Source organism: Cyprinus carpio, chromosome B10 (genome assembly GCF_018340385.1).
Source record: "Cyprinus carpio isolate SPL01 chromosome B10, ASM1834038v1, whole genome shotgun sequence".
Lineage (NCBI taxonomy): Eukaryota > Metazoa > Chordata > Actinopteri > Cypriniformes > Cyprinidae > Cyprinus > Cyprinus carpio.
The window spans coordinates 10,506,986-10,612,784 of record NC_056606.1 but is presented as its reverse complement, the minus strand read 5'-3'; the positions used below and the strand labels follow the sequence as shown (position 1 = coordinate 10,612,784).

The 105,799-nt window shown below is 36.9% G+C and overlaps 5 protein-coding genes across 7 annotated transcripts; all 5 read left to right on the top strand.

The window, feature by feature from the left end:
• Window positions 1-24,275: 24,275 nt before the first annotated feature.
• fgf11b (fibroblast growth factor 11b) lies at window positions 24,276-66,286 on the top strand. Its single transcript, XM_019088742.2, has 5 exons — window positions 24,276-25,883; window positions 43,692-43,802; window positions 46,632-46,735; window positions 61,129-61,327; window positions 62,917-66,286. The coding sequence occupies exons 1-5, from the start codon at window positions 25,691-25,693 to the stop codon at window positions 63,048-63,050; spliced, it is 741 nt and encodes a 246-aa protein (XP_018944287.1). The 5' UTR covers window positions 24,276-25,690; the 3' UTR covers window positions 63,051-66,286.
• A 7,944-nt stretch (window positions 66,287-74,230) lies between these two features.
• Window positions 74,231-79,072, top strand: LOC109072515 (claudin-7-B). The gene is made up of 4 exons (XM_042732468.1): window positions 74,231-74,716; window positions 76,879-77,043; window positions 77,310-77,394; window positions 77,537-79,072. The coding sequence occupies exons 1-4, from the start codon at window positions 74,494-74,496 to the stop codon at window positions 77,691-77,693; spliced, it is 630 nt and encodes a 209-aa protein (XP_042588402.1). The 5' UTR covers window positions 74,231-74,493; the 3' UTR covers window positions 77,694-79,072.
• A 7,294-nt stretch (window positions 79,073-86,366) lies between these two features.
• Window positions 86,367-88,320, top strand: LOC122138603 (cornifelin homolog B-like). Of its 2 annotated transcripts, none has more exons than XM_042732000.1 (4): window positions 86,367-86,554; window positions 87,196-87,309; window positions 87,464-87,618; window positions 87,793-88,320. In XM_042732000.1, exons 2-4 carry the CDS (start codon window positions 87,204-87,206, stop codon window positions 87,913-87,915), a joined length of 384 nt encoding a protein of 127 aa, XP_042587934.1. In that variant the 5' UTR covers window positions 86,367-86,554; window positions 87,196-87,203; the 3' UTR covers window positions 87,916-88,320. The 2 variants fall into 2 exon arrangements, with proteins under 2 accessions (XP_042587934.1, XP_042587935.1); XM_042732001.1 differs by lacking the exon at window positions 86,367-86,554 and adding an exon at window positions 86,770-86,790.
• A 3,856-nt stretch (window positions 88,321-92,176) lies between these two features.
• LOC109071128 (cornifelin homolog B-like) lies at window positions 92,177-94,882 on the top strand. The gene is made up of 4 exons (XM_019087597.2): window positions 92,177-92,285; window positions 93,125-93,238; window positions 93,608-93,762; window positions 94,147-94,882. Exons 2-4 carry the CDS (start codon window positions 93,133-93,135, stop codon window positions 94,267-94,269), a joined length of 384 nt encoding a protein of 127 aa, XP_018943142.1. The 5' UTR covers window positions 92,177-92,285; window positions 93,125-93,132; the 3' UTR covers window positions 94,270-94,882.
• A 278-nt stretch (window positions 94,883-95,160) lies between these two features.
• On the top strand, window positions 95,161-99,923 carry LOC109071127 (cornifelin homolog B-like). Of its 2 annotated transcripts, none has more exons than XM_042732467.1 (5): window positions 95,161-95,258; window positions 97,520-97,547; window positions 98,732-98,840; window positions 98,921-99,108; window positions 99,184-99,923. In XM_042732467.1, the coding sequence occupies exons 3-5, from the start codon at window positions 98,747-98,749 to the stop codon at window positions 99,430-99,432; spliced, it is 531 nt and encodes a 176-aa protein (XP_042588401.1). In that variant the 5' UTR covers window positions 95,161-95,258; window positions 97,520-97,547; window positions 98,732-98,746; the 3' UTR covers window positions 99,433-99,923. The 2 variants fall into 2 exon arrangements, with proteins under 2 accessions (XP_042588401.1, XP_018943141.1); XM_019087596.2 differs by lacking the exon at window positions 95,161-95,258 and adding an exon at window positions 97,225-97,411.
• Window positions 99,924-105,799: the final 5,876 nt, after the last annotated feature.

Sequence of the window (105,799 nt, the reverse complement as noted above, 5' to 3'; positions counted from 1 at the left end):
AGTGTTTGTGTGAATGAGACTGTGCACCTTCTATATATTAGTATTGCCCTCCTCAGCTTGTAGAAAAGCTGTTTGTGATGAGCTTTGGTTCATCATGTGACTTTCTCATCACCACCAGTTTTTGGTGGTTATCAGTGCATTACAGTGGTTCAAAACAGATATTAGTACTTCAATATGTTAGTTTATTAACATTACATCAGTTAATGAAATACGGTATTTTATTGTGAATTTAAGATAAGTCTGTAAGACCTAAAATGTTGCTACCATATTTTTTACGGTGAAGTTCTGGCAACCACAGCTGCCGGTATTTTACAGTAAATGTCACAGACTTTTTTTTTTTTTTTTTTTTTTTTTTTTTTACAGTAAAAGAAGAAGAAGAAGAAAAAAATGTGGTTTTGACTGTCCAGACCACTGCAAACAGGCTAATATTTATTTATGAAATAAGACAAGTTATTACATGGCTGTCTGGAATACTCAGTTTTAACTGGACAATTGTGACATTGATTAGTGAAATATATACAATGGATGCAGAATGGATAAACTATTTTCACATCCTTCATGTCACTCTTTCACATTACTGCATGTTAAACAGTAGCTCATTGGCACCATCTTGTGACTCAAAGCGGCTGCTATGACTTATATATTAATTGATTAAAGGGCACCTTAAAGGTGCAAGCTGTAATTTTTAGCGGCATCCAGCGGTGAGGTGGCGAATTGCAACCAATAGCTCAGTCCCCCGCTCACCCCTCCCTTTAGAGAAGCTGCGGTGGCCGACACAGGTAAAGATGTCGTCGGTAAAAACAGCAGAGAGCAATGAGATTTCTTTACAAAGGTAAATCAAGGAATTATATTTACTTAATTATTCAATAAATCAATGTTATTGCGAATGTTAATGTACTTGTTCATCATTGTGTCAGTGTTTTATTCGCAAAAACAACAAAGTGACGAAGTGCGCTCTGTACAAACATGGTGGCGACTTCCATGTAAGGGGGGACCCGCGGTGTATGTAGATATAAATAGCTCAATCTAAGGTAATAAAAACATTACGGTTCATTAAGAAAGGTCTTTATACACCTCTGGAAACATAGTTATATATATTATGTTGCATTTCTGTAAATAGATCGTTGTAAATATTACACATTGCACCTTTAAAACCTTTGATTGATGTTAGAAGCTCAGGGGTCCCAGTTAAAGCAATAACATTTGAAAAACAACAAACCGGCAAGATACACAAATAAACGAGCTAGAGAAGAGAAAACTTGAAAGAGAGTATATTATCAATTTCATCCATATAAAAATTCAATTGCTTCATATAGGCTACTGTAAATGAATAGTTTAAGTGTTTGTCTTGTTACCATGCTAATAGTTTGTGACACTAATGGACTACTTTTCTCATTAATGTCTATGTATTTATTTATTCAGCATGAAGCCATGTAATAAGCAAAATAATTTTCCAAGCCGGTCATTAATGTAAAATAAACCCCTACTACAGGATGACGCAAAACTCCTCTCTTCTTGTTTTGCCAGTTTATCACTTGTCTTTAAATAATCTTATGGCCACGGGGAGAACATAGTTTAATTGATTTAGGATTACCACTCATCATTATCACAGAACAGATACCATTGTCATACCAAATGGTTTTACCATTTGGAATCAATTTTACACCCACACAAGCATCCGTTAGCTGCTTAAACCACCATAGACAGGCCTACTGCTTGTTTACATAAGATACAAACAAAGACATAGATCCTCTATTTCTTCAAGCTCTATCTCTCAATCAGTGACTGCTTGCCATAGACCCACACACTGTCTAAAGATCTCAAGAATTCCAACTATGAACCCAGAGCTCTTTAGAGTTTGAAGGTGACATCTGACAGGGTGACAGAAAAGAGAAAAGCATTGTCATCTTATACATTCAAAGAGTTTATGACATCGTACCCAAGGAAAAAAAGAGTTCAAAAAGACATAAGAGGGGCAGAATGATGGCAAAAAATACTAGCATAACAACAGCCCAGCATTTAAAAAATGTAATCATTTATAATGAATGAGAAAGTTGTTTATCTGCTCTCTCTTGATCATTACATGTAATGTATGTGCTAGATTTTTTAGCTAGATTTTGCTAGATTTTTTAGCCAATTGAAGGTCTTGCTCCACATCACACCATAGGGGTCTCAGTGGGGGTTTGTGTGTGCTCTCAAAAGCTAAGGGTTATTAAAGGAGAGTGAGTCAAACAACAAACAAGCGCTGTATAAATCTAAATGAACATTACACTGAAAAAGAAAATGACTATCATTGCTGCTCACCATCATGTTGTTCCACCCTGCAATTTTCCATGAAGTGAACATTAATGGGGATGTGGAGCTCTACAAAAGAAGAAAAAAATCTTCATTCAAAGCATCACAAAAATACTGTAACTAGATGATTTATGCACTTGATTTGATGTCTTCTAAAGCCATGCTTTCATTGTATGAAAATGAGCAGGATGAACATTCTGCTAAGTATCTTCTTTTGTAATTTTCCACATTTTTTAATCAAATAGATTTGTAACATCATGAATGTGAGTAAACAATGAAATAATTTAGTTTTAGCTGAACTATTCCTTTAAACTCCCCAGCATTTGTCCAGAGGATGGTGCTCTTGTGCAAGTCAAGTGCTCCACTTTTCAGATCTTTCCCTCCCACGCACATTCTCTTCCCCCTTTTTTTCCACGTCTTCAACCTCGTCATCCCCCTCTCTTTGTGTCTAATTCCCTTCTCAATATCACTTGAATGACAGTTGTAAGCCTCTTAGGATCTTTTCCTGCGAATGGTGGGGCTTTCTTCTCAAAGGGGAGAAAAAGGAGATTCACTCAGTGGGGACATTCCCCCCATCACCCACTCTCTCCCCTCCATCACTTCTCACACTAATTCAGTTTCAATTGCCATAATAAATATAAGAGAGGATTTTTCAGAGATTGTGAAGGCCCAGGTCAGTGGATTCTCTGCTAAATCTGGATGGAATTGGAACAGTTGTAGATGTTACCGAAGAAAAGGGGACCAGGACCCATAACAGAACAAACAGGTCGTGCATTGGCACAAAAAACACGGTGTGGACATTAAATACTATATCAATTAAAAAAATACAAATTCTATAAATGCCAAACCTTCAAGACAAACCACAAAACAAAATCATTTACAATAAGTTGAAATATAATTATATGTAACGCACACAACAGTATGAAAATAAATGAAACTCTAAATCTTGCTTCCCATCATAAAAATTAATCATGTACGCTGCACACTCATCCCAGAATCAAAACATTAATGCATAATGAATCCTAACGCATACACACACACACACACACACACACACACACACACACACACACACACACACACACACACACACACACACACACACACACACACACACGATCAAACACTTTCCATAACCAAGACAGTAACCAGATAAGAGAAATCTTGTTAAAGGATTTAAATCTAAGCTGAGAAACCCTGTAGGGCTTACATTTTCTCTGCTTTTTTTTCATTTACTTAACTATATGGTCCTTTTTAACAGTATTGAAGCTCTGATTCCGAATGAGAAGATGTTCATGTCCCTTTAGACATCTCTGAGGATGCCTTGATCACACAAACTGGACATGAGTCTTTTAATGCCATAAACAATGAAATGTCAAAAATACAATGCAATGCCACATAAACACTCTTTAACAGCAGTCGAGTGGCAGAAAATTTTATATTAGCTATGAATTTCAAAATTTATGGAAGCCCGTTTCCGGTTTGATACAAACTTGCAATTCTGTATTTATTTATTTTTTTGGTCAGAATTGCGTGACAAACTCGCAGTTCTGAGGGGGAAAAAAAGTCACAATTGCGAGATATATACTCCCAATTCTGAGAAAAAAGTAAATTCTGACTTCATAACACAACTGCGAGTTGAGTCAGAATTGTGAGATATATATTTGTAATTCTGAGAAACAAAGTCAGAATTGTGAGATAAAAAGACAATTCTCACTTTATTTCTCGCAATTGTGAGTTTATATCCTGCAATTCTGACTTTATTTCTTACAATTCTGGCTTTATAACTCGTAATCGCAAGTTTATATTATGCAATTCTGATATATATAATGTTAATTGCATATATATAATTCAGTGTTGGATATGGGCTTACATAAAAATTTTAACAAACAAACTCCTGTTTAAAAAAGTTGACAGCTCTATTATTCACAACTTAAATCAAAATATTTTAACATTCTCTTATATGAACTTATGAAAAGTTCTGATTAATACAATAATAATTCAATAATTGAATAAATATTCAGATTACTTGAAACCAAAATCTTGGCTTAGTCTGGATATCCCAATTGATTTAATGGGTTTATCTGACACATACTGTACATAATCAAAACATGACCACAGTTTGATAATAATAATAATAACAAATATTATTTTAGACATTCTGAATGCATACTGTAAATGTTCGCATGATCATAGTTCTGAATAATACAGAAATAGCTGTCTTATTCAGATTACCAGGAACTAAAATAGTCCAGTTTAGTCGGGGTATGTCAATTGGTTTATTCCGTTTATACAGGTATGACACATACTGTACACAATCAGAACATGACCACAGTTTAATAATAAATGTGATATTCTTGAGTATACAAGTGCAGTCAATGAGAATCCCTCTTAAGTTGATATGGAGGAGAGCTAATGGCTTAACTATATTAGGCCCTGTCCCAAATGGCGCACTTCATGTGGACTTTCGGTCTCGTGGACTTAAATTGCGCATGCTCGCTGGGTCTACGAGTCCGTAAGCCGTCCCATTCAGCATTTTAACGCTCTGAAGTGTGCTCAGCAGCACCCACTTTGTACCCTTGAAGTGGATGCAGGCTCCGTACACTTTAACTACCCAGGAATCCTTGCAAAATGCCAATCAGACAACAGATGGGAGGACATTTCGCTCAAGAGCAATTGATGACATTGCTGAGAAGAAAATATTTAAGTGTAGGTATCATTACGGTTTTTATGACCTAGGTGTACATTTTACCAGTTGTTACCTACAGTTTATACAAACATTATGGTCATCGACCAGTGGTTGATATCTCAAACATAATAATAGCGCGTTGAATAATACGATCGCATTATGATTCATTAAATAAATAGTGAGCGCAAAAATATGATTTCTCTGCATGGCAAGCCATCTCGCAAACACAATGGTAAAAACAACAACAACAAAAGGCAGCATATTCCCCGAACCTGCAGCTCCTGTCAAAAAACAACCAGACCGTTATTTCTGGCATGACGATCTAGTCTGTCCCAAAAATACCTCTCAATGCGCCCTCGTGGACTCACGCCAAGGGCCCTATAGGTCTGCACTACATGACGTCACCAAAGTGTGGACTCTGAGGAAGTCCACAAGTCCGGAGTGTGCCATTTGGGACAGGGCTGTTAGTATGTGACACATTAAAGGGGTCAAACTTTAAAATGATTAACAGCAGATTTAAACAATCCACATGTGGAGAACACTGGAAATATTACAGGGAAATAATGATTCTGTGGTCTATCCTTGAAACAATAATTTTTCTAGTAGTTACTGACAAACACACTACAACAGCTGTATCTTAATTTATGAGGCTCTACTGGGAACCCTAGTCAGATTTGTGAAAACAGTTCATTTGTTGTGAAACGAGTGAGTGCATGTGACCTTAATCTGAGTTTGGATGTACAGCAGGAGCGTTCTAATGTGCTGGCGTCATAGTTTTTTTTTTTTTTTTTATTAGGAGCCTCAGGGTCTGGTCAGGAGAGACTGAATGTGGAACAAACTGCAGTTTCACAACATTTTCATTCGGCAATTAATTATCACATTCGTTTTGATAAGAGAAAACTCCTTTCAGCAAATCTACATTCAGGTGCAACTTTGTTATGACAGTTGGTAACACACACTTCCAGATTTACACACATTCCAGCAAGCGGTGTCGTTTTCCCTCAGTTCCTGATTGGTGTCCCCGAGGCTTATCATTCTCTCCCACCTCAGCGGCAGCAGCATAAAGTGAAGGAATGGAACTCGCATGAGAAATCACAGGCTTTCTAATTACCGCACATCAGTGCCATCTCCTTAGATAACACACCAGATGCCTGTCACACCTGCCAAATCAACCAATTCGGAACCCATCAGAGAATCTGTCGGCCCCAAGAGTCCCGATGATTACAGAGTCACTGATGAATCATTAAAAAAGGATCAGTGAAATCGAATGAAAGATGCGTTGAGTCGTCCACCTCTGTGATTTATGCAGGTGCCACTCAGCTGTGATGCTGTAACAAGAGTCACCAGAGGGCAGCAGTAGCATGTTGCATTTCCTAGGCCCTGCACATCTACCCCTCGTTTACTTTCTCTCTTATTCTGTCTCCTTCTCTGTCCTAATCCATTGGAAGCTCTGTTTGCTGGAGATAGTCACGCTTTGAGTAAAACTATCAGGAATGAGGCTGCGAGAAGGGAGAGTAAGGAAGTGGAGAGCGAGAGAGCGTGTGAGAGAGATTGGGGATGGAGTTGCTCTCCTTAAGGACATGGCTGAGACTGTCTGTCTGTGCTCTGGTCCTGCTGGCTCTGGAAGCTTTGATCTGGTCTGGACTGGCTTTTCCATCCCATTCTCTCTCTCTTTCTAATATGTGTGGATGTGAGATGCTATTTCACACAATCAGCACAAACCAGGCCCTGCTCACTCCACCTAAAGGCCAGATGCACACCATTCGGCACCTCCTTTATTCCATTCTTCCATCTCCCCAACACTCCCCATCTTGCTTCTCTCATTGACCATGTTTACATGCACATCATTTTGTGATTAACCATATTCTGAGTAAGCCTCTATTCCAAAAAGAGGTTTACATGTTCCACAGCTATTGGAATATCCCTTAATGCATGTATTTAGCATATTCCAAATAAACTTTTTTTTTTTTTTTTTTTTACTGCTTTTCTTTTTTGGAAACACTGGAAAAGCTTTTCTTGCCATTTACAGTATTAGTTAATTTTTAGTATTTTTTTCACATTAATCAACTTGCATGACACATGCATAATTAAAATCTGATTATATTCTGATTTAAATGTGAATGTATTTTCCAGTTTGATCTAAATATTGTTATGCATGTTTTGCTAATTATAATCAAAGTCAATAAAGTCAGCTGTTCGGTTGCCAACATTCTTCAAAATATCTTCTTTTGTGATCCACAGAAGGAAGTCATGTTTTGCAACTGCATGTGGTTGAGTAAATTGTGACAACTTTCATTTTTGGGTGGACTATCTCTTTAAATGATCTGTACACATTCAAAGATGCTAGGAAAATAGGTGTGGGCCAAGGTTTTATTTAGTGATGATCCATGAGTGGATTAATATAGCTAGAGCTGAGAGAGATTTAACTTAAAGATGAGAGAACTGACAGGATAGAGGAAAGATGTTGACAAGTTGGAGGAATGGCTAGGACAAACTCAATGCACTCACACACACATACACACAGAAGCACATGGCACCAATCTGCCGAGGATAAGCAGATTAAATACACAGGGTTTCCTGGAATGTGATGGGAGTGGTCCCCAATGACATCCTAGATCCACCAGCCTGTCCTGGTTATGTAACCAGCCAATGTTTCAGTTACCATGCTGTCAAAACATTGTCACCATAGTCCCAAAACACCACTAGAGAGTCAGTCTCTAATTCTGCCTCAACGTAAGTCTGGTTTCATCATTTTAGTTATGAAATGTAATTACACTTAACACTTCTTACAAATTACCATGTTAAAATAATGATTTCATTATAACTTTAGATTTCCCTGCTTTAAAAGTTAAATGAATTCAGCTCAACTAGAATTAACTTTAAAACCTTTACTCACTGTCACTGTAGCATCTTTAGTGCTCCTAGACTTCAGTGTGAGGAATTGCTTCCAGCTCTCTCTCTTTACAATCACACCATGCTTGATGTTTAAAATGGCTTCCACATATTTGGTGCAGAGTGATAAAAATTCCCAAAGAGGATACAGAACGGCCATCAATCCTCAGCGACAGGATGGAATAAACAGTCAAAACAGATAGTCCCTCAGATGCTCACTTGATATATGTGAGTTTCTCTCAAGATGTACAGATGTAATGCAAGATAAGTTTCTCTGTCACACTCTATATAAACCGCTAGGTATTTCGGAAAAAATATTTATTGATTCTTGCCAAAAGGAAAGTACTACTACTATTGCTCATACTTGGGGTTAGGGGTTTGTAGTATTAAACTTTGGTGCATAAATGCCTAGTTCTGTCATGAATTGATACGCACAGTGTTGAACTACTTGGCACAAACTGATTGGTTCATGTTGCAAATGCAGCCAATGAGCTTACTGCCTTACATTTAAATGGCTGGTTTGCATTCACTAGAGCATTTTGCAGCACGCTTTCAGAGTTCCTCTGAAACCCTCCACCTTCCCCAGCTCCACCTGTATAAAACTGGTATGGGTTATTTTACATGGTATTTGTGCAGCAGCAGTATGTCTTAAATATTCACAGCACCATATCATTGTATGTACTGGCAGTGGCAAGTTCCTAAACTTGCTTTGCACTAGCAGCAGCAATAATCTACAAAAACAGCAATAATTAACAGCAGCAGCAATTCAAATACATACAAAGACCAAATACATTAACACTGTCATATCCATTACCATGCTATACTACGGGGCCACTGAATGCTTGAATCTGATTGGCTGACGAATGTTCTGAGGTGTGCAATTTTTTACAGGGAAATGTACAGCGAATAGTTCCAGGCAGCTCTCTTGACCGCATCACAGTTCCATATCACTTCGCATAGTTAACTGTAATAATGGAAATTAGCATACAGAACCTATACAGCACACAGGACTAACAAAAACAACAACATGACAGACGATTTTCCGAAAGTAAATACACATGACATTTCATAATAAAAGCGCTGTTTAGAGATGCTGCTGCAGAACACTGTTGTGGGACGCACAGAGGTAGCCTAATTCACACAAGCTCTCTCTCTCTCTCTTTCTTTCTCTTTCTCTGTGTGTTTCTGACTCTCTCGCTCTCGCTCTCTTTCTAATAACTTCATTAATAACTGCATTAGAATGCTATCAACAGCTCAAGCCTCCATTTTCAGCTTTAAAATGACATTTTAGAACCAGCAAAAGAGACGTTGGATAAGATGCGGAAGAAATAATCCTACTCACAATAACGATTTAAGTACAAAAACCGGACAAATCCCTTTAAATATATCATCTGATTGATGTCTTGAGGTGTGGTAACCGTAGTATAAGTGGAATAATTGACTCCGGGCCGTTGAATTATTCGAAAAATAATGCACACCCGAGGTGTAATGGCCACTCCGCTTTGTGTCGTGGCCGCATCACCATCTTGGGTGTGCATTATTTTTCGAATAATTCAGCGGCCCATCAGGGAGAAAATCCAACGCTCTCCATTGACTTTCTATAGCGGGAAGCTACCTCCTTTTCATTTCTGACTTATAACAAAAAACAAAGCAATGCCTAAAAGCTGCTATGTGACAAGGTGTACAGTAAACAAGCTAACAAAAAACCCAGAACAACATTTTTATAAGCTGTCGACCCCCAAAAAAACAAGCATTTAGGACACAAATAGTTTTAGATATCGGGGCATTTTACATTGGGCCATTCAGTTGGATCATTTCTTAAACAAAAATAAGGTTCGGAAAAGGGGCAATGACATAGACCAATAAAATCTAGTATTTCTTCTCCTCTCAGATTCACATAGGGTGGTGAAATAATCCTTTGACATGGTTAAAAACAATGAATGGTCTTGTCGCTGATTACGTTTGCCTCCAGTGGACGCAGTTCTTAGAGTAATATGACATGTTGCGCTCTACTTTTGTGTCCTAAACGCTCGTTTTTTGGGTTGACACCTTATAAAAACGTAGTTTTTTTTTAGCTTGTTTACTGTACACCTCATCACATAGAAGCTTTTAGGCATTGCTCTGTTTTTTGTTAAGTCAGAAATGACAAGGAGGCAGCTTCCTGCAATAGAAAGTCAATGGAGAGTGTTGGATTGTTTCCCTCCCCACCGGTGGGCGTGGTTTCAGATTATGACGCGTGTTGCTCTGTTTCTATAACAACTTGCTCTGTAGCTTGTTAAGATCTTTCTTATGAAATATGCACCTTCAAACTTATTTTAGCCTCTTTGGCGCAGCAAAAACAGGTGCATGTTGATTGTGACCCAGTAAATGACGGCCAGACGCCCAGCCTAATGCTCTAAATAAAAGCACCAGTTCTCCAACTGAGCTTTTTCTTCACACATTTCACCCATACAGTCTTTCTTCAGGCTTTGGTCTGTTACACCGATCTGACAGAAATGAAACAAATAAATAAATAAATAAGAATGTTACAATAAAATGTCAAGTTTTGATTGAATAGATGTAGTGGGTGTTTTACAGCAAGGCAAAACCCTATGCTATGCAGTTTTCTCTCTGCGCACCATCTGCAGTGGTGTGTAAGTATGACTCAGGTTCTCTCAGCAGGTGCAGGATAGGAATCGTTAGGAGGACACCTTGCTGGGGGGTGGGGGTGTTCGCAGCCTGTTTATCAAGGTGTTTTTCACTGAGCCAGCCAGTGTTCCCCCTTCTGCTTCTAATGTAATCCATCCATCTTTCACTCTGTCCTTGTTTTCTATCCACCCTAATTTGCCCCTTTCTTTCTCTCCTCTCTTTTTTCGCAAGTATCACACTGTCTCTCTCCCTCTCTCTATGGAACATTGCTAGTCTTGTGCATTTATCTTCATTAACAGAGTAAAAGTATTAATAGATTCTGGGGCAACACATGAAGGATGTTGCAGCTACTGTACATATTGGAGGGAAGAAGGGTGATGGGGATTTATCGAGAAAATAAACGCCATAATCGAGTGGGGTAGGGGAGACCAGGGAGTATGACAGTTTGTTTCAACGTCTATAACTGCTAGCTTTTTTTAATATGAATCCCAACTTTCATATAACAAACCCATATTTGCATTATAAATTAAAGTAATCTGTAAACTGTGTAAATCAATGACATTGCATTTTTATTTTTTGTAAATAAAATACATTGAATGTTCTTCTTTTTTTCTATTTACTTTTAAAATAATGGTCAACATCAATCCCCACCCCAACCCTCAGATGATTTTTATTCAGTATGTTAGCAATTTCAACCTGTAGTTAATTCATAATTTGACGATGTTACAACACTCCCTGCTCTTTCTTTCCTTCTGGTTTTCTCTGTTTCATTACATCCTTCATTTAGGACTCTGCCTGTTTCTTTTCCTTCAGCCTTATACTCGTTTTTCTGAAAGGGTTTGGCTTGAATTCAGAGACATCAGCCCCTCTGTAATTGGCCTAAAAAATGAAGGAGCACTTGTGCGTATGAGATGCTGTGTCTTAAAGCCGGGCAGAAGTGACTGCCATTTATTCTCCTCCTTGCCTTCATAAGCAGATGAGAGATGTTAATTAAAATTTCTTAAATTATATATCTCTCTCACATTCAAAGGAAACTCAGGGATATGCAGTAATTGGCCAGCCCTCTAAAGCTTTGAAGTGAAATTGCTTGGGCAACGTTGGATGAAAACTGGATTATGATTCGTCGGGATATTCCTGTCTCTTTCTTTTTTCATTTCTTCTACTTGCTCTCTTTAAGATGGCACTTGTCTCTCAACCATCTTTTTTTCTCTTTTTCTACTTCCCCTCCCCTTAGTGCTTTACAGCATGAGACGAAGAATTCACCATTCTGGCAGGCAGAAGACATAAAATCTATTTCCCATCACTCCCGTTCAGTGGTCTCTATCTATGGCTCTGAGACATTGAGTTTGGCATGATGTGTTCCACTTGGAGGGCACATTTGCTGCACTGGTGTGAGAACTCACACAGCTGTGCCACTGGGTACACATAAATGTGGGCAGCAGAGCTTATATATACTGTAGGCTTTAAAGTATGCTGTGTGAGATTGTGTGGAAGGAAGCGGAAAATATTTTCCCAACTGCAAAAGCTGCAGTTTGAGGAAGTTACCAAAATAAAATATGAAAATATTTTCTTGTTTTGACTGACAGAAAATCTCATCTTAAACCAAAATAGCCCTTTAAAGTATTACAATTTCCAAAAATGCCATGCCATGGATACCTAAGGGAATATACAAACATTGTACAAATGCTTGTTAAATGTATACTCCAGCAAAATCTACTCTGGTTTACTCACCCTTGTGTAGTTCCAAGCTGATGCCTTTTTTGTGGAGCACAAAAAGGGAAGTTTTCAAGAATGTTCACAGTCTTCTCCTACTGTACCTACAATCAAAGTGGAAAGTTGGGTGGGTGCAGAGAACACCATAAAGCATCATAACATCACTTATACACTATATCCCAGTTCTTCTGAAGGCATACAATATCTTTGTGTATTGAAAAGACTGAAATGTAAGATATTTCATCAACTTTTATTATGATGAATGAAACATTCTGACGAAAAATAAACATTGTATTCCATGGAAGTCAAACGAGTCATTTCAGTCATGACAACTCTCAGCATAGATGGTAAAATCTTTATTAATATTATGCTGCTGCAGAGCAAGTAGACTTGCTTTTGCTTAATGCTCGGATCACAAAATTAAAAGTAAACATGCTGCTGCTAGAGAGAGGAAGATCTCCCATAGCAGATCTAGACATGTGATGCTGGGGAGGTGGTGGGCTAAGATGAGGACATGCATAGCACGCAGATATAGTATTCATTGAATATGTCCTGGTTATATAAGTAAACTGTAATGAGTATGTGAATACGATTGATTGGGAACACTAACTAGAATGCAAGTAGAGTTTCATGGCTGAACTATTCATATAATAAAAAAGTAAATGACCAAATTTTCAGTTTGGTACAAATTATTCTTTTAAAATTCAATGAAATTTCTTTGTATAATGTTTTTCACAACACATTAATATTTTAAATCAGCTTACAGCAAATGTTTGTTTCAATGTCACAATTAAGTGATCAGTGTATCAATATAAACAATATCTATATGGCAGTAATATACAGCTACAATTTATGAATGACAGTGAATGTGTTGGCCAGAAATTACAACTAGTGCTCGTAATGATGGCAACACCGGGATAGTACTACAATATTAAGATAATATTTGACAGTTCTGAATGTCGATTTGAAGTTATCTGACATTTTTGCTATTGTCGGTGTCGGCTGAAATCTCCGCAAAGGGTGGATCTAAACTGGAGCTGGCGCAAAGCCTTCAAGTATTCAGAAACCAAAAATATTAAAGTCTGACATGTCTCATACACACATAGGCCAAACCAATTGTGTCCTCAGTGCATGTCCATGTCTGACTTCAGATGTGAAGTGATGTAATGATTTATACACACTTTGGCTGGTGGTGAGCAGATGAGACAGGAGTGTGTGTTTGTGTGTGTGTGCGTGTGTGGGTGGGTTGTTATGTGTTGTTGACAGCCTGAATCACCTCATCATGTTCAATAACTTCATAAAAAACAAACAACAAGAAGACACTGAGACAGGGGGAGGATGAAGAATCATCCTGTAAAAACACCTGGGAAAATCTTTCTCTCTCTCAGTTACTGCAACGTGGCAGCTATCTCTCACCCACGCACTTTTATGGAACTCTAAGCATCTGGGGACTTATTTGCATTTTTTAAATCGAATCTGAATATCTCTTATTAGAATCTATATTCACAGGCCCTGCTGTTACTTCTATTCGGCAATGGCTTTCCTGGTGTGTTTTTTCTTTAATAGAGTGTGACAGAGGGGGCTGGGTGTTCACTAATGGATCTGAGAGGTGATCAGATATCAGGCAAAACACATGAAGGGCAAAAGGAGCACAGTTAAGGAAAACATTTTGCCTTAGAAAGAAACTCCAGTCAAAAATGGACATTCTGCCTTTGTTCTGCAATCCTGAGTGATCTTTTGACAGAAATTGCCATGTTTCTTTCTCTACAATTCCAGTAATTGGTTGTGTACCAATCTTTGAACTTAAGCGTTGGACCTTATCATGTAAAACCCCCGATTTCCATAAAAGTCGCAAGTAAGTGTTTGATGAAATTGACTTCTAAAATGGAAATCTGAGCTCTCAAGACAAAAAGATGAGGCAGCTGTCAAATGTTGTGCAACATAAGATGAATATCTCAAACTCGAAATCATTTAATAGCCTTTACGCTTACAGAGTAAACGGCAGTATTAAATTCCAGGGTCTTGGCAGCTGTTTCCACACTGGCTCTTTACTGTCATGGTGACCTCGCAGGATACTCTCTGTTCCTGTTTTGTGACTCAATTGGACACTCTATTCACATTACGTTTATGGCAGGTTATGAAATAGTCCTGTTAACGAGGTTTAATTTGAACCCTTTAAAGCTGGTGTTTTATTTTTCTGCCATGCTATGATCACAGTTGTAGACATAAATATCGAAACAACTGAAAAAGGGGGAGGGGGTTAGATTAATTAAGATTAGAATTAATTAAAACAAATTTTTGAGTAGAAAGACTGAAATATCTTATCAAAAGTACAGTACTCCAATTTTCTTTTTATTTCCAAATTAGAAAAATAATGTTTTACAGTACAGTGCTGGAATGTAAATAAGAGTGATGCTACGAACTACCAATATTTACAGGAAAATATTTAGTTAAATGATTTTATCTATCACTGTGTGGTTTTCAAATTTTGACTTCTTGCATTTGGTGCATCTTGCGCCTATTAAAACAATGCCACACAGATGTGAACAATAAAAAGAGAAGGACTGATGAAAAAAACAAACAATGAAAAAGCTTTTAAAAGAAAAATAAAATTATATAGCTTTCACAAATTAAAACTCCAAGAACGTGTTGAAAAATAATTTCCTAACAAACCAACTAATAAAAAAGTATCACAATTCTTATCATATTTACAATATGCATTGTTTTTGCAATTAAATACAGATTTTGCAACTGTGTCATCATTTTGAGTACACTGAGATTCTCATCGTTTTTGTGCCAGATAAAACTCCTCTGAAGGTAATTTACATAATCTGAAAGTTATATTTTCAAAATGGCATTGCTTCCTTAAATATCTGCAGTGCAGTTAGCTGTGTTGCATTAGCAGCTTGTAATGGTTTTTAAATTATTAGTATCAGCTTGGAAAACCACATTTTCAAAGAAGCTTTCCCAACACCATAAATACTGAATGACATTTTCACAGTCACTGTAGCAACCGTTCTATTGCAAAACCCTTACTCAGCACAAATGCTAATTACAAGTAATTGACTTTTTCCCTGTTGTTTAACCTCAAGAACCTTAAAATAAAAAGGAGTGTTTAATAAATGTTTTAAAAGCATTAAAAGGATGGTTCAGCTTAAAATTTAAAATGTTGTCATCATTTACTTACCTTCATGTTGCTCCAAACCTGTAAGAGTTTCTTTCTTATGCTTAACACAAAAAATGATATTTTGAAGAATGCTGGTAATCAAACACCTTATGGTCTCCATTGACTTCCATAGCATTTCTTTCCCTACTATGGAAGTCAATGGGGACCAACAACTGTTAAGTTCTTTAAAAAAAAAAAAAATCTTCTTTTGTGTTTAACATAAGAAAGAAACTTACAAAGGTTTGAAATGAAATGAGAGTGAGTTAATGGTGACAGAATTTAAATTTTTAAAGTGAACTGTTCCCTTAAAGTTTCACATTACTGACAAACTATTGTTCTCAGACATCAAGCTTTGTTTCAGGGCTCTGAACAGGTACGTCTGTAGTTTATACCTGTTTATTTTCCACCTTTGAGTTTCAGAGTGTCTGCAGAGTGCTGGTGTGGGCGTCCAGAGATGCGTGGGACGACTGGGGAGAAGAGACCAGACGCTGAAGCTGTCAGAGCTTAAATAGACGAGAAAGTGTAGCACTGCTCATCATGTACTGACTCACAGATCACTGAGGTAGCTTGGAACGATATGAGTGGGTCAGGAAACAATGAGGACTGAATCATCATTCAGAAGAAGCAGCGGAAGAGAAAGCAAGAGATGTGGATAACGAGAAAAGACACCAGAGGAAAAACATAAGTGATAACTGAGACGCCAGGTGAATTTGCCCAGTCATTTTGAATTATTCATGCTTGAGTCAGAAGTAAAAAAAAGCTGGCAGGAGAGAGAGAGACATGCACAGAGATGGAGAGAGACTGCAGAATCAAAGAAAGAGAGCAATTAAATGAATGCCGGAGAGAATAAATGTGTATCAGGTTGTCTAACCTCACTCTGGGGATTCAGGCCTGAGCTTCCTGTAAATTTATTCAACACTGGGCATACAAGTCCTTTCCTCATTACGGTTCTTCTGTCTTGTGGGGGGGGGGGGGGACTTGTATTTCCGCTGTATTTAAGTCAAATTTTCAAACAAAGTGTGATGATGCAAAGCTTCTTTATTACAAGAAATCTAAAAGCCACCCTCAAGTGTTTTCAGAGATGCTCCAGAGCACATTATACTCAAAATAAGCTCAAAACACCCGCTTTTATAGCACACGCACACACACACACACACACACACAAAAGAATTCAATGTCCAAAGAGCTAACTACTGTACAGCTAACCTTGAGGCTAAAAGACACTCCAGCAGAAAGAAAGTCTCCATCTACCATACGATTTAATGAAACTTTATAAAAAGAGACATTAAGACTGCTCCCATGGAAGAATTTAGTAATACTAAAATAAAAACAACACAAAGAATGCACAATACTGTATGCGCAAACAAGAATATCCAACAGGATAATTACACAAGCATTTAAAAGTGATAAAAGATACACACTCAAACGCAGATGGTTTTACAAACCCATTAAGATTTCCAAATCTTTCACTTTCCAGCAACAGAACTTCAAAGATTAATCGTTAGTCAAACATAATGATGAGAGTGTAACAATAAAGAGTTTAATTTTCTGATTTTTCGCTGGAATCAGCCTTAGAAAATAACTGCACAAGCACAGTGCTGTCACAGTTTGTACAGAATAATTTTCCCTCACACTGTCTCTCATAATGCTTTGTCCTTTGCCATTTTCATTCCAACTGTCTTTCTACCATTTGTATAGCCCCTGTATCAATATGACATCATTTGCTTCTGAAAAACCTCACTTAAAAATGGCTTTACATCGTGCCAGGCTAATGCCTTTACATAATGCCCTCCAAATGTTTTAATTAAACCAAAAATAAAGGATAAATTGGGGGTGGTTGACATTCAGCAAATGGCGGATAGTTTTAGACTGTTTGAGAACATCCTACATCTATTAATAGCTGAGCACCATGGTGGTGTTTACAAGTGGCATTTAGTCATGCTTGTACTCGATTAGACAGATGTGAACTTCTCGTCTAAACCCACATTACAGCCAAGGCCCTGCACAATCGCGACAAATTACATCCGCACTCCCACGAACGATCTGACGCACCGCACTATTGTGAAGATTAATCTCCCTTGGTAATGCTGACCAGACTCGCAGTAGTCTGGCTTTCCCGCCACTTTCACACTCTTCAATCCAGCTTGTGTCATGCTTGAGTGTGCGTGTTGTTAATGCTTTTAAACAAAGATGTTCTGTTGCCTTATTTATCCCTAGCTTAGTGTTGTAGGGGGAGGGGGAACTAAAGAACACATTTCTATTAAATGTCTGTCTCCATTCACCTTAATGTACATTCAAGCATTTGGCAGACGTTTTTAGCCAAAGTGACTTAGAGTGCATTCAAGGTATACATTTTAGCAATACGAGTGTTCCCTGAGAATCAAAACCGTGACCTTGGCATTGCTAGCAAAATGCATTACCAGCTATAGTAATACAAGGATTTCAAGGAGATCCTGGTCACCAAATATGTACCCATCAATACCATTCACTCTTAATGGTTAATTAAAGTGATAAGAAATCACTAAAATAAATGAAGGTTGATGGGTCAATGTAAAAAAAGACTGTAGAGACTGACAAGTGACAGACACTACAAAGAATGAATGTTTTTGTTCGCTAGAATCAATTAAGCGAATAGATTCACCTTGCAACTTAGCCAAGAACCACCAAACAGAAAGAGACTGTTTGGATATGTAAAGCAAAGAACCTTCTTTCGCCACAAAAGAAACTTTTGTGAAACAGAAAGGTTCTTCAGATGTTAAAGGTTCTTTATTGACCCATTTAGACAAAATGGTTCTTCTATGGCATCGTGAAGCACCTTTATTTTTAAGAGTGTACAGCAAAAGAAAACCAGTCTCCTCTTGGCTTGTATTGAAATCCACCAACCTTTTTTTTTTTTTTTTTTTTTATAAATCCTTATTTTGTACTTCTAATTTGTGACCGGTGTTTAATTTTGCTCTCTCCTCTGCGCTTTCGTGTTCGGCACTTCTCACTGGAGATTATGCTACACCTACATCCTACGACATCCACTGGGATGCCACTCTCTCGTGAACGACAGTTAGTGCGACAATTAGCAGAAGCTGGAGATTACGGTTTAAAAAGTTTTAATATGGATATTTGATATTTTACAAATTCATAGCTTCACTTCAAAAGGCCTTTATTAACCCCCCAGATTTGTGTGGAGTATTTTTTATGATGGATGTTTCCTTTTTTTTTTTTTTTTCAAAATCTTGACCACCATTCAACTGCCATTACAAAGCTTGGGAGAGCCAGGACATTTTTAGAACTCTGATTGTATTCATCTGTTTATATATATATTTTTTTAATTAACCATCGGCCTTCCATAGTAGCATACATTTGTATCATGATAACAGTTAAAACCACACATATAGCACCTCAGTACCCTGATAAAAATATAACTATATGGTTTTTAGGTATTTGTATGACAAACAGTAATATAAATACATTTACTGTAAATGCACAAATGCTAGCTTAATCACAAAAATACTGTAATTATAATCCATTACTCCTTTAATACATTTATTTAATGTCTATGTTAATAATATAATAAAATTTGATACGAATACCCACATTTCTAACACAATACCATGGTAGCGAGTAAACACGTCTGCTCTAGTAAGCTAGCGCTGCTGCTGCTTGAACTTTGAGCCGGGTGGATAAACGGTCCGTGTGGTGTGGTTCAAATGAGTAACGCTGTTTCGTTCAGTTTCTGGCGCATAAACATTATATCAAATATTTATCAAACTCTTCATATTCTTTTATCAAGGAAAATTTTAAACAAAATTGTATTCATCATAGCAGACTCTGAGCAAACAGAAGAGTTAGGATAGAAGAATGACTTCAAGTGAAACCTTAAGCTCAACACCTTTTGCTAAGGAAGAAACTGATTTATTGGGTGTCTGATTGAACCATTTCTACAGATGAGCAATAAATGTATCATAAAGTAACAGCTGTGTCATAATGGCCAATATAGCAAGTGTCTGTTTTGTCATCTGATGCTCTCTGATGACAAAGTACATATATTTTTCAAAGACACTTTGATACTGATGATGAATAATGGGACAGCGGATGAGGGAGATGCTGCAAAACTTTTACTTGTTGTTACAATTGCAAATTGTTCTTTGAAGACTAAAAGTCTCTAAAACACTAAGAAGGCTGCGTGCATACACTTTAAGCCAAGCATGGCAGACTTGAATGACCTGTGAGCCACTGGCCAGTCACAACAAAAAGAGATGTTTTTATAACTATATACCGTTATTGATGCATGGACAGACCTTTCTGGAGTAGAGTGACTCATCTCTCCTTCAAACCTAGCAGACTGCTCTGTACATTTAGTGATGACGCCAAAGATTTTTATTTCCATGAGAACTGCAATTTACTCCGTGAAGATAAGAGACTAGAAACATCAGAAGATGGCTTTGATGTATAGGCCAGATGTTATTTAAATATGTAATGATGACTAATTACACACTAAATGATTAGAACATTTTATTTCAGATGGACAGGGAAAATAAAGTAATTGAAGTTTCTGTGCTGCGTAAAAACTAGAAACAAGGCAGAATAAACTAAGCAGCCAAAGACAAAACATAGTAACTATGCATACACAAAATCAGAAAGAAAGGCTTTTATTTGATTGAAGTTTCATATTAATTTTCACATATTCTAAGCACTGTTGAGCCAAACCAGTATGTTACAGGCCATATAGTCCAAGAGATCTGATTTGCTCCAAACTCAAATAATTTTGTCCATTGAGGATTGATTTATTGGTGTTTTCTAACTTGTGTTAATTTCATGATGACTTCAGGCCACCTTTTACTATCTGAAAGTCACCTATGAGCTAGTAGTTTGAGAAACAGACCTGCTTTAAAGTGTACAGAATAACTCCACCAACATTTCTGTCTCACAGTCTTACTTTGTTTCTTGCTTTCTTTTTTGTCTGGTATCTCTTGATCTGTTTGTCTGCCTCAGATGTGCTGCATTTGGGTACCTTAGATACCAAAACATCACAGAAGTGTTGAGTTATCACAGCATTTTGCTCACATACACACAAAACAACGGTGACATTCAAAACACACACACACACACACACACACACACACACACACACACACACACACACACACACACACACACACACACACACACACACACACACACACACACACACACACATCCACCCACAGGATTTAACTGGTTCTTCCTCTCTTCTATCTCTATCAGTATTTTGCTGAGGCTGTTTGGAGGGGATAAAAGACTTCTCTCTGTAGATTCACCATGATAACAGAGACATCATACACGCTGAAGAAGGCAAAGGGCTGAGCTATTTCCCCATCTATAAGATTAAGAGTCAAATTTATCTTTTATACTTACTTTTTTTTTAAACTTAATTCCTTTCAATTGCTCACAAGAAATTCAAATGGAGAGAGTCCAAAGATGTGAATGAAGGATTAGGATATGAAGATGCTGGTAACCCCAGAGCGTAACAATCTCACTAAAATTACCCTCACCCTCCATGCCCAATGTTATTTGAGCCCTCTTACTCCAGAGACTTTAGACTGAAAGCATCTAATATCATTTTATTAATTAGAATACCAGACATTTACTAAAACCTGAGGTCACAGTTTCTGTGTATCCGTTGCAGTATCTGTATTGGACATAAAAAAGTGGTTTTGAGGCTCCTTGTACTGTAGCAACTGTGGCATTTTGGTGGAGACTATAGTTCAAGTATTACATTTCTGTGAGGAACATTTTTGAAAGAATGCTAGTGCAGCATGATTGTGAAGTTAATCAGCATGCAACAGCGTTTCAGTCATTCATCACCTTCAGTGACTGAATGACCACAAATTCATCATGAGTCTCTAATTAGAGGTCTGGGGGCCAAGGAGTGAGAGAGATGTAGTCATGACAGACCTCCACCCATCTGAAAAACATTTGCTCTCCATAGTTAAGTCAATTTGAAAGAGTACGATCAAATGTGAAAGATGAATTTCAAATTGGCGTTCACATATGCTCAACTGAGACTTAAACCACCATCAAGGAGTCATGGAAAGAAAGAATGATTTACAAATCACACATGGACACGGATGAAAACTTTCGAATGAGTCGCTCACACATCCACACAAATTTCATTGATATTAAAGTCAGCGAAGCACATTTAGGACTCAATCCTAATTACAAGCTTGTCTAGGTAAACAGTAATAGCGAATGTAAATGAAAATCATATTGCCCCCCTCTTTTCTAATGAGATCCTGACCCAGAGGTCAAGCAAATTATAAATATTTCTCAAACTGGCAAAAAAAGTACAAGAGTTATTTTGCATGCTTATATAATGGAAGAGGGGATTACGGAAGAATACCTCCTGTTATCTGTTTGGGCAATGATGAATAGAGTAGAGACAGAAAAAGAGAAGAGATGAGACAGACAGAAGGAGAGATAAGGTACTGGGAGAGACATAAAGACAGAACTGGGCCAGCTAGGTTGGGCTGAGCTGTGCAGACACATGGGGAAACAGGAGAGGAGGGTTGTCCGTGTTTGTCAGAGAGGTCAGGGAGACCTTTGTGGAAAATAATTGCTTGGGAAAGCAGGGGGAGGTTAAACATGCTCTGCCACGATAGAAACTACTCCTAAATCTACTAAATAAACCTAAAAAGATACACTGGACTAGGACAGCTAGGATGAGAATAAATTAACCAAAATTTTTTGAATATTCTCCTTTAAAAGCAAAAAACACACAAAAAGGGGAAGACTATTCTAGCTTGTCCTACAATAAAAGTTAATAGGAACAGGAGCTAAAAAAAAAAAAAAAAAAAAAAACTAATCGAAACGGCCAAAAACATCTTTCTGACAGTTTTTCAACAGTTCAATGTATTCTAACTAAAATGGTGCAATCAAATAATCAGATACTTTACAAGGTACTGCTTTCTCAAGCCTTTATTAAGCATCCTGTTATAAGTCATGGGAACATAAATGTCCTGTGAATGATCTATGTACCACAGATGAACACAGCTCTAGAAAGTTCCATAAAACATGAACTTTTAAGTAAAATTATCTGACTTGGCTGCTATCCTTGTGTATCTACTGAGAAATCAAATTGGCAACTGGCATGAGGCCAATACTTGGTGAAAGCAGGAATTTTGATGTTTCCCCTTGCTCTCTTTCTAAGATTGCTTTGCCTCCTTTAGAGAGCTTATGAGCAAGAGATGTGGTTACGAGGCTTTTTTCAAAAAACATTTAAATTAATTAAATTTTCACCATTTTTGCCCTCTTCTTAAGCGCCAGGAACTTGTCATCTGACAATCAGCAGTTGACAGACTGTGACCTTGTCTGTTGAGGCAACATCATTTCTGAACCGAAGGTAAATCAAGCTGGTACTTTTTAGGTGCTTCAACAGCAGATTTCTGTGAAGATGCCAAATAAAATTTGATTGACTGACTGGCCTCTTGAATACTTGATTTATTGAGGCCGCGCTGAAGAGCTGCACATTTTTATGTTGTGGAAGCATCTTGCTATCGCTACAAGGTAAACAGCCAAGACAGATTCAATTACACCAGGCACATTTTAAACTTCTTAGCACTGCATATCCATGCAATCAATGCTAATCACAAAAAGATATTTTGACTCCAAGATCATGGTCAGGGTTTGTCCCACAGGAAACATCTCTAGAGAGTTCATATTGATATGTTTGCATGTTTTTGTGTGCAAACTTATTTTTGGGAGAGTATAAGTGCCTACCAGGTATGACTGAAAAAAGATGTGTTGCTAGAATAATAAAATGGGGGTTTCAAATGCAGATTCTTAAACTTCCACATGTGGTCCTAACAATCTAGAACATGTGGTTACATCCTAACCCAAAATGGTCAATCCAGGACCAACAATGCTGATCCTACACCAAAACAGCACCGTATAACTATAACAAAGTATAGTTATTATTGCTTTAAATAAGGACTTTATGAAATAAATTTTTTTTATACCATAGAAATTTCATAATTCTCAATATCACACAAAAAAAGAATAAAAAAACAATTAACATGAATGATTAACTTGAATGTAAGACAGCAGGAATATTAGACTGCTGTAACTTTAAGAGCTGCCCGGATTCCATATACTGTTACATATGTTTTCTCTCTCAGCTGTTTGCTTTCACTTAATACCTAAATTACTGTGTTTACGAGGATACTTGCAAAGATGGTCATTTTTTGACACATTCAAGTGTGTGTATTTAACCTTTCATGAGCACCATCTTTACAAGCACACACCTCTCTAACATTGCTCAGAAAGTATCTCAGACATTGTGCACATATAGTAAAATGAGTTCTCTTTCGCTGTTGATTGCATTTCAACGGCCTGAAATCACTTGTTTTTAAAACCGCAATGCTTAAAAATGCATGCAAACGATATGTTTTCGTGACCGTGTAATACAGCAACGTCACATGGGCATGTAACCGGGATAGAGACAATAATCCAAAATCTCTACCAGATGACAAATTTCAGCCGATTAATTGTGTCTACCAGTATATTGGCCACCCCTAATAGGCAACATAGTATATTTGTTTTTGGATGAGGGCACGGTAGAACAAAGATGATTTTTGTGATGATTTATAAGAGACAGCCACCCATCCTGACACACACTCTCAGAGCCTGTCTGTCTCTTTAAGCAAACCGCCCCTCAGGTCCCGCTCATTTCACATGCTGTATTTGCAGAGTGCCAAGAGACTGGAAAATACACAGAGATAAAGCAAAACTGCAGTGATGTCAGAAAGAAGAATGGGGGGGGGCACTGACGGAGGGGAAAAGAGCTTTGAGATGAAGAGCAATAAAGTAAATGAAGAAAAAAAACAGGATAAGAGATATATAAGACAGAGAAAGTCTTTCTGCTTGCGTTAGTTTTACACCTTCAGCAAACGTCAAACACTCCCAGCACACAGAATCCACAAAACTGAACACTAAACCAATAAAAGTGGTACAATCCTAATCCCCTAAAAGTGATTGTGTACATGAGGATGTGTGTATCAGAGAGAGAGAGATAGGTGGTGGGGATAACTGTGAGTGCGAGTGTGTAAATTTGGCAGGGATAACTGACTCGGAATGCATGACTGTGATGTTCTTCCTGAGGTGACTGAAAACTGTCACCATTGGCACCTAAAGCGCTCTCTCTCGCTTTCTCGCTCACTCTCTCTCCTCCACTCTACCCATCAAGGACAGACACGGCAGAGTGAAGGAAGAACAGTAGTGTTAACTCTCTCTCACCCTCCTCTTTTTCTCTCCCTTCATCTTTCTGTTTTCTCTTCTCCATTGCTCTCATTCATCATTCTTGTTCTTCTCCCACACTCTTTTACACTCACTCGCTTTCTCTCTCTCACACGATTGCATTCGCTCTCCCTCCCTCACTTGTTCTCTCATGAATGTCACCTTTACTGGTGGTAGCCGCTGGATTTGCGCACACACCCACATACACACACGCTCGCTGGCTTTGGGGTGGGGTGGGGGGGGCTAATGTAGGGCTGTGGGGAGAGATAGCGCGTGCCAGAAGAGGCAGAAGGGAAATTTCTCTGAGTCCATTCTTCTTTTCCCGGCTCCCGTCCTGCGACTCAGGGCTTTGTCTGTCCCAGCAGCTGAAGCAGAAGTGCCTCTGGACGTGGGAGCGCTGGATTACTGCTCCAGATTATTATTATTTTTTTTTTTCCTCCAGCACAACTAAAGTTAGCCATAGGGACTGCAGGCTGACCATCTGCCCGTTTCTGACAGGATCTGATTTGAGTCGAATAATTCTGCTGTCAGTAAGTGAAGAACTTTCCACGAGGACCAGCCATGTGTGGGTGAGAAAGCTCTTCATTTCCGTGTGCTAAACTTTAGCTTTGTCAGTGTTTTTGTCTTCAGGAACAAGACATAAGGGGAGGGGAAGGGAGAAGAGGGGTGGGGGGCGGGCAAATATGTCGGCAATGTCGCAACGATGACTTTGTCAGCCTCTTTCTGTATCTTTTTGTGGAAATGTGACCGTGTCGATTTACATTTTTTACGGATTTGTTGTGGTGTCAATATGTATTTAGCGAAACAAACATAATGAAGGACAAACCAGGGATAGGTTGTAAGTGGACCAGAACTTAACCTCTTCCCTTACTGGAGGGAAACACACGGACACGTGAGGAACCTACTTGAATTCTTGGTTCGCCGCGCAAGGTTTGACCCTTGACTTTTATCTCTTTGTACTGCTGGTAAAAAGACAAGTGCATCCAGAGAGGGTCTCTTAAGCAAACAGAGACCCCCCTCCCAAAGGTGAGAGGGGGGGGAAGATGGCAGCTCTTGCCAGTTCTCTCATCAGACAAAAACGGGCAGTCAAGGAAGACCAAGCCAACCGGCCGATAGCCAGCAAACGCAAGCCATGCCCCAAGAGCAACAAGTCTCTTTGTCAGAAACAAATTCTTGTTCTCATATCAAAAGTACGGTTATGTGGCAGCCGAAGAGGAAGAACAGACAAAAGACCAGGTAGGTTTATTTATATCTTTTCTATTTTAACCACTTAAAACTGGTTATCCACCAACTAAGGAAAAACTGTATTCTTGCAAAAAAGCAGAATGAAAAAAGTTTGAACTAAATTTTCAAACTGATGTCATTCTTCTTGGCTTCTCTGTTGACACTTCACAGTCGAACTGGCTGTGGTACAAATGTAAGGATACAAAGCTGAAATACAGTTGTCTCTGTGAAGCAATGCTCAATAGGTCACATAATGGAGAGAACCACTAAGCTCATTAAGTTGCAGTTTTAAGGGAAAGGGTTTGACTGCTATTTTATGACATGAACAGAGCCGGAAGAGGCAAGCCCTTTATAAGGTGTGATTTACAGTCTTTCAAAGCGTCCCACATGCATAGGCTATTCTGGGTTGCGTTAAGACCTGCCCTTATGATGCTAATTACTACCCCGAGACACATCATCTCTTCTATGTTCACACATGGGCAAGCATGTCTGCATATTAACACTTGATTTCGACTGTGTTTCATAAAAGATTGTTACTCAGTGGTGCCATGAAATTGGAAGTTGGACTCCGGCCATGTTTTAGTTCCGGTAACCTTGCCACTGGCCAAACAGAGAGAAAAAAAAAACAGAATGCTCTCTGATTACAGCACTGATACTGAGACAGAGGCTATGCGATTGTTATGCCAACCTACAGGGCAAAAATGCAAAACACCAGTGTCCACAACTCTGACTAGCAGTTTTATTGAAACTAAAAACATCTCTGTTTGGTATCGCTGCCATTGGTTGTGAGTTTTGTAATATCTTGGGGACCAAACACTTATGACATTGTGCAATTGACGCCATCGCCTAAGATTAAATAACTGCATACCGAATAAAAGAACTGTCAATGTAAAACAAAACGAGTGAAAGACGGGATAAAGAGATACGGCAGTGAGTGAGTGTTTGAGAGTGAAAGAGAGAGAGTGGGTGTTTTGTACGTAAATGAAAATGATTATAGTCAGGGATATTAATCTGCCTCTTTATCTGCCTCTCTCACCAATGAACATGAAACGCACCACACTGCAATCATCAGAAAAAATATGGGTATAAACAGAAATGAATGTGAAAGGGAGAGTGTGTGCATGGATTTTTATGATACTGAGGTAACGCTGATAGCCTGTCCTGCTCCTGGGACCATATTCTGTAATATTTACATTCCTTTGATATCAACTGAACACATTATCACATTACGCACCAGTACTGTTAGCATAATGTGATTTAGAAACATACTGAAATGCAAATATATTTCTGCACATGCAAACACGCTCAGGAAACGGCATAATATTGCATTGCTAGCATAGATTATATTTTTCTGATATTTCTAACTCTTACATCTATTCCTGCTGTATTGACCTGAATCCTCATGCTGGTCTACACAAGTTTATTCTAGTTGCTGATTTAGTGCTTATCTACCAGGGGTCAAAGGTTGGATGGTTAAGATGGCCTGTTAGCCCTTGCTAGTACTTTCCAGCAGGGAAGTCCTTTTGAATACCTCAGTCTGTGACACACGAGTTGTGCTTCAAAATCAATCCATAGCACTATGGGTGAACTGAAGCGGCCAAAAATTGACAAATTAGTGGGCGTCACCTAGCCACAGCAGTGTGGGACCATGGGATCACTGCTGCATTGTCAGGTCAGTGATCCATATACATCCATTATAACAATGTCAAGCCCCTGCTGCACCCGCAACACTCTTCACACATCTGTCTCACGCACACCTGTCTCTGGTTTAGGATGGGTTCCCTTGCTGCTCTAAGATGGTGTCGTGGTCTCACACCCTCTGAGGTCGGCGCTGAGTCTACTGGTCTCTCGATCGATGCAGCTCATTAACGTATACTGATTAATCAATGATCACCCTCTCCGTTTGCCCAGTGCCCAATTTCACGCAAGATGGAGATGGTATAGAAACATAACCCCCCCACCACACACACACACACACCCACACCCACACACAATTCTCTTAATAGCAGAGGTTGTTTTACACCTTTACAGTTTTATGGAGCACTTGGCTTCTGCAGAGAGTTTGGCTTTATTCAACAACAAATCTCCTTATAGAGGAGGAGAGGGACTGAGCGGGAGAGAACTGATTATTATCAGCAAAGGATTGAGAAAACCCCTCACACAGGCTACTCTTGAATTTTCCTTTACAATATATAACAGCTTACAGGAGTGGATTGAATACTGTCTATATGAATGAATAATCAATGTCAAGCTTATAGCTGGAAGAAACACCTGAAATCAGTGTCTAAAGTAAATATTAAAGATAGCATCTTCCCTAACTCTAGAAACTCCTACCACAATTATCATGACACTATAATAAATGAATGGAACTATAAGGCACGTGTTCACCTGTGAAATCCTAATTATCTGACTTTGGCTTTGAATGTTTTATTTTTAACAAGATAACAGTGGAAAACAGCATCTGGCAATGAACCTTCATATGACATATCATTAATAGAGGGAAATTAACAACTGTCACCATCCAAGTGAGAATTTTTTTCACAGTTGTGGGTGGTGGGAAACATTTAAGATGGCTCAGACTGCCCTTGAAAAAAAAGCTGTCGCTACGTAGTATACTTGTTTATGTGTACATTTTGATTAGATCTTAGACCAGCTCAGGAAATGTTCAGGATGCAATCGGCTTATAATGTAGGTTTTCTTTTGAAAAGTCCACTAATATGAGATTACAGCTTGCAACATTTAGTGATTTCTGCTAAACATCGAGAGCCTTGTTTGAACCTGGGGGAGAAAAAAAATAAAAATAATGGTGAACATATTATTGTAGCTAAAAGAAAAGTTAATTTCCCGTCCTGTATACAACCTTCAAAATGAAAATGAAATTAAAAAGAAGAAAAAGAGATAGGAGGTGTGTAGCAAGGGGAATGCAGTAGTTCTGCTCAGGGTTCGGACTAAAGGAGTCGCTCAGGGCACGAGGACGTGGCACTGGAGGAGGACAGCATTAAGCTGACCGCTGAAGATGGGCTGTCTATCTTGCTTACTCAACAACACCTGATCACACTGCACAGTGTTAGGTAGCCTCTCATCTTAGTACTGAGAGTGCCAGGGGTCAGAAAGAAAGAGTGAGTGAAAGAGAGCGAGGGGAAGAGATAGTAATGAAAGGAAAGGAGAAAATGGAGGAGAGACAGGTGGAAAGACAAAAAGTGAGTCACTGCAAAAGACAGAAGGACATGCAGAGGGAATACAGAGGAAGAGAGAAAATCACTGATGATTAAGCAAGTTCTGGCAGAGAGTATGTTAAATTAAAATTGGCAGCCCTTACTTTCACTGCATTAAGTTTTTGTTTGTTTAAACACTGTCTATTATTTTAAAAGAACACTCAGCGTTCAAGTTCTTGTGCTATGCTCAAGCTTTATGAACATGTTATTGATTACCGCAGAACACTATTTTTAATTCCTCAGTTTCTAAGAACAAATCTTGTGTCTACAGTCAATGGGGCAAGACACTGCACGGGGATAAACGCTACAAAATGTTACAATAAAGCCACAAGACTTGTACATTGCATAATAAAACTGCATATTATTATTTTCTCTCTAAGCTAGCCTATATCAAATTCAGCTCAATCAATTCAACTCAATATCAATTCAACTGGCATGAACATATAAAGAGTAAACCTAGCAATTTTGGGGGGCACAATAACTGCATCATTACTTTAAAAAAGTAACAAAATAAATAAATAAATACAAACTGATTACAAAGCTGCTGGTACAGTCAATGAAACTGAATTTAGTTTGTTCTCTCTCTGAGCTCACAACACAGCATTAAGATGTAGATCATTAATGATTTTGTAAGTCAACAAATGAACCAAAGATGTACTGTGTGGTTGCCACTCAGGTCCCTCTGGGTGATCCTAGAGGGAGAAGCGAATAAAGATATTGGACGAGAGAAGTAAATATGACAGAAATGAAAGACCCCAAGGCATTACGTTGGACGGTTAACACTATTGATCTCCATGTCAAAGCCGGTGGGACGATTTGTGATTGACCACCTGAAAGAGTCTAATAATGTGGCAGGAAAGAGAACCCACATGTGACTAATGGCCCCTACTATGCATGTTTTATTGGTGTTAACATTAGCTGAGGCTTTCTCGGAGCTAACAGCATTAATCTGCTCTACCCTCCACTAGCAGCCTTCCAAAATTAACTGAGAGGTTGCGTTTCTCCTTTACAGGCTCTTAATTTAGTAATTAGTGCATTCTGTATTTGACAGGTTGCAGCTGGGTCAGATCTAGAAATTCACATTTTAACCTCAGTTTTAAAATACATTAACTGTATGAAAAAAAAATGTAGAAAACTGAAAAAGTACTGGTAAGTTCACAGACATTTCCTATAACCCTAAAAATAAAAAACACAAAACGCAATGCGTTATTCAAAATACAGATAAGACACCAATGACTAAACAATATGGATAATTAACACAGTACTTTGTGCCATATTTTTATGGACTTGGAGTGTTACATCTACAATGACACTAACACTACAAAACGTCTTTCTCTTTGGCTGTCCTGAGAGCCCCAATTCCGACAAATCTCAGCTGCAGCAATCACTGCTCACTACCATCTGTATGAAATGAATATCCGATTAGATTTGCGGCTGCAACAGCAGCCAAATGAGTTTCCCAGACTCTTTTGTTGATAATGAGGACGCCAAACATACAAACATCAGCTTATGCTGTTACACAACCAAAGATTGAGAAGGGTTTCATAATCTATCAAGAATTTAATTCCAGATGAAAAGATAATTAAAGCTGAAGGGATTCATGCTTTAGTTTTAAAGGGTTATTTCAGTGCTGCCTCTGGGTTGGAAGGCTGGACTTGTAGAAGCGGATTGTAGAAAAGTTCCAGCAGTTTGGAAGAGATCAGATTTGGACTAAATTTGTCTGAAAGAGATCAGAGAAAAGGCAGCACTGAGATAAATGCCGCTAGCCTGTGATTAGTATGAGTGAATTCATGCTGGAGCAAAAAAGTCATGTATCATATTCATCAAACATTATTGATAATAATAATTTTTTAAAAAAAATCACTAAAACAGGAAATGATGCTCAAAAACTGGCATGAAATAGAGGGATATCTTTGCAATGCTGAATTTGGTATTTGAGGGGAAAAAATCTAAAATTAGCAGGTGAAGCAGAGCTTTGTAAGAAAATAATAAAGAATGCTTCTTCTTTATGGAGCTTTTTGGTTATAGCACAGACTGCTGTCACCAAAAAGGAGCTTTCTGAGAAAAATAAATAAATGAATAAATAAAAATTAAAGTAAGGCAACATGAATGTGTATAAGTAGCATTTTTATGAAGAAAACATTAGCAACATTATCTGCATACGAACAAAATATAAGCTTTTTTATGTTTTTTCCTCTTTTCAAAAGATTTTGCCATATCTTAACAATCTTCAGGTGTCATTTGTTTGAATGACAGAAAAAAGTAGTGCATTTGTAATATCTTAGCATATTAATAATAGTACTATAACTTAGTCTAATAATTGTAGAGTTACTTAGAAATACTTATCTCTTGTATTTCAGTAAAACTAACTAAACATCTTTAAAGCATTATAAAGTTACTGAGAAACAAAACTGTGTAACATAATTGAAAAGTCTTTTCAGAAAAATGTTTAAAAGCTTAAAAAGGTGCTATTATGCTCTTTCAATTTTTCAACTTTAGCTAGTCTGTAATGTTGCTGTTTGAGAATAAAAAAGATCTGCAAAGTTACAAATCTTAAAGTCCAGTTCAAAAGGAGATATTTTATTTAACAGAGATCACTTATCAAAAACTATAAATAGGAAAATATAACTCATATTTTCCAGGATTTTTGATATCACAAATACAGACGAATGGGACGAGACCTGTTTGAGCTGCACTAGATACACGCTAGCTTTCCCAAGGCAGATGAACTTTAAGTGCTTACAATCATCCGGGTTTAAAATCGCGCTCAAATTGATTTTATTTTGATGCAATATTTACACTGAAGCTGGCAGCAGGCGGCTATGGTAAGGTGCAAGACATTTCATCAAAACACACACTGGCCCAGCTAACCAATCACAGCTCATTTCATATTTCAGAAGGCGGGCCTTCATTTGATACAGAAACTATTTAAGCCGTTCATGCCAGACTTGGGAGAGAGGTGTTGTAATAAAGTAAAATATGTGAATTTTTTTCAGAACAACTTAGTATGAGAGCCTGTTCTAGTACACCCCCAAAACAAAATCAAGATTTTGTAAAAGAGCATAATAGGTTCCCTTTAAATGTAACGTTTGTAACATGGTAATTTTTTACATTTATGCATTTGAAACCAGTAAAACAGAAAATAAACTTAATTCAAGCCACATTAATGGAATTGAGCTTTACATTCATCTTATTTTAATTATGTCTCTTCTGGAAAACAAGAAATACAGTTTAAGAATGATTTTTGACCAGTGTGACATTTTGATGCACAGATACAGTAGATGTAGAATGAGAATTTGAGTCTTAATATTACTGTTCATGATTAACAGCTCATTTCTAAGAGAGTAAAGGAATTATGGCACCTTTAGGTACTGACAAAGAGCACTTGGGCTTTATTTACCCTAAAATGATGAGTAAATGCATCAGAATGGGAAACACCCCCATGCCCTCTCGCCTCACTGCCTAATGACATTGCGAATGACAAAAAATGCCTTAATAGCCTCTCTCACACAGCAGCAGAAATTGAATTTGTGGATACTTTGATTAAACCTGACAAGGACAGATTGAGTTTGACCTCTAACAAGAGGGATACACACAAAAGAAGTGTATGTGTGTGTGTGTGTGTGTGTGTGTGTGTGTGTGTGTGTGTGTGTGTGTGTGTGTGTGTGTGTGTGTGTGTGTGTGTGTGTGTGTGTGTGTTTCAGAAGGGGCAGAGGATAAGGAGCAGCAGACAGAAAAGGTAGACATTTACCTCTGTAATTTCTGAGCACTTAAGTGCTGGTGTTGACGTCATGAGCGGGCAAGGCTCCATTACTGTTAGGCTGTCATCCCAGAGAAACAGATTTGCTTTATAGTTACATGTAACACGTCCACCACTGCAAGTACCAGAACCAAACCAGCATGTAAAACCACCTTTCATTCAAGCTTTGTACATTCAGCAGCCTGCGCTACAGTATTTAAAATCTTGCTACTCTGCATTTATCCATGCTTTCAATCTCTCTTTTTGTCAATTCACAATAAAAGATAATCGAATGGACATGGCTGTCATCTCAGGGGACGGTCCCTTGAGGTCACACAATGATGCTGACAAGGTCGTGTCAGGCATACAATACAGGAAGACAGAAGACTGAAGTGTCTGATTGGATTATTGACCTCCAAAAGATTAATACCCATAAAAACTCAGTTGGGTCTTATGATAGAATCGTGGCATTAGAAATTTAATTGTTTTTGAAAAGCTTTAATGGATGTGTCTTAGAGCAAGTACTGTGGTACTCCACACAGTGAATCTAACAAAATAAAAAGAACTGTTGCAGTAGAGAGCAAAGGATAAGAACTAAAGAAAGAATAGAGATAGTGAAGATAAGGACATATTCTCACAGGGATTTAACAAAACAAACAAAGTTCACAGATCAACAATCATGCTGGTCCTGGAACAATATTACAATTAACCGACCAGATTTTTAATGTTCGGGAATTCTTATTTTTCTTTGATTTTGAGGGGTAGCTAATGTTTATGGTTAAGTATAGGAATTTAAAATTGCATTCTTAAAATTAGTCATGCACCAAAAATAATAATAAAATAAAAATTCTTAGTTTTGTCTGAAATAGTTTTGGAGGACTGAAATTAATGACCCAAACAGTGACATTTAATTAGTGTTTCTCCAAAGATGCGTTTTGACCATATCAGTGTTTAGTTTGTGCCATAATGTAGGTAAGCTACAACATAAGACTGGATGCACCTCACCATGACCAAAATGATGCCAGACAAGCAATATGTAAAATATGTTCCGTTAAGGTGACTCGTTGCAGAAGAACTTTACACAAGAACACAACTAATAGCATACTAATAGTTAATTTACCCAAATTTAATAACCAAAACTTTATTTTCAGTATTTGGCTGAATGAAAACTTTTGGTATAAACTGAAACTTGGTACTGTGTTAAAAAAATAAAATAAATAAATAAAAAAACTTTTAGTGCATCACTACTGAAAATAACTAATAATAGGCAAATATACCTCAGCTTAATAGATTATATATCTTTAACCCCCATCAAAAAAGGAAAAAATAATAAATCTTTCATTTCTGTGCAGAAAGTGAAATGGAACATCCAACAATTTTGGGTATTTTTGGAAAGGCAAACTATGAAAAAAAAAAAAAAAAAAAAAAAAATTTGTTGGTTTTGTGCACTTGAAAAAATAAAGCAAACCAAAATTGAATTTAGCCGACTGAATTAAAGACACAAATAGAAAACTGCACTGCAAGCAAGGATTTAAAGAAACAAAAAAACAATAAGAGATGCCTATGGGCTCACATTTAAATATGAATTTCCACAGAATTTTTTAGGAAGAGATAAACTTGGGTAATACATTTTATTACAGATAAACCAAACAGGTAAATTTGGTCTGCCGTGATTACTTTCCAAGTATATGATGCAGTGTTTATGGGGAGGTCCACGGTTTAAGACATCGAAAACCCCCGCAATAGAGACGTCGAAAGAATAAGAAATGGGGTAAGATAAGAAAGAGGACAGACCAAGAGGGAAGATCTGATGAAGGAGGAAGAAATAGAGAGAGGGAAAAGAAGAATGAGAAACGTGAGCGAGATAAGAGGGGAAAAACTGCTGAGAGCTGCAGAGAATGAGAGACAGCAGAGAGAGGGGGGACTGGTGGGGAGTCCTAATAAAGGTTGAGGGAAGCCCTGGTAGTTTGGCCTTAGTCAGGGAGGGGAGTCACAGATGCCCTTGGCTGCTCGCTGAAGCAGCGCCTGTAATTACACTGCACTCTCTTATCATTACGGGGTAAGCTGGCATCTCACAGCTATAAAGCAGCACACCGCACTGTACCAGACGCTCTGTCCAGAACCTCCCACACAAAAAACACCCACAAATACACACTCCTTGCACATACACGAAAGGTTACTTGACAGTTAACCTCTATCGATCATGTGAACACCAGCAGGAAAACAGGGTGTGACTTTTGGCTCTGCTACATTGTGACCGATCAAACCACGCACACATAATTGAACGAACACATGGAGGCTTCGTCTTGGTTATTGCATTTTCTCTCTGACTTTGAGGAGCTGCACTGGGCACTGCCGCATTTTAAATAAACAGCCAGAGCTCTCAATACAGCCGGCTGAAGAGGACATCCCGCTCCGTACAAGAGTCCAACATTACAGTGTGTGTGGTGATATCGCAAGTGGGCAAAAGATAAGCAAGAGACAAAGCTGGAAAGCACCAGCAGGAACATGATTAGAATTACTGCATTTGTATCACTCTAGCTAGTGCAGGGAATATCAATGCTTGACTAATAATGGCAACATTGCTTAAATCTGCTCCCAGTGGGGTTGGTTATACAGAGAGGATTGCTGGTTTAGTGGGGATTGTTGGTTTATATGTTGTATGTTTGCTGTTTATTTCCATAGCATTTGTCAGATTCAGAAAAGCAGAAAAATACCATGTAACAGTACGAGAATCCCTCAGCCAGTCATATTAATTAAAAGTCATCGATGCGTGAGATTAAATTAGACAGAGCTAGGGGTGAAAAGGGGATCACTGTAAACTGGGTGCAGAGATAGAAAGAAAAAGAACTTGAAGATAGCAAATATTTTCTTTTGTGGCTCAAAAATGACACAAACAGTATTGATAATGTGAAATCTGAAACACTGCTCTACTGAAGTATCAATAAAGTGGAAAAATTTGCTTAAAGAGATAAAACAATCAAAATGTACTTTCTTAATACTCATTCCTACTCATGTGTATGATTCAGTAGTACATGTTATACCTAAGCAAAAAAAGGATATATTTATGATTTTCATGAACATGCAGTAGCTTGTCCCACCTCGCAAATGACTTCCCTGTTCTATCAATTCTACCTTTATTTATCCTTTCTTTTATCTTCCCATGTTCACAGAGTACAAAAAGCAGACTCATAAAGCAGACTGTTCCTTCCGCATGCTCTGTTCCTCACAGTGACTGTTTCTGACTCAGAAGCAACAGATCAGGGATTTTTATGAATATTTAAATTTTTATATATTCATAAATGTATTTATTTATATTATTTAATTATTTATACTTGGGCTGTAATGATTTTTGAAATGCAAAGCATTTGTCTCTCAAGTTTTTATCAAAAGTGGGGTTCACCCAAAAATGAAAATTACCCAGTGATTTAATACTTTAAAGCTACACAGTAATGATTAAAAATTGTACAGAGACTATAAATCTGGCAAATGATTAGAAAAGTCAAGTCTCATTTGGTAATCACACATTAGAAAACTGGAGTTTCAAATTTAATCTAATAGATTTTATATTTTCCAAATCTCTAAATAGACATTTTAACACTTCTAAAAGTGAATAACTCCCAAATAGAGTTAAAAAAAAAAAAAAAAAAAAAAAAAAAAAAAAACAACTCCACATAGAGCTAAATTTGACCTCTAGTAAGAAAGGAATAGTGATGCATTCGAACACTAGCCAGAATTAAATTTCCAACACTAGTGTAAAGCTTTCTATGTATTTCTCTGGCTCAGTGTATATTTAAAACTGTAAGGAGGAAATATAACCCATGTAGTATATTGACTTAGAAGCAAAACTACTCATATTCCACACAGCTTGTATGGTAACCTCAAAAAAAAAAAAAAAAAAAAAAAAAAAAAAAAACGTTTAATTAGCAGTGATGGACAGTACAAACACAAAATTGCTTGCACAGAGGACATGATGAAAATGCTGAAGTTTTAAACCTGTTAACATTTAATGATCATTCCTGACCTGTTAAATCAATAACCATCAGAAACGTACCTCTCAGTAACTTTGTTCCTGATGTCTGCCGTGGTGCAACTGTAAAGTACTTCACTGTGTGATGTGCTGGATACAACGTGAGCTTTGAAGAGGTCATCACTGTCCAAAACACTTGCATATTGCTTTTCATTGCCTTCTTGTCCTGTAATTACACTGTAATGTAGAATTTCTGGATACTCTATGTGTGATCCCTACTGCAGAGCAGGAAAGGCTGAAAAGATTTAATACTAGACACAAAGGTCTGAATGTTTGTACAAACCTGTAAAGAATGGTAAAACAACATACACATTCTTTCAAAACGAAAGACTCCATCAATCTACACTTCCATTTGGAAAAAAAATGGTACAATTAAAAAATACCTTCAGTGACCTCAACAAATGCCAAAGGAGAAAATAATTTTATTTATTTATTTAACTAAATAAATAAAGCAAGAAAATGTTTAACATGGTCACTTTCTCCTTGGGCAGACCATATGAGCCATTTATCAACATAAATGCTAGTTATATCCTTGGTATCTTGCATTCTCAAGAAAGATTTTTAAGAGCTTCCTGGGGACCTCCAAAATGCATCAAGATGTTCTGGTTGCATATGATAAAGTACTGAATCAATACATTATAAGTGTACTTCAATAGGTTATGTATAAAGTCATCAGTTCTAATCATGAGCTGATGAGCAGAATCAGGCTTGCTAAATCAATTCCAGGAAATTCATTTGCTAATGAATTGTTCAACACTGTTCATGCTGTACGTTTGCTTGTATGTTTCTGTGCACACTCATAATAAAGCCTAGGCTACACAGATTTCTAACCCTTGTTTTGCTTTATACATCTTTATACATTCAATTCAGATTTCAAACTTAACTTGTGCCGCTGCTGAAAAGTGTTGCATCAAACACTTACAGTAAGCAAACAGCCAAAAAATAATAATAATAATTTGTGGACTTTTTAGCCCTTTGTTAAAATCTTTGCCCATTCAATGACCTGAATCAATACTACTTACATGAATGATGTTAATAAAATTAAATGTTGTTAGTAATATAGATTTGCACTGGAGCAAAAGAAGTGTAGGCTACTTGTTGATGCTACATTGCTTCATTTGAAAATAAGAACATGCATTTCTCAATAATTATTTTAAAATGTATAAAAGGGAGAAATTCCAGTTTGTCTACACAGTCAATATGCAACTGTTAGTGCCCAAGCAACAACATTGTACCATATTTGGGATAATTCCTCTTAAAATACTGTTTTAGCCAACCAAACACATTGGACATACATAAAATTGCATTAAAAAGACCAATGGTTTGTCTGACAGTAATAAAATGGCAGATGGGAACAACTGTCATTCAAGTGAGATTCATCCATAATGCGAAGTGAAGAAGAGCTAAACTGAAGTGTAAAAGTTGTAATGTGTGTAACATATTCTAGGAAGGGATGAAGAGATAAAGATAAAAGCCTGATAGGGAACATGTATGCAGTAGATTAACACAACATTATGTAACTTGGTATAATGTGCACTGTTATACCCAACTGAAAAAAAGGCTGGCATTTGGAACACAAACGTGCTGCCAAAAGGATAGTTCACTTAAAAATAACTTGCCTTAATATTGTTCTAAATCTAAACCAGTTTGGATTTTTCTACCATATTTTGCAAAATTGTAGCATTGTTCATTTCTTTACAGATAAAATGAATTGGGACTGAGCATTTCAAGCTTCAGAAAGGACACAACTCCTACAATGCATTCAATAAATAGTTTTGTGAGAAACAGACATCATTCATTGATTCATGAACAAATTATATAGCTTCAGAATGCAATGGCTCTGTTATGATTTTTGTGGAACTTTTCATCCTTGAAAGCATCAGCACGGCGTCATTGTAATGTAAAAGAGCAACCACAGTTCTTTAAAATGTTTCCTTTCTTTTCAACGAAAGAAAGAAAATCATATGTGTTTGGAACTGCAAGATAACTGTGCAGAGATGAGAAGCTAAAAGACAAATAATGACAGATAAAATAAATCCAACATAAACAGAATTCAAGCATTTATTTCTCCAGTAGCAGCTTCCAGTCGCTTTGCTAAATCCTGGCAAACAGTATTTTATCCAGTGCATGTGAGTCTGAATGAGAGAGAGAGGATAAAAGCTGGTGGCTGGTCCTCACAGGCAGGATTCGGCACAGCACACCAGCCGTCGCTTGCTGTATCTCCAGCATGGAGTTGGCAGCAGCTCAGTGATTTCTGACAAAATTACCATCTGTAACAGCCTGGAACTGGACACTGCACACTACCACTCCCCACACACACCTCACCTCCACCGGATAAACAGCACCCAGGGGGGAAATCAGAGCGGGCACTTGCTTTCTTTTCTCTTTTTCTAAGATTTTTACACAGAGGGGGATCTCTTTTTCATACAGTTCTTTGTAAGCCAGTTCCCAGAATAGCACCTTTCAAATCTCTTTTTCTTCTTTTTCTCCCTTTGTCATTAGTTTAAAAATTCAAAATGCATATAAGCGCTATAATACCTGGTTAGCCAATCATATAAGCCGTAAATGCCATGTGACTACATACTCTCAAGCTGCAGGAACATGGCATGGTGTCTAACCACGCAAATCCAAACACTCTAGTATCAATATATACCAAAAGCAACCCACCAGTTACTTGTGTTCCTACGCAGGACTAAATTAGTACAAAATGTCATGCTGCATTAAATGCTGCTAAACACCATGTTGGCGTGTGGATGTGTGTGATCTGTCGCTTTGCTTTGTCATGCTGGTTTTTGGATGTGGTGTTGAAGAGCCATGATAGCCGTGGTTCCTGCTGTTTAACAGTAGTGTGGGTTTGGTATTTGCAACCCGGTGCTTTATGTTGATACTCCAAAGTGAATCATCAGTGTGGCCGTTCCAGCGGAGGGCAGCTGAGATTCTGATTAGCCCTGTCATGCTTCAGCTGTCTATCAAATGAGGCTGTTAGTGTATACTTTATGCCTGTCCAATACATATAGAGCCATCTTCTCTAATGAAATTATGTCATGTGCATCCCCTCCCCCCACCTCGCTTGACAAATAATCACTTGCTTTTCCTTTTGGTTGGATAATGCATTATGTTATTACAGCATATGGGTAAGTGAAAGAGATATGGTGGAGGAAGAGTAAAAGACCAATGGAAATTAAAAAGAATTTTGTAATCATGAATGTTCCTGTAAATGACCAGGCAAATGAATGGGAAACACAGAATTGCGAGGTTATGATGTCCAGATGAAAGACGATGGAAAGCAGCTCTGCAATATTTTGTTGGGAATGGTATTGCAAAGTAATTCTATTGCAGTATTTTAGTAATATTTATTATATATAACAGAGCTTATAGTCAGCTAATGTAAAGCTAATGACTCACCCTTTGTGGTTTGCTTTATACAAATTCATTATTTTCTAGGTAGCATTCATAAATAAATAATTTAGGGTGTGTAATGTGATGCAGGTGTATTCCCTTTTGCTTATCCACTTGTACAACAGAAAAAAAAGCTTTTTCTTTTTGTACATTGTTTATTTGTTTTGCCTACTTTTTTAACATATATATGTAATAATAGAGTGTTGTCCCAGGGTTTGACATTTATTAAAGATGACATGCCTTTTTGTTTAAGATTTACTTTTCCTGTTTTTGCCTCTATTAAGATCGGACAGTATTTTAGACAGGAAGTGAAGTGGGAGAGAGGAAAAAATATATTTTTTTTATTTATAAAAGACACGTTAAAACTGTCCAGGAAACATATATTTTTGATTCTTTTCAAATGTTGTTTTGTATAGATTGTGTAGTAATCTTAAAATATAAAAATCCATTATAAAAAATAAAAATAAAAAAAAGAATAACTTAATAAAATTTAAAAAAAAAAAATGTGGAATACAAAAAAAAAAAAATCCAAAAAATATGACCCTGGTGGAAATGTACTGGAAATGTTCTGTATGTGCATTGACTGTTGGACATTTTAGTGGACAGATAAAACATTGGAAGTATTAAAAGTGTGTTTTATTTTGTACTGCACAGGATCCAAAGTGCCTATAGTTGAAAAACACCCAACACACCTGACCGCTCAATTCAGAAGTATGAGCTTTTCATTGGTTCTTGAATGCAGAATAATTTCCTATTCCTACCCATGCTTCTTGCTGATCTCAGATCAGAGATAATACCGCGGCAGCAAAACTAACACACAATCACACACACACACAAACCTGAGCTTTGTAACCTCTTTGTGTCAGTGGAATTTTTATCAGGATTTGCGTGGGTGAAATCAATACGAGCTTTTACCAGGTCTTGGGAAAAGTTCAGCAGATTCTACCACAGTCCTCTGCACTGCTAAAGGTGACGTGACAGCAAAGAGAAATAAAAGGCCACACACACTCCAGAACACACAATCACTGTACAAGTGAGAAAAGATCTTCATATCCAATTGTGATTGGATCGCCCGATTAAGCTTTAGATACAAAGCAGTTCATTTTGAGTTTGACATGATGAAGCATGCAAATTTGAGACTGGCTGTCTTTTTAACCCACCGGCTTGACATTTATACAATACAAACCTTTAACTAATATCCTTCGCAGTGGAAACTCATAACAAGCCAGCCTTCCCCTCCAGTTAATCATTTTTAAATTACCCTTTTCCTTGAGAGATTTCTTTCATTTGAATTTCACTGTGGGGGACGAATCAGCTGGTCCTAAGAAACTGTTCTTAGTGTGGTCACTATTAACCACAGCTACTAGTCTGTTTACAAGCAACTTTCTGTTTAGCTTCCCTTTCACTTGTTTCGAAAATGAACACAAAGTAGGCCGGAGGGACTGTGCTGATAAAACATTCAGCTTTTGTTCTTCTCCTCTAGTCTCATAAATAAACGTGCAATGCGAGTAAATCTTTTATAGAGTAGCAAACACATTTTATTTGCCAAAGTCCTGTAGTGACCAAAACTTCTCCAAAAATAAAGATGAGGTGAGTGTCAATACAATGCTATGAGATGAACAGTGAACCGTTAAGAGTATAGCAGTCAGAGGGAAAAAGAGAGCAAACACTGTCTTCAAGCAGTTTTACATGAGCAAGTTTAAATGTCAAGTGAGTTGTGCATATTAAATGTTCATGACTAATGCATTATCTGGAATATATTTCTGGAGGCCTGAGAAAGGTGGTCTATTCTGATCTGACCCTTCAGGTCTTTGAGGCATCTTCGTGTGCAGAAGAAACAGCTGTGCTCTGGATAGCGATGCTAAATTAGTTCAGTTGTTCTCAACTGGTGAAGAAATGGGTCACAGGTCTGTGCTTTTGCCATTTTGCACAGCAGGGAAACATGCAAAAAACCTAGCATGGCAAATAAAAACTAGACTTATGAACTTTTAAATGAGATATCTTTTTGTTGTTGACATCAAAATTGAGAATCCAACCAAATTCTGAAATTCATCTGCCACCTGGTAGAAGCTAGTGAAATTAGGCCAACATAGACATGTTGTTTGATACAATCCTTTATCTCTGAAAGAAGAAAAAATTGCAAACATACCAAAATGCATTAAGTTTGCTTGCATGGAGAATAGACATGGCTGGTTTGTGTTGCTGAGAGACATTTAGTTACTAAATATAAATGCATCATTCATTCATTCATTCATCAAACAAAACCAGTTGAGAGCCACTGAATTAATCATAGATGAAAGATGTAATTAATTAATGCAATTCAGACATATTCTTGTTATAATTCACTCTAATTAAATTTACCTTTTAGCTATCAATATGCTTACGTGTTCATGTTTAGGGGAAAAATGTATGAGTTTCATTGCATTCAATGACAAAATATCAATCCAACTGGCAGCTGCAACTGCAAGCAAATTTTCTAATAGCTAACTTTTCCTAGTCGTTTTTGCAATTACTTTAAACCAACTGGTCCCTGGGTGATTTTTAATGGATGTATAAAATCAGTTCCCCTCAAGGTGTCCTAGCAGAGTAGCCACAGGTATTAATAGTTAATGTGATGAAATGCATGTTCCAAAAAGGTTTGACTACCAGAAAGTGTTGCAGTACATATATATATATATAATGTTGTATAATAATGTTGTATAATTTTAAACCTATACACCTCTTGTTGTTAAATGTTTTTTTCTAGTTGTAGAGTGTTGTGCCAACTTTCTAAGTTTCTATAAAAAATAATGGGTTAATTAAACAAAGGATTTAATATTTTGCTAACACAATAGTAATTAATATTGTGATATTATTTTTTTTCTCCTTTCATAGCAAACCTGAAATTTCAGCATCATTACTCCAGTCTTCAGTGTCACATGATCCTTCAGAAATCAATGCAATATGATATGCTCAAGAAACATTTCTTATTATTATCAATGTTGAAAAGAGTTTTTGCTATGTAATATTTTTGTAGAAACCGTGATACATTGTTTGTCAGGATTCTTTGATGAATAGAAAGTTCAAAAGAACAGCATTTATAAACGTGCCCTGTCACTTTTGAGCAATTTAATGAGTCTTTTGAATAAAAGCATTCATTTTTCTCAACAACAACAAAAAAAAGCTTACTGACCTATTTGAACATTAGTATATTTGATGCATATAAACTGTTTTCTTCTGTGTTTTAATATATGTTTACATAAGGAAGTTTGAACTGAATTCCCTGTCATACTAAAAATGTCCAAAATATGGAAGCATGACCTGGGCAACATAAGTAGCTGCTGATAATGAATAGACTCTGCGTAAGCTTTAATGAAGTTGTGCCTGTATAGGTCAAGCTGTGATGCTTTCTCCCTGGACTAACACTGTGTCCCTGTGATTTTGTTTTCTCTTTGCAGAGCCACAGCTAAAAGGCATCGTCACCCGTCTGTACAGCCAGCACGGCTACTACCTGCAGATGCTGCCGGATGGCACCATGGACGGCACAAGGGACGAGAACAGCTGCTTCTGTAAGCGTGGGTTCTTTCTCACTCGCTATTCACGGCTAACAGGCACAATGTGACCTCTGGTTGGGTCAGCTGTAGAAACTATTGAGGTGTGTCTGCTTGTGTCCGTCCCTGTGACCGCTAGACAGACATAAAATGAACATCTGTTGTTCATGACGTTCATTTCTTAAGTCTCCTCACGTACATGTTCTGTCTGTGTGTTATAATTAATTTGAGAGCCCAGTGTTGGCATATGTCCGGTATGTCAGGCCTAAGGCCAGGTGTGTAACACTTAGCCCATGGTCACTGGTGCCAATATAGGGGATTCACACTTAGCAATATGATTGAAGATCACATGCCATAGCATTAATATTTGTCTGGACTAGAATTAAGGGACCTAGCCAAAGCAGATAATTAGAAGAGGATGTTCACATTTTCTTGTGGTTGTTGTTTTAACACTGTCCAAGCTGACATTATAAAGTATGTCATTCAAACTGCAAAAACAAAATGTCTGTAATCAATACACAGTGGTGTTTCATCATTGAATGAAACTGCATTTTTGAAAGAATCTGCATTTTTATATAAATAGTTTAAGTGAATGATTCAGTAACACATTCAATGACCCATTAATTAAAGGATGAGTCCACTTCCAGAATAAAAAATTCTGGATAATTTACTCACCCCCATGTCATCCAAGATGTTAATGTCTGTCTTTCTTCAGTCACAAAGAAATTAAGTTTTTTTTTTTAGGGAAAACATTCCAGGATTTTTCTCCATATAGTGGATTTCAATGGTGGCCAATGATTTCAAGGTCAAAAATGCCTTTTTATTGCAGCTTCAATGAGCTGTACATGATCCAAGCATAGGAATAAGGGCCTTATCTAGTGAAACGATCAGCCATTTTCTTTTAAAAAAATCTATATATAATTAATTTTTAACTATTTCATATTTAAATATAAAATAATTTATTAAAAAAAAAAGAAATATAAAAAAATGAAAAAGAAAATTTTACTATTGTTTATGCAACTGATATGCTTATTCTTACCCTCATGTTGTTCCAAACCTGTAAGACCTTTGTTCATCTTCGGAACACAAATTAAGATATTTTTGATGAAATCCGAGAGCTTTCTGACCCTGCATAGACAGCAACACAACTACCACATTCAAGGTCCATTATGGTATTAAGGACAGTGTTAAAATAGTCCATGTGACATCAGTGGTTCAACCTGAATTTTATGAAGCTACGAGAATAATTTTTGTGCACAAAGAAAACTAAAATAACTTTATTCAACAATTTCTCCTCTTCCATGTTGGTCTTTGAGAGTACCATGACACGTGTGTGCATTTCTGGGCATAGTAGTTAGTAGTTGCATTATTGTCTATGGAGGTTCAGAAAGCTCTCGGATTTCATCTGAAATATCTTAATTTGTGTTCCGAAGATGAAGGAAGGTGTTACAGGTTTGGAAAGATGATTAAATGGATGCTCAGAATTAATTAATTTTTAATTAGAGTTGCCTGTTTGTCTCTTGCGAGCAACCACTTGTGATGCAACAAAGTTGAACAGAGTTTTACTGTATGTAAATGAGGAATCATGCACCACAGTGGCCACCAATGAGAGTGTGACAGTGGAAGTCAGGTCATTTTTCCTGTAGTTCAGTGTAGAACACCTATTACCAACTGACAGCATCACAACTTCACAAACACAAATTCAGAGTGGATGTACCTTAAGCAAACAAAAAAAAAAAAAAAAAACACATTAAAACATATATTTTTAACAGTGTAGAGTATTCTGGAGTCAACCAAAGATTGCATTTCGGGAAGTCAGTTCTTCTGTACAAGTTCAGCCTGAGGCCTCAGTGGTACAAAGTTGTATTTTATGTTGAGTCACCATAACATGCTGTTCATGAAGGGGAAGAGACAGTAAAGCAGAGAGAATAATATTCCAGCGAGAGCAGACATGTGATGCGTCATGAATTCTTGTGCCTTTTGTGCTCTATGTGAGTTTTTTTTTTTTTGAGTGTGCGAGTAACAGATTGAGAAGTATTTTATTAGGATGGCAGTTGTCACTGTGCACAAGTGTAGCACATTCCTGCCTGGGTTGTCAGGGACTAGCTTACATGTAATGCTTGTCTACTGAAATGACTGTCACACAGATTAAATAACCATATGACTGTGGCATCACATGAACATTGTAACAGGGCAATCTTATGTGAATCCTAAACACTTCATGCCCAATGAGGTGAATTTGATGGTGCTAAATTGTTACTGTCTGACACCAATTAGATACTGTCATATATCTGTCAAACTCCAGTGGGAAATCTCACTGTAGACTAATTGCAGAAATATTTACCTAGTGTCCCTCAGCCTGTATGGTAATATCTCTCTCCCTCTTATTTTGCATGGTTTTATCTTCTGCTATCTCTCAGAAGCATTAACTGTGTGATGTTCCATGAATGATCCATATCAAACACAATCCATCTTTCTATCAAGGGCAACAGACGTAGGACAGATAGTCCCTCCTGTATGCCTTCCCCCACCTCATGCCATTATCTTTTCCATCCCTGTCAGTTTTACATCCGCTCTTGTGTGTCGCTCTCATCTTCATCTCTGTTATCCTGTTTCATCCTATGTCATGATGTCCCTAGTCTCGCAAAGCCAGAGTTTTGACTCAAGGCAAAAAGTCTGGTTGTCATTGAAGCTTATTCTACCCAAGAACCGCCCACTTAGAAAGGAAAAAAACTGTTTGACTGACATCTAAAACATCCAAACACTGTTTCTACCTGGATATTCCATTCTCTCTGACACCTGACACATTTTGAGTGTTTAATCTATTTCTCTGATTTCATCCCACAGCACAGTTCAACTTGATTCCTGTGGGTCTGCGGATAGTGGCGATTCAGGGAGCGAAGACTGGCTTCTACCTGGGCATGAACAGCGAGGGATACCTCTACACCTCCGTAAGTGACTGAATGCTCTTTTAAGGATTGATGATTATCATAATTAGAATCATTATGCCAGTGTCCTCCATGTGTCTCCACAATAATGATTCACAGATAATTGACGATGTGCAGCTTTTTGAGGGGTAAATAATTATGCATGAGTGTTTAATTACTCTCCTTATAATAAAGAGTATGGTCAAACAGAGTGGTGTGAAAGAGGATGACGTTATTAGGATGATGCGGACTCTGTCATAGGTTCTAAAAACCGCAGGCTTTGTTTATAGCACAAAATTACCCATTTTGGACCTAGCAGTGAAGCTCTTGGATGCTCTCCATGGTTCTGAATTGTCAGGTTACTCTCCATGGTGCTGAACTTCTCTGGCTATATCAAAGTGTCCAATCCTGTTTACAGAGGGCCACCTTCCTGCAGAGTTTACCTAATTAAACATATCTAAACCAGGTAAACAAGGTTTTTAGGACAGGTTTGTGCTAAACTCTGCAGGAAGACAGGAATTGTTTAGGTTCTCTCCATTGCCATTATTTTTTTGTGATCTTGTTGCCTTTTTCCAGATTTAAGAGTTCTAATGTCACAACGGCAAATATAATGGTTCAGTATGCAGTTTTATATACACTACTGTTGAAAAGTTTGAGGTTTTAATAAATGTGTTTAAAAGAAGTCTCTTATGTTCACCAAGAATACATGTATTTAATAAAAATACAGTAAAAACAGTAATACTGTGAAATATTATTACAATTTAAAATAACTGTTTTCTATTTTAATATATCTTAAAAATGAAATGTATTCCTGTGATGCAAAGCTTAATTTTCAACATCCATTATTTCAGTATTTAGGCTTACATGAACCTTCAGAAATCATTCTAATATGTGATTTGGTGCTCAAGAAACATTTCCTATTATTATCAATGTTGATATTGTGGAAACTGTTATACATTTTCAGGATTCACTGCTGAATAGAAAGTCCAAAAGAAGATAATTTATTTAAAGTGAAGTCTTTTGTAAAATTATATAATGATAATGTCACTTTACTGTCACTTTTAATCAATTTAATGCATCCTCACTGAATAAAATGATTAATTATTTAAAGGGGTCATGATGCTGCTAAAATGAACATTATTTTGTGTATTTGGTGTAATGAAATGTATTTATGCGGTTTAAGGTAAAAAAAAAAACACATTATTATACTGTACATTATTGTTTACTCCTCTATGCCCCGCCTTCTGAAATGCGTCGATTTTCACAAAGCTCATCTCTCTGAAAAGTGAGGTGTGCTGTGATTGGCCAGCTATCCAGTGCGTTGTGATTGGCCGAATGCCTCAAGCATGAGACGGAAATGTTATGCCTCTTAACATATTGTGAAGCCTTGTCTGGCCGGTGCGATGAGACATAAACATAAAACCCATTATAAACGTGATATAAACATGATTTTTAGTCGTGTCTTCTTTTGGAAGGCAAAAACAAAGTAGTTTCGGATTCTACGAAGGAGCATTCCTTGGGCTTGCAGAAACCACATGTGACGACCCTGGGCTGGACAATGCTTCCTGCTGAAAGCCGATTCTGCGATCCACAGTGCAAAGTTGATGTATTTCCTCAGCGACCAGCACGGATCAGCTCCAGGCATGACGAAGCGGATATCGTCCTCTTTTGGAAGGCCAAACAAAGTAGTTTCGCTTTCACAGTGAAACACACAGTGTCTATACGACATGGCGGCGGCGGCAACAACAATACTACAACATATACAGTATATATATACATATACTGTATATATGTATATATATATATATATATATATAGACAGCAATTTTGAATGGTACTGTATTTTGCCACAAAGTATTTTTTTTTTTTAATTATATTAAAATCCAAAAAGTTACACAGTCTTTTTTTTTTTTTTTTACAAATCTCTTGTGGTTCTGGATACATTTTGAACCCTTTGTTAAGCATACCAGAAAACCTATAGCCATACTGGATATGTGGCGTTAATGTTCCAAAAGGTCAAGCTTTCCCATAAAAATAAAAACAGTAACAAAGGATTAGGCCATGCAGTGTGACCAATTACCCAAATTGTGCTTGAAGTGGAGGAGAGTGGAAAGCAGCAGCATTAGCAGGCAAGGTGGAGCAGATATTTAGACTGTGTCACAGCTAGAGCAGGATAAAGAGAACAGAGAGCATGATGAGACAGCTCGCAGAGAGAGATATTGAGTGTGTGTTTGTTAAGCTGTACATATGTGTGTGTGAGCTTGCATCCCAGAGCTGCCGATTAGAATGGGGGATGAGAGAGCTTTTGTCTCCTGCCTCTCTGTGAACTGAGAAATGAGGGGATTTTCTTCTCAGAAGTGGAGAGAGGCATTTCTTTCAAAGGCAAATGACTTTAATTCAGAGCCTGCATTGCTTACCGATGCGCTGCAAGCTTTGGGACATCCTGTCCTGTGTCTGCTATCCTAAAATGTCCCTCCTCCCCCTGTCTTAAGTCTGGTCTGTCCGTCCTGTCCCTGTCATTTTCACCATTCCCTTTCATTCGGACTCGTCCTTAACAGCTTTGTCCTTTCCTTGCTACCGTAACCATCTGAATTTGTCCTCTCTGTGCCCTATTTCAGTCTTTGGCACTCAAACAAACATAATTTTTTGCTTCCAGTCGTATCACAGAACATTACGTTGAATTCTGGGTAAATTATGTGCAATGGGATGGTTTATTTTAATCAATGTCAGAGGGGTTACATAAGCAGATTAATTTAGGAATTATATTTATGTTTTTTATCAATGCCGCTTAACTGGCATCTGGACGCAGGAAATCAGGGAAATTATTTTGTTATATCACCAGTCTGTGTATAAGATTAAGCATAAGGTTTATATGCAAGTGCAAGTGTGTGTATGATAACCATCGGCTTAGAGAGAGTGTGTGTAACTGAACAGACAAATATGTGAGACTCAGAGAACACAGCCAATGGGGAAACACCTCACTCCCCAGGGCATTTTTCTCCTCCGCATGCTCCTGTCCCCTCCCGTCCTCTCCTTACTGCAGTTAAAGAGAAGGTCATTCATAATATGCCACTATATTGTCAAGCTGTGTAAGTATCTCATTGTAATAAGCTCACGTAAATTAGACGAGCTGCCTCAGGGATTGTGCTCTTCTGCCATATAATGGATTTCATACATCCCCTTGGGCAGACATTCCTCATGTCCTCATGCAGCGTTTGGTGCAAAGCCTATAATGACCATTAAGGTTTAAAATGCACCATCGGATCTAAAAGGGGCAATTCAGATGCATGATTTAAAAGGTTAAAATCCACAAAATGACAATATGCTTTTTGAAAATGGCACATCTAAAAAAAAAACTTAAGTGTAAGACTTTTCATAGCTATCTTAAAGTACTATCCTTTTTTTCTATTTAGAATTTAATGCTGGACATCGCCTGTAAGGAACAGATGTTTAATGGTAATGTTTACCTTAATTCATTTATTTTACTGTTAACAGCCAAAGCAACATTTTGAAGCCCTTATCATCGAAATCTGATGAAAATTGTCTATGATGGTTATTTGCATCCACTAATGTAATTAGAAATCACATCATTTAATAGAATATTTATACATTAGTTTAACTCGCTGTTTAATGGAATAGAAACAATATAACAAAGGCCTGAGAGAAAAAAGGAAAAGTAAAATAGAAAATGTCTGGAAAAGTAATTTAATGGAATCTTAAAATTCATGATCCAAAAATTTTTCAGCAGCTAAGTATTTCTCTTGTGTTAAGCAAAACCTGCTTGTAAACAAATCATTCTATGATTATTTTCTGTTAATTGATCAAATGGTTCACAAAAAGGCCTGAATGTTTATGTCAATTCTGTCATAATCATTTCAAATATTAGATTTTCTTTTTTCTTCTGGAAACAAAAGGAGATATTTAAAGTATTTTTACGGTATAAAACACCACCCATTTTCATTGCATGGAAAATAGCAGTTCGAAAACATATCCTTTTGTTTTTCACAAAAGAAAGAAAGTCTCATGGTTTGGAACAACATGATGATGAGTGAATGATGAAAGAATTTACATTTCTGGCTAAACTATTCCATTTCCAAGTTCAAACCATACAGAGATCAGCACTGAGCTAAAAGCTTTTCTGGAGCCTTCATTGTTCTGCATGTTTAATTATCCAGGCACTAGCTGTGTGTGTGTGTGTGTGTGTGTGTGTGCTTGGCACAGTAGCCCTGGAGAGCATTGGGGAACGGACTGCTGAGGGAACCTCCACGCTATTGGTCTACAGTAGAGGGGGTTGTGTGGGCATCAGGATCTGCGATATACCTGTTGTGAAGTTAAGAAAATGGTTTCTAGATAAAAATAGAGCCGGTCCCATCCTGACCCATTTTATAGACAATATGCTCTGGAAAAACCCTCCTGGGCTGAACGAGAGAGGGTGAGAAAGAGAGCACGAGAAAGATATGGGGAGTGGGAGGCGCTGACACAGTTGTAAGGTTCTTGACAGAAATAGTTGTGGGCCTGTTGCCATGATCAGTCATTATTCAGGCGACACAGGCTTCGATTTAAAACTCCTCGCTCCAAACAAAGTTTCCACCAAATAACTTGTGGTGCAATACCATTGTCTGAGCACAATAGGTGCATGTGTGGGTGTGTGTGATTGTGTGACCTCAGACAAAACGTGTGTAATGTGTGTTGTGGTGCCTTTATCTTAGGTTTGATAAATGGTTTCTATAGTCTCTCTCCTCCACAGATGGTATTGAGATTCAAAATGCTCCTGTCACTGAGATGCAATCACACCCATCACACTGCAGACTCAAAGAGATGTAGTTTCTAAAGGCAAATGAAATGCCAGAGACTTACTGAATCCAAACTAGAACATGCAGTTGCTTCCAAACACACCTCATTCCCAGCATTCCCGCACAAGCTGGCGAGGGACGGGGAGAGAGAGCAAGAGAGAAACAGAAGTGTAAGTGGTTCAGTAATCTTCTCTTTTTCCCTTGCAGGTAATGAACTGCAGATTGTAGCTGTTCATCCCCATAAACCCTCTGCGGCATTTTAAGCTGCCTCCATTTCCCATAAGCCTCCTTATGAACCCTAGTACCCTTCAGTTGAGAATCTTGTTATTCTGTGGCCTCTCTGTCTTTGCCCAAGGTAATCTTATTAGTATTCCTACAGATTTTTAAACATGTTGATAGACAGTAATATGTAAAATATCATGTAAATTAAATTTAGTGAAGTTCAAAAAGGAGAGGAGCTCACACAAAAAAATTATACATATATATATATATATATATATATATATATATATATATATATATATACTGTATATATATAATACATTCAAAAGTTTGGGGTTGGTAAGACTTTATTTTATTATTATTATTGAATGTTTTTGAACTAAGGCTCTTGTGGCCTACAAGGCTGCATTTATTTGATCAAAAACAGTAAAACTGTAATATTTAAACATTTTATTACAATTTTAAATTGTATGTAATTGTACGTCTTAAAATGAATGTAGCTGAATTTTCATCCTCAATACTCTAGTCTTCAGTGCCATATGATCCTTCAGAAATCATTCTGATATGCTGATTTGATGCTCAAGAGACATTTCTTATCATTATCAATTATTATCAAAGATTTTGCAACATTACTGTTACTTTCGGTCAATTTAATGCATCCTTAAAAAGTAAATAATAGGCATTATTCTGACAGTTATTTGTAGTAGACTACACTTGCATGTCCTGTATTAAAATGGATATTTTGATTTAACCAACATTATATTCATCACACTGGAAACTGAAAGATCGAGTTGAGTGCACTGCACAGTGGGATACAGTATCTCATGCTGTGTTCTGATTTTATACCACACATTTTGGAAAATCTAGTTCATCCCAGCAATCTATGCATACAGAAAGTGCACATATAGACCTTATGCATCAGAGAAACAAGCATGCAGCCATCTTTAGAATTTTGTCTTTGAACTTCCATTTTTATGTTAGTACTATAGCACTGCTGTTGAAGAGCAATTAGCTGGGGAAGGGGATTTACTTATTGTAGAGTTAACGAAAGTTATCATGCATTTTAATGTTCGTAACAGATGGATGTCAGAGCAAATGTCAGCAGACCAGAAAGATTTGAAAAACGAGCAGTTCATTCATAAATTCATACAACCTTACCCTCACGCTGTAGAAATGCAAAAGGAAGACAGAAGTGCAGTGCTAAAAAAGGGACGGAGCTTCTCTAAAAACTTGCATAAAAAGCATTTGCATATTCTATGCATTTCACACATTACAGATTCATATGTGTCATAGGTTTCACAACAGTTCTAATCAATCTTTACACGCACAACAGAACGAAAACATCAAGTCAAATTAGGTAAATGGGTTAACTAATCAATATGATGGTGTTTAATAATTAATCTTGTTTATTGTAAATACAGTTTAAACAACCAACTCGATTAATATTTGAACCTCAAAAGATTGGTAAACATTTGTACATCTCTAAAGTTGACAGTTTAGATGCTGTCACACCTTGATATTGTAAATGTACATGTGCTAGATTCAAACTTTACATACAAATAAAAATGAGATCCCATTACTTTGCCACATGCTTATTAGTAAAACTTCCTCGCTGTCAGCCCTGTTCCAGATCATTCATTAAAACAGGAGATGCCATCTAACATCCCATAACATGAATCTTGTTGACAGGGACCCTCCATTTATCACTCAAAACAAAGATAAATGCCATCAGCAATCTGGAATAGCCCCGCCCGCCCTCACCAGCTGCACGACCATCAGTAAACGTCACCATAGGCAGAGCGTAAATGGATTACGACCTCGCCTGTATTCGTTCATCCATCCATTGATGTTTCCTAATGCAGCCCTGCATGCTTTATAGACTTATGTAATGTTGTATGCCACTGAACATCTGCTGAACACACAAACTTACATCAGTGAATGCTTCTTCCCACACATGTATGTATAAGTAGTAAGACGCATTAAACGTATGTACTGTACACATATGCGCTCAAGTGCAAGGATTAACTGAGGCATAAACATATTGGGCCACAAACAAACACAAATGCACACACAAGCTCTCACTCATGAAATGTAAGCACCATTAAGGAGCTTTATGTTTAGATATGATCATAGGCGAGACTGGCCCCAAATGACAAATACAGACAGAGATTATGGCACCACTGGGGCCACTTTTGGTCAGACAGCATCAGATCTGCTGTGGAAACCAAATAGTGAGGGTTCAGCCTGGTTAGCATGGTCCAGTTAGCCCAAAGCATGGAAACAAGTTAGCATTTTTGCACTTCTAGTACCATTGTTCTGAAGTCAAAGGGTTTTTTTCAAATGGGTCTTTGGTTCAGTGCCTAAAATAAGGTCTGTTATTAGTACAAGCTCAAAATATTTGCATGTTTTATTCTACAACATACCTACATGTGATTTTTTTTAAAAGCTATTACTTGTCTTGAAAACAACCCAGGCTCATGCGAAATACGTGCCTCTAAATACATTTCTGCAGTACCATTATAACATTCCTTTACTGCACGTTTCACTGCAGTTTCAATGTGAAACGTCCAGTGAGTGGTGCTAAAACGCGGGTTCAATACATGATCCTGGCATGTTTTTGTTACGTTGATATAGGCACGTATTGCTGTGTTTGTATTATGTTGCTTCAGGTACATATTGCAGTGGTTCATAATTCAAATATCCATGGAGTGTCGCTAAAAGTTAATGCTCTACCGTGTTGAAAATATCCCCTACACAAAACGCAACCCTAAACCTACCCGATAGTGTTAACAAATGCAAAAGTGATATAAAAATGCAGCAGTGCTATTTTAACTTTCTTTTGAGCTGTTTTGTTGTTTCACGGGGTTCGTATCGAAGCTCTTCAACACCTAAGTGCAACGCGGTATCGTGTGAGCTATCAAGTAAACCAACTGAATTAGAAAACTCATGCATATGAAGCTGTATATATGAGACGCTAACCTTCAAATGCATCATTTTTCAAATCTTGCAGCATGTTAAAATTGTTTTGAATTCATAACATAATATTCCTCAAATAATTATGTGAAAATTAGAATTTACTAATCAAAACTGTAGACCTGAATATCATACTTTGTGTGAAAAGTAATAAAAGTTGTGAGAGTTTTACTGCCTCTAATGTTTATTTCAACTGGAAACTGCAGCGATTCATATGTATAGGTATTTTTTTTTTTTTGAGTTTTGCAGAAATGTAGGTAGAGGCACGTATTTCCAATGAGCCTATGCTGCCTGAAAAAGTGGCTAACTGGGAATATAGAGGTTGTTGGTGACATTAAACATCATACTATAACAGGAAAACTCATCTACTCACTAGTCTACTTCCACAGCCTCACTCTGTATATAATCAACCATTTGAACTCAAACTTCAAAGAGGTGTTGAAAGCTTAGTGATGGTGACCTTGTGGAAAGTTGTGGTATAGTAGTTTGTATGTTTTTGTATGTTTTTACTTTACTGATACTGATTAACTGATTGACTTTACTAAATACTGATTGTAAGCTTCAGAATTCATAAAAGTTGTGTCATTTCTTTAAAGATTATCACGATAAACAAAATTTGTAATAATTATAAACTTTTTTGGGTTACAGTTATTATCACCATGGTTCCCTCTACAAAAAAACTAATAGTTCAATATTTCCCCAATCGCTCTCTCAAAAAACCCAGTAGGATTTTTCCATCAGGCAGCCAAGAACCAATGGAAAAATACTACTGGGTTTTTGTTAAGGGAATCAGGGTGAGTTGGCCTACAAAAATACATCAATAGCACTCTGCTGACAGCCATTAAAAGTAGCCATGTATTCTGAGTTAATAAGACTCTATACTTTGCAAATACAACATTTTTTTTCCCAGCATGCATTTAATTCCTTAGCTGCTAGCTATCCTTTCATTTTCCATTCTCTGCCAGTGCCATAGGCCTCCTCCACTCACAGCAAGTACAGCACTCATTTATAGCTTGAGTCGTAACTTTGCTATCCCAGTGTTCCTTTGTGGCCAAGATGCTTGTTTTGTGTGTTTCCCATGTTCTTAAGATTAAGTACATATATCTTGTCTACTTCCTGTCTCAGTATAACGCCTATAGCTTTAGTCATGGATTTGGGACTAATACAGTTTCACTGAATAATACATGTGTCTTTGAAATAGCATAATTGATATCAATTATTCAACCGTGTCTCCAGCATTGTGTTACATTTCCTTCCCAACTTCCTGCAGAGAACGTAATGGACATAGAGGTCACGTTGGTCTCAAAATGTCAAGAAAATTTCAAAACATCTGTGTTGCAAGACTGAAGCCTCGTGTTATATATTCACTTATGGACAGGACGGATGCTTTTCTTGTCGTTGGCAGTTTAACGTGACTGTTAAATTTTTCATCTGTTAAAGTTATTGTGATGGGCATTAAAGGTGCGACAGCCTTAAGGCTGCATTTTGGAGCACTTGAGCTGGCACTGTAAACTGCCCTCACGTCAAGTGTTTTTGCGTTTGCCATGTGCCAGTAACAAGGTCATTAACAGAAACAGCACGGCAGTAGGATCCCACACCCTCCGTCTGTCAATTTCATGCTCTCTGAACCAAAGGCTGTGAGAAGAAACTTGCAGAACATCTTGGATGGGGACGTCATAGCTCAAATCCTGTGGTGGCTGCTGAGTGTGTGGGTATATGTTTGTTGAGTCTGCACGTTTGCTAGTATCTGTAGTTCATACTTGAATAAAATTGAGGGAAAAAATCATAATAATGTGATTGTAAGCTTAAAAATTCAAGCAACATTATACAGCACATTTCCAAGTCTCTGTGTAGTACTGCAGCTGTAGTACTGTAGTACTGATGTAGCTAAATATATATTGTTTTAAGAAATGGATAATGTATTGTACAGTAATTATATGTGTGTGTTTGTGTGTGTGTGTATATATATATATATATATATATATATATCTATATATATATATATATATATATATATATATATATATCCATGCAAACATATTGTTGCCATTGCCATAGACTCACCTAACTACGTGAAACTGAATGGTGTGACATTAAATCAAAAAGAATATTTTGTATGTCACTCTATATGATTAAATAGACACACCATAGTATAGGTATGTATACTATAGCATGTAGGTTTAATTCATTAAAACAATATTTATAAATTCAGTATTTATAGTTTTCTAACTTCTAAGGTGAAATTTGAATGAAATATAATTATTAAATTAATTTAAACAAACCATGTATTTTGCTGCTTAAACTTTTTTTATGCTGTACAGAACAAACTCAAAAAATATAAAACTTAAAAAAAATAATATTTTTAAAAATAACATTTCATAAATTTAACATTACATTTCAGAAAGTGAAATTTAATATATTCTAGATTCATTACATGTAAAGTAAAACAAAACATGACAAAAGTGCTTTAATTTGGATGATTAGAGCTTACAGCTCATGAAAGTCAGAAATCCAGTATCTCAAAATATTTGAATATTTCCTAAGATCAATCAAAAAAAAAAAAAAAAAAAAGGTTTTGCAAAATAGAAACATTAAAGTTCTTTAAAGTATGTTCATTTATGCACTCAATACTTGGTCAGGGCTCCTTTAGCACAAATTCTGTGAGTGAATCAGTGAGGTGTGGCATGGAAGCGATCAGCCTGTAGCACTGCTGAGGCACTGTGAGCCTTCAGCTCGTCTGTATTGTTGGATTGACTGCTTCTCATCTTTCTCTTGAAAATATCCCATAGATTCCATATGGGGTTCAGGTCAGGCATGTTGGCTGGCCAATCAAGCACAGTAATATCATGGTCAGCAAACCACATGGAAGTGATTTTGGCACAATGGGCAGGTGCTAGAGTCCTGCTGGAAAAGGAAATCAGCATCACCATAAAGCTTGTCAGCAGATGGAAGCATAAAGTGCTCCAAAATCTCCTGGTAGATGGCTGCATTAACTTTGGACTTGATAAAACACAATGGACCAAAACCAGCAGACGTCACGGCACCCCAAATTATAACTATCTTAGGAAACTTCACACTGGACTTCAAGCAGCTTGGATTCTGTGCCTCTCCAGTCTTCCTCCAGACTCCAGACCTTGATTTCCAAATTAAATGCAAAATTTACTTTTATCTGAAAAGAGGACTTTGAACTAATGAGCAACAGTCCAGTTATTTTCTCTTTAGCTCAGGTAGGATGCTTTCTGACATTGTTTCTGTTTCAGAAGTGGCTTGGTAGCCCTGTTCCTGAAGACGTCTGAGCGTGGTGACTCTTGATGCACTCCAGCTTCAGTCCACTCCTTGTGAATCTCTCCCAAGTGACTGAATCGGCTTTGCTTTAAGTTTGCGGTCATCCCTGTTGCTTGTGCACATTTTCCTACCAATTTATTCCTTCCAGTCAACTCTGCATTTAATATGCTTTGATACAGCACTCTGTGAACAGCCACCCCTTTCAGTTGCCCTCTTTGTTGAGGGTGTCAGTGATCATCTTCTGGACCATTGCCAAGTCAGCAGTCTTACCCATTATTGTGGTTTCAAAGAACAAGAGACACCCAGAGTTTATACTGTAGGGATGGTCATTTAATGAAACTCAAAAATACATATTTTGAGATACTGGATTTTTGACTTTCATGAGCTGTAAGCTCTAATCATCAAAATTAAAAAAAACAAAATAAACTTTTGAAATGTTTTACTTTACATGTAATGAACCTAGAATATATAAAAGTTTAAATTTTTAAATTTCATATTTTTAGAATATTTAAGAATAAAATTTTAGAATAAACTGTCACACCATATGACTGTTTACACTTAAAAAGGTAAAAATCCTGACACACTTCTCATTGTTAGAGTCTGCATGAACTGGAAGTCATAGTCTTGTATTGTAATGTGTTTCCAAGTGAAGGAGAAAAAAAAAATTAAAGGGAGGGGCTTGATTGAAATGCACCTCTTTACCATCTAAGATTAGTTGTAAAAAAAAAAAAATTAAATTAAATAGGGTCAGATTTGATTTCATGCAGACTTTAAAGGTCACCTGTCTGTGTTTATGCATTGAACAAAGTGATTTTGAAATGGAGGACGTTTAAAGAATTAGCAGGGCTAGTTATCATTTTTTAGACAGAGGCTCATGAATGGGCATTACTTTATGACCAGGTGAAATAGATGCAATCAGACACTTGCATGCGAAAGGAGAGAAATGGATGGAGGCAGCAAGAAGGAGGAGAAGGGGAGGAGAGGGGGTGGGGCGAGTGGAAGGTCAGAGTGCTGCTCTGCATGATAAAGATGTTGGCAGCTTGGTGTCTTCGTCAGGATTCTCTGCACGCAGGCCAGATTTTACCTCTTTCTCCACATGTCATTCCAACCCATTCCACCAAGACACTGGAGCTGAAGGAGACTGTCTAACTCCTTCATGAGTCAGAGCGAAAGGATTAGCTTTTCATTTAAGCCTGTAATCATGGCTACTCAATGCTAACTCTCCCAAGCACAGATAGGAGCTGGCCATCTAGGTCAGGGTTTTTCAACCTCAAAGGAGGCCGCAAGGGGGTGCTAGGAGATCCGTAAAAAAATTAACAGATTATTAACATATATGTGTGTGTGTGTGTGTGTGTGTGTGTGTGTGTGTGTGTGTGTGTGTGTGTGTGTATTTATACATATTAGTTTTTCTTATATATAAATTATTTATGTCTATTATGTTATAAGTGTTTTTTGTATACATTTATATCTGACATTATTAATAATATAAATATATACAAATTTCAATGTTAATGTGATACTGACACACTTAAGATATTAATGAAGTGTGTGTATGTGTGTTATGTTCTGATTGAAAACAGAAATTGTTTAAATTTACTTTATTTAAATTATTTCAGTTTGTATACATTTATATTTATTTATATATAGTAAAAATATTTTAAAGTGTTAATCTCAGATATGCTTAATAAATAGAAGATATTTTAAAGAATATTAATAATGACAATTTGTTTAAAAAAGAAATAAATATAAATAAAAATGTGAATTTAATTCAAATGCATTTTAATTTGGAAACAATTATCTTGTCTTTATAATGTCATACTTATTTTTTTTTTCTCACACAATTTTTCCGAACATATTTAGGGGTCCTTGGCATCAAAATGTTTAAAATCCTAAGGTTGTCCTCGGGTCAACTCCTGGAGGTCAAGTTCTTAATGTCTTCATGTCTTAAGACTGTACAACCACCGTACAAGTTATAATGTAATGTATGTTGTAAAACAGGACAAAGGTCAACTTTGGGGCTATATATTGGAAGACTGAACTTGAAAATGTGAGGTTGGGTGTGACAATGACCTTCCCGGTGGACGTGGTAACTCGATTCACGTGATTAGATTGTTATTAGTATTCCATGAGGCTGATCATCTATTGATCTCCTCTGTCTCTGTGAGATTTTGAGGACATCAAATACGTGAGGCAAAAGCTGCTTAATTTGATGCATAGGCCAAGAGGAAGGGAGGGAGAATGAGAGAGCTGATGAAGACAAATCTAAGAAAAAATCCTGAGCATTGCATAGACTAAAATCAGACAGGCAGAAATTTGGACGTATTCGCTAGTTTTCACTCAAGTCGAGCTGAGCTGCTTAAGATGGGGGAAGAAAAACTCCCATAACCCTTTCATCCACTTCCAGACCCCAGCATATTCTCCGTTTCTCCTTTCCTCACTCAGTCCGAATTTCTCAATCTCCAGTGGCTTGCCAAAAGGCTTCAGTCAGCCATTTCTGCTTGGCTACCCTCAGTAAATCAATCCTGCTGATTGGGTCTGCTCTCTGACAGGGCAAGGACCCTGACGAAGACTAAGAGAGATGTATACATGTCGCTCCTGGTTACAGTCACCTGGCTTTAGTGGCTTGGATTGGTGGAAGGGCTCTAAGCGAAAGGGAGATGAATGGGAACGGCGAGGTTCTGTTCAGAACGGGCTAAATTAAAGTTTTAGGTTGAAAGCGGAATGTGTTTTTCTTCAACACAGGCCATGACGTTTTGAGTATCTATAGATTTGTGGTTTCTGCCTTCAAGTGTGTGCATTTACATTTGCATGCCGGTACATATGTTGAGTGGAGCTCGCTGCTTCTCTACTCTCAGAGTACCTTTGGGGACAGTGTTAAGTTCATCAGTCATGCAAACGAATGCAGTTTATGAGTAGAATAATCTACCGCGTGCTCTCTGGAGAACATTGCTTTCAAAGAAGCACCATGATGGGATTTCCTCTTACTCTCTACAGATGCACACCAACCAATCAAAAGTATGGTGTGATGTTATTTCTGTTCAAAACATGCTAACTTTGTCATCTTTCGTTTTCTCATACATGTATGTGCATGCATTACGGATGTCTGTACTTATTAGCATATTTGTGTTTTTCATTCTTTGGCAGGAGAATTTCAACCCAGAGTGCAAATTCAAAGAGAGTGTGTTTGAGAACTACTATGTGACATACTCCTCCATGCTGTACCGCCAAAGCCAGTCTGGACGATCGTGGTACATTGGCATCAACCGGGACGGGCAAGTGATGAAAGGCAACCGCGTGAAGAAGACCAAAGCAGCCGCACACTTCCTACCTAAAGTCATCGAAGGTCAGATCAGGTTTAAACTTGAGAAACATTCAGATTAGGGCTACATGATTAATCGAATGTGATTGTCATATGCATCTTGTCAGTAAAGCTGGTTCTGTGATCAGTAGTAAAGCTCCATCACATGCTTTCAGATGGAGCAGTATTTACTACACAGAGCCGTAGTTCACTGACAAGCTACGCAAAATCGCATTCATAATGGCATACGATATTATTGCGTGATTATGAAATCGAAGATATCGTTCTGCAATTATGAAACCTGTTTGCATAGCTTGTCAGTGAACTATGGCTTTGTGTACATAGTAAATGCTGCTCCATCTGAAAGCATGTGGAAATACCACATTTAATAACGTTTTTACTCCAAACTCACTTCAAAACGTCAGTCGAGTGTTTTAAATAAATCCTTCTTTGAGATGCTATGGCTTCTTAGAACAAGGCACACAATATTTCATGGTATTCTAAGCAGTGATAAAGGCTGTGTCAATTAGCATTGCATTATTATATACTTTATTATAATAAAAATTATAATAAGACGAACTAAGATAAACCATATATTGTCGTAGTCGTGTGTCAATTAGTCACGTTGAATCAATGAAAGCAGTTAAATCTTCTGTTTATTCAGAAACCACTATAGGGATTTCCTGGATTTCTTCTGCGGGGTGTATTTGGAGTTTCAGGGCGAGAGCGCCCTCTGGCCTTCGGATGGAGATTTACTACTGATCACAGAACTGTGCTTCACTGAAGATACGCATGACAATTGCAGCTTCTGCCTAATCATGATTTATCAGCTTTGCGATTTAATTTTAATTAATCGTACAGCCCTAATTCAGATTCAAAATATAGATTAGCAGAGACTGACATTCCCAGATGGAAAATCTAACTTAAAGGGGTTACTGTGTTTTAGATTCTAGCTGGTTAAAGCTTGTCAATAGCTGGTCCAAACAGGTGATAAGCTAGTAGACCAGTTTGGATGGTCTATTAGCAAACCAGGTGGCCAAGATTTTTTTAATTTTTTTTTTGATGGTGGCTATCCAACAAATACTAGCTAATAACAAACTTGCACTGACTAATGAATAATATTCAGCTTGCACTAGCATAGACTAGCTAATATCTAGCTTGCACTAGCTTAGACCCAATAATGACCAACTTAGACTAATAATCTTGGACCAACTTTTAACCAGCTTGCACTAGCATAGACCAGCTAGTAACCAACCAATCTTAGACCAGATAATAACCAGCCTAGACAAGCTAATGACCAGCTAATAACCAGCTGCCCTAATTTAGACTAGCTAGTAGCCAGCTTGCCCTATCTTAGACTAAAGGCCAGTGGCATAAAAGGTTTAGACTAGTCTTAAAAGTTATTCAGCTATTTTTTTTTTCTTTAAGATTGGTCAAAATTTTTATACTTTGGTTACATAAAAATGAAGATTAGTCTAAGCTGAATCCAAAATATAAGACTGATTACCCCTTAACTGCTAGTTGGTCAAACTAATTTTAAGACACTGTCTTAACATAGATGCTAAGATTATGCAACTGGTAAGATAATTACCACCTAATAACCATTCTGCACTTTGTTCTTCTTGTTCCCTCAGTGGCCATGTACAAGGAACCTTCACTGCATGAGCTTGTAGCGGAGCAGAGTCCTCCACGCAAAACCGTAAAGACTTCAGACTCCCCGTCTCACCAGAATGGCAGGAAAGAGGCCCCCAGAGCTGATGCTTCATAGCACAGGGGGCACACACAGGGAGGGCAAGGGACTACATAGACACTGAGAACTCCATTTTCCTTCATGCAACGTGGGCAGGAAGAGCTGTGTGAGCGGCTGTTAGCTGTGAGTTTTTGAATGGGGCAAGATCAGTCAGATTAGCGGACAATCCCTGCCTCTCTCTGTCGAACCAGCTCACATATATTTCCACTGACCCGGCATGACACCTGACACCCCCCATGAGCCGATAATCCTCTGCAAAAACATGTTTCTGTGCCCCCATGTGCCCTACTTGAGTTCTCTCACAGTGTTAGACGAAAAACGCAAACAATATCCATCCTAACTGAAGAATTCAATTGACTTTTCTTTCCCTATGGTTTCTTTTTGTTTGAACAAAGAGTTTTGGTGCAAGAACAAGATCGAAGGAGAGAGAGGTTATTATCCAATATCATCATAATGATTCCAGCAGATGAGACCCTCGCTGTTTCATTTTTTTTTCCTGCCACCACTTTGCCAAAGGCTGCTCTGTGCCAGTCAGAACTATAGGAAGGAATACAGTAAAACTAGTTTTTATTGGACCATTCAAGGAGGACCCAGTTCTATTGGTCAGCAGGTGTCGATTGATTTCTGCTGGGCAGCTGCCAGGGAAGCCAATGGCGTCATGCAGAATATGTGATTGGGCAGCTTTTGAAATTAAACATAACTCTGTAGTTCTACTTCTTTTCACTGTCTGATATTCAAAAACAACCCATAGATGATGATAATGAGTTTAGATTGAATCCACAACTCAAACACATCTGTTTTTGGTTTAATTATCGCTACACCTGCAGACTGTAAGATCCCCCCCAAAAAACAACAACAAAAAACTAAATTCTCTTGAGACGACTCTATTCATGTTTAATGGCCAGTGGGCCTGAAGCAGCATCCGTATCATTGGCAAACGAGTGAAGATTATTCGGGGCAGTTGTTTGATAGCTCTTTGATGGAATTCTTACAGGGGATTACATGGAGTCCAGCCATGATTGCTTGAATTATTTACTCCTTTTCCCGGGAACGTTCGGCTCGTTCAAGCAGCTCGGATGAGAGATTTTAATATGCAAATTTAAATTGTGGCGAGCCGATCAATGACGCAGTGTTTGTGTGCATTTAGACGTGAGTATTAGAGTGTGAAAGAGACAGAACGATGTCAAATGAACATCTGCTTCCATTATTTATTTGTGTGTGTGTATGGGAGTCTGGGCACACATGTGTAAATGCATTGGCTCACACACCACAGTTGATCATTTTAATGGCTCGGTAGAGTCTGGGCATTTTAATCTGCCTGGAGATGTTGACTGATGACCCTCTCCAGGTTTCATAATTGACACATAACCAAGAGGATGTGCTGTGACATTCAGGATCTCTTTGTAATTCCACAGGCATCTTATCAGTTTACACACACCACACTCCGTAAGTTGTTTGCAATGTGTGCTTTTGAGTAAAGGATTGGTCAGCCAGCTTCCGAATGGTGCCCTTTTGTCCTACAGAAGGGTAGCAACCTCCTCTTTGATGATGACATGCATTTGTGAGCCAATAGCAGTTGCTGGGGCTGTAGAAGGTATGGCTTGAGTGGCTGTAGGCGTGGTAGGTTCACGACTCTGGTTTTGCCATGGTTCTGTCTGAGAAAGGTCATTTGTTGATTCTTATTTGTGTTCACATAGACGTAATCTCCTTGAGCTGTGCCCTAAACATCCGAAAAGCACAAAAATAAATAAATACATAAAATGAATCAATCTTTGACTAACAATTAAATCAAATGAAATAGGAAGAATGTATAGTGGATGTTAGTGAGGGTTTGCGCATGTTGCAGAATGTTTTTAGCATGTTGAAGCAAGGTACGTGTATGTGTCTCAATGAAAGTTATTAGCAAGTTGAATATTAAAGAAATATTCCAGTTCAGTTGAATTGAATGAACAACAGATGTGGCATAATGTTGATTAAACTAAAACTGCATTTAAATCTTCTCCTACTTTTCTACAGAAAAAAAGCAAAAATAAAAATCTTGATTACTGTGATGCACTTGAAACTGATATGAATAGGGCAAATTGTTAGATGATTTTCAAGCAGATATTCAAAGCTTTTAATTTGATAAAACATTTACATTTATTGTTCTGTTTAAACTTGTGCATTAATATAGCAGTAAAGCTGTTTAAAATACCCTTTTTAATAATTTTTATGGTTTTAACTGTTTCATTGTCATGGCAAGTTGCCAAAGTAAAACGGAATACACTTTTATAACAAAAAAGTAAGTAAGAATTTTTTTTTACACTAAAATCATGTTAACATGCAAATTTTTATATCTTCTGGCTGTTTTATTAAAGAAAGAATATTTTGAGATTTATGAATTTGCCCTCTTCACTTTCATTGTAAGTGCCTCACTGTAACCCAGATTTTTGCTTCTTCTACTTTTTTTTTCTTTAGAGAAAAGGGAGGACAAGAGAAAATTAATTTTTGTGTTAATCAACATAATGCCACAAGTGCTTTTCATTGCACTTCACTTGTATTGAGCCTGGAACATTCCTGTAATGTGTAGCATGAGAAAGTTTGGAGAAAGTTTGGTTATGAGAGACAAGATTTGGGATGAAGACAATTCGCTGGCTGCGAGAGTCTGTGAAAATCCTGAGGGCAGCTCGGTGATTGAAGTTAGCTGGTGGAGAGGAAGATGGCATTAGAGGCATTCGATTATGAGGAGCAAAACCAGAAGATCATTAAGTTGGATTCTTGGAGGAGAACGTGTGCTTTGGTGCTAATGACGAGAGTGAGATCCTGTTCTGTGAATTAGACACAAATTCTTGCTGATTGAGTGGAAGGCGAGGAACAGAGTCCCTCCGAGGATGGGGGAGGAGAATGTGTATGTGTAGTGTATCTACCTGACGCTAAGAACACAAGGACGAATGTGGCCCGCATATGTCCCCTCATGTGTGCTCCAAAGTCATGCTCCATTTCCTGAGCAATCTCCCCAACCCCTCTCCTGTGTGTCCAGTGGCTATTAACCTTCCCTCCAGCTCTGTGTGTGTATGTGTATAAAGTGAGAGAGAGAGAGAGAGAGAGAGAGAGAGATAAAGCGAAGTAACGATCGATTGACTCAATAAAAGCCAAACTGGAGAGCAATAGCCCAGCGCTGTGAGCAATAATTTCCCTGTTCAACCGAGGAACCCGAAGACATTAGCAGACGATGAACTGAGAGTTTTTTTTTTTTTTTTTTTTTTTTTGTGGGACTTCATCCAGTCGGCGAGAAAGCGGCAGAGGAAAGGACAACATGGAGATAAAGTGACGTCCAGATTGCAAACACAATTTTGGTATTGTCAAATGGGCTTTGCTCGCTCGCTCCTGCTTTCTTGTTTCCGTCCAGTCCTGGTTTTGCTGTGAAGTTGCTAGTATTATGGTGTCAGATCACTCCTGACTCTCGCTCTCTCTTTTAAATCAGGGCAAGTTCTCAAGGACACATTGAGTCCACCCTCTGTTTCATTTGCCCTCAATTCAAGCATGCAAAAAGAGTGAAATGATCAAGGGAACATTTATGAAATTTTCATGCTGTATTTTTGTGATGAAAAATAGATTTCATACTATCTATCTCAGAGGAGTAAAAGAGAACAATATGTGTATATAAATCAAAGAATGATTAAAAAATAATATTAAATGCAATCAAACAATGATGACAGTACTGTAAATGGGTGCTTTTGGGGAGATGGACTGCCTGGTCTTGCCAAAACTGCTGTGAGCCATAAGGATTTTGGACATGTACAGATTTGAGTTCTTTTTGTATTTGTTTTTATTAAATTGTAATATTAATTGCAACTGAAGGCCATTTTACCCACAGTAAAAAATATCATTTAAATAACTGATGGGTACTTCCTTGTAATTTGCTTTTATATTTAGTGGAAAATATGTATGAACCTGAAACCTTGTATTTGTTTGATTGTTTTCTTTTACTGCTATATTTTCCCTTGTGCAAACTTGTTTCTTATGTTTGTTTTTTGTTAATGGACTAATTGGACTTTTAAGACCTCCTTACCCATACTTAAACACATGATTTGCGAGTTTTAAGTAAAAAAAAAAAAAAACAACCTTAAACTAAAAGCCAACGCACCTTTTTCAGAACAGGTCTTCCAAATGAAATGAAAAGAAAACAAGCCAGTCCTTGTCTTCCCTGTCCTCTTGTCTTCCGAAAAAGCAAAGTCTTCCACTAGCCAGGGCTTGCCTGAGTGTGGCAGTAACTGCCAAACGGAATGCGGCTTCCTGCTTAAGTCCCACCCCTGATCTTACAGTGAATGCAGGAACAGGCCAATTGGCTGACAGCCACTGGAGGCGGAGCTACACACACCTGCCCTATGAATCAGCATGGAGGCCTGCGCAGAGACTCAACAAAGGCTGGCCATAGACTAACAGCCTGGGTCATTTGGCCATCCCCTGCGCCCCTAACCAGCATGGCGGACGTGCTGCTCTGAAAGCCGACACACCTGGGAGAGTACTGGGACTCTACTGCATGCATCCCACTTCGGAAATACTAGGCAAGGACTCCCCTTTGCAGAGCACAGGATCTCCTTGGCACCCTCTCCTGGCCTCCAACTTGCCATCCTGTGTACATTTCTAGAGCAATTATACATCTCTGGGTTAGGAGGAGGAAGGGGGTTTGTCTTATTACTACATATTACTGAATAAACAGTTATATTTGTATCATTGTAAGATGTGTGATGGACTGTGTTGTATATAATATGTGTTTTTAGGTGTTCGCTGCTCCTGGTTTTAGAAAATGACCATGCATAATATCAGAAGCATGTAGGAAACAGATGGCACAGACAGCTGCAGGTACTCACAAGCGAGCAGTCAGGTGACAGGTGACAGACAACCTCTGCTCCCTTCACTTAGCATTGGCACAGTGCACACGGACAACACTTTCACACACAAGAGACACTCACTGTGTGCAGTATTTATTCAACTTCTCCCTTTTATGTCACCAGACCTTGACTAATCCTCTCACTGGCCACCTATGAACATCTGCATTATGTCACTGCATTACAGGAAGTCTCGCTAATCAGATGAGGAACAGAATTAATACCACAGGGTGGAATATAAACCACAGCCCACTCTCTCTCTCGAACGCAGACTCGTTATAAAATCGTAGATCATCTTCCAGACCCTTCAAGCAAACCGAGATAATTGTCTTGAACGCCTTTACAGACCCAACAAACTCTTAAAACAAGTTTCTTCTATATAGCTGAGGATTAGCTGGCAGTTGATGGATTAATATAAGAAAATTACATGCAGAACAGGGTCTGAATTTCAGCGTGGGAGGGCAAAACATAATTCAGATCCCTCTGCTGTTTAACTAAACGTAATCCTAGAAGCTTATTCTAGATCAGGGCTCCTGCTGCGAGAATATTTGGAAATATTTTGAAGCCAGATTGCTTATTGGAGATAATGACAGCATGTGGGTTAAACAAGGAAAGAGTGAAGACATCAAAAGTATGGGATAAATAAATAAAAGATGGTTGAGCTGTGATCATTTCTCTGCAGGATGAAGGGATAGACTAAAATACTGTTGGAAGTTTTAAAAAACACTATAGTTTTTACTTGTTTTCTCGTGGCCACAGGGTAATTTTCACAATTCAACATTAAAGATGTTTTTGTCATGATGTCAGTTTTTCTACACCATTTAATTGGCATGTTTAAAACATCATTAATCATTCATTGGTAAGTTCGAACATTTTTAGCATTTTAGCATTATACATCGATAACATTTAAAACCAACTGAAGCCACATATTTACAAAACTAACTAAATAAATAATATTATTAGATACGAAGTGGCTAAATGTTTATCTTAATGAATAACAATAAAAATGACGTAATAAAACGATGTAGGGCAGGCCAATACGAAACCGGTTTTGAGAATGAGAACTCTTCGAAACTCTTTCCGTGCACGCTCTTTGAGAGTGCGCGCGCGAAAGAGAGCGGGAGCGAGCGGGAGAGACAGGTGAGGTAGTACGGAAAGCCCTTATATGGGCACGGTTTGTGCGCGTATTATTCAAATTACTATCTACGAGTACGCGTTTAACAATACTTCAAGAAACAGGGTATGTACAAACTTATTTGCGTCCGGACCTGTTGTGAATCTTCCTGTAAATGTGCGTGTTTTTGAGCTCGTAAATACACAAATTGTTTAAAATATTTAGTGAATGACGCTCACTGGAAGTTGTCTAGAGAGCTATTATAGTTGTAATGAGTCCCTGAACAACGAAAAACAAACAAATTCGCTTATTCATAATGCAGCAATATACATAACGTGCTTAGAAATGGCGTTTGTAACATCAATACACAAAGAAAAACGAGCAAGAGATTTTAGTGAAACCTTTCCGACAAGAAAATTAAATCATAATCACAGCAAAATAATTCCAAATCAAAATAATGATTCATATGCTTCATCATAACCTATTTTACATCACAAGCACGTTTGATTTGACTGAATTTTACACACCTACTGACAAAAGTGCACCAGAACTTGTTTTTGAGTCCCCAGGCTGAATTTGAAAGCATCAGAGAAGCTATGAGTCATGGTTGTATCAGACCCTCACCTGCAGCAAACCTCCGCAACTCTCGATAAAGGTAAACACAACAGTAATGCACAAATCTGTCAAGGGTGATAAATGCTCAGTAGAATTTTTTCCCCTCATGGTTAAATTCTAATGGTAAGTCTTCCAAGTGACCACATAAAAGCAGATTGCTGGGCACCCTGCTGCAATCCTGCCTGCGTTCACAGTGCTCTGGAGGAAATACAGCTAAATAGAAGTAGTAATTGATCCATGCATTATTCATGGAGGTGTCCCTGAGGAGGAAGGGAAGAGGAAGGCAGGGTCAGAGAACGCACCTCTGCATGCTGCTCCTCATTACATTTGCCATCTGGGCTCAGTGTTTAGACCAGGGCTTCCCTTCCTGATCTCACCCTACACACATACACACACAGGCTGCTAGTATAATGCATACAGAAACAAGTCTCTACTTGCACACTGGCAAGCAAATATACGCTCACAGACACAACTGTGTTCCCTTACAAGCCTCTATGATCTCTCAGATGATGATTTTGATCCAACATGGCATCTTCTTAAAGCTTCTCGCTCTGTATGCTGTGTGCATTCAAACCTGACATCATTCACACTATCTGAACTCTTCCCTCAGGCCTTCAGCTCTGCCCCGAAGCCTCCTGAACACATCTCCAGACTCTCCCCAGATTGCACCACTTAAACTGATCGTTAAGGTCTTTGGTGTATGAGATTGCAAGATTTCAAGACCTGTTTTATACTGCTCTCTGGTGGATGTAGGAGAAGCTGCATCCACAACGCAAATGAAACCTGAGTCAGCAGCCTTGCTTATGAGACTATGTGCACTGATTACCTAAAAAACAAATTAAGGTTCGTTATTGGCATTGATGGTTCCATAAAGAACCTGTAACATCCATAGAACCTTTATATAGCACAAACGGTTCTTCACACAAAAAGACTGTTCTTTTAAGAATTGTTCACTGAATGATGTTTGTGGTACCCATTCTATTGCCTTTTTGAAACTTTATTTTATATAGAGTGTGGTGTGTTACTTTTATATATTTCTTTTAACACTTAAAATTAGGTAGATACTTAATTTGGTTATCTTGTAATACATGATCACAGAAATTGCAACTTCAACTCTTAAAAAAAATTAAATTACTTAAAAAAGTTAAAAAAGCACAAATACACAAAATAAAGTTAATGTGCTAAGATTTTCTGATTGGTGTAAAATTATTATCCTGAGTAACAATCATCTTTCTGAAAAAAAATTTACAGGGTTATGATTAGGCAATTTAATAAACAGAAAAGGATATATACTGAATTGGTGTAAATAACACACCAAACTGGTGTACACTTGAAAAAAATAAAAAATAAATCAAAGTATGGCACAAAGTATAAAGGAATTTTCTGTATTGATTTTTTACAGGTGTTCTGTGTTTTATATTTTGAATTTTGCACTGCACTGCCTTGTGTTTTAGGGTTAATAGAAATGTCTGTAAAGTTAATGAATAATGTTCTATAGCAGAAAATTACGTTTTTTTTTCACAGTGTAAAAACAATTCTCATTCATAAATTACTAGTAAAGCTCACAATAATTACAAAGAAATGGCAAGTAACATGCTGAATTAAACATTACATTTTTAAGTAAGACTTAAATAGTATTTTCATGCAACACACTCCAATAATCTTCACAACAACAACAACAAAAAAACTCTTAGAACTTAAGAAAAACATTTATTACAGTGTATGATAATTCTAAAATTAATAGTGCTGCTGTCAAAAAAGGCAAACGAGAGACAAGCCTAATAAAATGTAAACTGTTATGGTCATAATACAATTTGTAATTAAAAGAAAATCTATTAAATTATGCAAATAATAGCATTTTCGCTATAGTTATCTCATACTTATGGACTGTATAGCCTCTTACAAAAACACACACTCAGTATTTATCCTAATGTCCTCCATTATCCTTCCCTGCGAGGCCCTGGTAACATCACCATTGATTTCACTTTTATCTCATTCCCACACATTCTCTTCTCTCCTTTATTCCCTCATTCTTCTCATCACACCTTCTTGTTCTCATTAGGATGTAAAGAGACATTATTTTTTATCAGACCCCAAGAAGGAAGAACAAAGAGAGAAACAGAAAGAGTCTGCTAAGACATTCTGGTGATGTTCAGCGTCCACTACACCGATAAAGGAAGGAACAAAACAAATGTCAGAGCTCTCTGGACTTGAGCTACACTGAAAGGCCACGACTCCCCCTAGTGGCTGAACTGAACACTAGCGGGATTTTTCCAATAGGGGGCGGTGGTAAGTAGAAACTGTATTCGAGCAAACAGAGAGCGAAAGAGGGCGAGTTTCCACGAAACCCATCTCCATAGGAACTGTGGTTAAGATAAAAGTGATAATAATGCTACAAGATATATATGTATGCAAATACCCCAGAGCTAATTTAACTATAAATAGCAATACATGATAATATTGCCATGTAAACAAAACAGTAGTTGTCAGAATTACTATGCTCTCAATTGATACTCGTCCCATCTCCACTCAGCTATGAGTCACTATCAGTTGACAGTTTGAATTACTTGACTTGGGACTCTAAACAATTATAGGGATTGGTCTAATAAGACCTCCTCGCTGAACCCTCTGCCCCACCACCCAAACATTGAGGTGACATTCAAGTCTCTGCTCAGGAAAAAGCACAGTGAGAAACAAAAAATTATTCTTGTACTGCCATGGCGAAGATATTTATAGGAAGTTTGCATTTGCACACAACATCAGAAATAAACATCTGAGTTTCTCATGCTCTCTGAGACAGTGACCGGTGGAGTGTGTGAAATGTCTCACTGGAGCATAAGAGTATGCGATATGTGGATGTGTATATTGGTTTATGCTTGTGGAGGAATATAAAGTAGAGATTTATTTGTATGTATGAATGTGTTTGGATTAGATTCCAGGAAATGCTCAGGGCTGGTGTTCTGTGGTTTACGGTAGAACCTGTCTGACCAGTACTGGTACGTTACAACCCTCCGCCCTGTGAGAACGGTGGCAAATAATGCTTTAGTGAACAGTTTCACATACTCATAAACTAGGAAGTGTAGATCCATTTGTACACACTTGTACATGCTCATTTGTGTATGAATCATATCAGGAATTTTTTTCTGACTGAAACCTGTGACATGCAACTCGTATGATTCCTAAACAGGACACTCCCTCTTCTCTTTCTCTATGTTTGTGATAATGTGGCTAGACAAACATTAATGAAAAATTGCCCTTAAGTGGAATCACTTCCCTGGAAACTATATAGTACAAAAGAACTAAAGAGCAGTTCCTAAGAAAATACTTCGCCTTTTTGCAATAGAGATGCATGCAGGGGCGCTGGACTGGGGGTAAAACCAGTACTGATTACCAGGGCCCCAAAGGAAGAGAGGGCCCTTGAAAAGTCTGGAATATATTTTATTTTACCTGGATATTTTCATGGGGGCCCATCAAGACTGCCTATGCATAGGGCCCGGAATCTTGTGCAACGCCCCTGGATGCATGTATATTTTCTAAAACAGCGAAAAGACGTGTCAGAACAACACAGAAATAATTTGAATATTAAACAGTTGAAAAAGTTGAAAAGTTTGTTGGGTTGGTTGCAGGTTTTTAAACTGGTATACAAGAACCCTCAGGGTACCAGCCAAAAATTGACTCAATGACATGTTAACACACCATGAGCGTGAGGTGCATTTCCTGTAAAAGATTTCAAACATGTGTCCTGTGAGTTTTCTGACTTACCTTCTGTGGCTAATAGTCATGACTTTCTTGCTGTGTCAGGCACTTCTCTTAAAATGGAGGTTGTAACACTGTCATCCTTCATAAGCGTGACTCAATACCACAAGCATTTGCTCAAAACACTGAAACCCAAATACAAAAATATGTCAGCAAAGTATCATTCATTTTTTCTTGTGAGATGTGTATAGATTTTTCTGTGCACTTTCGTTTACACATTACTGATACTGTATGTATAGGGATATAATTCATCATTTTATTTTATTTGCGAAAGGCTGGCAATGTTAAGCATTGTCAGCACGTTTAATACTTACTTCTTAAACACAATTTAACACTATTAACTAACACTATTTATTATTTTTATTATTAATGACCCCTCACGTCCACATATGGGTCAAAACTAAATAAATACATGGTTGTGTATAAAATAGTAACCCATAGTAACATAGTGCTGTCAGTGTTTTTTTTTTATAGATTGTTTACAAGTACATGAATACAAAAGGCACGCTTTTCTTGAAAAGGCCCACATATGACTGCATAATGTAACTTAGGCTATATATTATTTGGAGAAGTGTCTAGGCAGTATAGCCTATCCATTTCTAAAGACCGGGACACCTTGACAATAAGTCCGAGACATGTAAAATGCGATAGCCTACAGATTGTAAATGAAAGTATGACAAATCTTTGATTTGTGATAACCAGTGACGTTACTCATACTACGATAAGATGGCGTCACGATACCCCCAGACCTCACAACAACAAACTGGATTGAACAGAAGACGAAACTCAGGAAGTCTCCGCCCATGAATAGGACGACACTCTAAAAGCTCAAATCAGCAGCTCGCTCCACATTCAAGGTGCGGCTTCACTCGACAGGTGTCTTGAGTCAGGGCATCGGCAACGGCTCTTAACGGATTTTTTACGAAACATTTAAAAAATATACATACACATATTTTTAAAATAAGTTTCTAATATTTTTGATAATTTAAGTCATTTTAACGTCGGAGGATTACGAAAACCGAGCTCATTTGGAAAAGCATTAGGCCTATAACTTTACTGAACTGCTGCTTTCAGATATAGTTTATCTTTTGTTCATTGTGAGAAGATGGCAAATAAAGGACTGCAGCTCCTGGGATTTACTCTGTCGCTTCTGGGGTTGATTGGGCTCATTGTTGGCACAATTTTACCCCAATGGAAGATGTCTGCCTACGTTGGAGATAATATAATCACAGCGATAGCGATGTATCAAGGGCTTTGGATGTCTTGCGCTTTCCAGAGCACCGGACAAATGCAGTGCAAGGTGTACGACTCCATCTTACAACTCGATAGTAAGTAACGTTAGCCTACAAACCGCCTTTGCCTTTTTTTTTTTTAATTTTTTTTTTAACAAAGGGTAACTTTAGCCTATATTATTAACAATACTGCTAGATTTCTTTAAAAAGTACTTTAATTTGCACTGGACTGTTTGTTTATGTTAGTTGTGGTTTAAAACTCACGAAAGCTGTTGCTTAGTGAAGCTCTGCACCTGTAAGCGCGCATGCGCGCACTATTGAACGTACTGGCATATGATCAATTGACACTCTGATGATAATTATAGGAGTATTTTGGCTTCAAATGGTGCCAAACTACTGATATAATTTATTTGTGTCCTGTCATAGCTAGGTTATTAATTGTGAAATGAAAACTTTAAAATCAATTTGTTGAAAAACATGGAAATCATATTAAAACAATTTATTTTAAAAATTAATTGTCAAATATAAGGTGCAAATCAGATTTCAAACTGTTGTGGTGATGCTTGTCTTATCCGTAGCTACATGAAAGCTAGGACGTTACCACACCCTTGAGCCATTTCGCGGAAACTCCTCTAGTGTTACAATAATAAGGACAAGCACCTGTTGTTCCTCAAGTTCCCTAAAAAAAAAAAAGTTTTTGTATTGTTTGGTGTATAAAAAAAAAAAAAAAAAAGTTAAAGTAAATAACAAATGCACGCTCACTCATACTGGCTGTGATTACATAAAATGTGTATGAATACTATCTCTCACATTCCAGCAGTGCTGGAGGTTACATAATGATTTTTGCTTTGACTTCTGTAACGTTTTGGGTCAAAGGAAACTTAAAGGTGGTAAAAAGGACAGCCGTCCTTCAGGAATGTGTAAACGATGTATGTGGACATTTTCAAGCCAGAGTTGCCAAAATAGGAGATTAAACATGATAATAAGCACAAAATATAAACCTTTTTACCATTTGAGTGAACTTTCTGACCGAGACAATGCTAGTTTAGTGTTGGGTGATACAGCTGGGTTACGCTTTTACTCAAAGTAATGATTATACGGGCGTGACTCCCACCCTTCCTCCGCTTGGGGAAACTCGGTGCTCCTGTATCAGGTGGGGGAGTCAGGCATTGTCTTTGAATGACTTGTGTATTTTACCAACAGCTTATCAAAACACAACCAAAAGGGGACTCCTTTGTGAGAGCACCTAAACACAGACAATGAAGCTTTTTATACTCAAATAGTGCCTTTTTAGAATAACAGTAGAGGCATTTGCTCTTTATTTGATGTTTATTCCCCTTATTTCATCGCATCTTTACTCTTAACACCTGAGATTGATGGAAAAGGCTCACTTCAGTGTTTATGGCTGTGTGTTTATACACACTAAAGTCATTTAGCCAATTACCATATCAGTAATTTGATTTAGCTTGTGTAAAACAGACTCTTATCAGAGAGTGTATGCACACAAAAGTTTGATATAGCCTATTTAATATATTGCTGTAATATTGCTGTTATGGATAAACCACGAGATATAATAGGGAACAAGCAAAGTGAGAGAAAAAAACAAACAAGATTATCTAACAGCCCTAGGCAACCATTTTGTATATCCTGTAAGATTTTAATGTACATTTCATTTCAGGTGATGCTCACCTAGTAAAGTGATTTCTTTCTAAATTCATCTTGTTACTAAAAGTGAAGAGTTGTAATACTTTGGAAAGCCAAACCATCCCCACAAAGCAAAAGAAAGTAGATTGTTGCAGTGATACCCAAGTTCCCAACGACTGGTTAAACCTGTTCCTTCTCTAAAGCTAAATGGCAAATCGCTGCCCACATATGTGTACAATCTCACTGCGCTCTCAAAGGAGGCTTCCGGTTGAAACCGGTCTCTGTCGCACCTGACTGCAGGTGTAGCTGGGGGAAGGGCTTTTTGTGAGTCAGAGGAAAAAAACAAAAGCCTGTAGATAATTAGGCCATTTCAAAACCCTTTAGTCTGCCTATAATCTTTCTGATTCACTATTAAAGCACCACACGTTTTGTGTGCTGAACTGAGTTTAACCATGCTAAACAATAAAGGGAATGATCTTACCTTTAGCCTATTAAAGAACATTTATTTTAAGTTTTTATATAATTTTTACAAATCACAAATGTACTGCATTGAGACCGAATTATTTACCTTTTCTCTTTGTATCTTACTCATTCTCTACCCTCCCCCTCTTCAGGTTCTCTCCAGGCAACTCGTGCCCTGATGATCGTTGGGATCCTTCTCACAGTAGCAGGACTGGGTGTGGCCAGCATGGGCATGAAGTGCACTAACTGTGGTGGTGATGACAAGGTCAAAAAGTCCCGCATTGCCATGACAGGCGGTATAGTCCTCATTGTTGGAGGTGCGTTCACTTTAATAGCATTATATTAATGCTAGTTTTGTAATGCAGTACTTTTTCATCAGCACACAAAAAATCTAGATAAGGCTTTAAATGCCAAGGTTAAAGGAATTCTTGCCAGGTTAGGAATCCGTGCTTTGTTATTGCTCCAAAAATCTGTCAGTTGACTAAAATGTTCACTCCCTCTTTGTGGACAAAAATTATCAAAAACATGCTTGGAATTTATTTTTAATAAGTAACTAATTTATCTCTTCTCTTCCATTCCTCAGCTCTCTGTAGCATTGTTGCCTGTGGCTGGTTTACAAATCAAATCGTCCGGGACTTCTATAACCCCTTCACACCAGTCAACACAAAGTAAGTTCAAATGTAGTTGCAAACCACAAACAAATTACATTTAGGCCTTTATCCATGTGCTTTACCTTATTTTATAGTTTCTTATCCTCTGTTTCCAAGAAAGACAAGGCAAAGCTCATGTTATAATATTCTATTTCTATAGGTATGAGTTTGGTGCGGCCATTTTCATCGCCTGGGCAGGTGCGTTCCTGGACATAATGGGTGGAGGCATGTTGGCTGCCTCCTGCCCAAAGGGTAAATCATCTCCCAGGTACCCCAAGTCCTCCAGACCCCCCAGCAGCAGCAAGGAGTACGTTTGATCCTTGGCAGCAGTTCACAAGCTGGAGATCATAAATCACAGAGCATCTGTAGAAGTTTCCCTAGTCAGCTGATCTCAGATCTTTTTAGATTTTAACTTCTTGTATTGTTATTGTGTTTGACCTAGAATAAAACAGACAGCTAAGATCAGTGTCCTTGGGAAATTTTTACTCGTGCTCGGATACAGCAGCCCACTTCAGAAAAAGGTCACTTCGGTTTTCTTTCTTTTGATAAGCACCAAGTCTGTTTTTTATTTTCCTTTTATAAATCCTGTTACTGATGTGAGTTTGGAAAGAGGGGGATCTTCCCCAGTATGTTCCTCATTTCATAAGACTGCCATGTTTAGTGAACATTAAAGAGAGAGGCATGCTCAGGGAAAAATCGTCACTCATACCGCTCATTAAGGCATCATCTCTATTGTAAAGCCATGTCCTGACCTCATCTGTCTTGCTTGCTTTGTGGTTCACTTTATGAATTGTCAGACACTGAGGTGCATGAAAAGAACAACTTAAATATCTCTTTTTTTTTTTTTTTTTTTTTTTTTTTTTTTTTTAAAGAGCCAAGGCCAACATGCAAATTTCTGGTTCACTTTGCTGCATAATTTCAGGCCGCTGACTGTGACATATCAGACCTTCTCTTTTCAAACAATACTTCACTTTATACAAATCATCTGAGGGAAGTTTCGCTCATTGCTATTGAAAGTAGTAGTGAAGTACTGAACTACTCAAAGAGAACTATAATGGTATCGAGTGGTATGTTGATGGAATTAGACTGAAATTGCTGGCATGCTTACAGAGCTAGACTGAAACTAGGTGGATAAACAAAAGCTTGACTTTTTTTTTTTTGGGTGAGGCTAAAGATAAAGAAACAAAAGCACTAAAATTCTCAGTTAAGTCAGTTCTTTTGGGGGGTAAATCAAAGAAATGGCTCTTATTTAAGCAAAGTTAAACTTTTTTTTTAGTTGCTTTTGTGCTTCAGCTCCTCAGTGTCCTTCCTGTTAAGCTAATGTTACAAAATCTTTCGACACTTCTTTCTTGTTTTATACACACCATTTATTGGTCAGGAGAAAAGGCTGTAGATATTTGGTCAGTTTTATCACAGCTGGTTACAATCCAAAACTCACACAAATTATTATTATTATTATATTTTTTTTTTTAAATGAGCATGTGAAATGCAAAAAGCCCTCCATCTATGTTTTTTTTTTTTTTTTTTTTTTTTTGGTCTTTGTGCTTAGACCACTTGAGGTGGGTTGCCCTCAAGTCTATTTAGGATAGTCATATTATTTGTAACCAGCTTATGCAAATATTTAACTTTTTAAAATGTTTTTGACTGTTCAGTTTGCAATATAAAAAATTTTATGTAAATAAATTTTTTAAATCAAGCCTTGTCCCGTTCTTTATGTGTGCCTAATGAAATCTGTGGCAGTTTACCCATATTAGTGATTTGCAAATACCTTGGCCTTTTGAGTCACATGGTCCTCTGACTTCTGTTTCAGCATTATTTGCTTATTCTGGTTAACACTGCAAACGTGCCTTAATGTAAATAATCCTGTAATGGGAGAATATGAGTGAAAAGAAAATAGGTCACCAAGTGGTAGCATATGCATGGGTAACAATTACAGCCATTTGTATTTCACAAATGCATAACATGAAACATTTGTTTACAAAGGGGATTTACGTTTCACCTAAATATTTGTGACAAAATGCAAGGTACTTTTCCACAATGCTCAACCTGTGGTAGTTGCTGCTCTCTATACTGCCACTCAGAGATCATTTCCTGCTAATGTGTGTCTCGTCGGTCAAACAGTGGCTAAACCTGGTGGGTGCTGTTAATTTAGACTAAGCCCGCCTAAAGAAAGTCGAAATAAAAGGCTGGTAGTCTTATTCTTTATACATGTAAATACGTATATACGTCCCAAAATGGATTTAGTAACAACAAAAGTTATAGTATACTAATTATAGAGACACCTGGTAAGTAAACACTTTGCCAACACAAATCGCGTTCACCTGAGGAAATTACATAGTAGCCTAATGCTTGATTAGAACAATTAGCGAATGTAACATTAACAAAACATAAACGCTGTCGAGATCTATAAATCACAAGATATCAAAAGTCTAACATAGCAGATGTTTTGATAATTGTGGGGCCAAGTAGCTAAAATTTTGATTGGGTGAGGTGAAGCTAGATACAACATGTTTTATGGAAATTCTTTAAACAACTCACCTTCTAATCCAGGCTTTTTCCAGACATTAAACCTGTAGATTTTGAGGCTGTTTGCAAATAGACTAATGTCTATAAACATTTGAATAAATAATGCAATAAATAATGACAATTGCTAGAGCCTTCAAGGAGAGCTTTTAATTTTTTAGGTTTTGTGGCCATCTAGTGGACAAAGATGGAACAGTTTGACACTTTGACCCACAACAGAGCAAAGCAGCTCAGCTTCACATTTGTCATTTATTATTAAGTCAAACTAATTTACACATTTATTCTTTTTTTGCATGGCCCTTTTTTTCCAGTGCTTAAATGGCTACAAAATGCAAGCAACAATAAAACAATATAAATTCGTCATATGTGCCACTGAATCATTCAGCCAACTAAATATAAGCTTGTTACATACTTCATTAAATGTAATGTATCATAGCAATAATCAAGCAAGTGCATAGCTTTTCACAGTGATAACTAATGCAACGTGCAATGTTTCATAAGGCATAAAAACATGTAAAACAGCTAGAGATGCAAATCCTTTAAAGAGTAATACTCAGCTTTGGGGAGCAAGATGCCTTAAGATTTATAAAAAAATAAAAATAAAAAATAATTAATTAAATTACTAAATAAAAGTGATCAAAGAAGTTTAGTTCTGAAACCACTGCAAGAAATGTATCATTGTTTTAACCTATACATACTTCTAGTTTCTGTAATGAAAAAGTCAGAAAAACCAGAGGAAATATCTTTTTAGTTGACATTTGAATATTGAATATTGTCATGGACAATAGGTTACAACCATGGCTCTAGGAAGCAACATACATTTCCAGAGTTTTGAGAGACAAAGTAAAACACAAGAACACTGTGCTATTCTTTTACCAAATGTCTAAATGAATAAATTGAAAGACAACATTTATAACAGCACAGGCCAGGACAGAGTGATCTACAGTGGCTGGTCTTTGCCTTTGGTCAAAAATATGTTAATCAGCCTACATATACACATTTCTTCCTCTGAGAGGCATGAGTGTCACACACAGAGCTCTGGTCTAAGAAGCTACTACACAACAAATCACCTGTGTGGCCAGTTGTAGGCTGACAGCTGCTGCCATGCGACTAGTAAACTACAGCTGAAACGCATGCGGATCTCCTGTGAATCTGATACTGGGGAGAGGTGTCTGACTTTTCTCCTGCTGAAAGTGTCCCAACTGTCCTGTGGCAGAAGGGCGCATTTCACGAATAGCTGGTCCAGAATATTACTAGAGAGGCTCAGGATGGCTCATTGCTGAGAGGGACAGGTAGCGGTCCATTGTTGTTGTTGTTCATGACGTCATCCAGATCTTCATCCTCTATGACCACTATAAAATAAAGTTCACATATCTTGCTTTAAACAGAGATGGAAATGTGGGTCATGCTTTGGTGTTCAGTTACACTGTGCACAGTTTAATTAAATCAGTATAGAACTACATTAATGAACAAGGTATAACCTTACTTAATATGTAAATATTCTATTAAATATGTTATTCCTTAAATTATTATAATTCCAATAAATTAATCTTCACTCATCATCAGAAACTCCAGTAATATTATAAAATGTTACTGAAACTCCACATTAAAAAAAAAAAAGAAAAAAAAAGTAGGGGATCTTTAGAGGAGTTTTCTAGTAGGGGATATTCTTGACTCTTCATCTATGCATTTGTACAAATTATTTTTGAAAACTGGGTATTTATAAAAATATTAAGAATTCTCTGCTTAAACATCTTGGTTGCATGGCCTTTAGCACAAGTGAAATATGAAACTGTCAACCCTGTATGATTTTGTATGAGCTGATTATTAAAAATTGTATGCTTGAAGAAATATCAGCATTAAATTGTCTTTCCAATAAACACCTTTTAATATAATAACCGTGAGCACAAGGCTAATTAAATGAGCAATAAAACTCTCAACGCTGTTATGAACCCAGTTACCTTTTAAATTTTTATATCCATACCCTACATAACTACAGACCGGTATCGGTGTTTAACCAAGTCTCTGCCTTAATCCCACAGAAATACCTCCTGGACAAGCATCCAGTCTGGCTTCAGAAGTGGACATTCAAAGACTCCCTTGTTCTAAGACTGGCAAGAGCGGCTTCCAAATCTTCAATACTTAGCCTATCTTGCTGGATCTGTCCACTGCTTTTGACATGGGTAACCAATAGATCTCAGGAAAAGGCATCTCAGGAACCGCATACCAGTGGTTTGAGTCTAACCTCTCATATAAGTCCTTCAAGGTATCTTGGAGGGGTGAGGTGTATAAGTCGCAACATCTCTAGCTACTGGGGTGCCTCAGGGCTCAGTTTTTGGACCACTTCTCTTCTCTGTCTGCATGGCATCATTAGGTTCTATCATTTAGAAACATGGCTTTTCATATCACTGCTATGCTGATGACACTCAGCTCTACCTCTCATTACATCCTGATGATCCGACGATAGCTGCTCAAGTCTCAGCATGTCTAACAGACATTTCTTGCTGGATGAAGGACTATCACCTTCAACTCAACTTGGCCAAGACAAAACTGCTTGTGGTTTCAACAAACCCATCATCTCATCACAATTTCACCATCCAGCTATAGGCGCAGCAACCATGACTCCTTTAAAGACAGCCAGAAACCTTAGAGTTGTGATTGATGATCAGCTGAATTTCTCAGACCACATTGCTAAAACTGCCCGCTCCTGCAGATTTGCTTTATACAACGTTAGGAAGATAAGGCCCTTTCTTTCGGAACGTGCTGAACAACTCCTTGTTCAAGCTCTTGTTTTGTCCAGACTGGACTACTGCAGTGCTCTCTTAGCAGGTCTTCTAGCCAATTCTGCAAGTGAACAGCGCATTATAGTGCCATCCCAAAGAGGCATAAAATCACTTTCACTCACTTTTATATTAACCTGATGGAATGACCTGCCAAACTCAATCCGACCAGCTTAGACATTAGCCATATTCAAAAACGGCTAAATACACATTCTTCATTTGTCCCACCCTCTATTCTAATACTAAGGAAAAAAGAAACACTTAACACTTAAACTCTCTATTCTACTTTGTTTCTTACTACTTGTTTTAAACCTACAGATTATGGTTTGTATTGATATACTGAAAACAAGAAGCTTTGTCAGAAATTAGTCCATGGGGGCCCTGAAATGTTGTCTCGGATAATATAAAAACCACGGCTGATTTTTCTACAAACATCCTGTTTTTAAATCAGTTATTTACCATACAAAATTACATATACATAGATATTACTGACCTCTCTTTGACCGTCCAATTTGTCCGAGTTTGGGGGCCCTCTGGCCTAACCTCCGTTGAGGGGATTCGGGTCTCAAGCAGTCTCTGTTGAACTCAACCCGCAGATGCTGCATCTGACACACCGAGTCACGAGGACTCGGTTGAAGTTGCCCCGAGTGCGGCAGGAGCTCGGGCATATCCGTTGTGTCAAACATCCCTGCAGCTGGAGTTTCTTCCCGGTTTCCAGCGGTGACGGTGTCCGCTTCCCCGCTGCTCATCAACGCCTCCTCCGCGCCCGTGTGCTCCTTCTCCCCCTTCTCCCTTCCACCGCAACAGTACAGCATTCAGAAGTGTAGCGGACGACGAAACGGACGTAGCGAGGATATAACAGTTATTTTCAGTGTGTATGTTGGCAGGTGGTTCAGTTTGCTCAATGTTAGCAGTTTGTTGTTGTCACTGCAGTGAGCTCGTGTTTCATTCCACTTCGCAATTCAGGCGGAAAACGGCAGAATTCAACTGCTCTTGACCAGCATCCCTCGGTAGTCGGTAATGACCGTCCTTGTGTTCTGTGTCTTCCAGTCAAAGGATGCAGTGCACCGGATGGCGTAAAGCACCTCTTGCTGTTGAGTATCACATTAGTCATTCACTCAAGCTGCCTGAATGACTTTGGTGTTTTTGCGACTAAACAACAAAAAACAATACCAACTAATATTTAAATCCCATTTAATCCCACAAAATCCCTAAAAAAAATTAAAAAAAATGTCTACAGGAATTCTATTGAATTATGCAACTGGAATTAATAAGAATCCTTTAAGAATCAACTGTCAGATTTTAAATGAGGTATGAAACGGCAGGCAAAAATAAATAAAACAAAAGACAAATTTGGGGTAGTTAAATAGTATGACTATGTTGGTATAGTAGGCTTATCTATCTATCTATCTATCTATCTATCTATCTATCTATCTATCTATCTATCTATCTATCTATCTATCTATCTATCTATCTATCTATCTCTAGTGAATGTAGGAATATAGTGTGTAAATATACTTTATATGGTTACATTTTAAGATGTCCTTGTCACAAATATGCAAATACTGAGTAGCCTAATATTAATTAACAAGTACTTACTCTATACGATTTGGTTAGTTGCTTGTATTATGCATAATTTTCTGTAATTATTCTAATAAGAATACTGTACATACATGCTGTACTATTATACATATACACAGTATATTTACAATAAAACATGTACCCATGGACTATGGGATCATTTGATTGCATTTATAACTATATTTTGGAAGACCTACTTGTTTTGTGTTAATGTTGGAAATGCATGTGGAAAAACACATTAGGATCCTTCATGACTGGTTCCAAATTTTAGTAGGAATTTCAATAGGACTTTCAGACTAGGGATGTTTTCTCTGTCAAACATTTCAACAGAGAAAGGAAGAGGATTTCGTGACTCAGGGATATCCCCATCCTACTCCCCCTTATGTCAAGACTCTTGTATGCTGCCTAGCTGTACTCAATCTTACAATTTAATCCTGGAACCAAACTAATAAATCCATAGTGAAAGCTGTAACTCTGCTCATCTTCAATCACAATCTGTCTCAGAGATTACTGAAGGGGACACAGCTCATCCTGTGCATCTTGGAAGTCATGCTTTCAGTAAATATATAAAGTGAAACAACTAAAGATGCTGCGTCACATGAGTCAGAATGAAAAACACAATAGGATAGAAACCAAACTGATAAGGAAGAAAGATGGGACTTATTAGTTGACATACCTTGGCAAATGCCCATGTGAACATACGTAACCTGCAAAATGCTTCAGATATTTTCTTATGATTCTGTGGCAACTGTTAAAACCGAAAGCAAAAGCTTTAAAAAAAAAAAAAGATTTCAAAAGTTGTGCAATGACTCTCATCATCATTTTAATAATTCTGTTACACTATGTTTCTGGGTCCATCCTTAATACATTGAATTTTTCATGAGTGAGAGGCACTTATGGGAAATGTTTAATGGATGCTACTGCTAACAGGATTTCTTTACCTCAGCAGAGAACCTTCAGAAGCCCTTCTAAAAAAAATAATTAAATAAATTAAATAACAGCTTTCATCTGACAAAAATTCTGAGTATGAATCTTAGTGAGGAAGGCTTCTGATTTTGTTCTGATATAGCTTGGCTATTTTCTCCCAGTGACGGGTTTTAAATTTAACATCCTGAACATTTGAAAATACTTTTAGAGATACTTTGGTGTCTGGATATTTCTAACTTGCTCTCTGAGGCTGTTTTATTGTGGGGTTTCTAATTATTCCACAATCTCAGAAAGGTGCAAAAGCTGTCACTGGCTAATATGTACTCTTTGGGTACTAATAATATGCACCTTTAAGGTACTAATATGCAGGTACTAATAATAAGGTCCTAATAATGAGGTACTAATATGCTTTTGAAAAGGTACCGCCCAAGTGACAGCTTGTGCAGGTGTGTAGGCATTCATGTCAACAGTTTCATGAAGACTTATTGTACATATTTCCATACATTAAGCACACAGCAAAATCCTGAGTGTTAAATTAACACTGCTCAGAGCATATATGGTCCCACTCTACAAGAGTGTTAAAGTAACGCTGAAGCAGAATTAAAGTTAATGAGATTATTAAGTGATTTATTAAGTTCTGATTGAGCATTAGTGATGAACACCTACTTTTGAATTTCAAAATAACGTCAAACTTTGTTATTTTGAGTAAACATCAACATCTCAACCTCTGTTAATTCTCAATAAGAACTGTTTTAGACAAATAAAAAAAAAAAGTCAAACTGATTAGTAATGTGTGAAGCTGGTAAAGCTGTTTGTGGACTTGTTAAATCAGAGATACTGAGAGATTTAATGTCTTTTTTTTTTTCAGTTGATTTCATCCAAGGCTGTGGCTGGAAGTCAGTTGTACTTGTGTTTCTCTTTTCTTCAGTGATTCTGTTTGTTAACAGCAGGTGTTCATCACTAATACTCAATCATCACTTAATTATCTCATTAACTTTAAATCTGCTTCAGTGTTACTTTATCTCTCTTGTAGAGTGGGACCATCTATGCTCTATGTCAGGAATCGCCAACCCTGCTCCTGGAGAGCTATAGTCCTGCAGACTTCAGTTCAAACCCTGCTCCAACACACCTGTCTGTAATTATCAAGTAGCCCTTAACACCTTGATAAGCTGCTTCAGGTGTGTTTGATTGGGTTGGAGCTGAAATCTGTAGGAAGGTAGCTCTCCAGGAGCAGGGTTGGAGACCACTGCACTAAGCAGTGTTAATTTAACACTTAGGATTTTACTGTGCAGTATAAAGTCAAGTTTGTGATCACAGATTTAGAAACAGCAGATGCTTAGTATTACGTTGGATCTGTCAGCACAGAGGTGAGTGAAGATTTCCTACAGAGATGTGGCCCTGATATTACTGTGCTTGATTGGCCAGCTAACATGCCTGACCTGAACCCCATATGGAATCTATGGGATATTTTCAAGAGCAAGATGAGAAACAGTTGATCCAACAATACAGACGAGCTGAAGGCTCACAGTGCATTAGCAGTGTTACAGGCTGATCGCTTCCATTCCACACCTCACTGATGCTGTGTTCAAGAAACCCAGACCAAGTATTGAGTGCAGAAATGAACATGAACTTTTTTTTTTTAACATTATTATTATTAATCTTATGAAATACTCTAATTTGAGATACTGGTGAAACCACAAAAAACCTTAAAGCAAAACTTATAAAAAATATTAATATGCATATAATTAATCTAAAATATACGTTTTTCACTTTTAAAAATATAAAAAAAATCTAGAATATGTACGGTGTGTATGTGTATATACACACATATGTATGTATGTATATGTATATATGTGTGTGTATGTATATGTGTTTCACTTTTAAAAGGTTACAAAAAAAGAAAACTTTCACAATATTCTAATTTGACACTCATAAGACATTAGCATGTTTGTGATGAAGTGATCGTGCTTTTCTACCTGTTGTCTTTTTGGGTGTGTGTGTGTTTTAGGTGTAAGCATGTCGAATCAAATGGTAGTCATGCAGCCACGGCCTGTTATGGTCTTTAGTGATTCTGATCAGTGGGGGTCTGGTATCTGTGACTGTTGTGACGACGTGCCTGAATGTAAGTAAAGCTTGGAATAAAATAAAGACGAGTAGAATTAAATTGTCACTATTTACTAACCCTCTTGTGTTATGAAGCCTATTATTATTATTATTATTATTATTATTATTATTATTATTATTATTATTATTATTGCGTCCCTCCCTATGAACAGGTTGCTTTGCTTATTGGTGTTTCGCGTGTTTCACGTGCATAAAAGCAAAGAAATACGGCGAGTGTTTATGTCTCCCCCTGCTGGATTTCTGTGGCATCGTCCCACCCATAACCATGTCCATAAGGGTCTCAATGCGCCAGCGTTATGGCATTAAGGTATGAATCGTAAATCAAAATCGGACTTTACAGCACTTTTAAAGGTGACCGGGGCTAGTTGTCACGTAATCACTTAATTTTGGCAATTTGTCATAAATGTAATGACAAAATGAGTTTCATTCTGCTATAGGCTGATGTATAATATAGCCAATATATTTTTGTGTTGATTTGCAGGGTGACATGTGTAATGACTGTTTGGTGGCCACATTCTGTAGACTCTGTGTTTGGTGTCAGATGTCACGAGAGATGAAAGCACGAGATCTACAGATCACTCTTGTTGGTGCCAGGAATTTGTAATGCGTTTGGAAACAGCTATGCTGTCGTATAAATAAGAATCTTGACGCACTGAAAAGGCAGATGTTTATTAAAATAACTCCCTAACTGAATCATTTTTATATTGCATTAAGATGCTTATAATAATGAAGATTTTTGGTAAAATTCCTGATGTAATTTGTGATAACACAAGGATGTTTAGGTTTTCTTTTTCTACATGTATTGTGTATCTTTAATGTCAGTTACTCAGTTTTTAATCAGCATCACTAATAGCATGACAAGTGTGATCAGCTAAATTAGATGTGATTGTGTTGTATATTTGTTACAATAGTGAATGTCACTGGTTAAAACATAACTATTAAAACATTTCTGTTTTTGTCTTTTAAAGCTTATTAAACAATGCAGAAATAAATACTCTTTTTCAAAATGGCTTGGGGGGAAAAACGCTACCCTCTTTGACACTTTCCTATTCCTGTCTCTGGAAAGGTGTGTGTTATTTGGATCAGGATATATGTCTAGTACAACTCCTGTGGCCTAACCCAGTGCGTGCACACACAGTGCCAGCCTTTTTTTTTTTTTTTTTTTTTCGGCACCCAGGGAACAGTTGGGGGTTCGATGCCTTGCTCAAGGGTCTCGCCTCAGTAATGTTGAGGTATATGAAGAAAGCAGTGTTCATTCATTTCCCCCACGTACAATCCCTGCCAGTGACTTGATCCCACAATCTTTGGGTTACAAGTCCAACTCTCTAACCATTAGGCCACAACTGCACCTAATGTTTAGAGAGGTTTATGTGGGTGTTGTCATTGTCACATTTAACAACTATAATGCATGTGTGTTTTGTGTCCATCGGTTGGACTTTTTAGGTTAAAAAAACTGTTAAGTGACAGCATGCCTGCAAAACACACACTTGCAAAAAATAGCATCAAGGTATGCCACCATCCAGCACAAAAAATGCTTAACCTCTTCCCTGTAGCTCTGTTTATTCTGTAATCAGTTTTGCCTAAAAAATAAGAAGGTAGCCTAACCAGTAAGTTTAAAATAAGAAAGTCAGACTGTTAGATAATTAAGTTCTACAGTTACAATTGCAGGCCAAAATAAAAATGTTACAAATAAAATGCAATTATGAGAAACATTGTCACAGTTAGAGATACAAAGTCGCAATAAACCTAAAGAATGTTGGTGACACGTTATAAGCTATATGACATTTATGCACCTTATATTTTTAATTGCACCATCAGTTGGTGTTTAATGCCAAGGCTAACCAACCAAACCTTGATCACACAACTGTAAAGACCCTTTCATTTTAAAGGGGTGGTCAACCGGCTATTTTCGAAGGCTAGTTTGTGCACTGTAACATGTTCATGCTTTGTTTTGAAACAAAACTGCATTATTTTTCATATATTTAACCTTTAATCTAGACCGCTTTTTCCGTTCTCCTAAAATGGTCTGTTGAGTTCCTGGTTCTATGAAGCCCCTCCCTCAGAAATACGCAATGGGTAAACTGCCGCTAACGAGAGCTGACGTGTGGAAACTAGCCTGACAGACACTCGCCTGTCAGCTTGGTGTGTCCCGGGCTTTCCTCTTCTTTAAAGCAGCCTAACATGGCTCCACCCACTTTGTTGCACATTCCCAGGGGCAGGGTTTATATAATTTCAGGGTTTGTGATGTCACCAACCCAGGAAGTAGCTTGTTGTAGTCCCTACCAGCCGTTTGTTGTAGGCCTTACAAAACGGATTCTGATAAAGAAAATATCTCCCTTTGCATTGAACTTTGAGCGTCATAAGATTGCAAATGTTGTTTATGCTCAAACAGCAAAATTACACACTAACTAAAGTTAAAAAGGTGAAATCATAATCAATGATCCCTTTAAACGATAGGCTGGGTATAGCTCTGCCCACACTGACATCTAATTATACAGAAGTACAGCTGCTTATGTATATTAATCATCATGGACGAGGGGGGAGTGAACTGTACTGACTGTGTTTTTGTGACCATATCGGCATAAATCAGTCAAATTGCTTGTTGCTGGAATCAAATTGTCACAGCTACAGTGATATAAACACGCAAAGAAGATTAAGATTAATGCAAACAGTCTATGGGTGGTGACAGCTAATGTATTTCACAATACTTCAGCATGTTATACTTAAGTGAGGGTAATTTTTCTTTTTTTTTTTTTTACCCAAACAAAGTCTCTGAGAACCTGACATCTTGTAATTCTAGAGATTCCAGGTTGCAGTTCTGGAAAACGGAGGCGCTGGAGACTAAATGGTTCTTGATGGTTTTACACCTAATTTTTCACATTAATTCTTAATACTTTTGCAGTTACCATGTCTTATTCTTCACCTGTTTTTCTGACCTTGCAGTCCCGGTGAGCATTTTGCTGTGTAAATGGTCATGTCTTAACTTAGCAATTTCTGTATTGCATTAGTTTTTAATATTTCTCATGGGGATTTAATAATTTTTGACATCTCAGTCTGAGTTAAACCTCTTTTTTGGCTTATTTTATCAGTAAAAGAAAACATGCCTAATAATTCTGCACACCTGAATGTTTTTTACTTCCAGCCATCATGAACAATTATATATCAATCATAAATGATTAAATACAAAATTAATAGTAGTTATTAAAATTGATGTGGTTTGGAATTGGTAAATTGTGCTTGGAAAAAAAAAATCTGAATATCAACGTGCCAAATAATTATGCACACGGTGTACTTTTTGGTTAAGGTTTGGTTAGTTTGCTTGTATGCGTAATTTTCTGTAAATACATGCAAAGTACATACTGTACTATACACACATATATATATATATATATATACGCACAGTATATTCACAATACAACATATTCCCAAATACTATGGGAACATTTGATTTTATTTATAACTATATTTTGAAAGACCTACTTGTTGTTTTGTGTTAATGTTGGAATTGTATGAGGAAAAACACATTAGGATCCTTCATGACTGGTTCCAAATTTTAATAGGAATTCCAATAGGACTTTCAGACTAGGGATGTTTTCTCTGTCAAACATTTCAACAGAGAAAGGAAGAGGATTTCGTGACTCAGGGATATCCCCACCCTACTCCCCCCTTATGTCAAGACTCTTGTATGCTGCCCAGCTGTACTCAAGCTTACAATTTAGACTTTAATCCTGGAACCAAACTAATAAATCCATAGAGAAAGCTGTAACTCTGCTCATCTTCAATCACAATCTGTCTCAGAGATTACTGAAGGGGACACAGCTCATCCTGTGCATCTTGGAAGTCATGCTTTCAGTAAATATATAAAGTGAAACAACTAAAGATGCTGCGTCACATGAGTCAGAATGAAAAAGACAATAGGAAGAGGATAGAAACCAAACTGATAAGGAAGAAAGATGGGACTTATTAGTTGACATACCTTGGCAAATGTCCATGTAACTGCAAAATGCTTCAGATATTTTCTTACGATTCTGTAGCAACTGTTAAAACACCGTAAACAAAAGTCTCAAGTTGTGCAATGACTCTCATCATCATTTTAATAATTAAGGATGATGTCAAGATATGAGTTTCAGTATGTTACTGGGTCTGTCCTTAATATATTGCATTTTTCATGAGTGAGAGGCACTTATGGGAAATGTTTAATGGATGCTACTGCTAACAGGATTTCTTTACCTCAGCAGAGAATGTATAGAAGCCCTTCTAAAGAAATATATATATATATATATATATATATATATATATATATATATATATATATATATATATATATATATATTTCTGTTAAAGATGTAGCTTGGCTATATTCTCACAATTACAGCTTTTGAATTTAACATCATAATAATTTGAAAATATTTTTAAATGTTCTGGAATTATTTCTGGCTTGTTGTCTGAAGTTTTTTTTATCATGCGGATTCGAATAATTGCTTCCATACAAAAGCGATCAGTGGGGATTGTTATTTAATGATGTATTCATATTAATTACTGATGTTTCTTTCTTAGTACTAATATGAATGCTTAAGGTTCTAATATGTACCTTTAAGGTACTAATAATAAGGTCCTAACAATGAGGTAATAATGCTTTTGAAAAGGTACTGCCCAAGTGACAGCTATTACACCTTTTAACTGAGAGTGTAGGCATTCATTTTCAACAGTTTCATGAATACCTATATTTTCATACATTAAGCATGTCTGGAATCTTCATATGCATGAAACAATGTAATCTTGTTCTCCATCGTTTAGTGTGCTTTTTAAGTGTAATGCTTAAGAGATGCTGCCGTGAACGGGTCTAACAGGTTAAGGAGGTTTCCTTTAGAGCCAATGATCTTTTTTCATTTGACTTGGTGTTGCACTCAGTAAAGTCAATTTGTGATCACAGATTTAGAAACAGCAGATTACATTGGACCAGTCAACACAGAGGTGAGTGAAGATTTCCTACACAGATATCAGGATCAGAAGATATTTTCATTAATCTTATCTGTATGTTTAAGATTATTATTTAACCTTTTGTATTAGGACTTGAATAGTTTTTACTGTGACACTTGTGAGTTCTGAATGCCATTTAAAGCTGTAAACACTTTAAGCTGCATGCAATCTTTCATATGAAGAAAACACCTTTTAAAAAAAAATTAATAATGAAATATATAAGTATTAGTAATTGATCATTTTATTTAAATGTAACTTTTATGCTGCCAGACAAAACTTTGGAATAATTTTTGAAAGAAGTCTCTCATGCTCAACAAGATTGCATTTATTTGACTGAAATACAGTAAAACAGTAATATTGTGAAATATATTTTAACAACTTAGAATGACTTCAGAATAATGCATTTTCTATTTTAATATATTTAAAGGAATTTTTTTTTCAGCAGCCAGTACTCCTAGTACTCCAGCCTTCAGTGTCACATGATCCTTCAGAAATTATTTTAATATGTTGATTTGCTGCTCAAGAAACATTTATTATTTTCAATATTGAAAAAAAATGCTCCTTATTATTTTTGTGGAAATTGTTACAATACCATTGAAACGTTTGGGAATTTTTTTTTTTTTTTTTTTTTTTTTTATGCAGCATGGACACAAATTGATCAAAAGTGATAGTAAAGACATTTATAATGTCACAAAATATGTCTATTTCAACCCTTTTGAAAAAGTTATCATGGTTTCAACAAAAATATTGAGCAGTAGTAAATGGTAGTGTATAAATATAAGAAATCATTGGAATGTTTGTGATACTGAAATCATATTCTCTGTTGTACGTAGGTGTAAACATGTCAAAGTCAATGGTAGTCATGCAGCCACAGCCTGTTATGGTCTCCAGAGATTCTGATCAGTGGGGGTCAGGTATCTGTGACTGTTGCAATGACGTTCCTGAATGTGAGTAAAGTTTGTATAAAATGAAAAATACAAGTAGGAAGAAAAAAAAATCTGTCATCATTTACTCACCCTCATGCCATTCCAAACATGTATGACTTAGGCTACTTTCTTTTGTGGAACTCAAAAGATATTTTAAGTGGTATTTGCTACTCAGCGCTGTCATAGATCAGAACCAGAGACATTTCCCCTGAAGCGGCCTGCAGTTCACCTCTGGCTGATTTGAACTTATGGCCTATGCTTTGAATTACCTGCTCACATCTTTAACATCCAGATTCCAGACTACTGCAGCAATTAACAGTGTAAATTTTGTCATAAATCGCTCTAAAGCATTAGATTAAATATTATTATTACGTCCCTCTCTGTGAACAGGTTGCTTTGCTTACTGGTGTTTACCGTGTTTCACGTGTATCAAAGCAAAGAAATACGGTGAGTGTTTATGTCTCCCCCTGCTGGATTTCTGTGGCATCGTCCCACCCATAACCATGTCCATAAGGGTCTCAATGCGCCAGCGTTATGGCATTAAGGTAAGAATCGTTAATCAAAATTAGAATTTACTTCACTTTTAGGGGTGAACGGGGCTAGCTGTCATATGTAGGCTACTGTATAACAAGAAGGTTTAAGCCAAAAGTGAAATAAGCCTACACAAATGTTTAGGCCTATTCCCTTAAGCAGTGATTTTAATAAACATATTCAAAGTGTCTTCATTTAGAATTATACAGCCAATTTCAAACTAAGATATCAGTATCATTATATTTTTCCTATAGCTTTTGGGTAATGTGGAACAGTTTTAAAAATAATTCACGTTGTTATTTTAATTGTGCCAATATGTCATACATGTTTTAAATGTGACCACAAAACGAGTAGGCTGATGTATAATATAGCCAATATATTTTTGTGTTGATTTGCAGGGTGACATGTGTAATGACTGCTTGCTGGCCACATTCTGCAGAGCTTGTGTTTGGTGTCAGATGTCACGAGAGATGAAAGCACGAGATCTACAGATCACTCTTGTTGGTGCCAGGAATTTGTAATGTGTTTTGAAGCAGCTATGTTGTTGTGTAAAATCCTGACACACTGAAAGGCAGATATATATATTATTAAAATATCTCATTAACTGAATATATTTAATTGAACTGAATAATTTGTATATTGCATTTATATTGTCAGATGCTTATTGTAATAATGATGATTGTCTGTAAATCCCTGGTGTAATTTGTGATGAAACGCAAGGACATAAAAGTTTGTTTAATTTGTTTTTTTTCTACTGAATGTAACGTCTGTATTGTTGTATATCTCTATTGTCAGTTACTCGGTTTCTAATCAGCATCATCAATATCATGACTAGTGTGATCAGAGAAATTAGTGTTTGACATATCTAGATAGATGTTAGTGTTTTTGTGACAGACTTAAAAAGCTAAATAAAACAACACAGAAATGAATACTCACAAATTGGAATTTATATATATATTTAATTGTTTTTTTCACGATTGCCTTTATTTTAAGACTCAAATTCTTTCATTTACTTGTTTTGTTACACAAATCATTGATCGTTTTCTTTGACACTTTCCTGTTCCTGTCTCTGGAGGGGTGTGTTTGTACTTTGCATATTTGCATAGACACATATAGTAAAATTCCTGTAGTCTATATTTTCCTGTTTTCTTGTGACTTTGTTAATGCAGTAAATTGCTTCTTCTGACTCTCATTACATTATTATTAGTAGTAGTGTATATAACTTTTATTATAGATATTTATGACAAATAATTCAGGACATTATTAGCATGATTTTTTTGTTTTAATTTTACCTTTCATTATTAATAGGCTGTCTTTTGAGTTTTATGTGAATGTTGACATTGTCACTTTTAGCAACTATAACGCATGTAAGATATGTTTTGTGGGGTTTGTGTCCCCCTGCTGGACATTTTCTACAAATGCAAAAAGAAAAAGAAGAAGAAGAAGAAAACAACACTGCCAAGTGAGAGCATACTTGCCAAACAACATACTTGCAAAAAATAGCATCAAGGTATGTCACAATCCAGCACAGAAAATTCTTAACCTTCTCTTTAGCTGCCTGAGTTTGTTGCATGAAATCCTGTTTCGCTTAGTACCAAATAAGAGCATGACAGATAAGTTTCAAATAAGAAATAGTCAGATTGTAAGATCATTCTTAAGCTATAAAATTTCAACTGCATGCCAAAATAAAACGTTACACATAAAACACATTTTAAAAGGTCGTAATTCCATAAAAATTGTCGTAGTTGTATTTAACCAAAAGAGTACTGATGAAACGTCTATTATAATGCCATTTTTGCACTTTATATTTTTAATGAAATTATCAGTCGATGTTAAATGCCGAGGCAAACCAATCAAATCTTGATTTCACAACTGTAAAGACTCTTTCATTGAACGATAGGCCCGGATAGCTCCTCCCATCGCTGTTTACGTATACTAGTAGCATGAAAATAGATAGGCCTACCAGTACGGCTTATAGATTAAATGTTAAAACGGCTTTCCATAAACTCTAGGTCTACTGACTGGTTAAATACGTAGTCGTATTTAACCAAGGAAGTACTGATGAAACGTCTATTATAATGCCATTTTTGCACTTTTTATTTTTAATGAAATTATCAGTCGATGTTAAATGCCGAGGCAAACCAATCAAATCTTGATTTCACGACTGTAAAGACTCTTTCATTGAACGATAGGCACGGGTAGCTCACTGTGTTTTTGACTTACGTATACTAGTAGCATGAAAATAGATAGGCCTACCAGTACGGCTTATAGATTAAATGTTAAAACTGCTTTCCATAAACTGTAGGTCTACTGACTGTGTTTTTGTGAGTGTGCCAGTATAAACAGTCAAATTTCCTGTCGCTGGAATCTTGTATCGTTTCATAAGAAGTAGCCAACTGTTTTCTTAACAAGAATAGTTCAAGCGTAAATCTTACTTTGAAATTCACTATGAGAGACAGGTAAACAAATAGGTGCAGTTTTGTAATTGGCTAAATTAAATTAAAGCAAAACCTTAGTGGTTAGATATTTTTGTATTGTAGTCTGCTGTCCTGCTGCCCCCAGTCTGACAAAGCAATTTGCTTCATACATTTAAAGCAAAAATTAGAGTGCAGGCAGTTTTAGCTTAAAAATAAAAAGAATTATAATATAATAGCCTTGAAAAATATTGTTAGCTGATGCTAACTAGCTAGCTACCTGATGCTATTTTTAAATATAAGGACCAATTTTTTTTTTACTCAACCAACTATTTAGAATACAATTGATGGAAAAACAAAGGATTTGATGTTCAGAACAGAGTAACTACAGTAATTGCCCATTCCCCCCTGGGTGCGTTTTATCCCACAGACTAGGTTTGAAAAAAAAAAATGTTATTCTGAAAATATATATATATATTTTTTAAATAACACATGCTCACTATCTTCAGGCCTTATTTTTCTCATATCATATATAAGTGTACTTTTCTACAAAACAATAAGCTTTAAAACACTTTGTTTCTTACAGCTGAAAATTATATTGCTTACTGTAAAATCGGTTTTCTCTCAGGTACATCACCAGTGTAAGCTTGAATACTTCTACACTTCTACACACTTGTCAACGTAGTCCATAGTTACAACAAAAATGCATATTGACTTTATTTAGATTATTTTGGGAAAATCTGTTGAGGGGTGTTTTACCCCAAAGGGGTGTTTTCCCCCACTCTGGCCACAAAAATATCATGCACTTTTATTGTGAGTACCTCTATATATATATATATATATATATATATATATATATATATATATATATATATATATATATATATATATATATATATATATATATATATATATATATATATATATAAAAATAATTTTTTTTTGTAGTTTTTTTTTTATCAGCTCAACTGGATAGCCTACAACTCTTCTAATGTGATGTAGTCTATCCAAATTGTCATGCAAAAAGAAATGATGCAAAGTTTTATTACATGCGGCCCTATCATTTAATATTATTTGTAATTGAAGTAAATGAAAGTGAATGTAGAACAGTGCCATAAACTGTTGATTTGATTTCTCTGGTAAGAATGCAAAGAGTGAGGGGAGGAGAGATTCCATCACATCCATTCATGATAAATCAGACAACACAACCTCTTTTTCCTTTTACTTACTTCACTGAATATGATTTCAGGTCTGGCTGCATATTTTTTATGGTTCAGTAAACATTTTTTTTTTGTTCTTTTCTCAGTAGTTAAATCTTGCACACATAAATAAGTCTGCTTTTACTTTCTTTTGACAGACAAAGCTGGAGCAGTTGCACTAGAAGAGTAAGTACGCCATTTCTTATTGCTTCTCTCTTTTTTTAGCAGTTAAACCAAATGTATAAGTTACATTCTGTCATTTTAAAATTTGTCAAGGGTTGGAAAAAATAATTTTTAGATTTTTTTTTTTACAACTTGTTTTTAGAATTTCCTCTTTTAAAATGTTTGCCTACTGCTCGGATGCTAAATGCTCTATTTATTCTATTTGTGTACACTGGTAATTAGTCAGTGTTCTTTTTGTAAATTACTTTGCAAACTTGAACACAAAATTATGTAATGCTATTGATATGATTAGATGCACTCTGAACATGAATTATGGGTGAAATATGAAAACCACATATTAGTCACAACAGACAGTAAATCATCTGTAAGTGTAATGAATATAAAATAAGTTGTATTTTACGAATGTACACAGAGACACATGTACATAAAATATGAAATAATTATAAATAAATCATTTTCATTTTTTTGTTTGTAGGGTTACAATTAAAGATTCTTTGTAATTCTGCAGAATTTTTTAATGCTGGAATTTAAGATTCTTTGGAATAAAATCTCTTTAAATGATCACTGAATGAATGATTAGCAATTAAACATTATTCTGATCAATACAAAGAATAATTCAGTAAAAGTTATAAATTAATTTGGAAATTTGAGAATAGATAAATAGATTGCAGTTATATCTTTTGTGGTCATAATCTTTGCTGTACTGTCCTCGCGAGCCTACTTTTTTAAAATTTATTTTTTGCAGCGTAATCGGTTTATAGGCGTCATTGCAACTATACATCTGCCTAAGGGTATTAATATTATTTTTTATTGTTTTTGAACTATGAAAAATTTAAGTATGCATAAAATATTTGGGTAAGCTAGTTGAAACTGTTTCGAACACATTGCAAACACTGCTAAAAAAATAAATCAATAAAAAATCTGGATCTAAGTTGAATTACTTCAACCTTCATAAAACATGCTCCATCAACAGTATTTCCTTAAATGTTGTCCAACAGTCAACTTGCCAAACAGGGTCGTTAGGACAACAGTTTCATTCTAAACAATGTTGCAACATGTGACTGTAATGCATGCATGCTTTTGAATTTGCATGAAATGAATTTGCATGACATTAGAATTTCATATATCAGATAACATATCACCAGGATCAGTGAAACCTTAACATTTCTGTCATCTTTCCATATCAGTAAGATCAAATCATTATGGCGACTGTAGTTGTGCAGCAGCCACTCGGCAAGGCTGGGACAGAAGCTTGGAATTCAGGAATATGTGACTGTTGCGAGGACTTGAGCTCTTGTAAGTATACTTAAAGGGCTTTCCATTTTTACTGAATTACATGCAAATAATATCACATTATGTGCATTTTTGGTCCTCAGGCTGCTATGCGTACTGGTGCTTTCCTTGCTTTACCTGCTCCACCACTGGAGAGTTTGGGGAGAGCACCTGTCTGCCTCTGCTGGACATATTGGGCCCAGCTCTCATGGCTGCGTTTGGAATTGGAGTATGTGTTCCACCTGTGGGTCTGGCAATGAGGGTGGCAGTTCGCTACAAATATCAAATTGGGGTGAGTTTTTTGTCCCTCTACCACTAAAAGAAAGAGGGCCACAAAACAATCATTTGTTTGTATTTGTTGCAACAGGGCAGTCTCTGTGAGGACATCATGGTATCTTGCTGTTGCATCTGGTGTTCTTGGTGTCAGATGAGTAGAGAAATCAAAGCACGTAAAAAAGTCATCAAAGTAGTGCAAAGAAATCCCTTGTTGCAGCCAGTTCCAATGGCAGTTAACCCACAAGTTGTCGCTATGCAGCAGCCGACAGTGATCGGTGCCGCACCGGTAGGAGTTGGTCCTGCAGTCCAGACAGCACCAATGAAGACAGCTGCTATGTAGAAGTTCACCGCAGGTCTGCCACATGTATCTTGCTTAAATAATATCATAAGGGATTCATAGAGTAATAGCTATCCAGTTTAATCAATATCAATGATTTTGTGTGAACGGCTCAGGTGCACTTGGAAAATATGTTTATATTGTACACTTTATATTGTTTATTATTTGTATTTGTTTTCTTGTTTGGTTTAACTAATCAGACTTATTAAATTTTTTTTTTTTTAAACATTAAAAAAAGTCTTGTTTTCTTCAACACTGATGATTCTTGATGATAAAGCCATTTTGTCTTTTAATAACTTTGAGTCTTATATAGCAGAAGTGAGGACAACTGATGAACTGAATAAATAGATAAACTGAGTTATATGCGGCTTACTTATTTACAGTATGCAGTGTTCTTCAAAAATGCAAATAGGATGACATTTGTCAAAAACTATAGCATTTAATTGTAACTGAAGTGGTTGTATATAGACAAAATAAATTACAATTGAAATGTTTGTTTCCAGTTCAACATTTAATCACTTCAGAGCACAGTTTATTTTGCATATCATGGTGGACAGGAAGATGTTGGCTTAAGAACTGTTTTATAATAAAATAATTTTGCCAAATAGAACAATTATTTTTAAGATGGAAGCTAATCTCTCTTTGTTCAGAGTTGACATTCTATGATTATTAAATGTTAATTAAAAATAATTTATTGTACTTAGATTATTCTTGTACTGTTATGCTTTGGGCACTATCGTTTAATATCATTTGTCATTGAAGTATATTATGGTAAATGTGGAACAGTGTGATTTTCAGTGTGATAGAATTCAAAGAAAAAGGAGATTCCATCACATCCATTCATGTTGAAACAGACACATCTTACTTTTTCTCTTTTTAGACCTACTCACTTCATTAGACATGTCTTCAGGTCTAGCTGCTTTTTTTGTGCCTGATTAATCATACCTTGCTATGTTTTCTTTGAAATCACACACAAATAAATACACACACTTTTACTTTCGTATCACAGAAACAGGAGCGCTAGAAAGAGTAAGCAAGCCATTTATTTACTTCTCTATTTTTTTTTCAGCAGTTAAAACAAATGTATATTTATACTCTGTCTTTCTTTTTAAAATATGATGAAGTAACATGTTAAAATAGATAAAGAACAATTGTTTTTAAAATCTGTAATGCTTTTTTATAAATGCTTGTCTACTACTTGGATGCTCAATGCTGTATTTATTCCATTATATTGGTAATCATATATTAATCACATCAGACAGTAAATCACCTGTCTGTATGATGAGTATGAAAGAAATAGTCTTATTTTGTTTTTAGAATGTACACAGAGCTGCATAAATATGGAATATTTAAGGATGAATAATTTTCTTTTCTTTCTGTCTTTCTTTATATATTTATTTGTTCTTTTTTGTATGATTACAATACAAGTTCTCTTTACAATTGTTTCAATTCCATATTCTTTTGAATTAAAAAATCTTCAAGGAAATCATCTTTGAATGAAAGATTTAAACTTTGAATAACTGAGAAGTTACTAATAAGTACATTTTAAAATTAACTGTAAACACGCCAGTTTTTTTGTTTTGTTTTGTTTTTGTCAGTTTTGTTCATAATTTTTGTTCTACATTCATGTTCATTCATTGTCCTCAGCTGTAAAGAAAAAAACCAGAGGAACCGGTTTAGGCATTATTGATACAGTAGAGACTGTGTTTGCTTCAAAGGATGAATTAAGTTATTTGTATTTTTTTAACTATCACACAAGTATGCAGAGCGTCTGTATTTACAATAAGTGATGAACGAATGAATGAAACATTTGTGCATGTTTTACTCCATCTCGAATCACGCTCACGGAAAGCACTTGAGAAACAGTCTCTTCCGCAGCTTGGTACGCTTTCAACTCGTTTTTTTAGTCTCAAGCAAGACTGTAGGACATTCACATTACATGATTTGACTGATTTTTACGTAGAAAGGGTGACAGTGCACTGCATTGAAAGAAATAATGATTCATTTCATTACCTCTGTGACAATGGCACATACAAAGTTTGGTGTAAATATTTCAAAGCTTTGCAGAGATGCAGCCTCAAATGCAGTCTGGCACCTTTCCAGCAAATACGTTGATGCGTTAAACAAAAAACCAAAGAGACCAGTGATTTTGTGATATTTTGCCAAACCATTCTGAAGTAATAAGCAAAAATATGTTTTTTCATATCTCATGACCACTATATGGCACAGTGCCAAAACACTGCAGGTAGTCTCAGGTCATGCTTGTTATAAATTTATGCATTTAGCAGACGCTTTTATCCAAAGCGACTTACAGTGCATTCAGGCTATCAATTTTTACCTATCATGTGTTCCCGGGGAATCAAACCCCCAACCTTGCGCTTTGTAACGCAATGCTCTACCACTTGAGCTACAGGAGCACTAATTATAACACACACCAAGTTTGGTCTCAATATGCCAAACCGTTGCAGAGATATAGCCTTACATCAGTTTTTGTGTGCTTTATGTCAAATCTTTGCCAGCATGTTCAGAAGTTGATTTGAGCCAATTTTGGTAAAAATCGGATGAACCATCTAGGACGAGTTTGAAAAAGTATGTTTTTCAAACAATTGAAAATAGCGAAAAAACTAAACCTTATGATTTTTACATTTTGGTGTTTATTCGACTCGGCATGAGCCAAGGATTTAGAGGAAAAAATAATTTTCCTTCTGTGCCTTACAGTTCAAAAGTTATTAACATAAACATGAGTGCAACTTTGGATAAGTAGTGGCGCTAGAGAGTTTGAGTTAGAGACTCCAAATTTGTTGTGGTTAATGTTAAGACTGCTCTATCAGTGTGACAAATTTCACAACTTTCCTGCAAGTGGTTCTATATGCTGCCAAAAGAAGAAAAAGAAGGCCAACGGATACAACAGGTGCTATTGCACCTTTGGTGCTTGGTCCCTAATCATCTTTGAGATCAAGTGGGCCCCCTGGTGTTTCAGGGGCCCTACGCAGCTTGCATATTTTGCGTATAGGGAGGATCGGCTGTGGGCATGGGAAGTTAAATGTATAGCATGGAGTTATTGACGCGTCACACAGTCGACCCAATTTCAAATTCATCTACTGTCGAACTTGTTCTTCTCCCTTTTCACAGGGATATTATAAAACGCTTAACATGAAAAATGTTTAACGTGGCTGAATGCATTAAAACTGCTTTTTTTTAAGTCGGCATGAAACGGAAGTAGCGATTGTCTGGAAATGAGAGGGTGGGACTTGATTTTGTCCTTCGGAAATTGATTGGATCGCTGGAAGTTGGGCGTTGCTAATAAAATGGAGGCAGATCTGAATGCCAGTTTGCAGTTAGTTGTGAGGGGATTTCTCTCCACTGGATTCACCACCGACACCCTAGCATGAAGAAATGTTTTATTTATTGAGGAAGATGACGACGAGGACAATCAACAGCACAAAACATGCCTAACAGCGCACAAGAGAGAGAGAGAGACTGCCTGAATGAATGAGTGCATCCTCCATCAGGTTAAGTCATATTCATAAAAAAAAAAAAGTTTGCAATATCCTAAGAGTAATATTGTCATAATATCCTAATATCCTTTCAAATTTTAAGGGTAGTGCACTCCCCCATGGCTTGCCTCAGCACTGGTCAATGCATTGATTTCTATTAGTGCTGTCAAATGATTAATCGCGATTAATCGCATCCAAAATAAAAGTTTTTGTTTACATACTATATGTATGTGTACTGTGTATATTTATTATGTATATATAAATACATACACATACAGTAAATATTTTGAAAATATTTACATGTATATACATTTATATATTTATATTCATATATTTTATATTATATATAAATATATTTAATATATAAATGTAACATATTTTTCTTAAATATATACATGCATGTGTTTGTAATTATATATACATAATAAATACACACAGTACACACACATATACTATGTAAACAAAAACTTTTATTTTGGATGCGATAAATCGCAATAAATCAATATAAACAACTAATTTCTATAAAGTGAAGCATCAACAGTTTTTCACCCAGCGTCTAGCCCTCACGTCACTAGCTCCGCCCTTGCGCTTAAACCCGTGACCGGAAGAGAAGATGAGTTGTTTTGAGGGGGAGGGGAGGTTAACGTTTTTGATTAAAGATTATGAGGGCACATGAATTTGTAAAAAATAATGAAGTGCATAAATTATTTATAAAAAACACTGCAGTATTCCATTAAAAAATTAGAATTTTAAATTTTGATTTCAAGGTGACTTTAAGGACCAAACTCAGTAAACACATTATTAATAAAGCATGCTATATACAGACAAGCAGATGAGCCCAGAATGCGAAGGCAACATTTTAATTACGCATTAAGCGGGATTTATACTTTCGCCTGGCTCCGCTTTGCGAGCCTCCGCTGACTGCGCGAGCACCTTGCCAAACGGACGAGTCTTTTATACATGTCATGTTCGCCGTTGTACTATCCCTTAAAACAACAGGGGGCGACGAGGAGTAATTGTCCTCTAAAACCATCGGGGATCACCGGTATTAAAAAAAAAAAAAAAAAAAAAAAAAAAAAAACTTGCATTGTTTTCCCTCAAAGCATTAAAAGTTGCACTTGATGGAGTTTGAACTTAAAGGGATAGTTCACCCAAAAATGAAAATTTGATGTTTATCTGCTTACCCCCAGGGCATCCAAGATGTAGGTGACTTTGTTTCTTCAGTATAACACAATTGATTATTTTTAACTCCAGCCATTGCAGTCTTTCAGTCGTATAATGCATGGCAATTGTAACAAAATCTATGAGAGTAAAAAAAAAAAAACATGCACAGACAAATCCAAATTAAACCCTGCGGCTCGTGACAATAAATTGATGTGTAGACACAAAACGATTGGTCTGTGCAAGAAACTGAACAGTAGTTATATTGTTTTTTACCTCTGATTCACACAATGTCTGAACTGTTAGAACTCTTGTGAACGCACGTTCACAGCAGCAGGCGCTTGAGGCATCATCTTCTTCTTCTTGCTTTATGGCGGATCGCAGACTTATAATTGCATTACCGCCACCTATCTCTCATTTGGGCCACTGACACTCCTAATTGAGATTGTAGATAGAGTGTCAATGGTCCACTTGAGAGATAGGTGGATAGATAACTGTCAAACTGCTTCTGTTTCACACAAATGCCGGCACAGACATGCATGTTTGGCATGTTGCCCAGAACTTGTGCATATTCGGATGTGGAGCTGCGCGAAAAGTTACAAAAAAATGTTGTACACACCGCCACGCAAAATGAGTTCACGCACACTCAAAGGGAACTTCCGTCAACACAGTGATGACGTCATATTTGGCGGGCACACCCAAGTGAACTTGAGGACGCATCGAGTATAAATAAGCCTTTAAGCATTTTCCTTATAACAGTTTTTCATGAGAGGAACTTAACGTGGATTTTAGACAGCATTTTTAAATGACCAAACTCAGTAAACACATTATCAATAAGGCATATAACGTACAGACAAGCAGATGAGTCCAGAATAAGAACGCAATGTTTTTAATTACACATTAAGTGTTTTCCTCTCAGGAAAACATTTAATGTGGCTTAGTGCATTAGAACTGTTTTTTAAATACCAAACTCAAACATTATTAATAAATCATACTATGTACAGACAAGGTTGATTTATTTATAATGTTTATAGGGTCTGGTATTTTTAAAAACACTGTTTTAATGCATTAAGCCACGTTAAGCATTTTCCTTATGAGAGGAAAACGCTTAACGTGTAATTAAACGTGTTGCATTCTTACTCTGGATTCATCTGCTTGTCTGTACATAGTATGCTGTATTAATTATTGAGTTTGGTCTTTCAAAAGCACTGCTTAATGCATTAAGCCATGTTAAGCATTTTTCACATTAAGCATTTTAGATTGTCCCTTTTTACATCACATATCACATTGGAAAGGCATTTATTTTCTGTACAAATAAAGGAAATAATGGAAAAGTTAAAAATAAAGTTCTTCATCATGGGTCTTAATTGGTTAGGATTAGGGGTAGGTGTATGGCTTTATTGTCTCAATAAGGTGGTCAATTTTAACAAAAAATAGGCTCACTCAATTTACACTAAATACATTATTTTTGCATACTGATTTCTAATGCAGGCTACTACAATACTGATGTGCAAATATCTGCCACTAAGTAGTAGCTCCATAACTACTATTTACACTTTTTGTTAAGAAAATACTGCTATTTTTACATAGTATAAGTAGAGTCTATTGCTATTTACACTTTGTGTGTACTTATAATGTAAATATAATCTAAGTTAAGTGCAAACAGACCCTGCCCACAAGTGTGAATGACAAACTTGCCAAACAGGGTCAAC

Excerpts from the sequence above, each read along its gene's own strand:
- fgf11b (XM_019088742.2), top strand. The coding sequence starts at position 25,691 with ATGGCAGCTCTTGCCAGTTCTCTCATCAGACAAAAACGGGCAGTCAAG. Across the intron at positions 25,884-43,691 it reads AAGAACAGACAAAAGACCAG|AGCCACAGCTAAAAGGCATC; the intron begins GTAGGTTTATTT and ends TTCTCTTTGCAG. Across the intron at positions 43,803-46,631 it reads GGACGAGAACAGCTGCTTCT|CACAGTTCAACTTGATTCCT; the intron begins GTAAGCGTGGGT and ends TTCATCCCACAG.
- LOC109072515 (XM_042732468.1), top strand. The coding sequence starts at position 74,494 with ATGGCAAATAAAGGACTGCAGCTCCTGGGATTTACTCTGTCGCTTCTG. Across the intron at positions 77,044-77,309 it reads TATAGTCCTCATTGTTGGAG|CTCTCTGTAGCATTGTTGCC; the intron begins GTGCGTTCACTT and ends TCCATTCCTCAG. Across the intron at positions 77,395-77,536 it reads TTCACACCAGTCAACACAAA|GTATGAGTTTGGTGCGGCCA; the intron begins GTAAGTTCAAAT and ends CTATTTCTATAG.
- LOC122138603 (XM_042732000.1), top strand. The coding sequence starts at position 87,204 with ATGTCGAATCAAATGGTAGTCATGCAGCCACGGCCTGTTATGGTCTTT. Across the intron at positions 87,310-87,463 it reads TTGTGACGACGTGCCTGAAT|GTTGCTTTGCTTATTGGTGT; the intron begins GTAAGTAAAGCT and ends CCCTATGAACAG. Across the intron at positions 87,619-87,792 it reads GCCAGCGTTATGGCATTAAG|GGTGACATGTGTAATGACTG; the intron begins GTATGAATCGTA and ends GTTGATTTGCAG.
- LOC109071128 (XM_019087597.2), top strand. The coding sequence starts at position 93,133 with ATGTCAAAGTCAATGGTAGTCATGCAGCCACAGCCTGTTATGGTCTCC. Across the intron at positions 93,239-93,607 it reads TTGCAATGACGTTCCTGAAT|GTTGCTTTGCTTACTGGTGT; the intron begins GTGAGTAAAGTT and ends CTCTGTGAACAG. Across the intron at positions 93,763-94,146 it reads GCCAGCGTTATGGCATTAAG|GGTGACATGTGTAATGACTG; the intron begins GTAAGAATCGTT and ends GTTGATTTGCAG.
- LOC109071127 (XM_042732467.1), top strand. The coding sequence starts at position 98,747 with ATGGCGACTGTAGTTGTGCAGCAGCCACTCGGCAAGGCTGGGACAGAA. Across the intron at positions 98,841-98,920 it reads TTGCGAGGACTTGAGCTCTT|GCTGCTATGCGTACTGGTGC; the intron begins GTAAGTATACTT and ends TTTGGTCCTCAG. Across the intron at positions 99,109-99,183 it reads GCTACAAATATCAAATTGGG|GGCAGTCTCTGTGAGGACAT; the intron begins GTGAGTTTTTTG and ends TTGTTGCAACAG.